Source organism: Saccoglossus kowalevskii, chromosome 8, assembly GCF_978046115.1.
Source record: "Saccoglossus kowalevskii chromosome 8, keSacKowa6.1, whole genome shotgun sequence".
NCBI lineage: Eukaryota > Metazoa > Hemichordata > Enteropneusta > Harrimaniidae > Saccoglossus > Saccoglossus kowalevskii.
The window spans coordinates 11,650,088-11,764,002 of NC_140648.1; the positions used below are offsets into that span (position 1 = coordinate 11,650,088).

At 34.3% G+C, this 113,915-nt stretch overlaps 3 protein-coding genes across 3 annotated transcripts; 2 read left to right on the top strand and 1 right to left on the bottom strand.

Annotated features, from left to right (window-relative positions):
* Positions 1-2,776: 2,776 nt before the first annotated feature.
* LOC102803860 (uncharacterized) lies at positions 2,777-5,284 on the top strand. Its single transcript, XM_006819786.2, has one exon. The coding sequence runs from the start codon at positions 2,777-2,779 to the stop codon at positions 5,282-5,284; it is 2,508 nt and encodes an 835-aa protein (XP_006819849.2).
* A 5,859-nt stretch (positions 5,285-11,143) lies between these two features.
* On the bottom strand, positions 11,144-72,506 carry LOC102809187 (uncharacterized). The gene is made up of 2 exons (XM_006821768.3): positions 71,881-72,506; positions 11,144-19,153 (listed from the first exon to the last, which is right to left on the bottom strand). The coding sequence occupies exons 1-2, from the start codon at positions 72,453-72,455 to the stop codon at positions 18,859-18,861; spliced, it is 870 nt and encodes a 289-aa protein (XP_006821831.3). The 5' UTR covers positions 72,456-72,506; the 3' UTR covers positions 11,144-18,858.
* A 6,215-nt stretch (positions 72,507-78,721) lies between these two features.
* On the top strand, positions 78,722-110,536 carry LOC100374641 (DCN1-like protein 3). The gene is made up of 2 exons (XM_006821750.3): positions 78,722-79,109; positions 107,919-110,536. The coding sequence occupies exon 2, from the start codon at positions 108,004-108,006 to the stop codon at positions 108,925-108,927; it is 924 nt and encodes a 307-aa protein (XP_006821813.1). The 5' UTR covers positions 78,722-79,109; positions 107,919-108,003; the 3' UTR covers positions 108,928-110,536.
* The last annotated feature ends 3,379 nt before the right edge of the window (positions 110,537-113,915 follow it).

Sequence of the window (113,915 nt, forward strand, 5' to 3'; positions counted from 1 at the left end):
ACGGGCATCACTCAAGCAAAGAGAAACATAATAATTATGATAAAAAACATAAGTAATACATAAACAGATAACGATATAATTACGGTGGCCCATAACGGCAATCCGCAATCACCAATTTCCTACAGCAGCCACACGTATTTGCGGCATTTCGTGTTACTGTTCTTCATCAAAACAGAACAAATAGTGGAATGCATACATAACTTCCACATGTCTGCCTGTACTTACAATCAAATATATTTTAGGGGATATCCATAGTGTTGGGAAAGATTGTGAAGACAAACTGATGAAATTTGTTTTCAAAAATACGTATTTTCAATTAAATTCTAGTCACTGGTGCAAAAGATTTGATAAGTTTCACCTTTCAATACACCTTTTGATTCTTGACGTCAACATGACGTAGATGATAGTTCAGAACGACTACTGCCTGGCTGCACATCTCTCAAAAACACTGTTTTGTATTGACCGATGACATTCCCGTCGCTAGAGGGCCAATCGTACAGAAACCGGTATATTGCGGCGTGTATTGAGAATAAGTTTCGTTCTTTTCATTTGTTCGCCAATTATAACAGTAGCCTGTGGCCACAGCTCTTCTCAACGCCGCCATTTCATCGACTACAGATTCCAGAATCTAAGTCCAAATACACAAACCACCAAATACAAGTCCCAATGCGGCAGTATGGGGTATGGGTACATGAATTTACGTTCCAATACATCAGCATGGGTACACCAATTTACGTCCTAATACACCAGTATGGGTACACCAATTTACGTCCTAATACACCAGCAAGGGTACACCAATTTACGTCCTAATACACCAGTATGGGTACACCAATTTACGTCCTAATACACCAGCATGGGTACACCAATTTACGTCCTAATATACCAGCATGGGTACACCAATTTACGTCCTAATACACCAGCATGGGTACACCAATTTACGTCCTAATACACCAGCATGGTACACAATTTACGTCCAAAGACACCAGAATGCTAAGACGTAAAATTAGATAAAAACTCCAATTTTAGTACAAAAAAGAAGTCCTATTGGTAATAAAGACACACCAAATGTATTGTCATTACCTTTTTCAATTTCGCATTGGGACTCGATATATGAAATGCCCACTATTGATAAAACAAGCCGACGAGGAATAAATCGATCGGAGGCGTCATATCCGGCGTAGTAATTTGTTGCTAGCGGATACGTGATGTCATATCAAACAGGTTGCTGTGGGTGTACATTGTATCTCGTTTTTACGTTCGACACGTAATGCCTAATAGTGTTCGACGTTGTGTTACACGTGTTGTATTTGTATACAATGGCATACGTTCAACGAGCAGAATGATGTGGGAAGAATTTACATGATCGGAAAGCTAATCAATTCCCACAAATTGGCAATTTCACGCCGGCGAAGTCAATAAAATACTGCGCAGAAATATCGTTATCTTCCATAATTGCCAATTTAGTAGTTAGACCATCATTAAAACTAATGTTGCAAACCCAATTTTCAGCTATTATCGTCAATAGTTTGGGGACTCATTTTCACCAACTGCTGAGAAACGAAAATACTAAATCTCATGGTTTATGTTACACGGTTCTTCGCCCGCAACGTCTGGTTATATTGAATATTTAAATAAACAAAATACTTTTATGTTATATGAATCTGCATAAATACACATAAATTAAGATGAAGGCCATAACACACCATTTCTGAATTTTTGGTCTGCGTGGTGTTTTTTGCCTGAAACGTGACAAACGTGACAATCAACTCAATTTCGCGGTAAATAAAAACAAATATATTGTGAATATTTGCAGTGATTTCAAAGCGCTATAGTCGTCGCATCGGTTCGATATGGGTCTCATAGCGACGTATGCAACGCGTGTAAAATACATTGTTTGTTTATATGAAATTAGAACACGCGCTGCGTGACGACTGTAACGCCTTGACATGACCCGCAAGATGGCCGATTTGGTGATGTACTAGGACAAACGTATCACATGAAAAGGAAGATGGATGAAAACTGTGTACACATGCGATGTAAGAGGTTATCATTAGAGTTTAAGTGAACATTTTGAATGAAAGGAGTCTATTTTTATATCTATGGTTTATCATTTTATAAACGACTTTCATCTCATCTATGCCTAACTCATTTTGTATACAGATTTCTTCACATCTATGATACACACCCAAATCATTTTGTACACAGATTTCTTCACATCAATTATATATATCTAAATCATTTTGTACACAGATTTCTTCACATCAATTATATATACCTAAATCATTTTGTACACAGATTTCTTCACATCAATGATACATACCTAAATCATTTTGTACACAGATTTCTTCACATCAATGATATATACCTAAATCATTTTGTACACAGATTTCTTCACATCAATGATATATACCTAAATCATTTTGTACACAGATTTCTTCACATCAATGATACATAAACCTTTGTCGGGAACAGACATGATGTCTACGTTACGATTACGTAACAACCCATATACCAAGTTTAATAGCTAGATCAAATACAAAGCTAAACTGTCGCCTGACATCTGGATCATGTTTGACTTTAATTACTACATCCTGTGTATTGTATATTTAATAGCTTAGTGTCTTTCTGAATAAACCAGTTGTGTGTTAACCATCATACTGTAAGCATCATCTTGTACCAACTATCCCTATACTCGCCCACATTTGGTGCCGAGACCAGGATTGTCGTCGAAAACAGAAAACGTTGCAGAGACCGATCAAGTTTATAACAAATTACCATGTCCGACGTAGAACCCGAACAGACCGTGAGAAGGGATGTAGTACAAGAAACCACCATGAAAAGACGCGGTCATCGATGTCAGATGACTAAACAACTCAAGAAAGCTGAGCAGATCCTCGCCAAAGAAAACCCAAGTCAGTCCGACCTAGTTCTTCTAGACACAACGGTGGTCAACATCGAACAACGAATGCAGACCATAGAAAGCCTGGATGATATAATCCTTGCAAATACAACTGATGAAGGTGCGTACAGCAAGCTATTCGAAGAGATCGATGACTACCATATTTCCAACAATGAGAGTGTTGCAACTATCAAGCACTATCTTAGAACTAAGTCTCCTGTAACACCTATACCTACTTTACCGGACACCTTAACCAACGGCTCGTCATCGTCACTATACCAGTCAAGTCGGAAAGTCAACCTACCAAAACTGGAATTGCCGAAATTCGATGGTGATTTCATGAAATGGAACGCATTCATTGACACTTTCAATGCAGCAGTAGATCAAGATAGTTCCTTAGAAGATATACAGAAATATCAATACCTAATGGCACAAGTAGAAGGTGAAGCCGCAAAAACAATAGAGGGACTACAACTGAGCAGCGCAAACTACAAGGAAGCGTTACAACTATTGAAAGACCGCTATGGGCAGCCACACAAACTGATTTCATGTCACATGACAGCGTTGTGGCAACTACCAAAACCGAACACTACTATTGTGAGTATTCGCTCCTTTTATGATTCGTTAGAAACACATATAAGAGGCCTTAAATCTCTGGGGAAAACTGAAGAAAGTTACGGCGAACTACTAGTTCCTATTGTTCTCGATAAACTGCCCCAAAGTGTGAAAATACAGATTTCACGTGAACATGGCGATAAGGCGTGGACCATAACAGAACTGAAGGATGCTCTTTATAAAGAGATACAAGCAAACCAGGCCGCAATCAACATCGGAAATGAACAATACGATAATCCAATTCCTACTGCCGCTACTCTACATGTGGGGACCAGAGCCAAACCGAAACCGTGTGTGTTCTGCCGGGGATCTCACCTATCGGGAAGATGTCAAGTCGTGTCAGACGGTAAGACCCGTATGGAAATACTGGTGAAAAACAAGATATGTTTTAATTGCTTTGGTGGAAAACACAGATCGACTGAATGTTGGAGTAAATTCTCGTGCCGTAAATGTGGAAAAAGACATCACACATCGATCTGCGATGCCAGTCAAAAACACGGAGAGAATACCCGCACTACCACGGAAACACCAAATACTACACATGTGAAATTAACTCCAACGTCTGGACCAACATTATTGAAAACAGCGATTGGAAATATCTCCCGTAAACGCGTGACTACAGAATGTAATATTATGTTTGACGAAGGCGCTCAGCGAACATTCATTACTGAGTCGACAGCTAGACGTTTAGGGATTGAAAACGCGGACTGTGAAATCGAACACCTAAGCTTAGGTACTTTTGGCAAAGATAACACCGGAGTGCGTGCGATCAAATGTGTAGATCTAATGCTGAAGACCAATTCTGGCAACATTACTTTACGTTCACTTATTGTACCGAAAATTAGTTCTCCGGTACATAACTACATCGAAGCAACCGTACAGAAGCATGTTTACTTACACGGACTAAGACTTGCTCCACAAGTAAAATCGGAAGAGATGGAAATCGATCTGTTAATAGGGGCCGATTACTATTGGTCCATAGTAGAAGATCGCGTCGTCAGGGGAAATGGACCTACCGCCGTCGCTTCTAAACTGGGTTACTTGTTGTCCGGACCATCTAAATTACATACTATCTCCGTGATGAATACAACAGTGATGAAAATTCTAACCAATACCGAATCGGAAGAACAGTTAGTGACCAAGTATTGGGACTTAGAGTCCATCGGCATATCGAACAAAGGCGACGAGGAAACAAATGTTAAACAAACATTTGAACAATACCGTGACACGAAAATCAAGCGAGAAGGCAACAAGTACATCGCTGAATTACCATGGAAAGAAAGTCATGCACCCCTTCCAACAAACTACACGCTTGCCAAATCCAGAACCAGATCAATGGCTCAACGTTTAACTCCAGAAATGCGTGAAGTTTACAACTTTATTATCCAAGAACAATTAAATCAAGACTTCATTGAAAAAATCGTCGATGATGACCCAAAACGTGGACATTATATCCCACATCATCCCGTAGAAAAGCAATCGTCTACTACACCGATTAGAGTAGTATATAACTGCAGTGCGAAATACCGCGACCAACCGAGTCTAAATGAATGCCTGGAAACTGGACCGTCAATCAATAATGACCTAGTAAAAATGCTGCTTCGATTCCGTACACATAAAATCGGAGATATCGTGTTAGTCCACAGTGACACTCAAAAACGGTTACTCTGGCCGCTCGCTAAAGTTGAAAAACTACATGTTGAAAATGATGGACTTGTGAGATCGGCAGACATTCGAACGAAAACGGGAAAAACCAGCCGTCCAATATAATATGTAAACTTTATCCGCTTGAACTCAGTGCTGTTGAAAATACATCTGATGACGGGAATGCCGACAACGAAACTAGGGGAAAACAAATACCACCCGTTTTACAACGTCCTCAACGCAACGCTGCCGCTATTGCGAAGTTGAAGATTCAGGACACCTTTCATAGTGATTTATGTGACAATTAAGACTTTTAATTTTTACTCGATATATAACGTAGAATGCCGTGAACAATTAGCTTAGATTTTTGTTATCGTGATTCGTTAGAAATAATTTCGTTATTTCGTGAACTTTTAGTATGTTAACATACCCGACTTATTACCCGACTTAGTATTGTTTACTAGACTAAGTATATTATTTTATCGTTATCTATCGTTATAATTTACCGATTGTTATTCGTCATCATTTTAATAATTTACACAACGCAATATCAACCCTTACTGTCGAAATTAATTTGTTTACTTTCGGCCGCCCGGAGAATGTCGGGAACAGACATGATGTCTACGTTACGATTACGTAACAACCCATATACCAAGTTTAATAGCTAGATCAAATACAAAGCTAAACTGTCGCCTGACATCTGGATCATGTTTGACTTTAATTACTACATCCTGTGTATTGTATATTTAATAGCTTAGTGTCTTTCTGAATAAACCAGTTGTGTGTTAACCATCATACTGTAAGCATCATCTTGTACCAACTATCCCTATACTCGCCCACAACCTTAATCATTTTGTACACAGATTTCTTCACATCAATGATACACACCTAAATCATTTTGTACACAGATTTCTTCACATCAATGATACATACCTAAATCATTTTGTATACAGATTTCTTCACATCAATGATACATACACCTAAATCATTTTGTACACAGATTTCTTCACATCTATGATACACACCTAAATCATTTTGTATACAGATTTCTTCACATCAATGATACACACCTAAATCATTTTGTACACAGATTTCTTCACATCTATGATACACACCTAAATCATTTTGTATACAGATTTCTTCACATCAATGATATATACCTAAATCATTTTGTACACAGATTTCTTCACATCTATGATATACACCTAAATCCTTTTGTATACAGATTTTTTCACATCTATGATACACACCTAAATCATTTTGTATACAGATTTCTTCACATCAATGATATATACCTAAATCATTTTGTACACAGATTTCTTCACATCTATGATACACACCTAAATCATTTTGTACACAGATATCTTCACATCAATGATACATACACCTAAATCATTTTGTATACAGATTTCTTCACATCAATGATACATACACCTAAATCATTTTGTATACAGATTTCTTCACATCTATGATACACACCTAAATCATTTTGTACACAGATTTCTTCACATCAATGATACATACATCTAAATAATTTTGTATACAGATTTCTTCACATCAATGATATATACCTAAATCATTTTGTACACAGATTTCTTCACATCTATCATATACACCTAAATCATTTTGTACACAGATTTTTTCACATCTATGATACACACCTAAATCATTTTGTATACAGATTTCTGCACATCTATGATATATACCTAAATCATTTTGTACACAGATTTCTTCACATCTATGATACACACACCTAAATCATTTTGTACACAGATTTCTTCACATCTATGATACACACCTAAATCATTTTGTATACAGATTTCTTCACATCAATTATATATACCTAAATCATTTTGTACACAGATTTCTTCACATCAATGATACACACCTAAATCATTTTGTATACAGATTTCTTCACATCAATGATACACACCTAAATCATTTGCACACAGATTTCTTCACATCAATGATACATACACCTAAATTATTTTGTACACAGATTTCTTCACATCAATGTTACATACACCTAAATCATTTTGTATACAGATTTCTTCACATCTATGATACACACCTAAATCATTTTGTACACAGATTTCTTCACATCTATGATACACACCTAAATCATTTTGTACACAGATTTCTTCACATCAATGATACATACATCTAAATAATTTTGTATACAGATTTCTTCACATCAATGATATATACCTAAATCATTTTGTACACAGATTTCTTCACATCTATCATATACACCTAAATCATTTTGTACACAGATTTTTTCACATCTATGATACACACCTAAATCATTTTGTATACAGATTTCTGCACATCTATGATATATACCTAAATCATTTTGTACACAGATTTCTTCACATCTATGATACACACACCTAAATCATTTTGTACACAGATTTCTTCACATCTATGATACACACCTAAATCATTTTGTATACAGATTTCTTCACATCAATTATATATACCTAAATCATTTTGTACACAGATTTCTTCACATCAATGATACACACCTAAATCATTTTGTATACAGATTTCTTCACATCAATGATACACACCTAAATCATTTGCACACAGATTTCTTCACATCAATGATACATACACCTAAATTATTTTGTACACAGATTTCTTCACATCAATGTTACATACACCTAAATCATTTTGTATACAGATTTCTTCACATCAATGATATATACCTAAATCATTTTGTACACAGATTTCTGCACATCTATGATACACACCTAAATCATTTTGTACACAGATTTCTTCACATCAATGATACATACACCTAAATCATTTTGTACACAGATTTCTTCACATCTATGATACACAACTAAATCATTTTGTACACAGATTTCTTCACATCAATGATATATACCTAAATCATTTTGCATACAGATTTCTTCACATCTATGATACATACCTAAATCATTTTGTAAACAGATTTCTTCACATCAATGATATATACCTAAATCATTTTGTACACAGATTTCTTCACATCTATGATACACACCCAAATCATTTTGTACACGGATTTCTTCACATCAATTATATATACCTAAATCATTTTGTACACAGACTTCTTCACATCAATGATATATACCTAAATCATTTTGTACACAGATATCTTCACATCAATGATATATACCTAAATCATTTTGTATACAGCTTTCTTCACATCAATGATACATACCTAAATCATTTTGTATACAGATTTCTTCACATCAATGATACACACCTAAATCATTTTGTACACAGATTTCTTCACATCAATGATATATACCTAAATCATTTTGTACACAGATTTCTGCACATCTATGATACACACCTAAATCATTTTGTATACAGATTTCTTCACATCAATGATACACACCTAAATCATTTTGTACACAGATATCTTCACATCAATGATATATACCTAAATCATTTTGTACACAGATTTCTGCACATCTATGATACACACCTAAACCATTTTGTACACAGATTTCTTCACATCAATGATACATACACCTAAATCATTTTGTATACAGATTTCTTCACATCAATGATACACACCTAAATCATTTTGTACACAGATTTCTTCACATCAATGATATATACCTAAATCATTTTGTACACAGATTTCTGCACATCTATGATACACACCTAAATCATTTTGTACACAGATTTCTTCACATCAATGATACATACACCTAAATCATTTTGTACACAGATTTCTTCACATCTATGATACACACCTAAATCATTTTGTACACAGATTTCTTCACATCAATGATATATACCTAAATCATTTTGCATACAGATTTCTTCACATCTATGATACATATCTAAATCATTTTGTATACAGATTTCTTCACATCTATGATACACACCCAAATCATTTTGTACACGGATTTCTTCACATCAATTATATATACCTAAATCATTTTGTACACAGATTTCTTCACATCAATAATATATACCTAAATCATTTTGTATACAGATTTCTTCACATCAATGATACACACCTAAATCATTTTGTATACAGATTTCTTCACATCAATGATACACACCTAAATCATTTTGTACACAGATTTCTTCACATCAATGATACATACACCTAAATTATTTTGTACACAGATTTCTTCACATCAATGATACATACACCTAAATCATTTTGTATACAGATTTCTTCACATCTATGATACACACCTAAATCATTTTGTACACAGATTTCTTCACATCAATGATACATACACATAAATCATTTTGTATACAGATTTCTTCACATCAATGATACATACACCTAAATCATTTTGTACACAGATTTCTTCACATCAATGATACACACCTAAATCATTTTGTATACAGATTTCTTCACATCAATGATACACACCTAAATCATTTTGTACAGATTTCTTCACATCAATGATACATACACCTAAATCATTTTGTATACAGATTTCTTCACATCAATGATACACACCTAAATCATTTTGTAAACAGATTTCTTCACATCTATGATACATACCTAAATCATTTTGTCATTGTACGTACAAATGGTATATTCACACATTGCCCCCCCCCCCCGATCTAGTGTCCCTTTATTTAGACATGACAGCCCCTTAGGGCTGTGCGGTGAGGAAGTTCCTATTATCTTACGTAGATCTGGTGATCGGTTTCTTGTTAGGACAAGAGTACTGTGATTCTGTATGTGCACCGAGAACAAGAACATTGTATGGAAACAGCTTTCTGCATACAAGAATACGTATATAGTGATACACACTCTACACAGAGGTAATTCTGTCGTGCATCACGGCCGTCGTATATCGCATGTTTCTTGTAAGCAAACACGAGCACTTTTTATGCGAAAGTTAAATTATCATACCCAAGTGGTATCCAAAGATTTTGCCAAGGGGAGCAAATTAACATTGATTACTTCACTAATTAACATAGATTCTGATTAGGCATATATATGATATACCATGTGTTGTCTCAATCAGGACAATATAAAGAAGAGAACATATGTATACAAGGTCGTGTTTTATTTTTGACATATAAAGTTAACTAAATTCTAATTACCAGATTTTGTATTTATCACATCAAAAGTGTATACCTGATGCAATTTAAAGAAATATGAGTTGTCGAAATATTCCGGGCCTATAAGGCACGCCCTCTAGCGAAACCAATATTTTACAAGAGTTTCTTCAATATCCATCAATAATTGGTATTTGCAAATTTCTAATCTGCAAGTTAGATTTAAGTTAAAATATGTTTACCCTAATATTTTAATGTGCAATTGTTCAACTGGTGTTTTATCCAATTTCATGTTGTCCATATTATCAACACTCCATATTCATGTCGTAATATGAGTTTTATACAAGCCTTGAATAGATGTAGATATGTTTTTTAAGGCAAAACATAGCCCTGGTAGCTCTAGCCTCATTGTATTCACCATTTGCTTGTGAAAATACACTAAGATAGCATATGTTGGTGTTAAGTTTGGTAATACAATCTTTCTTTTATATACCCCTTTTTGAAAATCATAATTTTAATCTTGGTTAGATACAACTGGAGCACCAGTTTACGACAATATTTTTGTAGTCCAGATAGTTTACAGAAATCAATAGCAAATCACTATATGCAGTATAAATGTCTTCATTCTTTCCACTTATTTCTATGACTTATAAATGTTTTATTTCAGCAATATTTTACCCCATATCTTGAAAATTACACATGCTAGTTACACTAAAAATTGATCTTAGTTGACCATTTTATATTGATTGATAAGATCTCAAATTTGAAGATGATCAGATAAAAAATGTTAGTAACTGTAATCACAAGAAAAAGACCAATATCTTGAAAATATACACATAGAATACATACATACATAATAATAATAACAAAACAACAAAAACAGACATCTTCCTCTTTTATACCTTGACTTCCATGTGAGATACGGACAACATAACAATATGCATAGAACCAAATGAATTAGGACGAAAATATTGTTTTTATTATATCCTTAAAATTTAATATAAGTTATAACATTTCCAACAACATGCACTAAAAAGAAAATATTCACAGATATATCCCAAGAAATTTTTTTTTTTCCATATTTAAGACACAATAACTAAAATTCAGAAAATGTACATATATATATATCACGTCTCAGGTTCAGATTCTCGGGGCACCGTGGAATACAAGACACGCACGGTCCAGTATATAAGTCAATCATCAGAAAACACATTTACATCTACAATCTAAAAAATAACATAATCATAAGCATCTTTATTTGCATGCCCAAACACTAAACTTATATTTGTACACTATAATCATTCGCCTTTTTATTTACACAACTATTCAGCAAAAGTTAAAGCAATTTACAGTGAATTTCAGAACAAGGTCTGCATTGCTTCCTATCTAGTTTAAATAAATATAATGCTACTAATTAAATTCATATTGTCTTAGTCAACTGCACACTTGATTAATATGTTGCTTCTCCTTGAAATATAAATCTTAAAAGTATATTCACAATTTTTTTTAATCCAAAAAATGACATGCATCTTCAAGAACATAATTATGTCAATCAAAAGCAATAGGAAGATTTTCCGGAAAAGTTGTACTTTCAGCCATTAAATCATAGAATAAGCATTAATGTTGTAAGTGTATTTGTATTAAAGTGGTAGGGTTGTCACCTGCGCACACGCAGGAATTGAGTCCCAAGCGACAATAACAACACACGCTAAAATGCAAAGGCTCATGGGTAGACATTTATTTTTTTAACAATGACATGCTATGCCTATCTGACGCATGCGCAGGTGATGACTCCCCCGCTTTAAACCAAGCTGTGAAAATTAGATGGTGAAGGTCATATGATCAATGACATTTGTAACAACTGGCGTATGTGAGAAAACAATTCAGAGAAAGTCACAGTACAGTGGAACATTTGAAACAATGTGTAACAGTATGACTTGATAGTAATACAGACACTGTTCTGCAACTCACTGTATCAGGACATGATTGTATCATTATGAGTAGCAATACTGAGAATGCAGGTACATGACATTTATATAATTTTTTTCCATCTTGATTTCCCCTCCTTTGGAAGACACTTAGGGCGCAGAGTACAAAAGCAGAATAACAAAGAACTATGCATTTATATGACAAGGTAGTACACCTCATAGTCCCATGCAGCATTAATGATGACATCACAATTACTGTTGCCAACATTCTGATACATTAACTACAACTTTTTTCACGTATATAAATCAGTAAATCCTGCTTTTCATCTCAATTTCATTTACACTCTGCCAATTTGATTTAAAATGTCCACTGAAGCCAAATAAATACACAATTCCATTATTGAAATTATTACACAAGCAAATACATGTTTAGCCTATACTACTGAAAAACCTGTCTCAACCGAACAAAATGTGAATGAAAAATGTTTTCCAATCACTATGAAAGTCTATGACACCACCCAAACAATCATCAGTCAGATGGTTTTCATCGTAGTTTCATGCACCTACATTCAAAAAATTATGTGCCTACATACAATATATAAAATAAACATCTCATTAAAAATCACCTCTACCCCTAAAATAATAATCAAAATAATGATAATTGCTTCTGACATTTTGGTTTGGGCAAACGATAAACAATAGACAAATGCAGTTTTAAAACTTTAAATGAAATGTAATATCAACTATACACACACCTTTAAAGCGAGAGGGTCGTCACCTGCACATGCGCAGTCCCAAGCAATGATAACAACACACGCTAAGAACGCAAAGACTCATGGGTAGATGCTTGTTTGTAAACAATGACACGCTATGGCCACCTGGCGCATGCATAGGTGACAACTCCCCCACTTTAAAGAATGGTGGTTTGTGCAGTGCATGTTCACATTTTGTGTAAACAATAATGCAGCTTACATGTGTGGTAAGTGATCTATACGCTATGACATCACTGCCCTTTATGTCTTATTAATGATGTATTTATATATCTGTAAAATAAGCACACATTCAATAGAACACACACTATATTATCAAGTCAAGAAAGCTATATATGGTTTGCTCTATGTGTACATGTCAAAACAAGCTGCTGATTCAAGTTTTGCAAATAAGTGCTTATATTTATAAAGTGAAATATCTTGGTGGTAACTATACGTTGCAGTTATTTTGGAAATTCATGCTATATTTACAGGGTTATTGACAATTTATTTATTGATAAGATGTCAAGTACAGTTGTATTTATCAATATATCACACTAGATATTGTACCATAAATGTTGTACATTCTGGCAACTTTGACGGTAAAACAGAGATTCTCACACTGAATGTAATGAAGAAAAAGATGAAAAATATTAAAATTGCTATAAATTCACCAAATCTTTAACTTATAAGGATCAGAATATAATTATGGTAATGTTTATGAGGTTTAAATTGGGAGGGGGGGGGGGTGTCCAGAAGTACCAATATGTGTTACCTCTATGTCATGCAAACACCAAAAATATCTTGTATAAGGTCATACAAGGACCAGGATTGACCTCTATTGGGGGAGGGTCATACATATCAGGTCATGCAATATAATCTCCATGGAGGTCATATCTATATCATCTTATGTGACCTGTATGGGTCATGTCTTGCACATACTTGAATGTAAGGACTTAGTACCAGGATGTCTTTGAGTTAAAGGTCAATGACAGTGATATCAAAATATGTTTTCATAATACAGTCTTTAAGATCAAATTCTAGGTATGACTCTGTGGTTTCCTTATAGTTTATAGTACATGATTGGAAAATAAGTGCATTCACCATCCGAATGTTAAACTGAAGAACTGAATCTTTTTCATTGGGACTGCAACATCTGTATAGAATTTGCAACTTTTATTAAAATGATACAATGCAACAGAGGGGATGCAGTTTTTATTAGAGCATCCACACTGAGAAATTGTGAATGTTTAGTTCTCAATTGCTCAAAAAGAATGAGTGTGGCTTGTAATACAGATTTTACAGTAGGTACACTTGTAATACGATACATGTATAAGATACATTGTATACAATCTGACCTCTGTGAGGTCATGTAAGTATCATCAACACACTAATAATATGATGTGTTAAATCTTAAATCGTGCAAATGTCATTCTCTTGTTTATTTAATTTAATATTCCTCTCACTATTAAAGTAAGATATATAATTAATCCTATAGATATAATAAAACTTAAAAGAAATGGTTTGTGTAGACAAGGCTTATGGTTTCAACAAAATCACAATCACAAGTTTGTGAAAAAAACACCCACCCCATAGACTGATATTTGTATGTTTTACGACAAAAAGAAAAGAATTAGCTGGAAAAAGATTGAATTAAGATGTTATGTAGTAATTAAGTTTTCCTCTTATTGAAATAACAAAAATGGTGGGCGGATTTAAGGCTTAAATATTGAGCATATCGAAGAAAATGTCCATAATAATTGATTAGAGAATATTAATTAGGAAAAATAGAATAAGTATTAGATTGCACAATTATCGGTTAGTTTTACATAGAAATTGCAATCCAACTCAATAATAAAATTTTTTCTGAGGGTTTATTTACAAACTTTACATTATTTTGTCAAATATGTATACCATATTTGCTATATAAGAATCCACAAACTGACTGCATGTTTAATGTACTTATTAAAAAATGTCGGTAATTTTGTCATGACTTCCAATGGCCAACCAATTCAAATGTATCTCCTTCTACAATAAAATAATTCTAGAAGTCATCCACACATTTTAATTGTGGGCACAAAATTACATTTTTTTTTTTTTTGATATCCCAGTATATTATTCATTGCTGGCCCACTGTTGCCATGGCAACAGTCAAAAAAATTATTTTTTGAATACTTTCGCTAAATGTATCACCTCCTACCAGTCTTGTAAAAGGAGTGTTTTTATATAGTAGCTGTTTATATTGGTTAATTTGCGCACCAACAAGAGACCACCAGCACCAACGGAACATTCCAACGCAACTTTGAATTCAAATAATCTAGCAAATGCAATCACAAAAAGATCGGAAATAAAAAGTTTGTCATCATACCGAAATCCATGTTAAAGGGTCAACTTGCATGAATATAAAAACAATAACAGCTAAAGACGTACTATTAATATAGTGACTTAGGAAGCTGCTTAATGCTCTTTGCAAAACTTGTATTTGGGGCCCTGTTTTAGCTATAAACCCACGTCAGGTGCACGTTCAGGTCCTACGATGGCAACAACCGAAAAAATGTTGTTTGTATTTTGAGCAAAGTGGATCGCCAATCGGCCTACTGGCTTGTATATGTTGGATGCCTGATGATGTACATCCTGTTTTATTTCGCATTTTGCAGTGGCTGACTGGCGGCCATTTTGTTTCATAGTTTTAGAATTTATTTTATCTGATTTTTTTTCTCAGACATGTTTAGACCAATGCTCTTGATCAAAATGAAGCATATAAATACTGATATTTCATTCATCATATATTAAACTACAAGAACAGAGGGGCTGTGACATTCTCAATGGCTTGTTACAACTAAAATGGCAGTTTTATTGTAATTTTTTTGTGATTTGGTAGTAATTAGCGAGTAATAATATCATCTCATTTTTCAGGAAGAGTGATAGAAAGTTTAGATATTCCAAATTACAATTATGACAATAAATACAATTCTTTAACATTTTAATTAAAAATTTATTTTAGGAAAGATATGAGATGAATTAATTTTTAATCAAAGTATTAGAGTGTTAAGGTTTGACATGTCAAAAGTATCTTGAAAATACTGAGAAATTGATGGCTTTAGCTAAAGTTATCGATATGGTTGTCACTTAGCCATCAAAGTGCCACTTAGTCAAATTGACAAATAGACAAATATTTTAATCTTTTTCCATCAAATTACAAAATATTTGTGTATTTTCAACAAACATGAATCATAATGAATTTGCTATTGGTATAAAGACATATTCCGCACATACAAACAATAGTTTCTTAAGGTAGAGATGCAGGTTTGTGGGCACTTGGGAGTGGAATTTTTTTTTTTTGCTTTTTATTATCCGAACAGTCTTGGCTATAGACTGTTAAAATTTTGTACAATTGTGAATAGTGGAACATACTCAAAAGACGATTTTAAAATATAGATACATTTTTGTAACAGGTGCAAACATTCTCTCTTTTGAATGCTTAGCAAGATTTAGCAAGGCTGTATATAAATAATAAAAAAGAAACATGGTGAAAAAAAGAAATGACGGGATCTCCATATTATGCACTATATTTAACTTTTAACAAAACAATAATACATTTAAATTTGGAACTGTTACAGCCATTTTAATTATGAGCATTAGCAAACTTCTTACTGAGTGAATTGTTATGCAAATTAGCAATTATCTCAGCTTCTTTTTAGTGCACATCCCAGAACTTTAAAGAAAAATAGCTCCTAGACACTTTGACCTTTTGTTTTGAAATTTTCACAAATGATTGACAATGTGTTTATCTTTAAAACGCTGTCGGGGGGGGGGGGCATTGTTTTTGGTTGAACAGTGTTACAACAATAGTACAGGCAACCAGTCTGGGTGTTAATTTATGCATAAACTTGAAGTAGTGAAATTTGGGCTGCTGCCCTGCAAAATTGACAACTGGTAGACAGTTTTCAAGACAGCACTTTCTTCATAGTAAACAGATGTACCCACAAATCAATTTTGACAGGAAACAGAAGCATGGTTTAGGAGCTAATTTGTTTTTAAATCACTTTTGACCAAAAAAGCACATTTTTGTGTATATTTCAAACTACAGTGTCCATAAAAAAAATACTAAAAAAATTTTAAAATTCATACAACAAGCTTTCCGAAAATATATAGTTTTGTGGACAAGGGAGATCATCTTGGTTTCCTAATTAACTAATTAAAACACCTGTCAGGTAAATTGCATCTCTACCTTAATGTGAAATTTCAAAAAGGGCAAACCCCAACATCGATAGTTTTTGTTTTTATACACCACATACATTCTCAGTGTTATGTCAGTTTCTTTATATTGTTTGTATGGTATTTACATACATTCATATCTTTTTCTAGTCAACTTCTTTTTGTGTTTTTATGTGCCTGCCAAATTCATTCATCGTGTATATATCTTATTGTGATTTTGATAATCACATTGCAAAAATAATTTTTAAACCCAATTGTATTTCCATGACATCGATCATGAATTTTCAGTATCGTTCACAACATTTTTATTGTTTATTTTTTTTTTATAACTCTTTTTTAAATTGTTTATTGAAATCACTTTCTATTTTCATTTTGAAATGTGATATGAAGTATACTGTAGAAAGAATTATGATTTTAAAATTACAAGCTTCATGATAGATATATCTTGCACGGATTCCCACTCTAAACAGGAAGCTGCTTGTTAACCACATTACAGATTTCCTTTAATAAAAAAACTGATTGGTCAGAGTAATGAGGTGTAAAGAAAAGCGCTGAAAATTGACCAATTTACAAACCATCAATAAAAGTCCATTTGTATAGAATCCAGTTGTGGAAAGGAAGCTACTTTGAGTAAAGAAACAACAAACAATACACTCACATCATAGAATATTTTAAAACCTATCTGATTGTAAGGAAATCTATTATATACTCAAGTCTTTTGAAGCTCTAAAAATAGTGCCTTGCACTGAGCAACAATACATTTTTAGTTTTGTTCAACTCACAAATTAAAAAAAAATTGAATAAATTAATTATAAGGTCCTATGCGACATTCATATAGAGTGTCTCCAATTTATATCTGTATCTGTTTTTTTCTTTCTTTTTTAAATTAGATCATAATGGCTTATACAAATGAAACAGGTCTATTTAAATTTCTCTCATTATCTCCCTTCCTACATTACTACAATGAGTGTAATAGGAACTTTTTTCAAAAGATAGTTACAAATATGAAAGCTGTGAATTTTAAATGTCACTCATTGAAAAACATTGGAATAATGTAATATGAACAAATATATATTATTATTAAAAAGAAAAAAAAAGTTGATCAAGAGTAAATAAACTAGTCAGCATTTTCATTTTAAATAAAAAAAATAAAATTAAAAAAAAAACTCTTTCAAATTTCAGTTCACATAAATTCTTAAATATTAAATGTTGTATGATTTTATCACTTATAAGGCGTTGACCTGGCAGTCATGTTCTTACATACCTTATATGTAAATTACACCACCAAAACAAAACATTACTTGCATATTTCACAAAAGCATCCCAATAAGCTGACCCATTTGTATATAGTCAATACAAGTATTGCTAGTTACCAAAGCCATCCCTCCAATGCACTTGTTGTTTACTTAAACTGGTGAATTGGCAGCTCGTGTTTCAACAGGCAGCACTACTGCATGATGTATATATGATTGGATTTCAGGCAATGGCATGGGACCAGCCATCTGTCACCAACATTCACTGTTCAAACCCAGTTATCTTGCCCCAAATAAAGCAAACCTGAAGAACTCAAACGCATTAGACAATAAGCATGACATAGTGAAAGTCAGAACCAGTGATATACGAAGACGTCTCTAGTATTTGAAGATCTTAAGCATCTGAACCAATAATTCTCTGATGGAAGTATAAGACTTCAGACATGGTGGTTATCCGTTTTTTTTACAACAGCACCATTCAAGAAAACAAAGAAAACACCTGGTGAAGGTGTGATAGGTATCACTCAAGTTTTGTCAATTTGTGTCCGTCGGTTTTCCCGTCTGTTTTCCCGCTCCTCGATCTCCAAGGATATATCATCCAAATGGCCAGCCTTTTTCTTATTCTGATCAATTTCATTCAGCCTCTCCATAGAAGCGGCTCGTAGATCTTTTTCAGATATGCGAAATGCAGGTCCAACAGGTTGAAAGGGTAGTCTTATTGCCTTTGGTGATTGTGCCCCTTCAGGTGGAGTTATGATAACTGATGGAGAACACGGTGGATAACCATTATCAGGACTTTTGAGAGGTGAATGTGGTGATCTGAAATTGAGACAAAACAATTATTATATTGTTGTACTTTTGTAAACTAACAAATGATTTCTAGGAAAAGGAATACATATTTTTTTGCTGCAAATTCTTAAGCTGTTAAAGCTAAACCCTTGATGATATGTCAAAATCAGTAATTATGCAACACTTACAACATTTTTCATCTGTACTTATTAGGTAAAATACCAATGATCTACCTTAATGCTAACTGTTAAACAGAAGACTTAGATAAGCACATGCTTCCAATAAAGTGCAATGTAAATACTATTATGATATTCATTTTGTTATTGCAGGTCAACTGAAATAATGATGCACAAATGCTAAAAACAGCTAAAAATCAAAGAAAGCTTAGAAAGAACTCCCATGTGCTGAGAGTATTGGAGACACATTAAATATAATTCGAAATTACTTAGCTGAAAACTAATTATGCAAATCAGAAAATTAATATGACCAGATTTGAGTGTAAAACTAATGAGGTCTGCGCAATGTAACAGAAAATCTATGTCTCCAAGTTTAATTGAAATGTGATTAGAACCAAAAAATTATGAATTATTATGCTTATTAGGGAATTAATATGAACAGATTTTTACCCCAAACTAATTAGGTTTGTACATTGTCCTAGAGCATCTTTGTACTAAGTTTCATTGAAATGGAATAATTAGCACCGTGAAAACTCCAAAATTTCGACCCCTCTAAAAATTTGACCGCCTATTTATTTGCCGGGTTTCGGTGTTTTATTTACCTCCAAATTTTCGACTCCACTAAAAATTGCCGACTCATTCTTATTCGAAAATTGCGACCAGTTTTAGTTTTCCCCCAAACGAAAAAAAAAACCGATGTGAGCGTTCAAACGGGACCTTTCTCAAAGGCATGAATCCGGGTTTCTGATTGACTGAGAGATTTTTATTTTATTGGTAACGAAAATATATTCTAAATAAACGAAGTTTCAAATAAAAACGAACACAAAAATCTCGGCATGCTGCGTTTCTGAATTGTTGATTATTACTGTACTCAGTAGTGATTATAATAATGTACACAAAATAAATTTGTTGAATGGTTATGAAATACAAATAAAAGTCAACTTAGTTTCATCGTAAGTGAATGATTCCGGTCTCGTATAAACGTTTGATGCTGTAGGATATCCGCCATGTTCTCTTAGGTCAAATAGGTCAAATCGCTAATTAACCAATCAAAAAGCTGGATGTTGCGAAAACGGCATGATTTTTTTTAAATAAAAAAATTAGTTGTTTTTAAAAAATAAACTGGTCATCTGAAGAATAATTTAACATTGTTCACAGTGATAACAGCTCATTCTCGAAAGGAAGCTTACCCGCTCACGCTAGTCACGATAAAAATCATACTCGTGTACTCTTGAATAGACAGACGTCAATGACTACGGTAAAACTTAGACTCTATTTTAGCCGGCAGGATTGATTGAAATGTCCGAAAAATGACGCCAAAATACACCTTAAAAGTCCCATTTTATTTTCTTAAATCCCATTATATTTTTTAATCCAAGGGCGAATTTACGGCAGAATTTGGTCCCTCAAATCACCGGTACGGTGCTCAAATAAGGGACACGTGAGCTTTGATTCTAACCGGATACATTGCACTGGGTCGGGGAGATCGTTTGCTAAACTTCCATGTATCTTTTGTCCAATGGGTACCTGTACTTCGAACATTCGCAAGTTTTCCTAGGTAGTGCGAGACAGCTTTGTCTTTTGACCTATTAGTTTTGTGCTGACCTCTTCTCCGCGTCTTGATGTTTTGTTTTGCTTGTCATAATACTCACTGATTGATGACTTTGTTTAGATTTTGAGTTACAACTTGGCCACGACCTTTGCTTTTACCGTGAAACATGAGGAAGTTTACGTCAATTGACGGACATTGCATTTTTTAAAAACTAATGAAGCACACTGTCTATCATCCCCATTTTTTTTTGCTGATTTCTATTCTGAAAAATTCGACTGTCCGAAAATGCACCTTAATTTTGACTCTAAAAACACGTCACATTTCTAACACAAATTATTTAAAACCAGTCGAAATTTTGGAGTTTTTACGGTACTTTAGATATCAGTGTGAAAGATTAAAATTGGTTAATTATGCAAATTAGGTAATTAATATGTACAGATTTTAACCCACAATTATTCAGGTCTGTCTATTGTCCTACAGCATCCATGTACATTCATTGATATGTGATGTATAGTACCTGAGATATCAGTGTGAAAGTTGGTTAATTATGCAAATTAGGTGATTAATATGCACAAATATTTACCGGAAACTAATTGGGTCTGCATAATTCTAGATTCATTGAAATATGATGATTAGTACTTTAGATATCAGTAGAAAAGCTGAAAATTAATTATGCAAATTAGGTAATTAATATGCACAATTATTTACCCTAAAACTAATCAGGTCTCTGCATAGTCCTAAAGGATCTATGTACCAAGTTTCATTGAAATGCGATGATTAGTACTTGAGATACCCGTGGAAAAGCTGAAAATTAACTAATTATGCAAATTAGGTGATTAATATGCACAAATATTTATCGAAAACAATCAATCTCTGCATAGTCCTTGAGTATGTAAGTACCAAGTTTCATTGAAATGTAATGCTAACTACTTATATCAAATGCTGAAAATTAATTAATTATGCAAATTAGGTAATTAATACGTACTGATATTACCATAAAAACTATCAGGTCTGTGCAGTGTCGTATGACATCTATGTACCAAGTTTCATTGAAATGTGATGATTAGTACTTGAGATATCAGTGGAAAAACCGAAAATTGACTAATCATTATGCAAATTAGGTAATTAGTATCCACGGATTATTACCAAAAACTAATCAAAACCTAGCATTAGTTCAGAGCATCTATGTACAAAGTTTCATCAAAATCCAATGAGTGGTTGTTTAGATATCAGTGGAACAGTCATGGAACCACTAAAAAATAGCTAATTATCATGCAAATTAGGTAATTAATATGCACGGATTTTTACCAAAAATTAATCAAATCTGCGCATATGTTCAGAGCATCTATGTACCAAGTTTCATCAAAATCCAATGAGTGGTTCTTTAGATATCAGTGGAACAGTCATAGAACAGCTAAAAATTAGCTAATTATCATGCAAATTAGGTAATTAACGAGCATGGATTTTTACCAAAACCTAATCAAATCTGCGCATTGGCCCAGAGCATCTATGCACCAAGTTTCATCAAAAACCGATGTATGGTTCTTGAGATAGCAGTGGAACAGTCGGACACACATACACACATACACACACACATACACACATACACACATACACACATACACACATACACACATACACACATACACACATACACACATACACACATACAGACACACTAACTGCAAAGACTCCCATTTTGTGCTTCGCACATGGGAGTCAACAACAGACAATTCCTTTTGAGAAATACACCTAAAGAAAAGCTTGTAGTCTTTCTAATCATAGAACAAATCTAGTACGATAAACCAAAAGAACTCTAATTGTGTACTGAAAATAGTATGAGTATGACAGAGATATAAAACAAACAATAGTTTTTTAAATAACTGAAAACTAACACTGTATAATCTTTCATATATATTTGCAAAGTTAACAATATTCAGGATCAAGTTTAATCATAATTGGCTAAATAAATGAAATGAAAGTAAATGATATAAGTAATTGCTATCATTAACTGAATTAAAGAAGTCCTAATCAAATCTGTGGATAAGCAGTCATTCGATATATTAAGTGATTCATGAAATGTATCTGGAAACTAATACATTGTAAATTAGGTAATTAATATACACAAATTTGAACCAAAAAATTATTTCAATGTATATCTGCAAACTATCCTATACCACATAATGGAATCCAACAAGGCAATACAAACTGAATATCAACCAGCGAAAAAATTGGGATAATATGAGGTTATCATAAATATACTGCAACTTATAAATAAGGCAGTACAGTGGTCATATCGACCAATGTATAGCAGAGGTTGTTGTGACCCAGTACTGCCTGAGTGCATATTTTGCAGTATTCTCGCGACACCTTATTGTTATTATTATTATTATTATCTTTTTCCTGCTTGTAATACCAATTTGATGAGAGATTATATCCCAAACGAATTCTATTCTATTCCTGTCACTAAGTGCTATGGCACTTCTTCGTCCAATGTAAATAAAAGAAAGTGTCCAATTGTGACGTCAATAACCTTGAACTCATCAATACTGATGATGTAGTTTACAACATATAAAGGACAATTTGAACATTTAAAGTGCTAATACGTTGGGACGGGTGCTGATATGACTCTTCTAACACAGGTCAGTAAATTCTATTGTTTTCAGTGATAGATATACAATAATAAGTATTTTACAAAGATAAAGAAGAATCATTCACAACATAAGCTAATATTTAGAATTTCTACTGAGTGTCACTGCTTGACACCATTTTTACTCAAGGCAATTGAAAACATCACATGAATCTGCTAGAGTACATGTGTGCACATGTTCTTATTAGTCTAAAGTTTCACAAATATTTTTACTTAGATTGACTCCTGATGCATTACCGGACTTGCAGATTTCATATTCATGTTGATGGCAATAATTTCACATATAACGAATGACATTGCTTTTGAATAAAATTCAATTTTTTTTCCATATTTACCACAATTACTTCTGCCACTTCATGAATTATAACATAAATCATTGTTCACACAGTTTTGTTGGAAAATTTATCCAAAAATACATTATAATAACCAGCTCTGCAACTACCTTTTAGTACAGAAAAGAACAGCGCCACCAGGAGTTGAACAAAAGACAACAATTGCACTTGTGAGTGTTTTTTATCTGAAAAGACCAATTCACACAGTCAGCCACAAAATTCATGATCATATAGGTCAAAGGTTAGTCAGAATCCTACCATGGATAAAGACATTACTTGTGATGGATGAGAAGTTTACAAAGTTCATACTAGATATATGTTCAGGAATAACTCATCCATTTCAATGCTAGTTGACAGTTAGGGTTCAATTTGAAGAGTATGTAAACAATATAAAGCAATTTGGTTGAATATACAACACATTCTCAGATAGGAGGAGGGTCACCCTTTTTATTATTTTTTTTTTTAGCAAACATAATAATTTATTAATGTAATTTGGTGATTTTAGTTTTTTTCTTTTTACCGTAGAAATTAGCTATTCACACTAACATTTGGACTCTACCCAAAAAAATTTGGAGTTCAGAATAAACAGCATTTCATTAATAGCAAAATGTAACCACCTTAAAATCAGTATAATGTATATCAATGTTCCAGGTTTAATCTACGTATTATGTGTATGTGTAACACAGAAAACAATTACAACATAGGTCTACTACCTGTGAAATGAATTTGTAACTGATTATGCACAAAAAATATGCATACTTTTACATTTTAAAAAGATTGTACACTATGCAGTTATTTTCATATCTAAGAAATATTAGCAATGTATGTAATATTTGTTATTTATGTATACAAACAAAACAAAATAAATATATAATATTGTGTTTTTCATCTTAGAAAACACCTGGGAATCAGGTGTACTCGTATTTTAATACAAAATGCATTAAATAAGGAGAAATGTTCCTGAGATTTGCCTCTCACTGAGAAATTTTGTGAAAATAGTGGGAAAGACTAATTGCAGGCCATCTGTGAAGGTCACAGCCAAGTCATCTAATTCTACAATCAGCCATTTACCTTTAATACTATCATTGAATTGAAAATGAACACTGGCATTTAGTGGCATAGCAACCAAGTGAAACTCAAAACACCACTATTAAACCAGATGATGTATTTCCGAATCCTTAATCAAACTTGAAGTAAGTGAATACATTGTATTTATTCAACTGTTAAAAGCTAAGATTGTCAGAAAGATGATAGAATAGATTTATACTAGATAATGCTTTTATCAACTTGAAGTATAGCATCAAAATAGGACAGGGAAGGAGTGAACATGAAAACTGTAACAATAAAGAGAAAATAGGATTTTACGATTGATTTAAAATGGCAGTCAGTATTAAATATTGGCAATGAGAAGGGAAAGATTTGTTATTGAAAGAATAAAGTTTTCAGTTTATGGTATACATGTACAATGTACTAGACATAAACATTGAATAAATAGCCTAGCTAGAGAGTGGACATTTTGTTAGCTAACAGTATGAAATTGCATATACCGGTACCATGTACGTGGTTTTAAGCATGTTTTTTTTTATTTCCAAGATGGGTAGTTTTCTGGAAAGAACATCTCATTCTGACTATAAAATGGATCTAGAATAAAGGTGATCGCTATGCCAACAACAATATACATTTTGATCACAACTGTGAACGTCAATGAACTGGCATAGTATATCAAATATATAATTAGTCGTATATATTCTAAAACACTCATTGGAAACAAATATTTCCCCAGAGTGAAGACAAAAATTGACAAAATTTAGATAATCTCTCCCGTACCAGTAATTGTCAAGTAACCAGCAATAATATAAAAAACAATGAAGGCCACCTAGTAAAAAACACAATATTGCTTGTACTTAGTAATCTATTAAATATATATCTGATTGATCTATATGTACACAATAAGAAAAGGTAAATGATCACATAAAAGGAGATCAATATACACTGTATGACATTTTATTAATAAAAATTGATTTTAAAAATTTAATTTCATATTTTGAATTCAGACAATAAATATACCAACAGTCAGTAGGAAGATTGTTATCATTCATTTAGTTATAATTTTAGGGGAATAGATACTATGATAAGTATTATGATTCAGTAGATAGTCTCACAGTTGATAACTATTATATTAATTTGCAAATTACAATTTACAATTACTTTTTAAAGATGTAATATTGATGATTGTATGTAGACACAATGAACTATGATTTATCTTTTACTGAAAACTCTGTTCTTGTAGCTCAGCATTTGTTTGAGCAATGAAACAATGATTCTCTGAGACACATGTGTGCCGTTTTGTTGGGTATGTACAATAACAATCTTTGCACACGCGTATTTGTGGTTTTAATTTTTTCAACTAACAAATACTGTGTGCTCTGCAAAAAGTACAGTTTCAGTTTATGATAAATAATAATTCAGATGGGTCTACAGTATGGAGTATCGTACAGCGGTACCGGATATTAAAAAATGAATATTTACATCAATATTACATCTTTAAGGCACCAAACTTTGATAATTCATTGACATAATTATATGATTGTACTTATAAATATAACTCACTGTGACACACTGTCTTAAAACGAGGGAGTTGTCACGTCACCTGTGCATGCGTCAGATGGCCATAGTGTGTCATTGTTTACAAACAAGCATCTACCCATGAGCCTTTGCATTTTTTGAATGTGTTGTTATCGTTGCTTTGGCGGGTGACGACCCTCCCGGTTTATGGATCGCAATAAAATGTTTTCTGTGGTCTTCACTGAATTATGAAATTCAGGAAGAATTTTCCCCTGCACAATTCAAGTGATGCATTAGCACACATATAATACACGAACATTACTCTTCAAATATTAAGAGATACATGTAGCACTAACACTGCAATATTGATTTAAGGCAGAAAATGAAATTGAACTTATTGTAAATTTACTCCTAGTTCATATGGATTCGATCATCCCATCTTAACCTAGTCCCATACATACATGTTATAACAGCAATAAGGGTTCAATTCCTGAACACATACTTCAACACAGGGGCTAAATTACAAGTAAATATTTAGTTCCTATTTTTATCTGTAAGTACTGGTATGTGTTATCTTAGTAAATAATGAAGTGCTTCACACAAACTAACAAATAAATCAAGTTTTCATGACAGATTAATCTCTCTCCTTGACCACCATTTCTTTTAGAAATCTTTCATTGCTAATAGAATCTAATCAATTTATCTGTAAAGCTATTACGGGCGAGCAGGGTAGGGGGTGTACTGCAATTGGGTAATCATTGTAAAATCATCAGTACATGAAGATAATGAAATTCACCCCTTTCACAGTGACACAGAAGTAAATTATAGGCTATAATATAAACCACATACTACAATGCATGTGTGGCACAGAAGATAATTACAACATGTGACCTAAATTTGTAGCTGAATTATTGCAGGGAATGTGCATACATCAACTTTTTAAAAAAAAAAAAACTGTACTATTAAGTAATTATTTTTATATTTAATCTAAATAGGCGGATGATTGCCTTTTTAACTATTCAGGAATAGTTTCAGATTGTTCAGTCACTAAGCTACAATTGTGTATAGTAGTGCTGATTTGGTCAGTGAAGGGAAGAGGATTTGCTATACTTTAAGGTGTTTATGATCATTGTATTTGCATATATAATAAAAGTACACGCACACAGAAGAAAATTACATTATCCCGAAAGTGCCATTTATCCGAAATGATAAGCATTTCATCCCATTGTTTTTTATTTTTTTCAAAGATGTGCAATTGTGTTACAATTACCTCATAATGATTTAATTATTGCAGCAACAAAAAGTAAACTATGAACTAGAAATTTATTAAATATGAATATTACATATAGGAATAATTCCAAATGATTCTGAAAATCACAACTTGATGCAAATCTGAACCAGAATAGAAGAAGGCAAGGATATGGCCTGGATTCCTTTGTGTATTATTTTCACTGGCATTTAATTTCACTATTTTATTCAATGTCACTGGGTTTTAAGTTCACCAGCTTGGTTGAGAAACATTAGCTTTGTTATTTTACATGTTTACGTGGATTCAATTTAGCACTGATTTTGACCATAAAAACGGCGATGTTTCCCCCCCTGAAAACTGGTGATTCGCAATTTTCAAAAGGTAAACTGAGTGTGGAGGAAGTATTTGGACACCTTTCACATTCACCAACAGGTCGTTCACACCCGATTTGTGATAGTCTCAATGGACACATTTATTCAGAAAAGTAAAACGATGCCAATGACCAGGTTTCACAAACCAAACTACCGTACTATCCGTAATCACGATTTTTATGCAAGAAAACACACTTTTCACGTGCACGGGGTGGGCTTATATACTCTGGGATAGGCTTATGATTGGGGAAGTACAGTAGATATAAGCATCTCAATCATTATTAGTAAACTTTACACAAGTATATGCATCTAGTATTAAATTGTTATGCACCATAGTTGTCGTGTACCTGCAGAGTTACAATCAATTATAAAATATCCTTCAATTATCAAATTCAATTAAGTTATGAAATAGGGAATAATTTCTAATTTATTTATTTGACATCTTTGTAAATAATTAAATGCATGCATGTATTGGCTGTATCTCATTAGTTTACAAATGGGCCACAGAGACTAACACATTAAATATTTCAATAGAAATTTGCTTGATTGAAGATGAATGTACCCCATGTGAATTAATCATCAAAATTGCTTTTCTAAAAATTGAAACTAAACTGAGAAGACAAGGTGAAATGATGAAAAAAAAAAGTGACATGTCGATTTACAGAAATTAGAATTTAATAGTGTTATCAACAATTTTTTGCCAATATTGATAAAAATCATTACCCAAAAACATAGCATAACTATTACAACCTTGTCCATTGAGAATCTGGTTGAATAACAAATTGATGGATGGATACTATGATCATTTTTTTGCATGGTAAAAATGAGTATAAAAGTTCTAATACTGGCTAAAATTTAGGTGTGGCCACCGATTGACCATATTAGGTTGAGTCACAAAAACAATGCACTTGTAACCTTAAAGATAAAGATAATAAATGCTTTATTCCAACCACTCAGAAAAGTTTTTAATTTTGCTATATTAGATATAAAGTTAATGAAAAGACAAAAGCTTCTGCAATAATAACATATAAAACGATATAAATATAAAGATAACTGAAAATGAATAGAAATTATTTTTGTTTATAATATAAATCATTAAACCAATCAGTCACCACTGAGAAACAGCTTTGGACACATAAAAAATGATGATTTAATGCTTTTATATAAAATCTGTCATCAGTTGGTCATTTCAAATCAAATCGAAATGTTGGAAAAGATGTATCTCTTGATATTCTACCTATGTAGAACAAAGACGGTAACTTTATAAACAAGCAGCCTATCGGCTGAGATAGCTCAGCTGTTAGCAATGCACATTTCAATTAAAGAACTGAAGACATCATTAGAAAATGAACAATATGTATAGTATCAAAGAAATCGGACTTACAGTTTTTAACAAGAAGTCAAAAATATCACTTTTTACCAAAAATGACAAAAATATTCACCAAAATTAGAGAATTGAAGATATCATCACAAAATGAACAAATCTGAGAGAGGTCCACATGTAGTACCTATATATGTAATATCAAAGCAATCGGACTTACAGTTTTTAACAAGAAGTCGAAAATATCACTTTTTACCAAAAATGACAAAAATATTTACCAAAATTAGAGAATTGAAGACATCATCACAAAATGAACAAATCTGAGAGAGGTCTACCCAAGGTACATATACACGAAGTATCAAAGCATTCAGGCTTGTAGTTTTCAAGAAGAAGTCGAAAAAGTAAAACATTGACACGGACGACGACAACGGATGACGACGACGACGGACGCCGCCGGACAATCACTCATATGATAAGCTCTGCTCGACAAAGTCGACAGCGGAGCTAAAAAAAAGTGGCTGGAAACTTATAAAAAAATAGTGGCCATTCAGCCACATTTGTTCGAACCACAGATAAAAAAAGATGTGCACCTGTAACCCAATATAATCACCAAACCAACTTTGAATCAAATCAGCCCAGTCATCTCTGAGACACGTCCAGAAAAACTGGCATAGACACCATAAAAACCAAAATGGCCACCAGTCGTCCATATTTCTTGAATCACGAATAAAAAAATGATTTGACCTGTAACCCAAGTGTATTATCATAATACAAAATTCAATCCAGTCAAGTTACACTGTATCAGCCAAAAACACCAGATCAAAGATCAATAGAATAAAAAACAAATCAACATGCACATGTCTTGTGACTTTGCACCAGCTTTGAATCGGTTCAGACATTCAAGGAAATGACATCAGGACACAGATCTAAAATATAAGTTTCAGACTACCATCCTACGGTAGCTAATAAGAAATTTATTAGCAGTGAAGAACTCTATGCCTTTGAAAAAAAAAAATTATAATGAGCAGTTACAGTGAGAAACTACTTTCAACTTCCAATAAATTCCCTGTTGGAGGCCTTTTCATTTATATGATATAAAGTAGATAACAAGATGTGTAGTCAGAACACAAGTAAATCTCCTTCTTGCTTTGGTATGCGTCAAGTTAATACACACTGTTCACATTTTTACCATATTTTGTTATCAATGGCATTCTATATATCTATAAGTGGGTATAACTTCCTTGACCCAAACAGGAAGGCCATTCCAGTAAATGATATGTTTGTTTATTTAAACAATAAACCTGTTATGCCCAGGATTTTTAACATTAATCAAAAACATGACAATGCAGAAATAAAATAATGTGGTATGAAAATGTAAGGCATATGAGCAGTGATCAATACAATTTTTTCTTACTGCAGTAATTGTTGATACTTTAAACACCACTGTAAATTCTTGCTAATTTATTATATATTATGGGCCAACAATTTATATATTACAAATGCATGCCTTATAGTAAGGTAGTAAGTTATATGGAATGATTTTTACATTTCTAACACCCAAATGGTAAACTTTCCAGCCACAAATCATGATAGAAAATAATTCTCTGAGCATAGGTCTAATGTTTTTCCATAAATGGCATAAATACATGTATGATGCATGTTTTGAGGTTAGGTGGCTTTAATATAAGTCTATAAATGATCAGTATTGTGTAATCATCTTCTGATGTCATAATAGCATAATAAAGTATTTTATCTATAGAGGCCATAAACTAATATTATATATTTATATGTACATTCTTGTTGTTCATTCATTCATTCATTCATTCATTCATTCATTCATTCATTCATTCATTCATTCATTCATTCATTCATTCATTCATTCATTTATTTATTTATTTATTTATTTTATTTTATTTTAATGATCCAGTATTCAACCAATGCAAATTTACACAGTAGATATACAGCAATTTGAAAGCCATAGAGTGGAAAATTAAGATATTCAGAAATATAGCAAGCACTTCAAAAAAATCCCATGTGATCATTATGTGAGCAGACTTCAATGATTTATCAATATGTTGAAGCCATTAAATATAGCTTATAACAGCTAGGTAGATAAAACTACAATGCATGCTGTCTTCTGTCAACAAGACCTGGCAGAACAGCTATGCTTTCCAGCTGTCAGTATTACAAGAATTACGTGCATGTACTACTGTCTGGAGTCAACCATTAAAAACAGGGGAGATACATTAACAAAAACTGTGCATATTATTTGTTATTTTTTTTTTCAGAATGATGTTGTTGTTGTAAACATGTTCTTACTTTTATCTATAAATGTATTTTTTCGAAGTATGTTATATATTAGGATTTTTTTTTCTGTCGTTGTTTCTTGTGTTTTTTCAAAATCTTTCACTCCCCACACTAGTATAAACGGTCAACTCCTCAGCACATTTGCAATATCACATATTCTTAAGAATGCGAGTACACGAGATACTGTACTTTTCGTAAATTTGTACCTTCATCATTATTATTGTTCTGAATGAGGGAAGGAAAGCAGGAAGGATAGAATTTATTTATTTTTTCTATGTCAGTGGTGAAGAACTGTAATAATTATAATTATATAATACATACACTGTATTTTTCTATTAATAGTGCACTTTATGTAAATGACAATGTGGTTCTATGGTCAAACTAAGTAATATTTTTTTTATAGTCCAGTATATAATAAATGCAATTTTTAGTTTGAATGTGCTTCTATTTAAGATGTAATAGAAAAAATCGGGTAAGCTCTGCTTTCATTTTATTAATTTTTTTTACCTCTGCTTTGTTTTTAATGTGAGTAATAAATAAAACAGTAACATTGAATCAATATTACATTTTTAGACCCTAGAATATGAACAGATGATTTACTTTTTTCTAATCATTCTATACATGTATGTATCCTTGAATTATTAAAACCAAATTACATCATAAATTATATAATATAGGTAATCAATTCCAAGATAATGTCTATCGCCCCATTCATTACATGTACAGTATTATATACTCCTTTTTTAATCATCTCTACCCTGGAAAACCATCTATGGTACATCAGTTCATTACAGCAAGTCTCAGAAGTATTGGGGCAAATTGCAAACTCACTAGTGAATTGGCTATAAACTGCTCGGGTTTGACTAAACTGTTGGCTTTTTCAAAGGTTATTTGCTGTATTACGTGAGATGTGGTAATGTAAAAATACAAATTTAGTTTACAATTACCAGATTGGTAGCCAAGTACAAGTAATTTACAAAAAAAGCTGCATCACCCCATGGGGCGTCCTGTCATAATCATACCTTTCCCTCGCCTTTCCTTGGTCAGAACTTGGTGTACGCCTTTCCTTGGTCAGAACTTGGTGTACGGTATAAGCTTGGTCAGCTGGTGTATAAGTGATGATATGATACAGCTTGAATCGAGGGGGGGGGGGCATTCATAACCAAATGATTTGTTGGGGTACCATCAAGCCAATCGATAATAAAATTGCCTACATGCATCGATTTTGCATGATAAATCTCTTGCAAATTGGCTGCCCCAATACTTCTGAGACTTGCTTTAATAACTTGGCTTGAATTACTATGCCATTGTTTAATTTTAGATATCAAATTTACTTGGTTTTGGTAATACAATAGACGAGTATGATATGCTCATATAGAATAAAAAACCTTATGATGAGTAGGATAGGTTGCTATGATTCCTACATGGTATATACGGATTTATAGCTACTAATTCAGTGCCTCCATGGTATATAATAATAATAATAATATCTTTATTACACTCACTGTAATGAATAATGACAGTTCATCTCAAGTTGAAGTAATAAAGTATTTAACATTTCTATGGTATATACATGTATATATATATATATATGGATCTCTGGCTACTACTGAAGTGCAGCCATGGTGTATATGGATCTCTGGATGCTATTATGGTGCCCCCATGGTATATATGGATCTCTGGCTACTACTGTAGTGCAGCCATGGTATATATGGATCTCTGGATGCTATTATGGTGCCCTCATGGTGTATATGGATCTCTGGCTGCTATTGTGGTGTTCCCATGGTATATATGGATCTCTGGCTACTACTGTAGTGCAGCCATGGTATATATGGATCTCTGGCTGCTATTATGGTGCCCCCATGGTGTATATGGATCTCTGGCTGCTATTGTGGTGTTCCCATGGTATATATGGATCTCTGGCTACTACTGTAGTGCAGCCATGGTATATATGGATCTCTGGCTGCTATTATGGTGCCCCCATAGTGTATATGGATCTCTGGCTGCTATTGTGGTGTTCCCATGGTATATATGGATCTCTGGCTACTACTGTAGTGCAGCCATGGTATATATGGATCTCTGGCTGCTATTATGGTGCCCCCATGGTGTATATGGATTTATTGGTGTATATACTTCTATCGTGGTGCCCCCATGGTATATATGGATCTCTGGCTACTATTGTGGTGCCCCCATGGTATATATGGATCTCTGGCTGCTATTGTGGTGCCCCCATGGTATATATGGATCTCTGGCTGCTATTGTGGTGTTCCCATGGTATATATGGATCTCTGGCTGCTATTGTGGTGTTCCCATGGTATATATGGATCTCTGGCTACTACTGTAGTGCAGCCATGGTATATATGGATCTCTGGCTGCTATTGTGGTGCCCCCATGGTGTATATGGATTTATTGGTGTATATACTGCTATCGTGATGCCCCCATGGTATATATGGATCTCTGGCTGCTATTGTGGTGTTCCCATGGTATATATGGATCTCTGGCTACTATTGTAGTCCCCCATGGTATATATGGATCTCTGGCTAATATTGTGGTCCCTGTGGTATATATGGATCTCTGGCTACTATTGTGGTCCCTGTGGTATATATGGATCTCTGGCTACTGTTGTGGTGCCCCCATGGTATATATGGATCTTTGGCTGCTATTGTGGTCTCCTGTGGTATATATGGATCTCTGGCTACTATTGTGGTCCCTGTAGTATATATGGATCTCTGGCTACTGTTGTGGTGCCCCATGGTATATATGGATCTCTGGCTACTATTGTGGTGCCCCCATGATATGTATGGATCTCTGGCTACTACTGTAGTGCAGCCATGGTATATATGGATCTCTGGCTGCTATTGTGGTGCCCCCATGGTGTATATGGATTTATTGGTGTATATACTGCTATCGTGATGCCCCCATGGTATATATGGATTTCTGGCTGCTATTGTGGTGTTCCCATGGTATATATGGATCTCTGGCTACTACTGTAGTGCAGCCATGGTATATATGGATCTCTGGCTGCTATTATGGTGCCCCCATGGTGTATATGGATTTATTGGTGTATATACTTCTATCGTGGTGCCCCCATGGTATATATGGATCTCTGGCTGCGATTGTGGTGCCCCCATGATATATATGGATCTCTGGCTGCTATTGTGGTGCCCCCATGGCATATATAGATCTCTGGCTGCTATTGTGGTGCCGCCATGGTATATATGGATCTCTGGCTACTATTGTGGTGTCCCCCTGGTATATATGGATCTCTGGCTACTATTGTGGTTCCCCATGGTATATATGGATCTCTGGCTATTATTGTGGTCTCCTGTGGTATATATGGATCTCTGGCTACTATTGTGGTCCCTGTGGTATATATGGATCTCTGGCTACTGTTGTGGTGCCCCCTGGTATATATGGATCTCTGGCTACCATTATGGTGTCCCCATGTTATATATGGATCTCAGACTACTATTTTGGTTCCCCATGGTATATATGGATCTCTGGCTACTATTGTTGTTCCCTGTGGTATATGTGGATCTCTGGCTAATATTGTGGTTCCCCATGGTATATATGGATCTCTGGCTAATATTGTGGTTCCCCGTGGTATATATGGATCTCTGGCTACTATTGTGGTTCCCCATGGTATATATGGATCTCTGGCTACTATTGTGGTGCCCCCATGGTATATATAGATCTTTGGCTACTATTGTGATGTCCCCCTGGTATATATAGATCTCTGGCTACTATTGTGGTACCATGTGGTATATATGGATCTCTGGCTACTATTGTGGTGTCCCCATGGTATATATAGATCTTTGGCTACTATTGTAATGCCCCCATGGTATATATGGATCTCTGGCTACTATTGTGGTACCCTGTGGTATATATGGATCTCTGGCTACTATTGTAGTGCCCTCCTGGTATATATGGATCTCTGACTACTATTGTGGTTCCCCATGGTATATATGGATCTTTGGCTACTATTGTGATGTCCCCCTGGTATATATGGATCTCAGATTGTGGTACCCTGTGGTATATATGGATCTCTGGCTACTATTGTTGTACCCTGTGGTATATATAGATCTCTGGCTACTATTGTCGTGCCCCCATGGTATATATAGATCTATGGCTGCTATTGTGATGCCCCCATGGTATATATGAATCTTTGGCTACTATTTTGATTCCCCGTGGCATATATGAATCTCTGGCTACTATTGTGGTGCCCCATGGTATATATGGATCTCTGGCTACTATTGTGGTACCATGTGGTATATATGGATCTCTGGCTACTATTGTGGTGCCCCCATGGTATATATGGATCTCTGGCTACTATTGTAGTGCCCCCATGGTATATATGGATCTCTGGCTACTATTGTGGTACCCTGTGGTATATATGGATCTCTGGCTACTATTGTAGTGCCCCCATGGTATATATGGATCTCTGGCTACTATTGTGGTACCCTGTGGTATATATGGATCTCTGGCTACTATTGTGGTACCCTGTGGTATATATGGATCTCTGGCTACTATTGTGGTATCCTGTGGTATATATGGATCTCTAGCTACTATTGTGGTTTCCAATGGTATATGGATTTCTGGCTACTATTGTTGTTCTCTCGTTGTGTATCTTATTAGCTATGTGTAATTTCCTGGTTTCAGAGATAACATTTGGGGAATACTGTCATGTCTTAGTTAATAAATCATTTTCCTTTTAAATTTATTGATTTTTAGAGTGAAATTCCAACAGACATGAGCTAACATTCCATTTGAGACAGGAAAAAAAAGGTTCTAGTCAATTTGTTCTCAAAATTATTTTTTATTCTTGTTTGTCATTAAAATTTTGCTTTTATTTTCAATTTTTTTTAACTTGATTTTTTTTTTCCATATTTTATCACATACATATTTTTTAAATGGCATAGTTAATGACCAAAAACATTTCTGTGCCTAATAGTGTTTTTTTTTTCTTTTGAATGCACTAATTACTCCGTGCAAGACTGAGCTAGATCAGTAGTAAATCCATAGCACGACACAATTCATTTACAATTTCAGTGAGGTGATTAGCACTACAAAGGTCTAGAGTTCAATATCGTCACAACTCACTGATGCATATATCAATTTGGGAAAGTGCTGTAGCTTCAATAATTGTACGGGTTCTATTCTTGGGCACATCAGGTGCTAATGAAGGCTTCCAAAAGTATTGAAACATGCACGGATTGCTATACATTGTAGAACAATACAAACACATTTGTTGCTAGGTTAGTAGTCTTCTCATGCCTTTACATTCTGACATTGATCATCATAAGTTTTATATTTCATTTCACAGCATGGCACAATTACCCTACACATGACGAACATACATATAAGTTATCTTACACAGAGTAGCAATTAATATACCCACAACTCATTTTCAGTTTAAATAAAATAACATCCAGGTTTAAATGTTACATTTTCCCTCTCTTTAACTCAGATGGTGTAAATTAGAAAAAACACCCACCAGTCAATTCAGTGCCATTTTTATTTAATATGGTAACTGTGATTAATTTGGAGAGGGGGGTTAAATATGCACCATTAAACATACATTCACAGAGACTATGATATTTCACTGTTGATCAATGTAATCCTCCCTTTTGGAATCTTGACAATAAAGAGAACACAGTAACACAAACAAGAGCGAGATATGAAAAAAAACACAATGAGCCAACGTATACTGTGCAAATGTTATCATTTAGTCAAATAACCTAGTTTAAAAGGAACACATAAATACAAAAAACATATGTTACATATTTTACTAGGATAATACTGTCTGGTTTACTATGTATATTACTATGTATTCACACCTAATCATTATAAATCCATTTTTCTGAATCAAAAGTATCATAAATAGTTTATCAATATCAGTTTTGTGCTGGGTTGAAAACTAGATCCACCTTACAATTTTAAATATGTTTATCAAAATCACCATAAATTGCTTGTCAATTAAATTAAATCAAAATTATAATAAACAGGCTAAAAGAATAGAATACTGTGTAGCCTCTCTGTCTAACAAATGTCAAACATGTTGTTATCAAGTATTAATGTGTTTGACCGAATACAGGTGGAAATTAGTGGAATAGTTCAGGAGAAACTGCATGTGAAAAAAGGTGAAGGACCATCTAAAATTAGTATCAGGTGTAATTTCAGGCGTAAGTGTTCATATATAGCAAGAAAGGTATAAAGAAAACAAACAAACAAGCAGCCTGTCGGCTGAGATAGCTCTGCTGTTAGTAATACACATTTCAATTGAAGAACTGAAGATATCATTAGAAAATGAACAATATGTATAGTATCAAAGCACATCACTTTTCACCAAAAATTACAAAAATATTCACAAAAATTAGAGAATTGAAGATATCATCATGAAATGAACAAATCTAAGAGAGGTCTATCCAAGGTACATATATATACACCAAGTATCAAAGCATTCAGGCTTGTAGTTTTCGGAAAAGTAAAACATTGACACGAACGCCAACGGACAATCACTCATATAATAAGCTCCGCTTGACAAAATCGACAGCGGAGCTAAAAAGAAATAAAATATGTAATGAGCTCATTAATTGCTCTTCTAGGGTACATTAATTTTTTGTTTTTTGCATCTTTAAAAATAACATTTTCATCAAAGTACAGCAATAAAGTGTTAAGATATGAAATATTTTTATAGGAAAACAAACAGTCAAAAGAACATAATACTTTAAACACATTCAATGCTTTTTCTGTCAATAGTAAATAGAATTTTTTTTTCAAAAATGAATTACATTATAACAAATTGTGACAAATATTATACAAATTTGGTAATTAACATGTACAGATTTTAATTTTAAAAACCTTGTCTGTGATTAGTGTTCAAATGTATCTCAAAGAACCTATATGTACTAAATTTCAAAAAGTATCTAGCCTTCTAATTTTTAATAGAATGAGGTAAACACATCTGATTAAAATCTTTTGTTTGGTGTACGGTTCCATCAACTCATACCAATCCCACATGTCCCATCAACTCTTACCAATCCCACATGTTCCATCAACTCTTACCAATCCCACATGTTCAATTAACTCATACCAATCCCACACGTTCCATCAACTCTTACCAATCCCACATGTTCCATCAACTCATACCAATCCCACATGTTCCATCAACTCTTACCAATCCCACATGTTCCATCAACTCTTACCAATCCAACATGATCAATTAACTCATACCAATCCCACATGTCCCATCAACTCTTACCAATCCCACATGTTCCTTCAACTCTTACCAATCCCACATGTTCCATCAACTCTTACCAATCCCACATGTTCCTTCAACTCTTACCAATCCCACATGTTCCTTCAACTCATACCAATCCCACATGTTCCATCAACTCATACCAATCCCACATGTTCCATTAACTCACACCAATCCCACATGTCCCATCAACTCTTACCAATCTCATATGTTCCATCAACTCATACCAGTCCCACATGTTCCATCAATTCTTACCAATCTCATATGTTCCATCAACTCATACCAGTCCCACATGTTCCATCAATTCTTACCAATCCCACATGTTCCATCAACTCTTACCAATTCTACATGTTCCATCAGCTCATACCAATCCCACATGTTCCATCAATTCTTACCAATCCCACATGTTCCATCAACTTTTCCAAATCCCACATGTTCCATCAACTCTTACCAATCCCACATGTCCCATCAACTCATACCAATCCACATGTTCCATCAACTCACACCAATCCCATGTTTCATCATCTCATACCAATCCCACACGTTCCATCAATGCTTCCAAATCCCACATGTTCCATCACCTCTTACCAATCCCACATGTTCCATCAACTCTTACCAATTCTACATGTTCCATCAACTCATACCAATCCCACATGTTCCATCAATTCTTACCAATCCCACATGTCCCATCAACTCATACCAATCCACATGTTTCATCATCTCATACAAATCCCACATGTTCCATTAACTCACACCAATCCCACATGTTCCATCAACTCTTCCAAATCCCACATGTTCCATCAACTCTTACCAATCCCACATGTACATTGGTCCCCCTTTGATCACTTCTATGTACATCTGTGCAAATGACTGTACAAGTAACATTCAGACAGCTTCTCTCTAATGGCATTTGTTAACCAATTTGGGCGTGCCTTAGTTTTAATAGAAAGTTGACTGTAACTTTAACTTTGACTGTAACTGCATGAGTTCTTATGATTTTCTGACCCATGCTACAAGAACTAAATGTGATTGGGATTCAGTCATTCAGTCAAATGCAGTTAGAGATAATGATGTACCCTGGTGAACATAGACCCTGACTAATAGGCTATATGCAATGTACATTCAGACAGCTCTTCTGTAAGCTATATGGCATTTGTCAAGCACATTTGGATAGCCATTCACCTAGATGTAGTTACTGGGAGATGCTGAATTGACGGTTTTCCCCAAATGTTCCCCTCCAGTTTTTAATGGTCAACCCTTTATATATTTATTTGAGAATGCAAACTCACTAAAGTCAAAGGGAAAGAATACAGCTCGCATGATTTCTTTGGAGGAGGGGGTGTCAATCAATAAGGCTAATTAAGAGTGACCAATAAAAATAAGTGGCTTATCAGACCAACAAATAACATGTTGTTTAACAAACAAAATATTTCATGTGGGGGAGCCCCCATTTAATTTACAATTGCTGAATAAATCAGGTGAGGAATCCAGCTGCTGGCATTCTGCAAAGTCTTGTCAAAAATAGAAGTAACATGTAGTACAGTACTTATAAATCAAATGCAAATGACCTTGAGGAAAACATTTTTAGTTTCTAAGCTTACAAATTAAATTGGGTAATGCAGAGTTAGCTACAAATGAAGAACATATAAGGTAGGGATACTGACATTAAGACCTGTCAAAACACAAACAGCTTACTCAACTCGTATATAGACAGTACATAATCATGGATTAAGTTGAAGTTCTGCAAATTTTGGAGTTGAATGTGCAAAACAACAGCGTAAACAACATGTATTTTTGTTCATTTTAATATGACATAATCCGTTTTTTTATTTAATCTTCTATTTAGAAAAGTACATGTTTTTTTTTTATTTTGTATTAACACAATTAATATTTATAATAATCATATTTATTGTTTAATATTGTATTATATTATATTACATGTATTATAATATAATATAATAAGTCTGTGGTACATTTTTGGAATTAAAACACCAACTATTAGCTGAACTCTGATCCAGAAAGCCTGATAAAATATGCAATTAGGGGTAAATTGAAGCTTTCCTAGTCCATTACAAAGATTGGATGTACTTTAAAGATGCCAGAGTATGCAACCCATAAAGTACATCCCGTGATTACAACATAGCTTTATTATTGCTGTGCAAGTCTTATGATGTAGAAACAACACAGCTACCATACATGCTCCCATTCAAAATGAATATATCAGCTGAATGCGTTCAAAAACACAACCTCATTAAACTAAACTCAGTAAACTATACCTAAAATTCTGATTAAAAAAATTAGCTAAAATAACATACTGGCTCATTTTACAGTATAATTTCTTCTCATATATATATATATATATATACCTACACAAAATATGGTTCTTCACAAAACGGTTCTTCCTAAGATCTATAAATAAACATTACCAAGATGACCTGTATTTATCAGGTATTTAGAGACATTTTATAGTTCAACTGTTTCCTATTATACCTAATTTACAAATACAAAATATCATAGTGATCAAGTTCAGCAAAATGAACTTGATACGACAGTAGAGTGGAATTGGAATCATTCGAGCAATGTTAGAATAATGACTCTGCTGGGTGGCTAGTATTGAGTGAACTCCCTAATGAGCTGGAAAAAAGGAGGACTTGTATTATTTTGTACAGCGTATAATTATAAGTGATCATTTCAGTTTGCATCAATATTTGATAATAATCATTTGACTTTCAAACATAAATAAGGATTGTATCTTTCGTAACAAGCATTTTGAAATGCACAGTCATGGAAGCACATAGAATTCTGTTGTTTATTATAAAGAAAATAAACATATAAACATATACAAAACAATTATTAGTGTTTTTATCTTTATACGTACTTACTTCGAGGAAGTTTATGGTGAATTTGGTTATTGGATGTTAGGTTTGTGACAATGAATGATAATTAGAGATTTACCTAATTATCAAGTAAGTATCAAAGCAAGCAGATTTGCCATTTTCAAGAAGAAGTAAAAATTTATGCTGAAGGATGAAGGACCACATACACTGGTTGTATGTCAACATGACATTATTCTGTAATAATCAACCGCTATGCTCTGTCAGAGATAAAAAAGGTTTATGCTGGAGACAACTCCAGCAACAACAATGAAGACAGACATTTCCCACTCATTGCGAACTGTACATGAAAGAAAGCAAGTAGGTACAAATTCAGAAAATTTAATGTTTGACAATTTTATTACTAGATCTATAATTTTATTGTTTCACACTATATTGTTTCTTGCTTCAAAGATATGACAAGTATTTTAATAGTGATTTATTTGAAAAACACTAATTAAATTTTAATGATATATTTGGAACACAGATAAATTATTTACTTTTATAATTGTGGTCATTATGGGTCACATGCTATGTGTACAACATATGTAAAATACATTTGTTTATTTACACAACTTTAGTACTTAAAGATTGGCCCCAAGATGACAAGGAAAGTTTAATATTTTAGTTCTGCTACATTATACTGTAAAATACTTTATTTTAGCTGGAATTAATTTTCGTTGAAACGACTTTTTGGGTGTTTTGCATGGAATTTATTTTCACTGAATCATTCAGTGAAAATAGCAAAAATTAATTCCAAGCAGAAATAAAGTATTCTACAGTAGTCATAGTTTCTCCACATCTGTAATATCATCAAAATAATAAATGTGCATGTGTGATACAATGATTGGTGACGACTTTGGTACTTCAGTCAAAAATAATACAGAGCTTATATAAACAAATACCATAATCTTTTAAAAGCTAATACTCACCAACTCTTATATAAAATGTCAGCTCTTGTGAGCCTAACATATGTTTCTGGTCATCATGCAGTCAGAATTTCAGAATCAAAGAAAACTTAGAAAGAACTCCTGTGTGCTGAGAGACACTTTTTTTCTTTTCTTTTTCTTTTTAATTTTTTGTGCCAGGCGACAGTTCCGGACATTGGGACATTGAATGTCACTGTTGTCTCTCCTGACTTTTTTTTGTATGTGCAAGTGCTAGTGCTGACATATAATCATATTCATATTTGGGACTACATGACAGGGCTGTGCGGCCATCTTCTTATCGAATGGCAGTTTAATGCGCTATCCTGGCGTCAACCAGGCTCAGTCAAACATAAGCACCTGCGGATCTTAACCAAGGTTCCCCCAAAGTCGCATTTGTTAGTGAATGAATCTCGGCCAGTGGAATTGGCCTTCTCATTGAGTCCGTGGCACACTCACCAAGGATAGGGGTCAACCGTTCTGACGTTCAGCCTGAAGTAGGATTTGAACTTGGGTCATGAGTCTGATGCGACAACCACTATGCTACCAGTGGAGACACTTTTAATTATAAAATCAAAATTTAAGATTAGCCTTTCAAACAAGAAGCAACTAATATTTGTCTGCTATTTGAGATGCACTACTATCTGAACCATGTTATCAAAATTTATAATACTTAAAGAAAATACATCTGTGGTTTCAGTCTCTGTGACAAATTCAATTTAAATCTGATTTTTTGAGATATCAGAAATGGGTTAATAATAATTAGATAATCAATATGTATGTTTTTCAACATAAAACTAATCATGTCTGTGGATTACCCCAATAAACCTAATGAATTAATATGCAAATTAATCAATTATTATGCATAAATTCAGGGTTGTGTATTGTTCCAGGGCGCACATGTATCAAATTTCATTATGTGATGATTAATCCTAAAAAAAATTGGTGGAAAGCTAAAGAGAAAATTATTATGCAAATTAGATAATTATAATTATTATTAACACAAAAGTAATCAGATCTGTGCATAGTCCTAGATCATGTATGATCTAGGAATGTAATGATTAGTATTACAAATATCAAAAACTGATATTTGACTAATTATAATTATGGGCTATGACATCCATGTATCAAGTTTCATTGAAATGTGATGATTAATATTTGTGATATTAGTGGAAAAGCCAAATATTGACTAATTGTTATGCAAATTAGGTAATTAATATGCATAGATTTACCAAAACCTAATCACATCTATATGCATTAGCCCAGAGCATCTATGCATTAAGTTTCATCAAAAACCAACATAAGGTTCTTGAGATATCAGTGGAACAGACGGACAAACACACACATACATACACAAACATACAGACACACTAACTGCAATGAGTCAAAAATAAAAGAAAAATTTGATTTTGAAAAACAAATTGACCAGAATGTTTTTTCTGAACCTTAATTATGAAAAAGTAAGTGAGCCATTTAGCGTCTTTGACCCCAGAATGGAAGTTTTATTACCAAACGCTTCAGCGTGGTATTAAGAGTTTGTTTTCAGGGGTGGATGATACCAAGGTGGGAAATGGATGCACATATGGGGTTAATTCCTTGAATTGCAAAATAGAGGGTTCAGGCTGAAATACAATATATAGTGTTTTCATGTTTCGTCTGATATTTCTGTGGTATTCTGCTGCTGTAAGTAATGCACGATTTGTTCCGAAATTCAGTATATTGTGTGTATTCCAGGGTTATTCGTTTTTTGCTGAAAACACCCCCATTTTTTAGTGGCAGAGTTTGAATAGTCTCACTCCCACTGGGAAATCTGCATTGTTGCTTGAATGTGAGTTAATTAAACACATTTTCCAGACCGGCGAAAGAGTATGCAACAGCCAATTTTAACAGCCTGTCACGTGATTTTAGTCTGAATGTCAACAAGAAGAGGCTAGTCCATTTTACGCAGGAGTAATTGGGAGTAGAATATGTGAGGGATAGTATCAACAGAGATGTGTATAGTGAAAAGTAATATCTATCCTTCATTTACATCTCTGAGCATTTCTGTTTTAGTATATTGGTTTGAAAATGTTGAACTTGCATGATTTGCAATGTGTTTTTTTAATGGGACTCTCCTATTGATCGAATCCCGGGTTTGAACGAGAACGGCACACCACGTGATTCGTTTGAATACAATGCTGATGGCAAACATGCCGTGTTACTGCGGTACTCCACTGACGGGATGACTTACTGCATGCTACAACTTCGCTTGTGATGTTTCTTGTTAGCCATGGATTACATGAATCTTGATTACCAGTCAAATGTTACGTTGGTAATCTTTATTTGGAACTGAGTAACTTCCTGGTACTTCGTACTATGATAAAAATCAGTCAACATACATCAAGTTCTCTCAATTGTAGTATTCCATGTGATGTACACCTAATATGCCAAAAATGTTGCTGAACGATTTGAACTGAATAAAAATAGCAGACGAAAATTTGTTTACAAAATAAAAATACTTCGGTTGCCAATGAAAACCGGTAAAAAACAAGCAATATGTTTTTGGCTGTTATCATGGAAGGAACATGAACGTGAAGCTAACGTCTGTTTATAACTAAAACCGGGCACCTTATACGAGGTTTGCAAAATAACATGGCAGTCATTATAAGTCACTTTATTTTATTGTTAGGACGTATTCAGCCGTTAAATGTATAATTTCCAATCGTTTTGCGATAGTATTTTCTAGACTGGAAGCAGCATTTACATTTTATTCAAAGTTCAAAGCTGCGTTGGGATTCCGTTGACAGTGGTAACAATGTCGGCGCCGGTGATCTCTTACCAGTGCGCAACGTAGCCAAAATAAAAGGCATGATCATTTGGGCACTGCTATTACAAGACTTTGGCTGTTGCCATGGTAGCGGTGGGTCAGGATTGTTTTTACCAAACGCTTCAGCGTGGTATTAAGAGTTTGTTTTCAGGGGTGGGTTATACCGAGGTGGGAAATGGATGCACATAAGGGGTTAATTCCTTGAATTGCAATATAGAGGGTTCAGGCCGAAATACAATATATAGTGTTTTCATGTTTCGTCTGATATTTCTGTGGTATTCTGCTGCTGTAAGTAATGCACGATTTGTTCCGAAATTCAGTATTTTGTGTGCATTCCAGGGTTATTCGTTGTTTGCTGAAAACACCCCTATTTTTTAATGGCAGAGTCGAATAGTCTCACTCCCACTGGGAAATCTGCATTGTTGCTTGAATGAGAGCTAATTAAACACATTTCCCAGATCGGCGAAAGAGTATGCAACAGCCAATTTTAACAGCCTGTCACATGATTTTAGTCTGAATGTCAACAAGAAAAGAGGCTAGTCCATTATACGCAGGAGTAATTGGGAGTAGAATATGTGAGGGATAGTATTAACAGAGATGTGTATACTGGAAAGTAATAACTATCATACTTTTGCACTCTGAGCATTCCTGTTTTAGTATATTGGTTTGAAAATGTTGAACTTGCATGATTTGCAATGTGTTTTTTTTACTGAAACTCCCCTATTGATCGAATTCCGGGTTTGAACGAGAACGACACACCACGTGATTCATTTGAATACAATGCTGAAGGCAAGCATGCCGTGCTACTGTGGTACTCCACTGACGGGATGACTTACTAGTACTGCATGCTACAACTTCGCTTCTGATGTTGCTTGCTAGCCGTGGATTGAATGAATCTTGATTACCGGTTAAAATGTTGCTCATTTGGCGTTGGTAATCTTTATTTGGAACTGGGTAACGCCGCAACGTCGCCAGCAGAAACCTCCTGGTACTTCGTACTATGATAAAACTCAGTCAACATACATCAATTCTCTCAATCGTAGTATTCCATGTGATGTACACTTAATATGCAAAAAATTTTGCTAAACTGGATAAAAATAGCAGACGAACATTTATTTACAAAATAAAAATACTTCGGTTTCCAATGAAAGCAAGCCGTGAAGCTAACGTCGGTTTATAACTAAAACCAGGCACCTTATACGAGGTTCAGTCTTTAGAAGTCACTTTATTTTATTGCTAGGACGTATTCTGCCGTTAAATGTATTATTTCCAACCGTTTTGCGATAGTATTTTCTAGATTGGAGGCAGCATTTAGATTTTATTCAAAGTTCAATTGGGATTACGTTGACAGTGTAACAATGTCGGCGCCAGTGATCTCTTACCAGTGCGCAACGTAGACAGAATAAAAGGCATGATCATTTGGCCACTGCTATTACAAGACTGGTAGGAGGTAATACATTTGGGGCGAAAGTATTCAAAAAACAGATTTTGGCTGTTGCCATGGTAGCGGTGAGTCAGGATTGTTTTTCCAATTAGTGATGGTACGATCTGCCTATCAAGTTTGAACAAAATCAGCCAAGCCAAAAAAAATCACAGAAGAGTTAAAAAGCCATTCCTGGTGAACAGTTACTCTAACTTTGGGGTCAAATTAATGAAAAAAAGATATAAAAAATTCAAATAGTAACTTTGTACCCACACTCAAACCGAGTACAATGAGCTATGTCTGAGGTGTTGTATCACAGGGAGTTGGACAAACTTATGTATTTTAATAAATTATTGAATAATAAAATGTTATATAACTTTTCTTTCACCCCCCCTCCCTTTCCTGGTATCTAAATCAAGTAATCACTATTTTTATTTTGTAAACACATTTCCGTCTGCTACTTTTGTCAGATTCAAATCGTTCACCAATCGTTCATTTTGGGCATGTTAGATGTACATCAGATAGAATACTAGGATTGGGAGAACTTAATGTATGTTGACCACCTGGAAACTGAGTTTTATCAATCTTTAAGGGCTCTCTGAACATCCACCCGCAGCCTGGACCCGCAGTAAAATCAGCCTTTTCACTTTGGCGCGTAGATGTTTTGACTTGACAAGTTGTTTGACAGCTAGCAAAAAGATTGTGCGACGCGCATCGTCGGCGGCGTCTTTTTTATGACGTTTTGAACACTTAGTCAATTTGAGCAGTATTTATTCGGACAATGACTCAAGTTTAGACGTCTGATTATTTTATTTTCACACGTACAGTGACACGCGTTCTACACTGACACGCGTTGCTAGGTCGCAGCACTGTCTTGGAGCATATTAATGGGCAATTGGGTTCCCCGACCTAAATTTCTATCCCGATTTGTTGCACGTTCTTTCGAATATGAAATAACCAAATATGGGACATATGTAATAATAACAGAACCCCATACCCTCCCAGTGGCCTCGCTCGTGAAAGTACGGCAGCAGGATACACCGCATCACTCGTGAAAATAACTTCCATACGCAATGAAAGCCACGGGGAGGGTATGGGGTTCTGTCATAATACTTCATTATCACTGAAAACATTTTCCCCCTGAAATAAATTCCAGTGAAAATGTCATTTCCCTCACACTCTATTGAGACACAGCACAGTGGAAATTGGATTCACATGTAATGCTTGAAAACATGTCAGCAAAAATTAATTAAGTGAAATTTTACGTGACTTCATAAGAGTTGGAAATGAACAAATTACACCCGACCCTACCACTCCATACACAATGTAAACTACACCCCAAAACACCCTTTCGCCCATGGGTACTATCACCAGTATATTCTATTTGACTTCAGGAGAAATTGAAATAAACAAATTAATTATAATTTCAGCCTCTAGTTGAGCACTGATTAAATCATAAACTACCTCGTCTTTATGTCAACTTTAAGTTATTCATTGCCTACATCAGTGACTTCAAAATATATGTTTCAATCCTAAGAATTTAACTCGCTGTTAATTGCATGGGAGTGCCAGTCTTTCATGAATTTCTATTGTCATGTCAATTTCTTGCGATTACTGGGAACATGAAGCTGTAACTAAATCCTGGTATAAGCACCGGTTAGGCAGGCTTGAACTATGCATGTGAAGCCAGCCGAGAGGTATATTCAATCCAATAGATTTCTCATTGTTTGGTAACTATTTGCTGCAAATGCAACAAAAATCAATATAAAAATATTACCCACAAAGCATTCTACAGGTTACTTGTTACTTTGTAGTATTTCAGAGATTCTTGTAAACAGTGAAGTTAGATGTTTTCAATTCCCTGGAGGTTTTACATGATAAATTGGCTACACATGTTCTGCTGGACTAATTAGGTTTCAACATTTCACTGGTAAAAATCTCAATGTTTATCCCATGTGGTTAGATTTAAAAGCTGGTGTATACATAAAAATCAGATAACCTACTAGATATTGTCAGATCACAAACAAGTGCAGGCACTCTGTGATCAGTGGAGGCAGGAAAGCAAGAGCAGTCGCCCTCTTGAGAAAAATGTTTTGAGGTTGGTGAGCAGATCTCACCCCTCCATGCAAAATTACGTGCCGCCGCCTCCCTACTGATGTATTTGTAGTAGGCAGTCATGATTATAAACACTTTGACTTGTATAGATTTTTGGCTTCACAAGTTTTTAATAGGGAAACAGATTTCAGATTTTATTAAATAATAATTAAGCTATAACGCATGGCTACTAATTTGTTTGGAGGAAAAATCCAGGCTAGCAGCATGATACTCTCAGTGAAAAAGCTACACAATTGCAGGGGAATGCAATTTACAGCTTTTGTATATCACTTTTCTTTCTATAAATATTCAACTCTTCAAATTAGTATATGTTGTTCATCATTCTGATTTGTGTTGTGCAAAATACATTTAGAAAATTATTTCATTCAAAATTTGAGAAATACTGATGTGAATTAGTTCAAATGTTTATTGTGACTATTACTCTTGTATATAATTATACTTATGGGAATTTTGTAAAGACACAACAAGTTAAAAGATATTGCCAAAAAAGTATATTAAAAATAGAAATGGGTTGTTTTTGCGGTCAACAGGTTATACAGAACCTGCATAAGCTACTCACAATAATAAATTGTATTAAATATACAGAAAATTGAGCATTTTGTAAAATATTTTAAGAACTCCATGACAACCAGTATATATATATGCTTAGCACCGGCATGCTAACATTTTATATACTTTCTACCAGTCTGAAATCTTATTTTAGAAGTTATAATTTTTCACAACAGATTCAAAGATGTCATACTTTACCCATAATCAATTTATGATAATAATTGCTGGAGAATCAAGATGGTGGAGTAGATTTATCACAAATAGCAATGACATTTAACTTTAGTCTTATATGCACTGTATTTTATCACTAACATTTTATTGCTTTCAACCAATGAAACTATTTCTATGGATGCAATCATTTTATTATTATTATATTATATACTGATGAAAAGTCTAGCTAGAAAATGGAAAATGATATAAAATAAAAATGTAAATTGCATTCTCCTTCATTTGCGAGGCTCTTTTATCTATTGTTAGTTATATTACCTTGTTACCCTTGACTTACACTTTAAATGACATCTTCCTAAGACAAGAATTGGCATCATGCGAGCTATTAGCTACTATTAATTTTGATTATTTCCAACTGAAATACAACACATGACAAGCAAATTGAGGGGGCAGTATTTCAATTGCCTCATCTCCAACATTATATTTATTTTATTATGCAATTCTATCTATAACATGGTTAATACTGTTGACTAAACCACCATGGTTACTACACGTAGTGTGTACATGAACAGTTTGAATATCGTCATTTACTTCAATCCTCTCTATACAGCTAAACTGCTGTAAACTTTACACCTTTTTATTCTCGATAAATCATTAATTTTAAGACCATGTCTATAATCTATATTTCCATGGCAACATGATTGATATTAAGATGATCATCATCACCATGACGCACACAATAATTGACAATTTCAGATCCAAAGAAAAACCTAGTGAGAGCAACATAGCTAAACTAAAACTGAATTGTATTGTAACTGTGAGTACAACGTAGTAAGAACTGAGATCTCAAGTGAAAATGAGATTGGGTCACTGAACTCAATATATTTATATTATCCATATTGAAAAATTGTTCTCTTTAATAAATGACTTCTTTTCTAACACTATTAACATACTCGGTCAGACTTAGTACTTTTGGGACATTTCTATTTTCCGTGTCAGGATCAGCTAAGCTCCCATCTCCTCAAAAATGTCCCAAATTTGACTGTATTTGCTTTCTTTTCCATTGGTAAAATCAATATTATGAACAAATTCTTGAAAGCTAATAGCCGACTGTTTTGATGTTTTAAGTGTATATTTGATATTTTGAATGTATATTTTAAAATTACTTACCTTTGTGCTGTTTTGATGAGTGTTACGGCAATTTTTGATCAGATTGTATTTTACATTTTTGAATGATTAGAATGGTAACAATCAATACTATGAAACAGTGGTACAACTTTATTCAATAAATCTTATTAATATAATAAATAAGTCATGCATTTACCATCACAAACAGTCAATTGAGGTCTGACCTTATTTTTGACCAAAAATGACCTGATTTAACCTAAAAATACAACTTCACAATAGACATGAACTATAAACAAATGGACATGGACATATCACAAATGCTAAGAGTGCTTGTTTTGACACTACATATTAATTAAGTCAAGCTTGAACTAATATACTGACAACAAATATAAATAGCATACACTGGATTGCCAGTAGATTACAGTGAGAATAGAGTATACAGAATCATTTTGACACTAATCATGTTTAGCTTCACTGGTAGATCTCTCATTCAGTGTGACAGGCTGATATAAATGAATGTAGTGTACATCAATGGTGTACATCCATAGATTTCCTCTATTTACAGTGTTTTGTATAGCAAGACAAACTCATTCCCCCAAACAAACAAAAAACATCTTGTTAGTGAATGTTAGTTTAGAGAAAGTAAGCAGGGTTATAGCAAGAAAATAGAAAATGCCTGCCTATTTATGGTTATTTTGTCATTTACTGGTAATTAAGTTTCAATAAAAGCTGAGCAGGTTTGTGAGAATTTCGCCTGTCAAATGAAATTTTGTACATGGTCAAAATGTGGAGTGTCTGTCTAAAATGACATGTGGCTGGCTAAAAGCCTGAAAGAGGGAAAGATGTGTTAATGAAATAACCTTAAAACCAATGCTTTAACAACAGTCAGCCATTTATAATTTGATCTGCAAAACAAGGTAATGAACGTCAACATCCCATGATGTTCAATGTAACGAATGAAATCCATGCATACATGACAGAGAATGGGAGAAATACTTGAACTGGATCATGAAATGAAAGCATGTGCATATTAATGTAGGAAGTATGTGTGAAATTTGAGCGTGATTGGTTCAGACATGTCAGAGATATAGGTATCTACATGCACAGAGGTGAATTTATAAATCCTTATTTTAATTCGACCAGGTACTACGGTAACAATTGTATTTATACAAGAACAAAGAGATCATCAGTAATTATTTATAAAATTAATTTATCTTCTTGTTCCTCAGTTAATACTTGGTGTGCTGTATTAATCTCACGGTATAGAAAATGAATTGAATTGAAAAGTTCCAAAACAGTGTAACCACACCAATTTAACTGAGCCGAGATCACAGATTGATAATATTCCTGGGTTTGAGAATGATTAAACGAATATTATCCTGGCCACAAGAAATTGTTAACAACAGCAATCTGAAAATAACTTCTAAGTATTTTGGCTTTTGAGTATAATTTTTCTTTTTTACTTTACTTTTACTATTGAATCTCCACTTAGAATGTGCATTTCAAACAAAGGGTCGCACTGTAAATACGCAAACATTTACAGTACATTTTGTTTCAATCATATTGTGAAAACAACAAAGACAATGACAACTACAACAGCAACTACTACAGACACTGCAACCTCTACACCTCACCACTTTATCAGACAAGAAATTTGCATACATGTATATGTATATGATTTTGATCGGAAGGCAAAATCAAGAAAGTATAGGTAGCTAATGAGTCACTATGGGCAAATGTAGACAAGGATTTAGCCAGGGGAAACTTTCAAAATAAACCCCGGGCTAGATAAAATTCCAGACAAATGGAAATTTCACAGAAGCTAGAAACAATATGACAGATAAAGCAATCAAGGCTGTGTAATGTAAGATCTGAAGCCGTCATTGCCCAAAGAGACAGATTGCAATCCAATTATAGAATCTGAAGTGTTTTATGGCAGGTATGTCATATATTTTATTTTTACTATATTTTTCATTATTTTGTAATTTTTTTTTTTTTATTATTACATACAATGCACATCTATTTTTGTATAGGTATGGAATATGAATATAACAATCGGAAATCAATGACATCAGACTTAAAAAGCAATGCAACTGCCAGACTCTAGATATGGATTGAATATTAAATATATTGCCATAGGAGGAAACGTTGATGGATTGCACCTTGTAATTGAAATGCACAGAGATGCATTTATATGTCTGCGTTTTCAGACTATGACCATAGGCACACACCTGTAATAAGCGAATGATCTAATAATCAAGAAAATATGGTAATTATTATTACTGAATTACAATACAACTTTAATTAATAATAAGAAGCTGTATGTTTACTACCGTAAGCACAGAAACACGCAGCACATATATACTGTTTCATTCACTCCCCATACAAGAATTAAATGCTGCGAGTCCATGCAGCAAGTGGAATGAATGTTCTTATTTGTATATGGTGAATAAGCTACTAACCACTGGGGGGTGTCATCTCCACAACCTCTCTAACATGCATTGAAACACTATCCATGTATGCCACTGAACATTTTTTCACCACCACATTATAACACCATATTCAACAACCAATGAGTTATTTATAACATTTAGAGGTTATCCGTGGGTAATACTGGAGATAACACGTGCTACCTATTGCAAGAATCAGCGTGTGAAAAAATATCAATATTGCTTCGAGCAATGCCCTTATTATCTTTGGTACTACCCGCGAATGACCTCTTCATCAAACGTGCAACTGCATCTGCAAGAACATCTTTAAGAGTATGAGTATGAAACAAAGCAGTCAAAACCAGTCATGATTTATATTACATTATGAAAATAACACACCTTGTTACTACACTATCTAATTAACATATTTTGAAGAATATATTTATAACATCAGATTCCCATTATTAGCAATATAAATGTCATCATTCCGTGCATTTATTTCAGCCAAATTTTAACCCATATCTTGAAAAATATACTGGCTGGTCACACCAAAACAAAATCAAACTAAGTTGACATTAGTGGTTAATAAGATTTCCAACTTTGAAGATGGTCAGATAACAAATTTTGAGTTATTATAACCACAGGAAGAACACATTTTTAATAAAATTTCACCAATATTTTGAAAAATATACAAAATAAAATCAAACTCGGTCAACATCCCAAACTAATAAATAACAAGTTTGAAAGTGACTGGATAAAAAAATGTTTGCGTTATCGTAACCACAAGGAAAAATCAACAACAACAACATAAATCTTCCCCTTTATCTAAAATGGTAAAGTAAAAATAACACAGTGATCAAAAGATATCGCATGGTGTGAATCAAATATAGAAACATAATGTCACAGCTAAAACTATAGGACACTGTGGATATCACAGTTGCTGAAGTCACAAAATCAGTGTGGTTCATTCAGTCAGAAAACCTCAGGCAGTGGTTGATGACTCGCATCACATACATGTACTATCAGCACAACAAACCCATTCCCTTTATTTTTATAAATTACATTTACAAATTGGCTATGCAAATTAGGTAATTAATATGCACAGATTTCAACCAAAAACTAATCAAGTCTGAGCATTATCCCAGAGCATCTGTGTACCATTCATTTCTTTAAAATCTGATAATTGGTTCTTGAGATATCAGTGGAACAGACGCACACACACAGATAGACACACTAACCGCAAAGACTCCCATTGTGTGCTTCACACACAGGAGTCAAAAACACATGTTGATGTTGTTAGTTTTATAAATATCACTGGCAGAAATGAATACCACCATTTTCATAATTGATTGTGAATATTTGTTTCTGACAAATATAACAAGAGCTAAAATTTCAAATATCATTGAACATTTATCAGGAAAACATATTTCACATCGATCCCAGAAGTGTTCAGCGAAATGTTATCCCCCTTTTGTTTTGTTAATTAAATAAGTCTTTAGATAAGTGCATGAAGAAAATTCAGTATAATTCTTGATTTAGCCTTGTTAATCAATGTTTATTGCAAGTCTTCATTGCATCAGACATGAAAAGGTGAATCAGGTGAAATTCAGATGAAGATGGCAAAGAAGTTGTGTAAGCAAACTCAAGGTGGCAGACACATATTTACCTGTGTATATAGTCAATGTGATACTGTTGAATGAACAGCTGGTTACCAGCTTAAAACCTGACCCGTTATGCATTATGAATACACTGACATGCAGTTTCGCCACAGACATGCAGGTCTTGATCTGGAATGTCATGATCACTAGATACATGTACTGACAAGCAACAGATTTTAAATTGTTTAAATATAACTACTTGAGAATAATTACTAGAGATGCTATAATAAGCTTCTGTGCAACTTCAATATTTCATTACCATTTTTTAACTAGTATACATGAACTATTTGAACAAATTTGTGTTAGAAGAATACAGAATAAATATGACAAAGGCATTTAAGTTACAATGGTTTCTTGTAATACCATTGTTTTTGTTTATTTCAATGACATTTCCTTGGCTCTTCTTTCTCCTCTTTTGTGTTCTCAAATACAGATGGGAATTTTTTTATATTTGTTCCTTTGTTTTTAATAAAATCTATTTTTGCATTCACAGACTATAAAGCAACGTACAATTGCAACAGACACAAATAATCCATGGCAAGTCCCATTCTCTGAACAACAGGCTTTAAGCTGAATACAATTGCACATTGAAAGATCATGGGGTGTTTTTAGTTACATGGTCAGATCTACTGGGGATAATAGGTAATATACTCAGTCAGTCACTGACAATAGAACAGAATTCCCCCCAAAAATATGTACAATACCATGCTGCCATTTATTTTAGCCATCTTTAATTAGATCAATAAACTAATACACATGTAATTGTATCCCAAGATGTATCCTGTATGCCTGAAGTTTGAATGTGATTGGTCAAAGTATGACTGAGATACAGGAGTAGGCAGACAGAAGCCCACACACATATAAAGTGAAATTGAAATTATAAGTCCTCATAGCCTTTTCAAAACAAAAAAGATGGCCATTTAACATTAACATCATGCTGTATAGATGTACAGTCACAAAAATGAAATTATACTATATCTATATGGAATACTGAGTAAATGAGATCAGAATATAATAAAAAAACTATATAGAACTGTTTTTTTCTATATATATGGTCTTTTTTGAAAGTAATGACAAAGGCAGCAAATATAGTATCAAGACCAGTTTTATGAAAAAAATAAGTTAGCATATATCATATTTCTAAATTATTCATGATATCACCTTATTTATACTAGTTTTACTTTTTGCCCCTCCCCCTGCTCACAAATATGTGCATTTAGAGGTCTGAAGTTATATCCCCACAATAACATAAATAGGGCTAGAAATTCATGAAGGACATTGTTTTTGTGCTAGCTAGGCAATTGTTTTTGTTATTGAGCTTAAAACTGGGTGAATTTTGAATCAAGTTCAAGCCCTGCATTGCAACACAACAGAGTCCATAATTTTCAAGATTAACACAAAGAGTGTATACATGATTCCTTTCATCTGAGTGAAAGTACATGTAGGATAGTTTACAACATTGTAGTCATATCAACCTGTCAAACTTGCATTTTTCACCATAGCCACACGATGTACCCAAGGAAACAAAGACAGTTGACTGCACATAAGTAACTCTCATTATTTTCAATTTGTATTATATATGCTGACACCACGGCAACATGAAAGTCTTTCAACAATATTGGTTTTGTTAGCTCAGCAGAACAAGATATGTTGTTCAACATAAATTTTCTGTGTGCTAATTTTTTTAAAAATGTATTTTAGGAAAGGATACATTAAGTAACAATTGATTACAAAATGCCTCAACCAATACTGTAGAAAATTAGCAACAATATTTTATTGATGATAGTGTTGATAAAATTAAAAAAAAATTAATGCAAAACAACCTCTGTATAGAGACACAACCTGCTATGTGATTGGTGAGCTAACTGTAATAATCTTGGTCATGATTGGCCAGTCAACAGAACCTGACTGGTTAGCACTAACATAATCCGCTATGTGATTGGTCACCTGGTTTGGTAGCCATCTTGAATTTAACATGAGTATATTGTCTATAGTTACTTGGGTCTGAACATTTTGGAATTGTTGTTGTATCATCATAGGCACATGTTCTATCTATATCACAAATAAAAACTTTTGATTGGATTTCTTCAAATAAATTATTCTTTCTAAAGGCAGCTCGTCCAACTCGGCTGGAATTTTGTTTATAGCATCTAAACACCAATACATCAAAATGATTTAAAACCAAGCTGGGGAAAATACTAATGCCCATAGTTACCTAGTTCGATTGATCTGAAATTTTTCTGTAGCATCCTCTCATTAGTTTTTTTTAGGTTCATTAAACACACTTTGAATTTAGTAAAAATAACATTCATATAACAATTCAATGATTTGTTACTCAAACAGATTTCCAGTGATGCATATAAAATTTTGTGTACAACTACTGCACAAGAAGAAAGGGAAAAAAAAATAACTAAAATCTATCATGCAGTTGACCACCATATTGGATTTAATAAAGAATAGCATGACATATACAAATGTATTGTAAGAACTTTTTTCTTGTTAAACAGTTTGGCATGATTGGGTGGACATGTGACCTCATAAACATGCACACAAGTCATTATAAGAAAACTATTAAAGAATTCTATCTGAACCTACATATTGGATCGCATAAAATTCACAAACACAATTATTTCATAATCAGCAACTGCAACATTGTATGAACTATTCTAAAATGCATGGTGTATATACCAAGTAATATTGTACAATAGCTAACATAATTGAACTGAAATATAAACATGTATCTCCATGACTGAGTGATATTCTTTTAAATATTTTTGACTGAGCTGTGTTTTAGATTAACTATGCCGTGTGTGATTAACATTTTCAATGCACAATATTCATTTTGTGTGGTCTGGTATGGACTACTACTCCATGTTATCTAGAGGAGAATGAATAATATCTATAATGTTTAATAACAATTTGTATTATAATCTTTAATAAAGATCAATAATATGACATTTATGTATGAGTTAAATTACAATGTTTCTGTCATCCATTATTCTAATGTTTGTGGTGTTTTAAATGGAAGACTGCATTACCAGATCAAAGTATAGATTAACTTTTCTTCTAAACCTTTACAATAATATGAGGGATAGCCCAACGATTTTTTTGTCAGTAGATTCTAACAACTTTTAAATAACAGAATACAATAATAAAAGACAACTTTTATGAAAAACTTGGGAGTAATTGATGAAGCAATGCAAAGCAAAGCAATGAAAAGAATATCAATACTATAATTGTGCACAATATAGAACAATAAAAATGACTCAGATAAAGAAATACATGATAAAGGAATTTTATCTGGATCAAAGATTAGATTACACTGCAGATGGAAGTGATAAATTTACAATTTGGGGCATATGAAAACATAATGGCCTGGACAGCAAAGTTGCTATGTATGATAAAACATTTCAGTTTTCCATTCACATAATGTGCAGTATATTATTACCATAGACTAGTGCATGTACATGTGTGTATGAATAAATGACAGGTGTGTCTAAGCTCGAAATAAATTGCATTTAAAAGATTCAGCGTACAATGAATGCAATTTAATATTACAGCATTGCATATTTGTAAACACAAGATACAAAGATGTACTAGTAGTAAAAGAATTATTGCGTTTAGATAAACAAGTAATCTTGCAGCTTTGCCGTCTCAGTAGATTGCCTTCCTGTCAACTAAGTTTGTCATCTTGTGAATGATGTGTGATTAGCTAAAAGGTATTTGCCATGGTTATATTGTTATCACAATATTCTTGCCATATCACGAAAACTGCAGTTTATGTGGTTGTTGCCAATTGTTTTGAGGTCTAGTCAAGAAACCACATACCAATGATGGACTAGTTGTTTTCAAGACTAAGCCGATAACATTATTTTTGCCAGATAAATTACAAAAATATTTTCTGAAAATTTAAAATTGAAGTTAATGACGACAAATCTGATAGAGGTCAACCCAAGGAAACTACAAATAAAATATAAAAGTAACTAAATTGACATTCGTTTACTTTGATTTGAAGACAAAAATATGATTATTTATCAAAAAGAACTAGAGAAAACACAACATCATCAAAATAAACAAATCTGAGGGTCCAAGGTTCCTATAAATTCCTCATCAGGCAGATAGTTTTCAGAAAGAAGACATTTAAAACAAAAATGTATACAGACATGCTGATGATGACAAACAGTCACCAATACGAGATACTCTGCTCTGTCATCAATGACAGCAGGGCTAATAAAAACGTTTGATAGATTAGAATTACATATTTATTAAAAAAAAAAAAAAAAACAGTGTCACAGCAAAAACATTGGATAGGACACAGGTGTTGTTTTCCCATTGAAGGTCAGTTGAAAGTTAAAAGTAAACTGTCAATGTGCTATCGAGAGCACACTGAAACCATTAGCTGATTACCCTCAAAGTCCTTTTGTAAACCGGGATTTGTATAAGTTGCAACATTGAGAATCAAACATAGTCTTCATATGTTGTTTATAATAAGAGCAACTGACAACATTTCTGTATTGAACAATAAATTCATTACAAACTCATGTTAAATCATCTTTTAACGACTGGCCAGTGATCAATAGGTTGTTTTCCCAGTATGTCACTTTAATTTTGTCTTGTCACCATTTTTATATTTTATATTGCTTTTCATGATTCAATACTTTTTCAACCATATCTGACATGCTCGACATTGTGTAGCCTGGAACCCAGCCATTCTGAGTACACTCAAGAATAGCCTGCAATTGCTATTTGACTACATTGTTGGCACAGAAATCTATTGTCATCACTGATTGGCTGTCTCCATGACTTCACCAGATTACCATGGGAACAGGCATGCACAGACTGGTTAGTATAGACATTGTGTAGTACAAGTAACAGTACACACTTGTTAGGTCATGCAGAATATTATTTTACTGTATGGATTCTAAATTCATAGAATAACATAATACATATATTTTATCACATTCAGAGAATTATCATTTCAGTGACAGTCTTGCTCTATAGGTAAGAAATGCACTTTCCTGAATGACTGAGGTATGTCAATAGTCAAAATACAATGTATTGCCAATCTATAAAATGAGGAACGGTGAAAAACATACAGTTCGCCCATAAAAAGGAATACCATTAACTTACATTAAATTTAATTGGAATTGAATTCAACTCAATCCTATAGAAACACAATTTGATTAATTTGTATCTTGAAAATACCTCAAACTCATAGAAATCAACTTGAATCTTAAGTTAAATTAACTTAGGCATTAGGATTAGGGTAAAAGGTAAGGATACGTAGGTAGGTATACTCTTTAATCCTAAGCCTAATATCAAGATACAGATTTCTCTAAATTGACTTTAATATTAGTTTTCTGAGGAAATTTGGGTTCTCCTTCCAGTTCCACATTCTATAAATAACCCAAAATATTGTCATATTTGAATGATTCACAACATAATGAATTAGCACAACATTGATTTGATAGACGTTTTTGCTCATCAATATTTGTAGATACTTGAAATTTTAAACATTGTTGCATAATTTTTCAATTGTCTGTAACCAGCGAATTTCACAAAACAATTGTCTTGCACAAATTTGAAGCAGTTTACAAACTTGTATATATAGTCATGAATTAGTACAAAACACCTTTAAAGTACCTTGAATTAAAATCACATATTGTATTCAATTATTTATGTATGTTGGCCATGCTCAATTTATTCTAACCTCACGTGGAAAAGCAACGATCAATATTCTTGTGTTGTAACATTTACAATATGCATGTCTAAATATATTAGCGGTCTATTGCATTAATTATGTATGCTCACTTTCAACTTGATCAAGATTGTACAGTTATTGATAAAATTATGAAAATAGCTAAAATTACTGATATTTAGATTATTATCACAATAATAACACAAAAAGTTGAATTGAAGTCATTTTACCCACATAAACTTCTTTTATATTGTTATTTTAGCATTGGCTGAAATAGAAGATGTCAAAATTGCCATCATCATCTTGGATTGGATCACAAAGCAAGTTGGTACACATTTTGAATCAAATCACAAAACATCAGTAACCAACCCATCATATGCGATGTTCATGACCAGTTTGAATAAAATCAGCCAAGGCATGCCTTAGAAATATGTTAAAACATTTTTTGTCATGAAAATGCCCACCGAAATAAAGAAACAGAAAAAATACAACAAAATGACCACCAGCTACATTGCATTTTGAATCAAATCACTAAACAGCTTGCCGTTAGTGATGTATACAATTTTTTTTTAATTACCAGATGCAACTTACACCGTCACAGTAAATTTAACTCTGGTGGTTAAAGATACTGTGAGTCTTCTCTAAGCCACATCACTAAATTAGTCAATATTATTAGAATTATTTTAGTTTTAAATTAATTTTCTAATTATTTATTGTGTATATTCATTAGAATGTGTATTCAAAAAAATAAATATATCTGATGTTTTTATCCTATCTTGGTTTTACATTCAGCTGCCTTGATGACTTCAATATGTGCTACTTTAATATACAATTGCCCAATGTGAGAATATTCAGTCATACGATGAAACCCGCTGAAGAAGAATCATCAACAACACTGTAACCATGGAAACAGAGTCTAGATCCAAACTGTTATGGAACATTAAACCTTTATAGTTAAGCTGATATCTCAATCCCCAGTTGACAGATGTTTATTTGTAATGAAGGGCTGCATCAAGTGTTCAAATACAACTCTCCTTTCATCCATTTTACTATTTTTAATATTTCATGTGTCTGACATTTCCACTTTCATGTAAAGATAGAATAGTGCCGAAGGTATTTGAATAGAATCATGGGCTAAAAATCAGGTGATATACTTCAACAGTTCATTGGATAGAGGGAAATGAATAAAGTTATTCAAATAAAGTATGGTATTACATTTTATTTTTGATAAATGTTATCACATATAGAAATTATTTATTCTTCCATTTTAAACAGTCGTTTATATTATCGTATTTACTCTTCAGAAGCTACATTATGTGTAAATAGAAGCACACATTTACAAACAGATACCCTGTCAGCTGATATATCTCTGCAGCTTCAGATGCACACTGAGAAGGGAATATCAAATCAGTCAGTATAGCCATTTTAAAAGATAACAAGAATATTCACTAAAATTCAAATTATTGACACTCAATAAATTAATCTGATAAAGAAAAAAATAATAGAAAACAATTTTTTTTTTACCAAAAATATTTGAGAACTAAAGTTATTGTCATGAAAAATCATCAAATCTGAGAAAGGTCCAGCCAATGTGCCACAATAAATATTTTTACCAATAATTGAGAGTATATCATCACAATCTAACAAATCTGATTGAGTTTTACCCTACATATAAAAAACGGAAGCAATAAGGATTGACAGTCGAAAATAGCATTTTTTACCAAAAATGACAAAAATATTGACCAAAATTAGAGAGCAAATATGCTATAGTCACCGTGTTGTGTGTATTCAAGTTTCTAGAAAATAAACAATGTATTTTACATGAGTTGTATACATCAAGATGGGTTTCAGAGGCATGAGACTGTAGCAATTTAAGGGTATCAATACAAAATTAACAATTCTGACTAAGGTCCATCCAAGATGTCAACACAGAAAATATCGAAGCAATTGAGATTTTCTAAAAGAAGTCAAAAATATCCCTTTTTACCAAAAATATTCATCAAAATTAGAAATTTGAAGATATCAGGTTCTCCTGAGGTAAGTATATATAAATGAAAGTATCAAAGTATCAAAGTAATCAGATTTGCAGTTATCAGGAAAAAGTAAAAAATGTAAAAAGTTGACTTGAACACGGTAAAAAGAAGATGCTGACAATGATGACAGTGGATTTAAAAATTGAAAAAAATCCACTGTGGGCTTGAAAGCAGTTTCCATAGTGCCCTCCAAAAAATTAAGTATTTCAGTCTATAATCCCTAATGCAACAGCAATTTTTTCTAATTTTGACCTGAACCCTCTTAAGTTTAAGCGTGCAGTATCATTAAAATATAACTTATTTTGAAATAGACCTCTGCCATTTACGCAAGCACAAATGCTTAAACTGCTAATATCGTTGTAAATAATGCAGGCCCACATTTATTTTTTTTTATTTTAAAACCACCATATAAATTTTTAGAAAATATTTTTCGATGGGCCTTTAAACACTGTCACTGTTATCAGTGATCTTTTTGGATGTTCAACCACAGGAAGGATTTAAACAGGAGACCTATAATCCTGTCTCAACCACTATGGAACTGGTGATTATATCATGTAAATCAAATGAAAGTGATTACTCTTCTGTTAATAAGAATAAATGCTGTGAAGCTGTTATCATCTATGTTCAGAATTATCACTCCTTGATAACATTCACACATACATTACGATTCTCCCTGCAGTACAATTATTTGACTCCAAGGCCTTGAATTGTTGGCACCACACTGCTTATCTGTAGCCTTCTCAATGCCGTGAATAGAATCATCTCCTCACCATTACAAAAGCACAGTAAGAAATTCTTTCACTGAAGTGTGTCTCACATTGCATCAAGTTTGTGATAAAGTACAAATAATTTCCGCTTGTCATTATCAAACTATTTTGTTTTAATAATAATCAATTAATTTACCAGGTAAATGTATGATACCATAAATCACACAGTCACTGTAAGTATCATGTGACATAAACTGTAAACATTTCACAAGTAGATTCTAGAGATAATATTTAAATAATGAAAGCTATGGTTATGAAAGTCTGTGTCAGAAGTCCAGCAGCTAAGACCATTTTCTTATTTTAAATCTTGCTTACTTTTGAATGAGATACTGATACAGTATTTTGAAACGTTTTACTAATTTTTCAGTGCATAAATTTCATTTTTGTTGTTGTTGAGAATTCATATTTCTACAAAAACACTGGATAAGATTTAGTTATTTATAACATGTTAAAAGTGACAATGAGATTTGCATATAGGATACCACAAATTGTCATTCATACAATTACCCTGACAACCAGACTGTTCAACTAATCATGGAAAGTATTATAATACTAACATTTTTTGTGATTTGGTAATTGAGGGCATAACCTTTCTTAATTCACTATGACTTGCTGTCAGATTCCAAATGAAATTTTCACTGATAAAAAATATTGCAGTTTACATGGCTCACAAAACTCGATATAAAATCCAAACAAACTAACTGACCTTAATAGAGAAGGAAATTAAAAACCAGATAAGATTAAACTAACTAACTATGTAATTTTCAATAAATCATTCTATATTTAATGGATTCCTGGTCACAGATATTGAGAGCATGACAAAAACATGATTCTTGTCAGCACTTGCATGTATGTTGAAAGGAATGTTTTTATTTACATTTTTAACAAAATATTGTAACTAAAAAAGAATTTCACAACAAAAAAAAGGTACATCTAGAATTAGCTTATGTAAAGAATGTTTAAAGGTGCCAGAAGTAATAGTCAATTGTTGTACAAGTGATAACAAAACAAGCCATTGTCAAAGACAAGTCCCCATCCAGTTTTTAGTGATTGTAAACATTAGCGTCAAAGGGTTATTTATACACTTGTGACAGACATGATACAAAGTGGAGGCAGTTTATTTATGCGATTCTTTCCTTTTTTCCTGACCATGACATTCATAATAATATAATAATAATTATCTTTATTGCGTTCGTATCCCTCTTAGGATTTTGACTAAAATGCAATACAGATGTGAATAAAGACAAACAGTTAAAGTAAGAATAAAAATACACACAGGAAAATAAAAACTGACAAGCAAATAAAAGTAGGGGGGAAAAAAAGTAAATTGGATTGTTGTCCATATTTGTGTTGGTGAATGTTTGACATTTCTAGCATGATGAGCAGCCATCAATCTTGAATCAGATTCTGAAACAGATGAATGGGCAAATGTGATACATGATGTACCAGTCAATTTTGGACATGATCATCAGACAAGCCATGTTAGCAGCATGGCTCCAAAAACAGCATTCGTTAAAAAATAAAATGACCATCAGTCAGCTATGTAATCAAATCTAGGAAAAAACTGACATGCATACTTACCAAGTTTTAATGCAATATGTTCATGCACGACCATGATCCAGTTCTGGGATGGCAGAAATGCTTGATTTTGATGAATTTTTGACACGAAATTGGATGCCATATGAATATGATGTGTAATGTATATGTAAAGTTTAAATGTGATCAGTTAAAGCATGTTAGACTCTTGGTTCTGTGGCTAATGAGCTGTTCCTATGCAAGGAATTTTTTTTCAAACAAAAACGCTAAATCAATTTCATTAGTGGATGGCTCAACAATACACCAAACAGAACCATTGGCTATCAAATTTTATGATTTTTTCGCTGTTTCATAACATTAGGTCCACTTTGGATTCAAGATGATTGCTACATTATAGCAAAATCACAATCCCTCACAGGGACTGTGAGTAAAAATAGGTATTAAAATTAGTTGCATTTATTTTGTTATCACCTGTACCCCAGCTGACTGTGACAGTTGTATAAGCCTTAAAGCAGTCTCCCAAGACGAATAGTTATATATTTCATCTAGGGAAAACAAATTTGAAATCAGTGACATTTTAAAAACCTGCATTGTTATCACGGTTATCTTTGCATTTTAAAGGTCATAGGGAATCAGGTAGTCTTATCTTTTTATTTCCTCAAATTCAGTTGATAGCCAAAATTCGAGATAGCCAATCAGTAATCAGTGAGTTACAGATATGGACTTCATCAGGGGAATTTCAGCTGTAATAATTTATTGCTTGGATGTCAGATAAAATTAATTACAATTCTAACTAATTCTGATTAATTAACAAGCTTGTCACATATCATGTATATTAAAGACATAATTAACTAGTGGTAACATGCTGCACATATTTACCTTTAAAATTGTTACGGTGAAGTGTGTGAATAAATTACCATTAACACATTTTTTTAGATGATTATTATTCACAGGGGTGGACATCCAGGCATTTTCACTACCTGGCAACCTTCAACGATGCAAACAATACTCTCAGGAAACGTAACTTTAGGCTAGTTGTTGAGACTCTCCTGAACAGTGTAACAAGACTAACCATACATGTGCAACATATATGAATTTCGTTGCTCAGAATTATCTAAAAGCCCAGTTTGCGCTGTTTTCTCAACTACAGTTTTTTTCATCGCTACTTGACTGGTGTTCTACAGCAGCAAACACATAGCCCATAGAAATACACTGCACAGTGGTGCATGTCCAAGCAAAATAGAAGGTTCTGTAGCTCCACCACAAAAATACCAATCACCAGAATAGCAAAATCTTTTTACGGTTCAGTTTAATACATGAAAATATAGCATTTTAGTATATTGGTAGCAACATGGCTAATTTATGGTAAGTCCATATTGACATAATTTGTTTATTTTCCCAGAAAATTATGATTTATCCTTTTGGGCGGACATCCGGGCATTTTCTACCGCCTGGCAACCCTCGCGGTGAAAACAAAGACCCAAAAACCCACAGAAAACGGTACTTTGCGATGGTTGTTGAGAGTCCTCTGAACAGTGTAACAAGATTAACCCTACGTGTGTATCATATATGAATTTGGTTGTTCAGGATTACTTCAAAGTTGAGTTTGTGTTGTTTTCTCGAGTTTTCACCGGCTCCGCTGGCGTTCCACAGCAGCGCGCACAAAGCCCATAGAAATACGTGGTACAGTGGTGCGCGTCTTAGCAACGTAGAACGTCCGTGACATAGCTCCGCCCCCGAGGATAGTCAAATGCTACTACAAGACAGGAACAGGGTAAACCACACAGTAATTGGCGGCTTGCTTCACGTGACTGTTTTTTTCTTCTGTTTAGATGATTGGTGAATTTGTGTGACTTCATAGAAAAAAAGTCTCATTTTAGTTCAATATGTTTCGTCGTCTATGTATTAGTATACATGTATGTACAACTATATATTTACTGGGTATGTAGTTCTGAAATTGTTTCATTTTTTCAATTTGAAATACAGGCTTTTTCCCAATGGAGTCCCATGTATTATTTTAACTCCATACAGGGTAAAACATATTTATCTCAAACATTTGGTCCTTGACCCCTTTTTTTTCATACTGACTTAATATATAGCAATAACCTACCAGTATTCACAAAATATCTTCAGTTTCTTAGAAGTTTTATGAAACTGTATTGATCAACCTTAATTTGAATGTAAGGTGAAAAATCAGGAACCCTTAAATGCATTACTTTTAGCCTTTATATGTCACCATCATGCAGTCATACAGACACCCGTTACATTAATGGTTTAACCTACTGTTCAGGTAATTATGATTGTATACATCATGTACGTTATTGAAATCAAAGTCAACAGTGATCATAAAAGATCATCACAGCTTGTTACCCGAAGATACCATGTTCTGTTGATTTACCACATGTTCAAAGGAAATTAAATACTGTAAAAGTAAATACAGCTAGCAATTGCCATGGCAATGAATTGCAAATCTGATGGAAAGGTCCTTCCAATTCTACAATCCAACACAATTACAATTATCCAGGATAGCAAGTGTTTGTGAGAATCATGCCAGCCAAAAACTGTGAGCCATGCATAAAATATGGTGGAATAAAGATTTTTATCATATTACCTTTTAATGTCCAGTTACATACCATAATTACTCTATTACAAGCACATCTCCAATAGAGGTGCATGTACAGTATTTGCTTTCTTAGAAGTACATCAACCATCTCCAGCACGTATAGTATTTATAATTATCATAGGGTCATTATCATGGTCATCTCACTGTTAAACCCCCTGCTCTCCCATGTATACAACACAAGGTGTTCAGATGGTTTAGAATGGTAAATTTATGCGGCCCATTGACCAGAGATATCACACTATAAATGTAACATGCCTGTAACAATTTTGAACTATCAATATTGAAAAAAGTGCAGCCAAATTACACAAATATTATTTAGTTTAGCGTACAATGTTTTTTTCTTATAGTTTTAACTTTTATATTTATTTCTAAAAATTTACTTACAATATTCAATAAAATTATTATTATAATAATTATTAGTAAGTCAAGAATATAAGTGATGTACAAAACTCAGCATTATCATCATGATAGCTAATATATAACTTCTTTATGCTCTTTAAATTTAGTACATATTCATATTCATTGAAATATCATGAAATATCACAAACTCAACAGGTGCTAACAAGGCACACGTTGAGTTGGATTTATATTCATAGAGAAAAGAATAGAAGTGAAATATTTCAAAATATTATATTATATTTCCTTTACACTTTCAATCAGTCAAAGCCATGTTTAGCAGTTTTAGGTTTGGTACATCTATACCCTTCACGCTTTTAATGTAATTGCATTTGTTTAATTAAGAACAGATGAATTGAAAAGACAAGTATTATAGGTCCCTGTGGAATTTACAACAAATGTGAACTTGAATGATTATTTTAAGGATGGACAGAAACATAATTATCATGAACAATGATGACACCTATCTTAAGTGAGAGATGAATAGTAGAAGGCAGCACATCATTACTCACGACACATTTGTAATGATGCCCAGAGGATTAAGTAGTTGCTTTACACCTAAGTACTTACTCCAATCTCATACTACTAGGATTATGAAGAAAAGCTATTGAATGAGACTTACAGGCCTATAATTCTGCTGTGTATCCTTATTTACATGTGTTAAAAAAAATATATTTCACGATTTCCTAAAAGTATTATTCCTAAAATGTTACTCAAAGTTTTTTAATATATCATTTATGAATTATGAAGCTGCATTCAATATTATAGGTTGCAAGTAATAGTAGTGACCTTCAGTAAAATTAAATGGTTGGAATAAATTTGAAAAGTGGAGTTTTGATTTCAGCATATAAAATATCACAACACCCAATTTCAAGGTAAAAACTACAACAAATTATTTAGTATCTAATGAACTTATGAACTAATTGAAATTAAAAGAAGGATGGTAGATGCTAATACTATAGGTAAACCAAGGCCATGGCCATGCAAAAACAGACACATTCAGTGAAGGTCAAATTCTTGCACATATCACATAAATGTGAAAGTATTCAGACCTACCTGACTTATGACAAAATACCATACCAAAATAAATTTATGATCATTTATCTTGTCTACCCGTAACTGACTGCTTAATGAATTAACTGATTCAACTATCATATTGTGCTTGTCACACTGCTGAAAATCAGAAATATACTGTAAAACATGTCTTTTTTAGCATTATATCTTAAATAGCTGATTCAAGATGTAGCTGATTTAAAAGAAAGTATATTCTCACATTGACAATGAGATGGAAGTGAAGCATGTGTCATTTAATTTATCACACAATTTAAATAACACAAGTGCGTTAATAGTTTTATTTTACCAAGCATATGTAGTGAGCCGAATGCAAATACAACCATCCATTAAGGTTCCCATGTGGAATGATATACCTGGAACTTTCATTTCATATCTCTCAATCTAAAAGTAAGATGACTCATTCCTTTACTATCTAAGGGTAACAATCTGTTAACCAGCTTTTTCCCCATGCCTTGATTTTTTTTTTTTTAAATCTACATGCCACTGGCAGTTTCATCTTTTTTCTCTCATCAATAACTGTCTATAGTATCAGCCCAGGTCTGATTTACAACTTTTATATCACTCTTTTCTCTCAAATATTAATTTTATTGGTGAAACTCATTTCACAAGAAACAAATTAACATGAGAAATACTTTGTGAAGACCCTAAATTCATTTAATCGTGATAATTCATTGCAGTGAAAATTTAAGAATTTACAGTAATGTACAGACTTATGTGATGTACATGTAATAATACACCGATTTTCAATTGTTCTATGCTATCAAAGATAAATAGTAAAGGTACTGGGCACTCTGTGCGTTAATAATAATTCAATTTCGAAAGACATGAGAGTATTATTTTGTATGAAAACATGCAGAAAGGTCATTAAACCATTGTTACACAATAATCCCCAACACCAGATTGCTATAGTACAGGCAGGTTGCTGTAACCTTATTGCCTATGATAGACATATTTGCCATTGGGGGTGTGAGGCAGATGGCTTTATATGACAAGATATGCTATCAAGCAGACAGATATAAAAGTTAGAACTTAAGCTTTCAGCCTCTGGGTGAAAATGAACACAAAAATATATACTCAGAAGCCCTATTCAAAAATTACTGCGCAGTATGGTTAAATGATTAAGTATCACAAATTTCATTCTGGGTCATAGAATGAGGTCATAGGAAATCATCACTAAACGGCCTTCTTGGTCAGTCCTCATTTCATTTTAACTATCAGCAGACATACTTGAAGACATTTAAAACCAGTATAACCTGGTTTTTGACAGTGGTATGATATATTCCACAGGTGGAGCCTCTATCATACAACGATGAGTCATGTGCAGACCACAGTGGATCAGCTATTTTATTAGAAAATGTTCAATGCAATCACATGCTATATGTAGACAATATGAGTTCCTGAGGGAAAATTATGCAAACGTTCAATAGCATTTCATTCAATTATCATTTTTAAATTTTAAACAAGCAATGTACCAACAATTTAAGTAAATTCTATCTAAGGACATGTTGTACCATGATTTTTCAAATGAGTTTAACATAAATAATTTATAGTCACTAAAAATATATTGGTAAAGACATCTAGGATGTACAGTGAATGACAGAAACCTGAGGATGTTATATAAATGCTGTATAAATACTGATTTTTATAAATCAAAATGGCTGTTAGATTTCAAATTGACCAATTGGTATTGTAACATCATCATGAATTCTAATTAAGATTAACGAGTACCAGGGGGGGGGGGGTAAATTCATCTAATTAGCGTGTGCTTCATTTTGAATAAGTGAGTGGTCGCACGAAGTGAGCTCTTGAGCAAATCACTACTAATAAATATTTGAATTCAAATGAAAACTAATGAATTTGTTTTATATAAACTAAGGTACATATTTCTACATTTTACTGTTTTATACATAGCAACTGTGATCGCCCACTTATTCAAAATGAGAGGCTTGCTGATTGGATGTTAAACTAACTAATTAATATTAATTAGAACCTGCGATGATGTTGTCTTATCGTTCATGGATTGGTCAATTTGAATTCTGTACCAGTCATTTTGATATATAAAAATTTATATTTATAAAACATTTATAACAACCCCGGCTTTATGCCTTTCACTGTATGGATTTTAAATTGTTATTTCAAAATTTGATATATAGTTCTTGTCTATATTTAGTTGCTGTGATTTGTGCTTATTGGCAACTGCATACAGAAATATAGATTACGATATGCCCAAATATGGTATTTAGGTTGTTTTCAAAATAATCAGATAATTGCTAATGCTATTGAAACCACACAAACAAGTTTGAAATGTGAAGAATATTGAGCCACCATTCCCTACATTATGTGAAATTATAAAAATGATTATATTGTAAAATATGTTTTTTTAATTCAGGATATTTATAATAGGAAATAAATAACGGTTATAACATATGACATTACGCGTGAGGGGCTACCTATTTCAATAATCAGGGGCTAAAGGAAAACGCTTTTCTGCAAATATTTTGATCACATGTGGAAGATACATTTTTATTCATTGTGCAACATTTGAATACAATATACAATTTTATTTGATCAGCGCCTCCCACATACACTTTTTTGTTCACAAGATCCTCCAGCACCCCTCTCAGTTATCAGTATTCTCTTATATTCCAGTTAAACCAAACATGTTTTACATACAATACAAGCAGTAGAGTATTTCCCCTTGAAAGTTACTTTCTCCTAAGAGTTATAAGATATAGCATCTTTATTGGTGGATTTTCAGAAAATATGTTTCTTACCTTGTTGGAGATGATGGAGAATCTGTAATTACGGATGTGCCATTTATGCTCACGAGATGAACAGGTGGTGAGTGAACAGTGGGAAGTGAGGAAGAAGATGGCAGATTTTTTTCCTCACTTTCAGACATAACAATTGCAGGCGAAGTAGCAGTATCCAGTTGACTGCTAAGTTCCTTTCTGACTACTAAACACAGTATGATTCCAATAAGCATCATGAGAGAACCCAAACCTAAAAGGAGAGGGCCAACAATCTGCAGAGGGAACTTGTAGGGGTAACTGTAACCGAAACCTGCCATGAACAATCCCAATATCACACAGAATATCCCTAAAAACACAAGGCATATGGCTGTAGTTCCCTTTGGGTTACCGGTGTGAACCAATGGTTTGGGTTTTGAATCATGAAGATGTCTGTTTCGAGGTGCTCTACGGAACCACCAGTACTGCCAACGAGCTCGAGGTGCCGCATAACCGGTGCCTGGGGGCTGATGGTAATGATGAAACATCTCAAACAGCGTACTCCGGTCTAAATGATATTTGGGAATTCTAATCCCTCTGTACCCTTCTCCCATGGACATGAAATAAAGTCTGACGAACACTTCTCAAAGTGAAAAGAAAACATTCCTCCAATAACAATGGCACTGTGTGAATGGAGAGAAAAAAAAGTAAATTTAATTAGAATATTATCATACTAAGTAATCGTATAAAAAACTACTTTGTAAAGTAAACTGAAAAATTGAATGACTAAATTAGTATACAAATGTTATAATTAATCATTATACTGGGAGAAAGTGGGATCTCGTCAAAAGTAACACTAATACATGTCTTTTACATTGTTGAATATGAGCTGCGACTGAATTTATCAATCCCCGTCTGTTGCTTGTCTGTTGTAAAGCTTACTCAGATTGTGCCCGTGTACATGTGAATGTAAAATGTTATTAAATATCATAAAGTCGGATTGTTTTGGTGACAGTGTTGTCATCCTAGATACGACTATGTAGGATTATAGTCAGATTAATGTCTGGCCGACCCGATCAAGCGTCATTTTGTCGTCTGCGAGGAAGCGCCTGCACATAGAAAATTAAAAATATCGTTTGTGCTGGCGCATTTATGTTACTCTGGGCCTCTGGCGTGGGTAGTGGTATTATCGCTACGAGCTTCCACCCAGGCGATGCAAGGCGAGAAGACCTTGGTAGCAGGAACATTGATATGTTCAGTTCACCGGCATCACGTCAATATCTAAAAGACATATCGCCGCCAATATAATTTCGCAGGGTGCATGGCAGGAGACCCCCCCCCCCCCGCCTTTTCCTGTTCCAAACGTGACGCAAATAAAATACCCACCTGTGATAGCTGTATTCTCGTATCCACAAACAGGTTTTAATTCCTACTAGAAAAAATATGCGCCTCTTGCAAGAATGTGTTGATTTCCAGTACACAGTATAATCACATCGCTCCGCTACTGAGTTGTGTCCATCGACGCGTGACGTCATGGGCCCTCTAAGTCACTTTCGCCTGTTGCCATGGCGGCGCTGGTGACGTTTTCAATGAAAATTATAGCGATCAATGTCACCATCCATTATGAAAATGTACTTAGGTGTTTTTCAAACAAAACCGGTGCGAAGTCAACCAGAATAAAGAGTCTGGATTGGACGCATAACCAGTGCTAGTTGCTTTCCATTATTGTCCTGCTATTTAGATTAGCAGCAGATTATATAGAAGGCATTATTCAAAATGTACAATATGCTACGGAATAATAATGAGTTCTCTGTGAAATTAGCATGTAATTTGTTTGACGTATTAGACAAACTATCTATTTTTATAGTGCAGAAATTTGGGTGGTTTAATTATTTAACCAACTATTAAAATTGTTTTCGGTGTAAATTTCGAGTTTATATGAACGTTGCGAGAGCATGGTAGCTACCAACTAACGTTGAGTTATACGGGTTTTTCGAAAAAGCTGGAACTGCCAATTATTAATGATTTTAGTGAATCAAATTTTAGTAAATCAAAGAAAACACATTTATCGGGATAAATGGCAAAATATAATAACAAAGAAGATAGCGATAAATCTAAATTATTTGAAGAAAAATTATTATTTGGATTAAAATAAAAATTATTAAATGTGTTTACTGTGACCGCGAGAAAAATGTAACGGCTATATTCCAGTACGAGACACTGTGTTTCGCTAATGATATACCGGGTAGATACGTTGCTCACAATCTGGCCTACTTTGTGTAATGTGGATAGCGAAACAGTGTCACATACTGCAATTCTGTCGTTCTTTTTTTTCTTGCGGTCTCAGTAACAACAGATAAAGTTTCTTCCAAAATGATTCTAATCGAAAAAGAGACAATCGATTTTGTAACTCCTCAACTTCAATATGCATACAATTTCTCAGTGGTGGCGCTGTTCCAAAAACAATTGTTACCGAGATTATAATCTTTGCATGGCGGTGAGTGCGTTAATTCACCAGTTTCACTTTCTTTTTTAAACATGTGACCATTCGCAAAAATAAAAAAAAACATGCCGACAACTTCCAAAGTTGACGTTATGTACCGATGGTAGACAACCTGCTATACACTCAGGCTAAACATGGTTAGTTTCCAATTGTATAATTATGTATGTTGAAAGCATGAATGAATTAATCAATCAATCCTAAGTATACCGCCGTTATAAAAGAAAGTATTCAACCCACTTTTATCGCTACCTGTACTCTCAAGTCAGACTACAGGCGTGGTTTCAATATACACATTAGTCATTACAGTGTAATTATTTGTCAAAATATATCCCAAATAGGCTTGAATTTATGATTCATAATCGTGATGGCAATTATCAGTATATGTATTTTTAAAAACGTTACACATTGAATTTCGTCTACGGAGAATATGCGTTTATTTCGCTATGTGGTGACAGTATGTCGTGATAAATGCAAAGGGACGGTGGTTAAAGCGAGTAGATCGACACCTGCGCATGCGCGGGAATTGATTCCCAAGCGACACGCTAAAAACGCAAAGGTTCATGGATAGACGCTTGTTTGTAAACAATGGCACGCTATGGCCATCTGAGGCATGCGCAGGTGACGACTCCCCCGCTTTAATGCGCATGTATCTCATTCTCGCCCACAAGAGCTTGTTTTTAGTCCGACTTTTTTTGTGCTCGACCCTTGGAGGTTAATTAGTTGCTGAAAATGGGCTGTAGTTTGCGACAATGGTGTATTTAGTCCCATCTATTTGGAGTATGGGTGTCACCGTAGATGTCGCTCTTCCATTGGTACACCCCATTGAGGTACATCAACCTACAGGACGTGATTGGATAACGTGGTTTGCTCATCAAATAAGATAAGCCTGGAATAGTTGTCGTAAACGGTGTCCAACTTTGAAATGTTTCTCTTTAATCAGATAAAAGCCACTAGAATAATAATTGAATTGAAACAATTGAAATAATAAGAGGAAGAGTTTTTCGCACTGTACACTGTATTCAAAACTTGTATTTTCATCTCAATATAAATATAAATATCCTCGGGGCGGACATCCGGGCATTTTCACCGCCTGGCAACCCGCGGCGGTGAAAACAAAGGCCCAAAACTCGCAGAAAACAGTACTTTGGGATGATTGTTGAGACTCCCCTGAACAGTGTAACAAGATTAGCCCTACGTGTGTAACATATATAAATTTGGTTGTTCGGGATTACTTCAAAGTTGAGTTTGTGTTGTTTTCTCGAATTTTCACCGGCTCGACCGGCGTTCCACAGCAGCGCGCACAGAGCCCATAGAAATGCATGGTACAGTGGTGCGCGTCTTAGCAACGTGGAACGTCTGTGACGTAGCTCCGCCCCCGAGGATATATATGAGCTAACAAAACGTTCATTTTTTTCTCAAGTGTACCATTACGGCTCTGCTCTGCCAATTATTGCGTATTATAAATCACCACTATCAGAATTAGAGGTTTTTATGGCGTCTTAGCTTTAATTTATGACGCGATAAAGTTTTCAGGTTTTAAAATAACCCAGAGTGCAACAACAGAGGGCGGTATAACTTCTTAACAAATACAATGTATGTTGAAAATGCTGAGAAGTGTTCTCAGTCGAGTCTTACGTTATAACTTTCCTACAGCATTCATCATTACAACAATTGTATGAGTTCACAAGTTTCACAATTGATTTGTGTTGTGATACGTGTGGCAAACATGCACTATCGAAATAAATAATGCAAAGTACAATGGCACTAAGTAAACAAACAAGGCTGAATCAGTATGATTGATTTCACTAATTGCAATTGCGTATCCGTCGAGCTTTAGGTAACACTATTTGAGATCACAAATGATGGTCAAGCTGAAAAAAAAAGTGTTGTTTTTTTCCCGTTGGCGTTCGCAATTCTTCCAAAGACAATCGTATCATTGAATAGTTTTCGTTTTTTTAAAGACATTTTGGAAAAAAAGTATCTAGTGCAAAAACAATATTGTGTAATTTATTGTAATGTTGGATTGGCAATAAAGATTTAAAGTTTATAAAGTTTATTTATTGGATGCAATTATCTGTACTGCGCATTTGCGTTTTGCATTATTCGATATTTGCTGCCAAAACATCATTTTTACAAACATAAATAAATTATCAAACAAGATTATTTAAACATAATGCACAGAAATGCTTTAATACTGCCAATTAATTCTATGTTTGCTCAGTTACAATTGCGTGTGACAGTGGGATGTCGTAAGCGAGACAATAGTAAGACAAGACGTCTTATTTGACAGAGGTTCTATACCACTCAGGAAGTATTTGTGGCAGTGAGGAATGTCCGTCAATAAGTATGCCCCGTACTCATGTTTGCTAGAGACGCGATAGACTGTGACCATATGCTGATCTAGTTACATCAAATCAATTAGACGTCGCGGTATTATGTACCAATCGCTGGGACGTCAGTCTAATAAGTCAATAATAGTTGTTTCTCGTACTAATTGAAGGAAATTGAAAAAAGTGAAAGACCTTTGCACGATGTAAGTCATTAGAGTACTAGTATGACAAATTACAATTACTTTCAATTCTCTTGCCCTCCCCCCTAGTGTGCTCTCTGGCGGGTCTGGTCATTCTGCATGCCATCCTGAGTCAAACTGGAATCCCATCAATCAAGTTGAGTCTGCTTATTGACTGTTAGGGAGGTCGGTCTTCAAGTAATACAGTTACAAACTCGTAACTCTTTGATCGTCATCACTATTCTCAAAATAAAATGTTGCTTAGATGTCTATCACAATTTTATGTCAATTTTGACCAAAATGATCATCAAAAAATTGTAGAAATAAATTTTACACCAACATCTTAGTGAGAACAAATTACGACACTCAAATGGATAAAAAGAATCACTATATCACTGAGTCAAAGACACGCAAGTGGATTAGCAGAACTATTGTGTCACAGCAAATCTTAGTGACACGTCATCCCGGCTAAGAGGGCGCACTGCTGCCCACCCGCGATGAAATGTACATGCGGCCGTGTTTTAAAAAATCCGACACTTGTGCTATATTAGAAGCGCATATTAGTATATTATATTATTAGACATTAGTTGTTTGAAGTTTAATTGAAGCGCACTTAAACAAACAATTGCTTTTACTGTATGCTTGAAATATGTATTTCAATGTAGATAATTTTCAACCATGTTTAGTGCGTGCGTCCGGTTGTTGGGGATTGTCAGTATCTCATTTCATTGTGCGTTCGAATTTCATTTTTCAGTGATAAATAAATAAAATATAATACATAATGTCATGTGTTCTATTTCATTGATTCCGTTAACTGACATATTCGGAGCTCATTTTTGATAACTGAAGTATGGGTTTCAAGTCGAAATGTATTAGAGCCAATTCTGTGCGTATCAACGTTCAGAACAGCGCCCTCGGACGTTCTGTAAGCGAGCATTTTGAATTCACCCTTGTGGCAGGAATAGCTTTTACCCATGTTTGAGAAGGGGGTTTGAAAAAAAAAAAAACGCTCTTGAACACGTATTTAAAGTCGAAAATGATATTTTATTTTCACTCAGTGATATTTTTTTTAAATATCCGAAATACCCAATCGCTCGAGTTACCGGGATCAAGTTGATGATTGCCACTCTTTATTAAAAGAAATTACCGCTAATACGTCATGGACTGTATCTTTGAAGAAGAGTATCCTTTTGTGAATTTTACAAACGAAATACCCCTAAATGCGTAACGTGTTTTTTTACCAATGTTTTCGCTGTTGGGCCACTCCATGCACACATGCAAGCTCAAGTCTTGATGTTAATTCAACAGGATCTTTATTAATAGTATTATTTTTGTCAGAAATAATCACCCAATTCAGAAAAAGATGTCCATGTTGTGTAGGTGACCCTGGGTAGTTGTAGACGATGAAGATGACTTCTTCCGAATCCTTTAAGAGTAAACGAATATGATAATTTTTTCATCTATAATTCAAAAAATTAGGAATGGATACTGAGATTCACCACATTTTCAGGGAGGATTTGCCTTTGAAAACACCAATCGATGAGAGGTTGTTTAAGATTTGGATCTCGTTGCCATGGAGATAGGAATGGTCTAAATGACTATTCATAGCCAGATAACTCAAAAAGTCAACAAATTTTATTAAATTCTTAACGGATTCCTCACCATTGCCAAATAAAGGTAATTGATTCGTTGAGTAGGCATTCTATTCAAGATTCAATTTCGTCTTTCTTTTTAAAATAAAATTAAAATCTTTTGTAAATATGGTAAATGTGTGTGAAGACCTACATTTGTAGAAATATGAGTGAGAGGCTATGAAAATCATATGGCGGCCGCCCTCATCAATACAAACTGGTCACGTGATACATTGACCTGACGTCAGACATAGTTCACTTGGTTCGTGTGAGAGCGGAATTGACTTCCTCCTTTGTGTAATCGAAGAAACATTGGCCGTCTTTCTTTTGTTACTGTTAAAAATAACATCAGTTTTGATTCCTGGGCTGTTTGTAAAAGTGCCAACATATTTCCAAATATCGAGATTCTCGTAACCTCGAGAAAAGGGCGCAGGACAATATTTGTTATCGGCAGCATATCGTCATCAGTTTCCAAGACTTCGGCGACCATCGCTGGACATCAACTGAAGCTTTCAGCTCAAAAGAGGACACGTTTCATCCGATTTTTGCGTATCCAGTTGCAACCTAAACCAACCTATATTTACTAGACCATTTACCTCAATAGAAAGACGTTATGATGAACTTCAATACGGTGAGTATTTCCTTTGTATCAGTTTCAGAAATAAATACTTTCAGAAAATGGCACCTCAATCAAAATAAAAACGTTGGCTCTGAATTCCCAAGTAATAATAATCACACACCGTCGTACCCTGTGGTCCTGTGTGTCGTCCAATGATTTCACACTTCAATATTATTAAAAATAATCTAGCTTTGTCTGTTCGTTTATTTTTTTTTTATTATTTCCACGATTTGTTGACAGTGTGTGAATCACGAGCCTGTCACCCGGCTACAGATATATGACCCTGACCGCTTATATTTTTTTGGGCTTGTTTTCCTTTTAGACAGGAAACAATTATATTTAATAGAAAGCCTAGTTGAGACAGTTGCCCTAAGTGGTACTATTGTCTACGATACATATGTATCATTGGATGAGAAATACAGTGAAATTGAAAATAGAGAATACCTTTAAATAAAGGTGATTTTTAAAAAGAATGTTTAAAAAATACCTTTCTCTTTTAAATGATAAAGCATGATATTTCCTGCAACCAAATTTCAGAGATGTTATATAAAACAAAACAAAAAATGAAAAAAATGGAGTTTAAGATGTAGGTGACGAGCTACATGATCTGCCAGCTGGTTAGTCTGGCTCATTTGCATATGCACACTCCTTTGTCTGGCCCAACATGGTATTTAATTTTTTTTGTGTGAATATTACAATGCATTAAAATTTGAATTTGTTGATTTTTTTTCGCTTAAACTCTTTTTTATGTGATGTATGTAACATGATGACAGTATTTATTTTTAAAATAACTTGATCTGATGATCGATTACACGTTTTTAGTGTAGTTTCCTGTTACTGCTCTGTACTGAAACTGGCATATACCTACTATGGGTGTATTTCAATGGTACAGCTGTGTTTTGTGACACAAGTCAGTATTGTGTATTTTTTTTTTATATATCTTTTTGAAAAAAATAAAAAAAAAACATATCACAAATAACAAAATTAGCAATTGATCAGTTTTTGCATGTCAGATTAAACAAAAAACAAGTCTTTCATATGCTTTCCAAAAGATCATTTGTAAATGACCAGTATTCAAAAAAGTTAATAATAATATCATGCATGAAGGTCCTTTTAAAATACACCCAGCACTTTTATTTTTGAATATTTATTTTTAAAAACTAAATCTCTGGATTTTTATTTTTATTTAAATATGTTAATCACTCACTAGATCTGATCGTACCATATCAAATGCAAACTCTATTTACATTACCACTGCTATCTTTATATGAAAGACACTCGTATTCAGTTGATGTTCTATTATCTTATGGGTAATAATTAAGTCTAACATTCACTATTGAACTCTAGTAGGATTTATTTGCAATATAAACACGCTTATTTAGCGCATGATATCATACATAGTAGTTCATTGACCCAAGCGCAAGATGTAGTAACCCCAGAAATAGTTTTTGTAAATTAGGATATAATATCACAAATTTGTTTTTTCAAGGTGAACAGTGTTAGTGTTTTGACTGAATTGCTCAAAATTAGTGAGGCAGCGAAAATCGTAAAATCTTGTTGTTTATGAGAATGAGTTGCATTATACTGTAAAATGACTAATTTTCACTGGGTTTAAATTTCACTGATTTACCATTTCGGGCATATTCAGTAGGTTTTAAATTCACGGTTTCGTCATTTAGATAATGTGTTCTATGCTAAATTTTACATATTCACTGTGTTTTAATTTAGCGCATTTTTCCAGTCAGCGAAATAAGCTAAATTAAAACCCAGTGAATAATTACCCCCTTTACAGTATTTCAGTTACGTGTGAAATCGTATTTTTGAAAATGCATTGAATCTTTGTATACAAGTACATGCTTATGGCCAAGTTAAACAAATTGTGTGCTTATTATAATAAGTTGTTAAACAATTATTAATAGGTCTTGTTATTTGTCTGGAATTTGTTCAAATTCAAAGGTTTGCGTAACAGTTACTCTGTATAGAATTTATTTTGTCATTGGTGGGACTGGTTAGACTTGTACATTGTCTGAAACCAGTTTTATCACAAAGAAGTTATTGTTTTTCTAGTTTTGCCTTAAAATTGAAAGTAGTCTGCCAAACATCCATTTTTTCTCTTGACTTATAGCTGATAGCTGTTTGTTATCTGCATTTGAGCATTTCAGATGTTCTAAATCTACTGCACATCATTTCATTTATGTGTAAAATTGAACATAATTGAGTGTATGGGGTCAGGAACACTGGGTAAATTTGTTGAAGAAGCAGGGTCAATCTGACACACAGAAGGTACAGTGTTTTCTAAGGTCTATGATGTATGTAGATACTAGTGCGAAAGCAAGCTGTGTTAGGAAAAATACTGACGAAATTAGGTTGTGGCTATTTTGTACTAGACTCACTGGTGTTTCAGCAGTCACAACAAAATAATTAGATAGAAGCAATGTTTGTTCATATCATAACTGAAAAACAATTTCATTAGTTGTAATCATTGAAATAAATTGTCTCCAAAATGATTTATCACCAATCTTTCATTGGATGTGTTATAAAGCACATGTTAAACACACTGAACCGGTGTTTGCACTGGTATTCCTTCGCTCATATCATCTGTGTCTTGTGGAAATTAACCATGCAGTCTAATGTCTTCACAACTATGTTGTATACATGTACATTTTCCCCTACAACATGTACATTTGTATGACAAAAATTGTTTGAGAAAGGGCACAAGCAAGCCAGCCCTCTGCAATGTGAAGTGTGTATGTATCATTTTCTGAGGTAATATACTACTATCCTGCTTTCTCAATTGATAGAATTCTTTCATTAGTTGCAGATGCAATGTGATTTTGTCTAATGTATCTTGTGAATTCCATGGATAGACAATGTGTATATGTATTAGCATTCCCTCGTCTGTCTTGTGATTTCCATGTCTGTGTGTTTTGTGATTTACTTAGATTAACAGTGTACGTATATATATTAGCATACCCTCTTTATCTACATCTTTTGATTCCCAATGATTTACAAAAAATATGTACATATGTATTAGCATTTCCTCTTTGTTTGTGTGTCTTGTTGAGATTTCCATGGATAGCAGTATACACTTGTACAGTTGTATTAGCATTCCCTAGATGTGTATGTGTCTTGTGATTTTCATGGATAGCTGTATACATACAATATATGTATTTAACAATCCCTGGTCTGTGTGTCTTGTGATTTCCATGGGTACACAGTGTACATACAATGTACGTATTAGCATTCCCTCGTTTGTGTGCCATGTGATTTCCATGGATATATACAGTATACATGTTATCATGAAGTGCATAGGTGACATTTCTTACAGTCAAAGAATATTTATCATATCATAACAAAAATGCTTCTCATATTAGCATTTAGGTTTGATGTAACTAAATCAGACATTAACACATTCTGAGTCGACCTTTTCGTGCCTTTTTCTACCATTCTAAAAACTTCATGGAGGCATTGAAGGCAATGCCTTGATGCCCTATAAGTTTGACTTGGTGTCCTACTAAAAATATACTTATTACACTAATTTCTTTCCTCAAAGTTCAAATCTCAACATTTGTAGACTATTTTAAGCACCAATAGTTATATTTCAGCGATATAGTGTACGACATATGCATTTTTCGGATTATATTGGATTCCTTGCATGGAAGAATAAATGTACTTGCATGAAAAACATAGTAAAATTAACCTGCCATTTGACTATTTTGTGGAATATTTGTTAAGTCAACATTACCATAGAACATAAATTTCTCACATAAATTTTTATCAAATTTCACACGTCAGTGAAAATAATTATTGCAAAATATTGTTGTCATATACAGGGGTTGAAATGACTGCATGTTCACTTGTCCCACACAGACTAATTAATTATAGTTAATTATAGAATGTAAAAATTGCCTGCTACACGTATGAACAGGTGAATAAAGATATCAAGTTTTAACTAATTTGCTTTAAGTGTGCTATGGTCCTAAAAATTGCTTTCAGAGCATTTAAAATCGATGAAGTCATCAAAGAATAAAATTTTTATTTCAAATGATCTTATTAATTTATTTTGTTAGGGTACAGGTATATCGGTATACCTGCTAAACCGATATGACGTGTCAATGACGCACAGAAACTTACTGTGACGCAAACAGTTAGGCTTATTCGCTGACACAAGATTCTTACAAAATAAGTTAGAGGACACACTAAGGTACATCGTTATTTTTACTCAAACAGGCGCTTATTTATTTCAGCTTAAATGTTCGAATCCATATCGATCCAGTGTTTTATATATCAAAAGGTACATTTTAATGGTTGTAACAAGCCTATTTATGTTTACCTTGGTGATGATTCTTTTTCAGGTAATAATTTATTCCACTAGCGTCCCATAATTCACACTGATTTGACCTCAAAATGAACTCTAAGTCTCTCTGAGGCTGTGCCTTTGTCGTACAATGTATGCTTTGTTTTCAGTACAGTTTGTATATTCTTTTGTCTAGATACCATGTAAAACTATACTGCATGTTTTCAAATAAACTATTAACTGTAACATTGTGATAGCTGATTCCAAAAACTAGCAACAAATCTAATTTACTTTTTGTCCCTATTGTATTTGCTTGCACTGTCTATGTATGGGGTATGCATTTTGCACTATGCTAATTCTGAATCAGTAATCAACACAACACGTGTTTATATTTGTAATTGAAATGCTTTGCCTGTCCTTGGGGTATTAACAAATTGTGTCGTGTGTCATTTCTGTATCTGTACAGCTGTATGCACATTTATCTCATTAACACACATGTGTATGGTACTGTCAATACCCTTGGGCTTAGATATTTTATTTCATTCATACATGACTTTCTCAACCAGACCATTTTTTCAGATTATTCGCTTTCATTCACATTGTTCTTGTACCATTCTGTCCTTCAATATTTATAGCTATATTTTCTGTTTTTTATATAGCATACATTTTTTTTTATTTATTGGTAGAAATGCAGGTAAAAATTTCTCATTCTTATCAACCAAAAGTTATTTAAAGGAAAGGTCAGAAAAATGTCCATAATTACAAGATTCTTAATTAAAGCAGTACATGTCTCTTACTATACCAATGTTTCTTTCTTCCATAAGTTGGGAATATGTAAAAATAGATAATATTTCATAACACTGTTTGGCTAAGCAACTTAGAAATGTGTGAACAATGTTGCAATACTTTACAGGATGTTCTTACTCGCCCCATCTAATTTTTTTTTTTAAATTATGTTTTTGTGTCAGGCAACAGTTTTGGACATTAAATATCACTCTTGTCTCTCCTGACTTTTTTTTGTATGTGCAAATTGCATGTGCTTAGTGCTGTCACAGTGCTGTGCATTTTTGCCTTAGAAGCCATATTCATGTTTTGGACTACATGACTCGGCTGTGCGTTAATCTCACCCTATCTAAATTTTGTAAACTATTATGCATCATAGAATTCATTTGCATTTGTCGGAGCAGATACAGTGTAGCACTGTGTCTTTTTTTTCTAGTAGATGTGTGACAGACCACAACTTGAAGTAAGTAGAAGGCTGGGGATTTTCAACTTAGCATGGGAAACAATTGCATTATCATAGAGGAAAGGGAAGTCGATAATCTGATTAACCATTGTGTGGTATTGTTTATCATTGATTGCTTGAAGTGGTGTAGGTCTGAGTCTAAAGTTTCTAGAGTAGATGTATAGTTCTCTAGGATATATAATTGAAAGACATTGCAGACATGTATAAAGATTCATCAACTGTACTACATGTATGTGTACATAACAAGCAGTTGTCATGATACATGTTACTATACCATACATTATCCTTGTGTCGTCACCGGAAGCGCTGTCCCAGCACAAACCTGTGTCATATGACGCCTTACCGTTGTGTCGTCACCGGAAGCGCTGTCCCAGCACAAACCTGTGTCATATGACGCCTTACTAGCCGATTTTGGCTAAAATTCCACTCCGCCGCCTCTTTACAACAGTGTTTATACGCGGAACTTGATATTGCTTTTTACAATTTGGGTTGCCTTCGAATCACATATTTTAGTGAAATATTGTTTATAGAGTGAAATGTTATTGTCATACATAATTCAATCTTTGTAACAACAGAAACTAACACATAATAACGATAATGAAATTTGTGTTTGAAGTTCGAAAGTAGTTGCGTTATTTCCGGTTTCAACTAGTTTGAAAATAGAACGTATTTGAGCTCAATAAAATCACGAACCAGACTCTAGCAGCGTAAACTTATTGCAATTTGCGCAATTTGGGCCCAGTTTGTTCTTACAAGTTTTCTAAGTTTCATTTATCATTATTTAGTAAACAGGTCTCTGAAACGATTTAATATATCCGTAAATGACATGGCAATCGACAATTGACATCGAAACGTTCGAAATTTCGAACAAACTCCCGGCACACCTAGCGCGATATGCGTCAGATCGGTGTAGAAGACGCCGACCTGCAGCGTCAATGCATACATTATACCACAGCTATCTTGAATTGACCAATGGGTGTCTAGAATTTTCGTTGTGGCATAACATGTGAGATCAAAGGACTGACAACACTAAATATGCGACAAATTACAAATTAAGCAAATTTGATTGGCCGAAACCTCTTCAGTTCATGATAGCTGTAGTGCACATTAAATCATGCCTGTTCACTTGATGGTTATGCTACAAAACCTTTCGTGCTCATTGTTTATATTAAGTCACTATAACGTTACCAGGATTTAACTAGTGGGTACTTTATTGCTTGCAATTTATTTTCACTGAAGTAGTAACTCTGAAAAAAATTTAAATTCTGCACATTGTGTGGAAATTAATTCAATGTGTCAGCCAATTGTGGTTTTCAGCAAAATTAAATTACACATTCAGTGACAGTATCTGATAAACTTTTCCTCATCCTGGATAGAGATGCAACGTAAATTATTACAGTTCACCAAATTTGTTTATATTTTTGTTGCGACAGATTGTTTTTTATGGAGATAAGCACCCTTTCAATCACATTGTCTGATCCTGAAGCAATCAACGCAGTCCTTATATATCAGATTGCAGTGTCACCACGAGCATTTTCATCTATGCCAGACAATCTAGGGACAATCAGTCACATCTAACAAAAAATAACACTCAATTGGTCTTGTGTAGATTATCCTGACTTGTAGACTTAGTCTTTTTCGTATTTAAAGTTGTTGTAAAGTTGTCGACCACTGCACTGTTTCTTATTTTAGGTATTTTTTTCAAAATAAACAATAACAAGACTTGTACATTGCAAATATAAAATCGTGTTGGCAGGTTAAGCGCGAAACGCAAAATGTCCTTCCCCTTCAAAAACTATGTGACAACCAATTTACAGCCAAAAAAGACATTTAAAAAACAGTTATCTAATCAAAGATGGATCTATATATGGTGCAGGTGAACTCAAGATTAATTAAGTTGGCTTGATTTTGCACGATATGTTTACCTTCCAACCTGATATTGCTTTCTATAAGTGCTCGATAAGGAAACGTGGTCTTTGTCTTAAATGCACGTTTCCTGCAGCATGCATGTAGTTATGTTGTAAGTGAAAGATTGGAGTACATGTTTTGGTAACTAGTACCATACTTGCTGTGGTTACTGGAGAAGTACAGTTCTCGCTGAGCCATCACCAAAAATTTAATGAACATGATGCAATACGACTACATGCTTTAGTTTGCTCTTAATTCTCTTGCTTATACAAGCTTTTAGATAGTGGATTAAATCACAGTCCCTCTGAGGACTGTGATAGAGGGACTGTGATTAAATGAATTTAGTATGAATCCGATGTGGTCTACAGTAGTTTGAAATGAATTGTGAAAACTGTTTTTAGTGGATTGACCTCTGTGCATGCACACCTCTGTCTCAGACATGACATTGCCAATCAGGAATCAAACTTCACACATACATCATAGGTTAAAAAACATACATATTCATGTTTATTATGGTAATTTCACAATCAAGATGGCGAACATTTTTATGCTTAAAATTCATCAAGATCAAGCATTTCTGCCACTCCAGATCTCTTTTGTGTATGAATGGTACTGGGTACATACATTGGATGTTATGAGACCATTTTTCAGATCGTATTCAAAATGAATCAATTGCTGTTCCAGAGCCATACACATGTATATCTGACATGTCTTGACCAATCATGTTCAAACTTGTATAATTATATACACATACATAATGTTACCAAATTTTTTGGGGAATATTTTTTGTGGTTCAGAATATTACTTGCTTTATTTGTTATGCATTTCATAATGCATTTCAAGTAGCGATACCAACTTTAAAAAAAACTAATTTTCGATAAGTTCACAGAATCATTTGTACCACCACCTCTCTTGCATTGTTCAGCAATGACTACAAGGCATGCTGTGATCTTGTGTAATCTGATATATATTGACAACAAGTTTGTTGACAATCCTTATCAAGGTGTGAGATTAAAATAGGGCTTATCTATAAAAAAGCATTTGTCACAACACTAATATTACTGCTTTAGCGAGCTGGGATAATTTCTGTTGTACTCTCATAATAGATGTATGCTTTCATGTGGGAATCCTCCAAATTCAACTGGCAAACAATAATTGTAAATGCATTACATGCACATATACTGTTTTAGTTTTGCTAATAATTTAATAATAATTTGAGAGGATAAAATTGCACGAAACTTAGGGTGAATGAATAGACAACAAACGAAATATTCACAATTTTACAGTTATCTATTAAAGTGGTTTAATAATGCCATCTGTTGAAAATTAGATTTTGTTCAAGGATGAACATCAGTAGTTTGTTCACCAAGCGTATGATTGTGTACTAATTAACCACATCCAGCTTTGTTCAAGGCTATATCCGGTCCTCTATGATACTGTACTACATGGTAAAAATGTTTACTTACATACAAATAATGATTGATTACACATTTATATATAATACAATTGCAAGGTTTACATGGCAGCATTTTTCTGAGACGTACTTTTGATCCGATTATAATCATTATTTAATTGTGTTCATATATGCTTGTGGCCGAGCATATATGCAGTTCGGCTCCAATAAAATAATGCTCTATAAAGCAGTTAAATGATCATATAACATTTTTTTTTATTTACTTAACTTCTATAAGACAAGGTCAAAATGCTGAGGACACCTACCTGTAAGCAGGAAATTACTGACACAATGTTAATAACCAGTTATATTACAATGAAACCTTGGTAGTGGGAAACAATTGGTTGGATGGGATATATAGCACTATTTGTCATCTAGCTGATAGTTTTACTTACTGCTAGTCAGTTTGTGCATAGCATAAATTGCGTTAAAGCACATCTTGCTTGACACCATTTTTCCCCCTCATTCATTTTGACTCTCTTGTGAAGGCTTTCATCAGGTCATGTTTTTTAATAATCGGGAGAAATCATAATATTTAGTGGCAGTGAGAATTTCTTTGGTCAGTTAGTACTAGTGCCATTTGTAAAGTTCTCTGTCCTTTTGAATACCAGTCCTTGACCATCCCTGAAAAGAAAACAGTTAATCCTGGAGTGTACAACTGTTACATGTTCTGCTGAGAAACATTTCTCCTGCCATGCTTTTATAATAAAGAAAATATTGCATTCTCCAAGACTAGTCAAAGCTTATCTTGCCATTCCATTGTTACCATGGCAACAAATGAAGCCATGAACTTTAAGTTAAATTGCTTTCATTAACTTGAAGTCTATTGAATGAATTTCAAAACTATATGACAGGCACAGCTTGATGAGAACACATCCGTTAACTTGTTTAGTGATAATTTTCTACTCAGTTTCACTGATATTCTAAACACTGGTTTACTTCTAAAGTTCAAGGTTTTCATGATTCCATTGAAACAGTTTCGGTTGATTATATAGTATTTTCTGTTAGGGTGGTGTTTTCACAGTGTTGTCTGCATGACTGGTTTTCTTTGTTTCTTGCTTACTGCATAGGTTCAAGGGAATTTACTGTGTGAGTGGAGTCTGTGGTAAATTTAAAACGGTTGAAGTACATTGTAATATAATTTGCTGATTTCTGTACAAGGTAGATAAAAATACATATCTGGATATCTTGATTAGAAATGATACAGTTTATTGAAAGTTTTTTATTTTATTTTATGAAGTTCAAAATCAGTGATCATACATGCATACAGTACAGGATGTTTTAACAAACAGTGCATCCTGTTTCCTGTGATCAATTGCCATGACAGAAAACACCCAGCCTATTTAATACCTTATTACATTATATGAGTGGCCAAAGTATCCGGCTTGTTCACAACCTACCCATGTACCTGTGTCTGAACACAAGTTTTTATTGTAATATTTGTTTATTTGCACCCTTATTATATATTTGAGTAAATAGATTATAAATATATGCAAGTTATGATATTTATCAACTCTGTACACTACTAAGTCACAAGTACTTGTATTTTAAACCAACATAGATTCCTAAACTGTTGAAGTGAAATAGAACTGCAGATAGTGTTCATGATGGCATGCTGAGAGTGATCAAGGCCATTAATAACTTCATCCATGTTCTGGGTGTATTAATAAATTCATTAAATCCATACCGCACATAGTACTAGAATTACAAAAGGTCATACCATGCACACATGTGACATCTGATGATACTGACCTGTAAAATGTAAAGACTTTCCCAATAATTCTACCTGACTGATTTAGGGCATTGAACCGACAGTTTATTTCCTGGTGTGTGCTTCATTGCACTCTTTCTGTAAAGTCTTTGAATTATTTTAATTAAAAGACATTTGTGCAAGATAAACACCATTTATTAGGTACGATGTACACCAATAAGGTTCATGCGTCGTCGTAGGAGCTCAATGTATGCAGTTTTCATGTGCAATTGCACTTTTTGAAACTGATCCCTTTGTTTACTTTTTCCCAGTCTGCTTTCATCTTTATATGTAAGCGCATATAAAAAAGCCAACTTGTATGAAACAATAAATCTTGGGACAGGAGTTAAATGAAATCAAACTAGGAACTAGATATAAGTACAGGTTTACCTTTCTGAAAAATCCTTCCACATTTGAAAAGCATGTGATGAATTTAACACTATATTTTCTCTCAGAATTTCTGTCCTACTAAAAACTTGTATATTTTCATTGTGTCCCAAAAATTAACCAAGGAGTAACCAACAAGTTGAAGTTTTTATAGCCAAGTTTCAGTGACGTGCGCCCTCATCTCTGAGGGTGTTTGAAAAATATCAATGTTATTGGTCAGCCTAGTTTTGGTCCTGTTGAATTGAATGTTGAATTTATCACACTTACCTACTATTCTATTTGAAGAGGCTAGTTCTACTGAAGCAATAGGGCATCCAGATTTGAATTGAATTTGGTATCTCAACATTTGTCAGTTTACTTTCAGCAATTCAGACGTGTTTGAAAAGATTAGTTATTTGCAGTGGCAAAACCTGCACCTACTTGGCAATTGTTGACACTGACAGATAGATGTGTTAATAATCAGCAAAAACGGTATGACATGTGTGTACACAGATGATTCATCATTGTTTCCACCTGTGACAAACATGACAAAATGCAATTCATGGGGGACTGTGAATTTGATAGACCCCAATTTATACAATACCTGAAACTTAACTTAACTCATGCAGTGCATCATGGGATTTCAAATGTCATCACCCTGGGTATGAACAGTTGCAAATACCTTTGTTGCATTGAATTGTTCCTATTCTTTACTTCTAGCATCCAAGTGCTGTATATCTCTGTCTTATGTGCATATATATATATATATATATATATATATCCCTGGTACTTGCCTTTTGGGAAGTGGGCAATATTCTGTTAAAAATCAGTTTTACCACAAATCTGTGTGAAAAATGCTGTTTCAAGAAAACTCAGTTGCAGCTGAAATCCTCAGTAGAATGGGGGATATTTAAATTGATGACAGGGATCAGATTTACTGAAAACCTGCAATGAAACTAAGCTAGCTAAAAAATCATTAGTCATTCAATATGACAAATGCTTTGAATTATGATGCATAACAGTTTTTATCCTTGTATGTGTACGTTAATCATTGCTTTGAAATAATGCATTGTATGGTTTTATTACAGTCATGTCACATTCATATGTATGATATGCAGTCAATCACACGTTTATGAAAATAAACACCATCATTCACTTCTACTCTAATATTGCAAAATTGTACATGCATACAGATTTCAATAGATCACATTCTCTTCTTCATTACTGAGTGCCAGTTGTTGGCCAAGACTGTTGCTGTTTTCCACAAGTTTTATAGATTTCCTTGGCACTTTTCGTTCAGAGATGTCTTTAAATGGTACATGCATGCATGTATGGAATACCTTTGTCAGGATTTATGTAGACATAACATTCTTATGCTTCAATAGTGTAACCTGGGTGCCTCAACGTAAACAATCAAAATGGAACAAAACTGAAGCTGGTGTAGTAAAATCACTGTGTACCAGTGTGCCTTCTAACAGGACTTACTCTGTAGGGATTACGAGTCAAAATAGGAGTAAGCTTATTATTGTGGCCCCTGCTTTTCTTCGTTTTTTTTTTTAAATTTATTTTGTTTATAAAATGTGAATTCCATTTTACTATTATAGTATGCATCAAAGAAAATCTTTGTCCGTCAGTGAGGTGTTGTATGGGCTTAGAGGGCACACTGTTGCATACACTGTTGCACACAATCTTTGCTTACAGGATCATCACTATTGCTCGTATGGTCACCTAGACAAACCCTTGAGCTCTTCTATTCCTCAGGGAAAGTAGATGAACCAGTGTTCAATAAACATGCTATATAAATCAGCAACAGTAACTTGATATTATATATTTAGTTACTAGATTTGATATTGTGTTAGTCATATTATTACTTGAATGTTTTATATGATCTGCTGACATGCTTGAATTTGGATGTCCAGAAATAAATACTATATACTGTAATTATTTTTAGCATTTCCTCTGGGATTGTTGACTCTCCTGTGCGAAGCACACAATGGGAGTCTTTTCAATTACCTTGTCTGTATCTGTATGTGTGTGTGAGGGGGGGGGGGTGTCTGTCCGTCCGTTCCACTGATATCTCAAGAACCGTATTTTGGTTTTTAATGAAACTTGGTACATAGATGCTCTGGACTAATGCACAGACGTGATTAGTTTTGGGTAAAAATCCATGCATATAATTAACCTAATTTGCATAATGATTAGTTAATTTTCGGCTTTTCCTCTGATGTCTTGGGTACTAATCATCACATTTCAATGAATCTTACATTGATACATAGGACGATGCACAGACAGATATGTGAAATATTAATTACCTAATTTGCATAATTAATCAATTTTCAGCTTTTGATATTTCAAGTAGTATTACTTCATAATACTTTTCAATGAATCTTGGTACATAGATGCTCTAGAACAATCCAAAGACCTGAATAATTTTAAGTAAAAATGTGTGCATATTAATCAACTAATTTGCATAATTAGTTAATTTTCAGCTTTTACACATGATATCACATGTACTAATTATTCCATTTCAATGAAACTTGGTACTTTGATGCTCCAGAACAATGCACAGACCCGCTCAGTTTTGGGTTAAAATCAGATCATATAAATTACCTAATTTGCATAATAAATCATAATATTTGGTTCTAATCACATTTTAATGAAACTTATCTTAATTCAATGAATCTTGGTACATATGTACTCTAACACAATGTGATGATCAAATTAGTTTTAGGTTTATATACATCCATAATAATTACCTAATTTGCATAATAATTTACTTTTCAGCTTTCCACTAATTTAGTTTAGATTAATCATCACATTATAATAAAACTTTTTACATGTGCACCCTTGAAACAATATACTGACCTAAATCTATGCATAATAATTGCTTAATTTGTATAATACAATGTAATTCATTTGGTTCATTGAGGTAATCCACAGACATGATTAGTTTAATGTTGATAAACATGCATATTGATTATCTATTATTAGCACATTTCTGATATCTAAAAAATCAGATTTAAATTGAATTCATCACAGAGGTGCTCTGGAACTAATAAGACTAAAAACCATGGATGAAAAATCAAATGTGTTTTCAGTATGTATTATAAATTTTGATAATGTTAATCACATTTTTTTCATGTTATGCATCTCTGATAGCAGACAAATATTAGTTGCCAAGCTTCTTGCTTGAAAAGCAAATCTTAAATTTTGAATTAATTTCAATGCGTCTCCAATACTCTCTCAGCACACGAGAGTTATTTCTAAGCTTTCTTTGATTTAGTTTGTTGTTATATACTGTACATCTCTTCATGTAATGTTTGGAGTAAATAAATAATTTAATAGTCTTCTCTTTCATTCCGGAAATGGGAACAGATTGACCTCTTCACCACCAGTTGGTCCATTACCAAACATGTGCCGATTTCATTCAGTTGGCACAGAGATAATGCATTAGCATACATGTGTATGTAATTTATTTCACAATTGGATTGGGTTTTCTTGTTCTATATCTCTGATTTGATTTGATTTGCCAAGTTTGAACTGTAATTGGATAGGTAATTTCACTTTCAACTGTGTCAGTCATGTTTTGTTTATTTCATACATGTATAGTGTCATAGATCATAGATGTCACTGTAACTTTAGTAGTCTGCCAGGATTCAGTTATATCCGCAGAGTTTCTATCAACATTTTATGATCGATTGTATGACCTATATGTAGGCCTGACAAGACGTGATGCACCATTCTCGGCAAGACCTATCACCCAAGCCTGACATAACGTACCATTCTACCCAAGACCAATGAACCAAGCCTGATATGATGTACCATTCTAGGCAAGACCAATGAACCAAGCCTGATATGATGTACCATTCTAGGCAAGACCAATGAACCAAGCCTGATATGATGTACCATTCTAGGCAAGACCAATGAACCAAGCCTGATATGATGTACCATTCTAGGCAAGACCAATGAACCAAGCCTGATATGATGTACCATTCTAGGCAAGACCAATGAACCAAGCCTGATATGATGTACCATTCTAGGCAAGACCAATGAACCAAGCCTGATATGATGTACCATTCTAGGCAAGACCAATGAACCAAGCCTGATATGATGTACCATTCTAGCCAAGACCAATGAACCAAGCCTAATATGATGTACCATTCTGGCCAAGACCAATGAACCAACCCTGATATGATGTACCATTCTAGGCAAGACCAATGAACCAAGCCTGATATGATGTACCATTCTAGCCAAGACCAATGAACCAAGCCTGATATGATGTACCATTCTAGGCAAGACCAATGAACCAAGCCTGATATGATGTACCATTCTAGGCAAGACCAATGAACCAAGCCTGATATGATGTACCATTCTAGGCAAGACCAATGAACCAAGCCTGATATGATGTACCATTCTGGCCAAGACCAATGAACCAAGCCTGATATGATGTACCATTCTAGGCAAGACCAATGAACCAAGCCTGATATGATGTACCATTCTAGGCAAGACCAATGAACCAAGCCTGATATGATGTACCATTCTGGCCAAGACCAATGAACCAAGCCTGATATGATGTACCATTCTAGGCAAGACCAATGAACCAAGCCTGATATGATGTACCATTCTAGGCAAGACCAATGAACCAAGCCTGATATGATGTACGATTCTAACCAAGACCAATGAACCAAGCCTGATATGATGTACCATTCTAGGCAAGACCAATGAACCAAGCCTGATATGATGTACCATTCTAGGCAAGACCAATGAACCAAGCCTGATATGATGTACCATTCTAACCAAGACCAATGAACCAAGCCTGATATGATGTACCATTCTAGGCAAGACCAATGAACCAAGCCTGATATGATGTACCATTCTAGCCAAGACCAATGAACCAAGCCTAATATGATGTACCATTCTGGCCAAGACCAATGAACCAACCCTGATATGATGTACCATTCTAGGCAAGACCAATGAACCAAGCCTGATATGATGTACCATTCTAGCCAAGACCAATGAACCAAGCCTGATATGATGTACCATTCTAGGCAAGACCAATGAATCAAGCCTGATAATGATGTACCATTCTAGGCAAGACCAATGAACCAAGCCTGATATGATGTACCATTCTAACCAAGACCAATGAACCAAGCCTGATATGATGTACCATTCTAGCCAAGACCAATGAACCAAGCCTGATATGATGTACCATTCTAGGCAAGACCAATGAACCAAGCCTGATATGATGTACCATTCTAGGCAAGACCAATGAACCAAGCCTGATATGATGTACCATTCTAGGCAAGACCAATGAACCAAGCCTGATATGATGTACCATTCTAGGCAAGACCAATGAACCAAGCCTGATATGATGTACCATTCTAGGCAAGACCAATGAACCAAGCCTGATATGATGTACCATTCTAGGCAAGACCAATGAACCAAGCCTGATATGATGTACCATTCTAACCAAGACCAATGAACCAAGCCTGATATGATGTACCATTCTAACCAAGACCAATGAACCAAGCCTGATATGATGTACCATTCTAGGCAAGACCAATGAACCAAGCCTGATATGATGTACCATTCTAGGCAAGACCAATGAACCAAGCCTGATATGATGTACCATTCTAACCAAGACCAATGAACCAAGCCTGATATGATGTACCATTCTAGCCAGGACCAATGAACCAAGCCTGATATGATGTACCATTCTAGGCAAGACCAATGAACCAAGCCTGATATGATGTACCATTCTAGGCAAGACCAATGAACCAAGCCTGAGATGATGTACCATTCTAACCAAGACCAATGAACCAAGCCTGATATGATGTACCATTCTAGGCAAGACCAATGAACCAAGCCTGATATGATGTACCATTCTAGCCAAGACCAATGAACCAAGCCTAATATGATGTACCATTCTGGCCAAGACCAATGAACCAACCCTGATATGATGTACCATTCTAGGCAAGACCAATGAACCAAGCCTGATATGATGTACCATTCTAGCCAAGACCAATGAACCAAGCCTGATATGATGTACCATTCTAGGCAAGACCAATGAACCAAGCCTGATATGATGTACCATTCTAGGCAAGACCAATGAACCAAGCCTGATATGATGTACCATTCTAACCAAGACCAATGAACCAAGCCTGATATGATGTACCATTCTAGCCAAGACCAATGAACCAAGCCTGATATGATGTACCATTCTAGGCAAGACCAATGAACCAAGCCTGATATGATGTACCATTCTAGGCAAGACCAATGAACCAAGCCTGATATGATGTACCATTCTAGGCAAGACCAATGAACCAAGCCTGATATGATGTACCATTCTAGGCAAGACCAATGAACCAAGCCTGATATGATGTACCATTCTAGGCAAGACCAATGAACCAAGCCTGATATGATGTACCATTCTAGGCAAGACCAATGAACCAAGCCTGATATGATGTACCATTCTAGCCAGGACCAATGAACCAAGCCTGATATGATGTACCATTCTAGGCAAGACCAATGAACCAAGCCTGATATGATGTACCATTCTAGCCAAGACCAATGAACCAAGCCTGATATGATGTACCATTCTAGCCAAGACCAATGAACCAAGCCTGATATGATGTACCATTCTAGGCAAGACCAATGAACCAAGCCTGATATGATGTACCATTCTAGGCAAGACCAATGAACCAAGCCTGATATGATGTACCATTCTAACCAAGACCAATGAACCAAGCCTGATATGATGTACCATTCTAGCCAGGACCAATGAACCAAGCCTGATATGATGTACCATTCTAGGCAAGACCAATGAACCAAGCCTGATATGATGTACCATTCTAGCCAAGACCAATGAACCAAGCCTGATATGATGTACCATTCTAGCCAAGACCAATGAACCAAGCCTGATACGATGTACCATTCTAACCAAGACCAATGAACCAAGCCTGATATGATGTACCATTCTAACCAAGACCAATGAACCAAGCCTGATATGATGTACCATTCTAGGCAAGACCAATGAACCAAGCCTGATATGATGTACCATTCTAGGCAAGACCAATGAACCAAGCCTGATATGATGTACCATTCTAACCAAGACCAATGAACCAAGCCTGATATGATGTACCATTCTAACCAAGACCAATGAACCAAGCCTGATATGATGTACCATTCTAGGCAAGACCAATGAACCAAGCCTGATATGATGTACCATTCTAGGCAAGACCAATGAACCAAGCCTGATATGATGTACCATTCTAGGCAAGACCAATGAACCAAGCCTGATATGATGTACCATTCTAGGCAAGACCAATGAACCAAGCCTGATATGATGTACCATTCTAGCCAGGACCAATGAACCAAGCCTGATATGATGTACCATTCTAGGCAAGACCAATGAACCAAGCCTGATATGATGTACCATTCTAGCCAAGACCAATGAACCAAGCCTGATATGATGTACCATTCTAGCCAAGACCAATGAACCAAGCCTGATATGATGTACCATTCTAGGCAAGACCAATGAACCAAGCCTGATATGATGTACCATTCTAGCCAGGACCAATGAACCAAGCCTGATATGATGTACCATTCTAGGCAAGACCAATGAACCAAGCCTGATATGATGTACCATTCTAGCCAAGACCAATGAACCAAGCCTGATATGATGTACCATTCTAGCCAAGACCAATGAACCAAGCCTGATACGATGTACCATTCTAACCAAGACCAATGAACCAAGCCTGATATGATGTACCATTCTAACCAAGACCAATGAACCAAGCCTGATATGCTGTACCATTCTAGGCAAGACCAATGAACCAAGCCTGATATGATGTACCATTCTAGACAAGACCAATGAACCAAGCCTGATATGATGTACCATTCTAGACAAGACCAATGAACCAAGCCTGATATGATGTACCATTCTAGGCAAGACCAATGAACCAAGCCTGATATGATGTACCATTCTAGGCAAGACCAATGAACCAAGCCTGATATGATGTACCATTCTAGGCAAGACCAATGAACCAAGCCTGATATGATGTACCATTCTAACCCAGACCAATGAACCAAGCCTGATATGATGTACCATTCTAGCCAAGACCAATGAACCAAGCCTGATATGATGTACCATTCTAGGCAAGACCAATGAACCAAGCCTGATATGATGTACCATTCTAGCCAAGACCAATGAACCAAGCCTGATATGATGTACCATTCTAGCCAAGACCAATGAACCAAGCCTGATATGATGTACCATTCTAGCCAAGACCAATGAACCAAGCCTGATATGATGTACCATTCTAGGCAAGACCAATGAACCAAGCCTGATATGATGTACCATTCTAGCCAAGACCAATGAACCAAGCCTGATATGATGTACCATTCTAGGCAAGATCAATGACCAAAGCCTGATATGATGTACCATTCTAGGCAAGATCAATGACCAAAGCCTGATATGATGTACCATTCTAACCAAGACCAATGAACCAAGCCTGATATGATGTACCATTCTAGGCAAGACCAATGAACCAAGCCTGATATGATGTACCATTCTAACCAAGACCAATGAACCAAGCCTGATATGATGTACCATTCTGGCCAAGACCAATGAACCAACCCTGATATGATGTACCATTCTAGGCAAGACCAATGAACCAAGCCTGATATGATGTACCATTCTAGCCAAGACCAATGAACCAAGCCTGATATGATGTACCATTCTAGGCAAGACCAATGACCAAAGCCTGATATGATGTACCATTCTAACCAAGACCAATGAACCAAGCCTGATATGATGTACCATTCTAGGCAAGACCAATGAACCAAGCCTGATATGATGTACCATTCTAACCAAGACCAATGAACCAAGCCTGATATGATGTACCATTCTGGCCAAGACAAATGAACCAACCCTGATATGATGTACCATTCTAGGCAAGACCAATGAACCAAGCCTGATATGATGTACCATTCTAGCCAAGACCAATGAACCAAGCCTGATATGATGTACCATTCTAGGCAAGACCAATGAACCAAGCCTGATATGATGTACCATTCTAGGCAAGACCAATGAACCAAGCCTGATATGATGTACCATTCTAGCCAAGACCAATGAACCAAGCCTGATATGATGTACCATTCTAGGCAAGATCAATGACCAAAGCCTGATATGATGTACCATTCTAGGCAAGATCAATGACCAAAGCCTGATATGATGTACCATTCTAACCAAGACCAATGAACCAAGCCTGATATGATGTACCATTCTAACCAAGACCAATGAACCAAGCCTGATATGATGTACCATTCTAACCAAGACCAATGAATCAAGCCTGATATGATGTACCATTCTAGGCAAGACCAATGAACCAAGCCTGATATGATGTACCATTCTAACCAAGACCAATGAACCAAGCCTGATATGATGTACCATTCTAACCAAGACCAATGAACCAAGCCTGATATGATGTACCATTCTAACCAAGACCAATGAACCAAGCCTGATATGATGTACCATTCTAGGCAAGACCAATGAACCAAGCCTGATATGATGTACCATTCTAACCAAGACCAATGAACCAAGCCTGATATGATGTACCATTCTAGGCAAGACCAATGAACCAAGCCTGATATGATGTACCATTCTAGGCAAGACCAATGAACCAAGCCTGATATGATGTACCATTCTAGGCAAGACCAATGAACCAAGCCTGATATGATGTACCATTCTAGCCAAGACCAATGAACCAAGCCTGATATGATGTACCATTCTAGGCAAGACCAATGAACCAAGCCTGATATGATGTACCATTCTAGCCAAGACCAATGAACCAAGCCTGATATGATGTACCATTCTAGGCAAGATCAATGACCAAAGCCTGATATGATGTACCATTCTAACCAAGACCAATGAACCAAGCCTGATATGATGTACCATTCTAGGCAAGACCAATGAACCAAGCCTGATATGATGTACCATTCTAGGCAAGACCAATGAACCAAGCCTGATATGATGTACCATTCTAGGCAAGACCAATGAACCAAGCCTGATATGATGTACCATTCTAACCAAGACCAATGAACCAAGCCTGCACCATTCTAGTTTTGTAGTGTCAGGTGTGATTGACTTTTTCCTAGGGTGTCACCAAGTTGCAAAATCATAATGGGATTTTCTGTTTAACTATCAAAAATGATATATAGTGAAACTCCCCAACGCTGTAACTTTCAGATTTGATTGAACGAAAATGAGATAAAACCTATTGTTGTTGTTTAAGTATGTTCAGTTTATTATAGTGACCTTCCTACTGTACTTCTTTTCTTGGATCCCAGCCAAACAACAGTGGCGTAAAGTCAACAAACAGTGGCGTAAAGTGAACAAAATCAGACTTGTGCAGGAAATACATAACTGATGTTAGATATAACAAATGTGTGAACAAAATAGTTAACTAATAAAAAATGGACACCAGGAACATTTAGTCAGATATTGGATAAAATATAAAATACACTTTATTTTATTGCCATTATTCATTTATTAGTTGCAATTGGCAGATGATTAAAATTGTTGAGTAACTATCAACAACCAACTAGCCCTGGTGTTAATGTGCCTTGATGTTACTAGAGTCAAACGTTTTGCTTGCATAACCTGTACTATGTTTCTGGTTGCTAAGCAGCTACATTAGCAGTCTTGTGTTTCTGGCACAGAAGGTAGTTTATGTAGAATATACTCTCTGGACAACACCCAAAATATTTACAGCACTGTTGATTTTGAGATCTTGTCAATTCTTAAGTGCTTGTGGCAGGCACAAATTATGACTTTTCAATAGTTCTCAGTGCATCTGTCTTGCTTTGCCTTGTTAGCCAGCTTATAACACTTTGATCAATCCTTTATTTAAAATTAAATAGTAAACAACTTCATCACAGATGTTGAAAGTCTAAAAAATGAATGAATAAAAATGATTTTATTGGCAATGTTAGAAAATTGACTAACTAAATGTGATTGTCCACCATTTTTCAAAACCACTTACAAATTTAAGGCTTGGTTTTTCTTGTGTATCGTATATGCATGCATGCATATCTGTCTGTATGTTTGTACATTTATGTATGTCCGTCTGTCTGTGTGGGTGTGTGTGTGTGCGCGCGCGTCTGTTCAACTTATATCTCAAGAACAAATCACCATATTTCACAATGAAACTTGGTTCATAGATGTTCTTAGGCAATGCAGCCACCTGATTTTTAGCTTTTCCACCAATATCACAAGAACCATTCATCAGATTTCAGTGTATAGGTACATAGGTGCTTTAGGATAAACCATGTACATTTTTAGTTTACCGTTAAATTTTGTGCTTACTAATCACCTAATTTGCATAAATTAACCAATTTATAGGTATTCCATTGTTATCTCAAGTACCACTCATCAAATTTCAGTAAAACTTTGTACATATGTGATTTTAGATAATTCACACATCTGATTACCCCTGGTACTTCAGAGTTGAAACCATGCATATTAATTAGCTACTTTGTATAAATAAGGGCCATGTGAACTTATTAATATGCCTAACTAGTCTCAAGCATTGGACAATATATGACTAATGTTTCAGATCACTATATATGGTCATGTGACCTCAATATTATGCATAACTGTACTGCTGTAGACAGGGACATGATTGTGTTGTCAGACAAGTTATATGACCAAATTGTCAAGTCATCATACATTTGTATATGATCGTGATTTGTTTGTATATATATAAGTGTTATACCATAGCCACTTGGAACCATCAGAACCACCTGTACATGTATGTATGAATTGGTTACTAGGTAACATTCCTACTTTGGATGGTCACATAACTCATTTTCCTTCAATTCCAACCCAACTCTGTAATCTCTCCTCTTTCTTTATGGCTGAAAAAAAATCTGTTTGTTAGCTTAGCATAATAATGAAGAATGTACAATATCTTGTACATGTTGTTATTAGTCGGCAATTTAAAAATGAATGGAATTACTGGTGCATATGTGTGTAATGTAATACCTCTGTGGAATTGAATATACTTCCATTTATGCATATTAGTATTATCCAGACAGGGTTATTGTAACATTGGGACACATTCAAAGAGGGCCACATTAAAATGCAATATCGACATTCATATTTAGTTCAAGGTTACAAGTCCACTCATTTCATCATGATATAATTTCAGTGATATTAATCTGTATTCCACCTGGGACATCTTTTGATTGAAAATACTATTAATCGGTCAAGGCAAGGAAGCGCAAAATTTTGCCCAGGAGAGCTAACAAATTTGCTCTTGTGTTTTTTTATATTTTATACATGCCTAACACATTGAAATCACTTCCAAAACTCGCCTCTGTGCTTTTAGGAGTGTTATTTGTCACTCTCCAACCATTTTTAAAAGCCGGATTAATTGGAAAGACATGTTTTGTTATCTACCTTCATTATCTTTATTTCCTTTAGCTGTAATTATAACACTTTTTAATGGTTACCTCTGTCAAGTACATGTATACATTTTCTGAATACTGTATGTGCTCAATTAAGTGTATGTATGGAGTTTTTGTTACCTCCAAGGTGTATGGCAGAGCTGTGTATATATAGGTAACATCATACAATAAATGCAATATTAATTTATACAAGCTTATGATGTGCTTCTAATAGAGCAAATATGGTATATGTACACCTTGTGATTTCTAATATGCTAGGCCAATTATTGCATATCTAAGAATTTAGGCAGATTCTGGGATTCTGGAAAAAAAATTAGGTCTGTGCATTCATACATATTATTCATACTGTGAACAATTGTTTCATTTCAAACTGTCCTTGCTTTAAAGCATATATGATAGCAGTCAATAATCCTTTGTCAAAATAACTACTCATTGTCAAGCTAACCATGTAGCTGAAATGATTTAAACTTGCTGCACTGAATTGGAGATTTAATTGCTGTCTATTTTGTTCTTACTCTGTTGACCTTTGTAATGTGAATAGGGATAGTTTATTTGCTTGTCACTTTACTCTTCCACATTGCTTATTACCTTAGTATAGGTCATAGGACCTTGACAGTTTTGCGACCTGCATGCACTACAAGTTTTTTTTAATTTCAATAAAAAATCTCATCTTTCTCTCGTTTTATATTTTTGAAATGACTGAAAAGCTAAATGTAATTTATGCTGACTAGACATAATGGTGTTAGTAGAGTCATCTTTGTGGTTCCAAGACAGACACTAATCTTTCTTATGTTGGACTTTACTCAAGCATTGTTTTTGTGTACGTTCCAAATAAAATATCCTATCCTATCCTAATCTGTGTTTTTTGTAATGAACACCTTAAAGGGGAACCACTCAATCCCATCAATTGCACCAAAGAATCATGGGACACTATTGTTTATGTTGCTTACAATGTTAATCTATCTTTTGTTATCCATTGTTATTTTAATCCAGAAAGTAAGCCCCTTTAACCAGACATAGCTGTCTAGTGTTTCTGCAACTATCTGCTGCTCTTGTATGCATGGCATTATAATTTTATAATACCATGCAGATGTACTGAAAACAGATTAAATTTCACCAGCCAGGGAAAAATTGTGACATTTTATAAGCAGTGATATTTTGTATGAGATTCTATAAAAATGTATCCGTAGTCACAAATACCCTGTTAAACATAGAATGTATGCTTTGCAGTAGGTTGTCTTTGCATGTTACTGTAAAATATTTTTGCTTGGATTTAATTTTCATCATTATAGCTAAAGGAATGATTCACTGAAAATAAAAACCTTTTTTTCCTATATTTTATATTCAACTTGTCAAAAATCAGTGAAAATAAATCCCGCACAAAACACCCAAAACGTTCTTTCCCGCTAAGTAAGAATTTTACATTATACAGTAGCATGATGTTAACGGTAACATTTATATCAATGACAACCCTTTTTTTAGAATCAACAATTTTTTACACCCTCCTCAACTTGTTTATGCTTTTCAGAACTCACTCACATAAATTAATATATTAAATACATGTAATATATATTATGGATTTTGTCAAAATAATAAATTTATAGAATCTGATAGATTGTACTACAGGATGTACTTTTGTAAGGAAGTAATACAAAGATTCCTGTTGTCAACAGTTTCATATGACCTATTAAATAAATCATATACTGAATCCGAATGTAGTTTTGTGCAAATTTGGGAGGGATCCAATTTTATGATTTTATTTTTCTAACATTTCTGAATAATAGGACCTTCTGTACATAGGCATGACTGAATATATTATAGAACCATAATTTATTCATTTCTTATTCTGTCTGTTTGTTTGTAAACAAGTCTGAAGAGGCAAAGGTGAATAGAGGTCATTAGTTTCTATTGCAACGTTCATTTTCTCTACAGGTATATGTTTGGCCTTGTCGTAAATCTTATTATTTGTGTCATGCTGATTTGAATTCGTACATGTTATCATGCATACATGTACAAATACTTTGCACATTGTCACAGTTTCCATAAACCTACTCAAAAATGAATAGATATGTGTTGTTCTGGCTAATTATGAGCCCAAAATTAATAAATTTAGGAGTCATCACCATGTTACTTTCAAGTGAGAATTGGCCAGCCATTTTGTTCTTCATTTCTCTTTGACTATTCCAGTGTAAAACGAATTTCAACATTTCCCATATTTGACATTGTGGTTTACACATCACATATTCAAGTGATTCAGTATTTTAAATTGCAAAAAATAATTGATTAGCAAAACAACATTGATAATTATATGTTTTTGTAATTTCATGATAAAATAGTTAAATTGTCTAAATTCATTTCAATTCTACCGTTGTACTTGTATATAAATGAACTGCGTTTTATTGTCTTTTGTATTTATGATTGTCTTTTCAACCTCGACATGGTGCCTATCGTTAATTAGTATTCTGCTTGTCACCATAGAACTGTTAACGTGGTAATTAGTTCACAACATCAACCTATTAATTACCACACATCATTAACACTTGTCTGCCCAGTAAAATGGTAGGCGGGGTGCTTCAGTGCCTGGATAATTTGTCGGTCAGTGCCTGCGCGTTGATGGATGTTTCCCCACGATATGAGAAGACTATGTTTAACATTCTTAAGGGTGGTTCACTGAAGAAAAAAAAAAACAAGGTAATATTAGACCTTGCCTGTATTTAGACTCTCTGTAAGTGGATACATGTCTTGTCATACACTACATGTTTGCTCTAATTATTCTATGCCCTGTACAGCCACTGTAAGCAACAGGTATTTATAGAATAGTACCATTTGTTTTATGTAATTACTCAACTGTGGACAGCTGTCTCTCAACAGTCAACACAGTTCTCTAGTGGGTTTGTTTTAACACATCTCTATTCCCAAGTACTATTACTAAGTCTGTGTGCATACTAGAACAAGGGTTTGTCTGTCTAATATATTTGACATGCCTTGATAAAACTCTGTGATCATTCATAAAGCTTCACTATTGGGTTTCTGTGACCATTATGTGTATATTTTATTTGGTCTGAATTTTCCGCAATTGTGGGAAATGTGTTTCATTTGCCAATGCTTTTGAATAGTGTTCCAACACATGTTGATTCTCCAAAGATTCTCCAGAATATGACGATCCAAGTGAATTCTCAAATAATGATGCTGCTCTCTAGTTATACATGAATTTCATTGAAATGACTCAAATATTGATGCTGCTCTCTGGTTATACATGAATTTCATTGAAATGACTCAAGTATTGATGCTGCTCTCTGGTTATACATGAAATTCATTGAAATGACTCAAATACAGATGCTGCTCTCTGGTTATACATGAATTTCATTGAAATGTCTCAAATATGGATGCTGCTCTCTGGTTATACATGAATTTCATTGAAATGACTCAAATATGGATGCTGCTCTCTGGTTATACATGAATTTCATTGAAATGACTCAAATATGGATGCTGCTCTCTGGTTATACCCCCCGGTACATGAATTTCATTGAAATGACTCAAATATTGATGCTGCTCTCTAGTTGTACATGATTTTCATTGAAATGACTCAAATATGGATGCTGCTCACTGGGTATATTAATTATTTTCATTGAAATGACTTGAATACTGATGCTGCTGTCTGATTATGCATGTACATTAAAGTTGTATTATCTGTTAAACTTATCTGAAATCTTTAACACATATGTAGCCAAATAAATCATGACATGAAATTACTAATTATGGTGTTTGTGAGTTGTGCATGTCCGAATCAGACTGATTTATATTTTATCTGGAATCCCTGAAATGCCAGAAATGCAACAATGTTTTGAATCCTGCTTTGAAACACAAGTAGCCTTAGGAAGCATGAAATGTTCCACAGTGAATGTTAGCTTGTACACACTTGACAATGGACGATTCAAGTTCTTGTATAAACATGTATGAAATTATAGGAACAGAATAGAAAGATATAATGAGTGAGTGTTCATCAAACAAATCAAATTTTGAAAAATTAAGAAGAATGCATTTAGAGATAATAGTTTCACATGGGAGTCAACAAATTTGGCAATTCTCGAAGGTGCTGAAAACCTGATCACATATACACAACTAATTCCATAACTAATGTGGCCACCTCCAACACTAATAATGATTCATCCCTGCATGTACATGTGTTAATATTGAAGTGCTAGAATGTAATTCAGAGCTGTCACTGGCTAGTCAGTTGCCTTCATACTGAACTTGCTTGCACATGAGGCATAAATATTTTAGTCAGTTTGTTTTCCAAAATTGATGTACATTTTCTGTCCCCACCAAACTGGATGAATGGATTTTATATTTGATTAGTACATGTGTGATATACTAAGTATCACACAGGTATTTTTAGACAAGTCGACAGCGGAGCTTATTATATGAGTGATTGTCCGTCGTCGTCCGGTGTCTGTGAAAATTCTTATTGCTTTGATACTTGGTGTATATGTACCTTGGGCAGAACCTTTCTCAAACCTCTCTTGTTCATTTTGTGACGATATCTTCAATTCTCTAATTTTAATGAATATTTTTGTCTTTTTTTTGTAAAAAGTGATATTTTCGACTTGTTAAAAACAGCGATTCCGATTGCTTTGATACTATACATATTGTTCATTTTCTAATGATATCTTCAGTTCTTTAATTGAAATGTGCATTGCTAACAGCGGAGCTATCTCAGCCGACAGGCTGCTTGTTTTTAATTATCTGAGTCTGGCCAAAAATAGGCCAAAAAATGCTGAATATGTGTGCAACATCATAACTCTGAAACGCTTTGACGGTTTTTCACAGAATACACTGTATCACTTTTAGATTAGTGCATGTTAAGTATGATTTTGCATCAAAAAATCTTTTTCGGTCTTTTGGCCAAACTATAGGGTGAAATATATATACAAATGTAGGTAATAAACATTACATGTATTGACACAATTTTACAATCGGAGTGTATAAGTGTGTCATTTACTCCTTGAACCATTTATGTAGGGGCTTTGTTATTCACTTGATTACTTTGTCTTAAAACTGCTTTTGGTTTAATTTTTCATGAAAATTCAATTTTGAATAAAATTCTTTCAAAATGCATGTATGCTTTGCCCTAAAAATTAGTAACCGTTCAAATTTTGGTTTTAACACAAACAACAAAGAGGTTGAACCCAAAACATGACAAGCTGCGATGACGTCAGCAAGGTATTGTTTACAAATGTGACACACAAATTCGTAACTGACACACATGACAAACTTATAACTTTTCACCTATCAACCAATAAACATTTTTGTTCATTTGTGTATTTCAGATGACGATGACTCATCAATGGTTTTCAGGCTTTTTATGAAGAAATAAATAGTGCCGCTATTGGGACTTCAAGCATATCAATACCAATGGGCAAGTGCCTATCCAGCTGTTCTGAGCCTAGTCCAGCAGAGCAGAATGGTGGTCCAAAGAGGACAGAACAAACTCACTACCAAGCACCAATGACCACAGTACCTACACATCCAGCACCTGCACCAATTCGGGAAAGTTTAAGTAGCGTACAGAGCAGTGGAATGGAATACTATCAGAATGGGTCACATAAAAGACTAGAGAAGACAAAAATGCCGCCAATACGGAAAACAAGTAATGGTGTTGACAGTGGGAGGAGATCGTTTGTGCCTAAAACAGAATGTTCAGAATCCAAAATAAATCGGCTTTTTGATCATTATAAAGATGAAGATGAGGATTGTATCTTAGCAGAGGGAACAGAGAAATTCTGTCATGACCTCTGTGTTGATCCAACTGAATTCATCGTCTTAGTGTTAGCATGCAAGTTTCAAGCTGCAACAATGTGTCAGTTTACGCGAAAGGAGTTTCTTTATGGCTGCAAATCACTGAAGGTTGACTCAATCAAAGGTATCCAAACCAAATTTCCAGAAATGCTTGAAGAAGTACAAAATGAAGCCAAATTTAAAGATCTGTACAGATTCACATTTACGTTTGGGCTAGATATGGACGGTGGTCAAAGGTCACTACCCTGTGACATTGCTATTCCACTTTGGAAGTTGGTGTTTTCACACCGAGAACCCGCAATATTAGAGCGCTGGATAAACTTTCTGCAGGAAAACCAAATTCGAGGGATATCGAAAGACACATGGAATATGTTCTTGAACTTTACAGAAGTAGTCGGAGCAGATTTCACTGGATATGATGACAGCGAGGCGTGGCCAAGTCTTTTTGATGATTTTGTGGAATATGAACTAGAAAAAGAAAAAGCCTTACAGAATGGGAAACGGACAGATGACAGAAATTTACCAGTGTATTATTCATAACAAACTTGTATTTTTTATCATTCCTTGTATTTCATTGGCTGAGCACCAATAGAAGATTCCATCCTTAGATGAGGGGGTACAGCTCATAGCAGGTGGAATATAATGACTGTGCAGTATATTATATATTTGTATCTTATAACGAGACAGTTTTGCGTTCAAAAATTGTATTTGCTACAAATAAGATGTCTTTTGAATTAAAAATGAGCTGTCTTTGCAGTTACCACCAGCACTGTTTGTTCTGGTCTGCTAGCATTGTGGAAATTTACATCTGACTTATGGCAGCAATTCAGACGCTACAACCATTCATCACACGGTTATTATTAAGGGCTGTGAATGTATACAGTTAATTATTACTACATGCATCAACAACCTAGTTGAGAATTGGAGAAAAATCTTACATACATATGTGTAGGTTATTTGAACTAAATAACGCCCTCTGGTGGTGTTGCTGTAAAAATGCAGAGGGCGCTAGTCATTACCACATGTCAAAGTGTGCAAACCTCTGGTTTTGATATTTGTCAGAACATAGGTACAAAAACTCTACTTTCCAATGAAAAGAACTTTATTTTAGTAGAGTAACATTGTCTGTAAATAATAAGATCATTTTGATTATGAAAGAATGACAAAGAAACTTAATTAAAGGTGATTCCAAGAGGTGTATATTATATCAATGTAATTTGGACATATCATATTGTAAAAATGCCTCATGCAGATAGCAACGACTTGCTGTGTGACCACAAAACACAACAATTGCAATACTTGTATGGCTTATTGGAATAAAATGTAGTTTGTAGTGTTTTTAATAAATTTTTATCTTTGCAGTTTGGTCTGCATGGGTAAATTATTTTAAATTAATTTTTGTTTTTCAATATTCAGTCAGCTAGTGATTTACATGGAGAAATATTTATTTAATTACAGCATATATAAGTGACCAAGAACTATAATTCCAGTTTTTATTTGGCCCAAATAAATTGATATGCATAAATATTGAATGGTTATCGATATATAAATATTGCAATAAAATAAATTTCCAGTGTGTATACCATGTTAATATTGCTGGGTTTTTCACAGAAATCAAAAGCTGCTGTCTTTTTGGAACATCAATCTAATACTACAGTTTCAATAACATAGATATTGCCATGTTTATTTTTATTGACTAGAAACTGCAAAGTGATATGTCTATCGAATTTACATGTTTTTGTGAGACTGTTCAATTGCAAATTTGTCATACACACAGTGGTACAAGTGCTATTTTATTTTTTTGAGTTAGAAAATATTGTTTTTTGTCTTAAAAGAATGTTGCTGTTTTTATGACTAATGTAATTTAGCATGCTTCCATGAACAGAGGGGTACATTGCACCCTGTGTATTTTTTTTTGCTTTTGATTGTAGTAAAAGAAATTTTTTCATGAGTACAGACTAGCATATTGTATGTCCATGCTGCATGTAACATTAAAAGGCAATGCAAATGAGCACATTTAAAAAATGAGGTTAAAAGGCCATTTCATGTTAAAGAATGATTTCACATTACAGGGTCATGAGCAGAAAGTGTATAGGTGATATTTGCATGGATTGCAACAATAAACATGGTTCATGGTTCTTTAAATTTATTGCCTGCTTACATGTACATCATTCACCAGGATAATACCTATCCATGTAATTATTACTCATCTGATGACTTTCATCAAGGGCCATATATGTCCTGTGACCTGATCACAGTGTAACCTTCATCAAGGGCCATGTATCTCTTGTGACCTGATCACAGAGTGACTTTCATCATGGGCCATGTATCTCCTATGACCTGACCGCAGAGTGATTTTTTTATCTAGTGCCATGTATTCCTGTGACCTGGCCGCAGAGTGACTTTCATCACAGGCCATGTATTCCTGTGACCTGGCCGCAGAGTGACTTTCATCACAGGCCATATATTCCTGTGACCTGACCACAGAGTGACTTTCATCAAGGGCCATGTATGTCTTGTGACCTGATCACGGAGTGACTTTAATCTAGTGCCATGTATTCCTGTGACCTGGCCGCAGAGTGACTTTCATCACAGGCCATATATTCCTGTGACCTGGCCGCAGAGTGACTTTCATCACAGGCCATATATTCCTGTGACCTGACCACAGAGTGACTTTCATCAAGGGCCATGTATGTCTTGTGACCTGATCACGGAGTGACTTTAATCTAGTGCCATGTATTCCTGTGACCTGGCCGCAGAGTGACTTTCATCACAGGCCATATATTCCTGTGACCTGACCACAGAGTGACTTTCATCACGGGCCATGTATCTCCTGTGACCTGGCCGCAGAGTGACTTTCTTCTAGTGCTATGTATTCCTGTGACCTGGCCACAGAGTGACTTTCATCTAGTGCCATTTATTCCTGTGACCTGGTCGCAGAGTGACTTTCATCACAGGCCATGTATTCCTGTGACCTGGCCGCAGAGTGACTTTCATCACGGGCAATGTATCTCCTGTGACCTGGCCGCAGAGTGACTTTCATCACAGGCCATGTATTCCTGTGACCTGACCACAGAGTGACTTTCATCAAGGGCCATGTATGTCTTGTGACCTGATCACAGAGTGACTTTCATCATGGGCCATGTATTCCCGTGACCTGGCCGCAGAGTGACTTTCATCACAGGCCATGTATTCCTGTGACCTGACCACAGAGTGACTTTCATCAAGGGCCATGTATGTCTTGTGACCTGACCAGAGTGACTTCCATCACAGGCCATGTATGTCTTGTGACCTGCTCACACAGTGACCTTCATCAAGGGCCATGTATTTCTTGTGACCTGGCCTCAGTGTGACTTTCATTTAGTGCCATGTATTCCTGTAACCTGACCGCAGAGTGACATACATCACCGACCATGTATGTCTTGTGACCTGATTGCAGAGTGACTTTTATCAAGGCTCATGTATCTCTTGTGACCTGACCACAGAGTGATTTTTATCTAGTGCCATGTATGTCCTGTAACCTGATCACAGTGTGTCTTTCATCACAGGCCATGTATATCTTGTGATCTGGCCACAGAGCGACTTTCATCACAGGTCATATGTATGTCCTGTGACCTGATCACAGTGTGACTTTCATCTTGTGACTAGGCCACAGAGTGTTCTGTACACTTTGATTTTCCCATTTAAATCCAAGAAATATATTTGCTCTTTAATTGTGACCTCAATGAATCTGCAGGCCATATCGTAGACTGTCAACCATTTTGTTTTTGTTACAAGATAAATATGTACCTAATTTTGTATTAGTTGATGTAACACACATGGCATATGTAACAAAGCTGTGAGCTGATGCATGAAGTCCTGTCAGTTTGGGCATACTGCAGAGGTTTTATAAATTCACTTTAAAATGGAAAATTAGTTGAAGATTTACCGGTAGTAGATCTGAACTGAAAATCCACCATATTTGCTCTGTTTGTGGCACATGACTTGTGTAAATGACAGAAGTCAAAATTGGCCATACTAAAAGTATACTTTAAGAAAGTTCTAGCTGAATTATAGATTATGTTGTGTGTTCGTCGTACCGTCAGGATACCAAAAAATGAATTACAAAAATTGATGTCACCAGATGAATTTTCCCTGATACAAAGGTCCCAACTATCGTGGAAAATGGTCAAAATTGGCATTTTGACACTGGTTTCTATCGGGGGGATTATTTTTTTCATATCTCAAAATTTAGCTTATTGACATGGGATGAAAAAGTCAAGTCATATATTATAATCTTGAATCCCAATATGAAAATATTTAAAAAAAAAATCATAATTTATTGAATTTTTAAGGTGATAATTTTTCCATTATGTACGATGGGGTTGTTCTCCATAATGCATTGCATATATGTGCAGTAATATGCTCAGTAGATTCAAATTTGAATTCGGCTCGCACTACCTTGAGTATCCTTAATTTCATTGAGAAATTATGATTAAAGTATATCCTAAGTATAGTTTTCAAATAACAATGGGTATATTATAAGTATAGTGAATTTGAAACACAGAAATTGTATACTGTAGAATACTTTATTTTCGCTTGGAATTTATTTTCGCTGGAGGGATGTTTCCGTGAAAATAAAATCCAGCTAATATACTTTTTTTCCTATATTTCACATTAAACTCATTAAAAATTAGTGAAAATAAATTCTATACAAAACGTCTAAAAAGTCTTTTCAGCGAAAATTAATTCCAGCGAAAATAAAGTATTCCACAGTACCGGTACTTCAAATGTTTGCTAGGAAGTATGTTAAAAGTATATTTTTCTGTCAAATTAGTACAATAAAAGCATACTTTTCAAATGTATACTTTTAATGTACTTTCTATATTAAGTACATAAAATTTGAAACTTTATTTACTTTAATAAAAATGTTAAATATATACCGGCCGTTATGAATCAATTAAAATATCCTATAAGAATGTGTACACACACAAAAAAAACAATGTATATTATAATCTGTGGTGACTGCTTGGGACCACATGGACCACTTGGAATCGTTCATTATTTATTTCAGGATTCTGCAAATAAAAACTGCAAAAGTTTGCAGAAGAAAATAAAAAGAAAAATCTGTGTACAAAAAACATGAAAAAAAAACATCAGTTAATATTCTTCAACAAAAGTGCATGTGATGTAGAGTGAAACAATACTTAGCTTTAATCTGTTTTCAATCAAAAAAAATGTTCTCTGTTTTGATGTGTTGAATGTAAAATATAGGAAAAAAGGTATTTCACTGGATTTGATTTTGATTCATCCTTAGGCGAAGATAAATACCTAGTGAAAATGAGCCACACCAACGTGTAATCAAATTCTCACCAGTAAAACGTGTTGTCCAAATGTAACAAAAAACACAAAATTCAGCTCTACCTGCCTTCATGTATCTCAGAAAAATGAAATTTGAAAGTACTAGTTGGCCAGAACTTAAATAAATTAACATGCGCACACGCATCTCAAAGCAGATGCAATTGAAGTGAGCCCTCACACATCAAATT

What these genes read in the sequence shown, in the direction of transcription:
- LOC102803860 (XM_006819786.2), top strand. Translation starts at nt 2,777, where the DNA reads ATGTCCGACGTAGAACCCGAACAGACCGTGAGAAGGGATGTAGTACAA.
- LOC102809187 (XM_006821768.3), bottom strand. Translation starts at nt 72,455, where the DNA reads ATGTCCATGGGAGAAGGGTACAGAGGGATTAGAATTCCCAAATATCAT. An exon ending in TCTCCATCATCTCCAACAAG is followed by an intron (nt 19,154 to 71,880) that starts GTAAGAAACATA and finishes TCTCAATTTCAG; the next exon opens with ATCACCACATTCACCTCTCA.
- LOC100374641 (XM_006821750.3), top strand. Translation starts at nt 108,004, where the DNA reads ATGGGCAAGTGCCTATCCAGCTGTTCTGAGCCTAGTCCAGCAGAGCAG.